This window comes from Miscanthus floridulus, chromosome 7, assembly GCF_019320115.1.
Source record: "Miscanthus floridulus cultivar M001 chromosome 7, ASM1932011v1, whole genome shotgun sequence".
Taxonomy (NCBI): Eukaryota; Viridiplantae; Streptophyta; class Magnoliopsida; order Poales; family Poaceae; genus Miscanthus; species Miscanthus floridulus.
In genome coordinates, this window is record NC_089586.1 from 24,305,623 (window position 1) to 24,449,801 (window position 144,179).

General features: G+C 45.7%; 2 protein-coding genes, 2 long non-coding RNA genes and 2 pseudogenes across 5 annotated transcripts; 3 read left to right on the forward strand and 3 right to left on the reverse strand.

The window, feature by feature from the left end:
* Positions 1-27,782: 27,782 nt before the first annotated feature.
* Positions 27,783-35,698, reverse strand: LOC136466734 (mediator of RNA polymerase II transcription subunit 11-like; annotated as a pseudogene).
* Positions 35,699-38,033: 2,335 nt separating this feature from the next.
* On the forward strand, positions 38,034-39,492 carry LOC136462856 (GDSL esterase/lipase At2g04570-like). Its single transcript, XM_066461900.1, has 2 exons — positions 38,034-38,450; positions 38,550-39,492. The coding sequence occupies exons 1-2, from the start codon at positions 38,058-38,060 to the stop codon at positions 39,231-39,233; spliced, it is 1,077 nt and encodes a 358-aa protein (XP_066317997.1). The 5' UTR covers positions 38,034-38,057; the 3' UTR covers positions 39,234-39,492.
* Positions 39,493-59,118: 19,626 nt separating this feature from the next.
* On the forward strand, positions 59,119-66,010 carry LOC136462857 (GDSL esterase/lipase At2g04570-like). The gene is made up of 3 exons (XM_066461901.1): positions 59,119-59,597; positions 65,072-65,567; positions 65,682-66,010. Exons 1-3 carry the CDS (start codon positions 59,196-59,198, stop codon positions 65,876-65,878), a joined length of 1,095 nt encoding a protein of 364 aa, XP_066317998.1. The 5' UTR covers positions 59,119-59,195; the 3' UTR covers positions 65,879-66,010.
* Positions 66,011-72,344: 6,334 nt separating this feature from the next.
* On the reverse strand, positions 72,345-74,998 carry LOC136462859 (uncharacterized). Of its 2 annotated transcripts, XR_010760832.1 has the most exons (5): positions 74,239-74,998; positions 74,086-74,141; positions 73,831-73,939; positions 72,785-73,195; positions 72,345-72,702 (listed from the first exon to the last, which is right to left on the reverse strand). It is a non-coding gene; the product is annotated as an uncharacterized lncRNA (long non-coding RNA). The 2 variants fall into 2 exon arrangements; XR_010760831.1 differs by having other exon boundaries at positions 72,785-73,939.
* Positions 74,999-76,960: 1,962 nt separating this feature from the next.
* LOC136462860 (uncharacterized) lies at positions 76,961-78,463 on the reverse strand. The gene is made up of 3 exons (XR_010760833.1): positions 78,298-78,463; positions 78,086-78,180; positions 76,961-77,165 (listed from the first exon to the last, which is right to left on the reverse strand). It is a non-coding gene; the product is annotated as an uncharacterized lncRNA (long non-coding RNA).
* Positions 78,464-96,214: 17,751 nt separating this feature from the next.
* LOC136465221 (uncharacterized) lies at positions 96,215-98,255 on the forward strand (annotated as a pseudogene).
* Positions 98,256-144,179: the final 45,924 nt, after the last annotated feature.

Here is a 144,179-nt window from a genome sequence, read left to right on the forward strand (position 1 = left end):
AACTTAGGCTTAGTTGGGCTGGCCTGGTGGGCTTTTTAGCACAAGAACCTTAACTTCAGGTCTCTGACGAGTCCCCACGGGGGAGATTCAAAACCCGCTCCCGACCCGCCCCATTTCAAGTCCCCAAACTCGAAAACCCATGGGGCAAGAACTAGACCCACCCCCGCTGGTCTAAAACCCGTGGGTTTTGGGCCTAGACCTGACCTGCTGCCATCTCTATCTGGGCACCTGAACCAGCTAGCGTGAGCACGATGGAGTTGAGGTAGGCGGTCACGTCCTGCATGAGACCGCGGTGTTGAGGCCGTTTGGGCCGAATGAAAAAGAAAGGGACGAGAAGGTGGGCTAGAAGGAAATAGTCCGGCCTAGGAAGGAAGGATTTTGACTTTCGAACGAGGAAAAAACATCCTCACTTAGCCACTTGCATCAACTTTTTGTTGTGCTTCGATTTACATCCTCTAACTATAAAATCTGATGGCTTATCTACCACAGCTACTGAAATCGATTGCTTTTGCTCTTTAGATGGCTTGCAAGGCGCTTTAATCCAAGATGGCATCATGTCAGCCTCCAGGGAGGTAAAATCAAACTACATTGTTATTAGTATAGTAAGTATCGAATAGACTTTATCAAAAAAAGTTATAGAAATAAAATTTCAAAAAAATCATTTCGTAGAAGTTATGGAATTACAAATCTCAAAGACGGATTACCTAAAATCATAGTCTATATTAGATGTCTAGCTTGGAATTATTTGGACTTTATATCACATTTTTGTGTTTAGTAACTAGTAGTTGCTTTCGCTAATTGTTATAGTTACTATCATGACCCCGTGGTAGAAATGCAAGTGGATCTAGTGACAAGTGAAAATACAAGTGTTATGGAACCACACTGACCTGTCAGCACTTATTCTCCCACAAAAACCAATCCACCCTGGACTGCACGCATCATATAAAAGCCAAACTTAACCAACCCGGTGCTCAAACCACGGTTTCGAATGGATTTGAGACTGGTACAGCCAACGCACTCTGCTGCCTACTAAAGTGCACCTAGTTCAACAACAGCAAATGTGAAGTCGATCGACGTCGGAGAGGGAGCTGCTTCTCTGGTCCCATGCGGCCATGCCAAAACTCTGGCCTCATCGGAGAGGGAGCTGGAGGCACCGGTGGTCGACATCGATGCCGCCACGGCGCCATGCGTGGTGACCATGCTAGATTTACCATGCCATCGAGCAGGTCTCCAGGGCATGCTCAAGTAGGTCTTCCAGGTGACGGGGCACGGCCTGGACCCCACCCATCGCCCGTGCCACATAGGTATCTATGGCATGCTCGAGTAGGTCTCCGCTCGATGGCACCGCTAACTTCTTCCGCTTGCCGCTCGCCATGAAGCCGCGCCTCAGCCGTGCTCTAGGGAACATGACCGGCTACACCACCGTGCATGTAGACCGCTTCACAGCCAATCTAGAGGGCAACGGTCTCGCCTGGAGGGCGGCAGTGTGGTCAAGGCCATGAACCTGCTTGAAATCCGTTCCAAACTGAACCAACCCTTTACAACTACCATCACAAACCAAACCAGCCCATTAAACTTTTCAGTCTATTTCCACCCAACCAGTGTAGGCCCAAACGAAAAACCAACCCACTCAAACTTGTTTTGGCCTGAACCATTACCAGGTACTCATCGCATCACCCACTCTCTAACCCTTGGGAACAGGCACCTAGACATGAAGGACCTCTTGGCCTTCCTCTTCCCGTGTCGCCGCGTGCATGGGCGCAGCGCCACCGCTGCGTGGTCGAGCGACAGCAGCTTCGACAGCTGCACGGGCGGTGGTGCGGGGACGATCCTGGCCTCCTTTCGGTGGTGCTTCACCTTCTTGAACTACACCGTGAAGCCCTGTGTCGCCATGGCCGTGTTCTGCTCGTCCCACACGCCGAACCTCGGCACAACCAACGGCTTAGGGCGCCACGGCGGTGGCGGGGGTGGGTGGTGGGGGCACGATGGCGATGGCGATGGCGACGACGAGGCAGACGCCGCCCTCAGCGCACCACGGTGGTGGTGGTATTAGGCACCATTGTAAGTACATCTAGCCCTTTAGTGGTTTTGGTGAATTGAATAACAACACCATTAAATGTCTAACAAGTTTGCTAAGTGTTGAACAGGAAATTGAGTTTGTTGCATATACTTGTGGATTGTGGAATGAGAAGTATATATAGGTTCAACAAGAAGGCAAACTTGATGATATTCTACATAATGTTCAAATCAAGGCCAAAATTGTGTATTGTTGTGTTAAAAGATCATGGAAACAATATAGTTTAAGAAAGAGACAACAATGCAAATGGAGTTGATGAAATGGTTTCTATATTATGGGATATCATAGTATCATGAGAAAGCAAGCATATTTGGTAAATGATAAATGAGACATGAGTTGATGATTTTGGATTGGTCTCAATAATGGCTTGCTTTGCATAAACAATAATAGTTTGATAGTGGATTAGCTTTGATCAAGGATTGAAGAATGAGTCAAGAATGCATAAGTGAAGAAATACCAACCAAAGGTTAAATAACAAAGGACACAACTCATATTGGATATAAGTTTGTCTCTATGTTGGTTTGCTTGTAATGGATAAAGATTTGGAAAATCACTTTGCATTGATTTGACCAAGCTAGAAGTATGAAGATAGATATTGAAGTGAGTGTTAAGAGTGTCAAGCCAAAATAAAGAGGACATAAGGAATCGTGAATTGGCTTGACCATATTAATGTTGATTCATATATATCAATCTATGTGAATCCAACTGAAACTTGAATGATCTCAACATTCATATCTAGCTGATATTCAAGTAAGGATCATAATATTGAAGAAATGGGTTTTCAATGAATGCTTAATATGACGTGACTTGAATATAGCTCGATAGGGTGAAGATAGCAAGGAAAGAGCTTCAAGGGACTAAGCAAAGGTGAAGGTTAAGCAATGGCTTCAGGACCGAGGTACCATGGCGAAGATGAAGAAGAGGGTACTTACATTGAGTCGAGAAACTAATCGAGCTATGAGAAGTCATATTGTGTTGAGGATCAAATCATCATTAGAAGTGACTTGAAGCCATAAGGTGAACTTATATATATGGAAACGGTGCAAGTCACATGCTCAACGTATGTTTGTTCAAAAAGAAGAGACAAAGTTGACTGCAACCCCTCATGAAGTGATACTGAGAAGAAATGACATATGAAGACATTAAAGACTCAAGAAGTTGAAATGGTTAAATTCTCTTGATCTTGAGTATAGGTATGACGTACTATCAAGAAGAATGCAATACGAATCATAGACAAGTCTCAAGTACTCAAACTAACCGAATCCAAGTGTTAACATGAGATAAACACATTAGCACACATACATGCACTTGTTGATCTTGGGGCTTGTTTTTGGCTGGGCTAGGTAGCCCTTGAAATAAGCTTTTTGGGAAGTCCAAGATCACTGAAAACAGAGTTCGGAGTAAAAAGTTATGGCATTTTCTGTGAGGTGACCTATGCTGTTTTTCAGAGCTGCGACAGTGTCGCGAATTTTCGTAGCAGTGCCGCGAGTCGGCACAGCAGTACCGTATCTGTACATGTCATAACGGCTAGTTTTTAAACTGCAACGACTAGTTTGTTTGGGGTGGGTCTAAATACCCATCCCACACCTTCTGGTGAGGCTGCTGATGCTCTAAATATTTCAAACCCTTCCCAAGCCTTATGAGAGCTCTCTCTAACCCCTCTCTTTATGAGAGCGAGTGATTAGTGTGTAATTAAGTGTTAGAGAATTGATTGGAGCAAGCAAAACCTTGAGCACTTGTCGGGCTTCGTCAATCTTCGTTGCGCATTTGTTACTCTTGAGGTGAAACCCCCTAGACGGCTAGGCGTCGTCCGGTGAGCTCCCGCTTATGGTGAGCCGTGGAAAAGTTTGTATTACCCAAAGATCTTAGTGGAAACCTCAAGTTCAACCTCGACGTTGGACTTGAGAAGAGGATAGGGTTGGAAGAGACCCAAAGCCTTTGTGGCTTCCTCAACAACGTAGACATATGCAAGACTTGGTGGCGAGCTGAACCACGGGATAAATCGCGTGTCCTCTCTCTTGTGTTGATTTGCATTATTTGTGTTGCATTCGATCTACTTAGTAGTGTGTGTTTGTGAGTGCAGGTACTTAGCGGACTTGCTACTGGACATCTCCAAGCACATCTCCAAGTTTGGTTTGAGTTCGGGCCGAGCTTGTTTGCAGGCATGGCAGTGCTGCATTCTCAGTGAGGCAGTGAGGCAGTGCGGCAACGCTGCATATTAAGTGCAGCAGTGCCGCATTTAGAATTTAACTTTTGCTCGAGTTTATTTTAAGCAGGTCTATTCATCCCTCTCTAGACAATATCAAGGTTCTTCCAGCCATGGCCGTGGCCCTCTAACCATTTTTTATTTCGCATTTATATAAAAAACATAATTGGAATAAGGAATACTTGGTCAGGAAAACAAAAACGGGATGCTCTGATATCACGAACAATATAGTATGGTCGGATACACGTGGATAACAATCGAGGATGGTAAAGTCAGCTGTTCGCTTATTGGTTTCAGTCAGGGTTTATCAGTCATGGTATAATATTTTTCTCTCACAATAAACCAGCATCAATCGAGTTTATCAACCCAGAAACCAATTAGCGAACAGGCTGATTAAATGGAGAACAGAGGTGAAACCTGAGAAGAATGAATAAAATTTTGAAACGTACGGCTACACCCTACCAGGCTTCCTGTCCACATGCATGGTGAGCGTCCCTTCGCTATTTGCGCAAGTTGGTAAACGGCCCACTGCAGCCCACGATGTCAACACCGCAGTAGCAAGTTGCACTGTAAATAGCGCCACCTCGCCTCCCCAAGCGGGCAACAGAAGTTGCGGCACTTATAAAATAGTGAAGGCACTAGCTGCTGTTATAACGCTGGGAACCCAAATGTGTTGGTACTCTACGTCGGGAACGTTCTCGCTAAAATACTGATCCGCGAAAGCTGTCGAGAAAACAACTCGAATTGATTTTCCTGTACCATTTTCATCCCTATGTAAGCACCCCGTGTATATGGCCTGGTGATAAAACTTAATTTCCTTGTATAAGCATCTCCATTGTGTGCGACCTGAGAGTTCACTCGTAGTAGGGGGGAAAGTATTATAAGAACTCGAATAATAATTGTTCAGCCTAATAGGCGTGCAAATGCAAATTCTTTGCAAAGATCAAATTTATCCATAGAAGCACTTAATTTGCTTATGATGTAACGCGGCGAAATTAAACTTGATGTCTGTAGCAATATAATTAAAAAAAATTAACGCAAAAAATATATAATTAAAAATCTGATCCTTTAGTGTCATATCGGAACTAAAGGATTGTCTAATACTAGACTAAATATGAGTTAATTATAAAACTAATGTCACTAGAGTGACTAATTAGTGAGACGAATCTATTAAGTCTAATTAATTCATGACTAACATATATATTACTGTAGCACATTGTTGTCAAATTATGAACTAATTACGCTTAATAGATTCGTCTCCCAAATTAGTCTCTATCTGTGTAATTAGTTTTATAATTAATCTATGTCTAATACTTCTAATTAATGCCAAACCTCCGATATAACGTAACTAAGTTTAAGAGGTGTTATCGAAGCCCATCCACTTGGATGGACATGGACTGGGTTAAAGTCCAGCCAAACATATGTGTAACAACCCAAAAATCCATACACCAAAAATCCCAACTACAAAATTTTTCTTTCTTTAAAACCCTTGAGTGATGATGTGGCATGTAGGAAAACCCCTAACCTTGCACTAACTAAACCTACATGACTGGCATGAGTATCTCACCTCATCACCTAGAATTTATTTTACCACATAGCATACATCAAGTTGCATTATATTCAACATGGTGATTTGGATTTTACTTGATTTATGTGTTGATTAAATAAAAGCTAACAAATATGTGTTTATAAATAAAAGAACTAATATGGAATTAATATCCCAATAAATACTTTGACCAATGTTTATCACCATGGAACATTTTATCAGAGGAGAAGTAGGCCACTTTGATTTATATACAGGAGAGAAGTGTAACATAATACTAAAGGTAAGAAGAGGGAGGCAGCAGCTCAGCCCAGCCTGCCTCGACCGGCCCAGCCTGCCTCGACCGGCCCAGCCAGCCAGCCCAGCATCACCGCCCGTACGTGCACGTCACTAACGAGCCGGACCCGCCCGTCAGCCGTCACGCACCGCACGCCGCCGCATCAGGACAAGATGACAGATGGGCCCCCCTGTCAGCCGCCCAGCTACAGGATCATCTTCTTCCCCACGCCAGCCTCATCTCTCGACCGAGCCCCGACCAAAGCAGCAGACGCGGGCCCAGGTTCACGCACATCGCATGACCCTATCCCCCACCTTAGCGCCGTGCCCACGCAACCGCCCCCGCGCACGAGAGCCGTCCGATGTGCTCGGCACATCACCAGCCGTTCCGTCATCCGCCATGGGAGCTTAGAGCTCCGGCTATAAAAGCCACGACCCTCTGTTGCCCTAGCGTTCGCCCCATCGCCTCACCGCCACTTGGTGGCCAACCACTTCACCGAGCCAGAGAAAGGAGAGAAAGAAGGAAGAGAGAAGGAGAGGCGCGGAGAAGGACACCGCTGCCGGAGCAAGAAAGGAGAAGCGGAACCACGCCTCGCCGGAACCAGGAGCGTCGCCCCGATCAGCTACATCGACGTAGCTGCTCAGCACGGCACTGCATCGCCTCTACACAGCCACGACTCTCCACTGCACCGCCATCCTATCTCCCACGACACCTACGGTGAGCGCCCGATTTTCCCCTGCTCGCCGCCGGACTCTGCTATTCCGGCCATGGCGCTCCACACCGTGAGCGCGTAGGCCAAGGCCATCTCCAGCCTCTGGATACACAAGCACAGCATCCACGACCACACCGTAGACCCCTCCTAGCCCCATGGACGCTGTAGCCGAGCACACTCACACCGCGCTCACAACGCCGCCGCCATGGCGCAGCCACCACCGGCTCACTCGACCACCTCGCTAGACTGGAACGTAGCCGTAAAGCATCATCGTGATGACCAGAAGATAGCTGCGTAGACCGAGACTCCGTTAGCAGGCCACAGCGCCCTGGCCAAGAGCACCGGACCTCGGCCGGAGCTCCGCCGTGCACCACCACCGCTCGCGGACTCCACCACGCCTTTTGGTCACCGTCGTTACTTCACCATGTCGTCTGCTAGCCGTCTGAACAAGGAACGAGGCACTAGGACCACTAGAACAGACCACATGTAGAGACCACATGCAGAGACCCTATGTAGAGACCACATGTAGAGACCGTATGTAGAGACCCTATGTAGAGACCACATGTAGAGACCCGTGACTCTGTCTCGCTTACAGAGACCATATGCCGAGACCACCATGACTCCGTCTCGCTCACCGAGACCATATGCCGAGACCACTATGACTCCGTCTCGCTCACCGAGACCACGTGCAGAGGCCACATGCAGAGGCCACGTGCAGAGACCACATGCAGAGGCCACATGCAGAGGCCACATGCAGAGGCCACGTGTAGAGGCCACATGCAGAGGCCACATGCAGAGGCCACGTGTAGAGACCACATGCAGAGGCCACGTGTAGAGACCACATGCAGAGGCCACGTGCAGAGGCCACATGCAGAGGCTACATGCAGAGGCCACATGCAGAGGCCACATGCAGAGGCCACATGTAGAGGCCACACGTAGAGGCCACATGTAGAGGCCACATGTAGAGGCCACACGTAGAGGCCACATGAAGAGGCCACATGTAGAGGCCACACGTAGAGGCCACACGTAGAGGCCACACGTAGAGGCCACACGTAGAGGCCACGTGTAGAGGCCACACGTAGAGGCCACATGTAGAGGCCACATGTAGAGGCCACATGAAGAGGCCACATGTAGAGGCCACACGTAGAGGCCACACGTAGAGGCCACATGAAGAGGCCACATATAGAGGCCACATGTAGAGGCCACACGTAGAGGCCACATATAGAGGCCACACGCAGAGACCACACATAGAGGCCACACGAAGAGGCCACATGTAGAGGCCACATGTAGAGGCCACACGTAGAGGCCACATGTAGAGGCCACATGTAGAGGCCACATGTAGAGGCCACACGTAGAGACCGCACGTAGAGGCCACATGAAGAGGCCACATGTAGAGGCTACATGTAGAGGCCACACGTAGAGGCCACATGTAGAGGCCACATGTAGAGGCCACACGTAGAGGCCACATGTAGAGGCCACTGAGACTCCGTCTCGCTCGCCGAGGTCACATGCAGAGGCCGCTGAGACTCCGTCTCGCTCGTAGAGACCACATGCTGAGGCCGCTGAGACTCCGTCTCGCTCGCCGAGACCACATGACGAGGCCACCGAGACTCCGTCTCGCTTGCCGAGACCACCGTGGACCAGTCACAGTGTGACACGTGTCAGCCCAGGATTAATTTAGCCTTTTTCCATTTTCGGAAATAGATTTAAACTTCGGAAATTCATAACTAATTCATACGACCTCGGAAAAATACGAAACCAGGACCAAAATTCATCTAAAATCAAGCTCTACGCAATGAACCCATGTTTGAGTACATTTGGCTCTTTTGAATTTTCATTGCTTCTTTGTGCTATTCTATAGACGTCGCTAACGCGACTATAATGCGATCGTTTGCAGACTCAGAGGAAAACCGGACGGACGAGGATCGTGAGTACCGAGAGGAGTACGGAGACGACTACACTGAAGGTGCCACATCCCACCCAACTTCGTAGCACCTATTACGCATGGCCAATATAGAACTGCTAGTGCTTTACTATGTTGTTATATTCACACTGTGATAGGACTTGCATGGTAGTATGCCTTCTTGATGGCCTTTACCTTGACGCAACCTTGTCCCTGCTCACCTAGCTGTTAGGCTAGTCACACGCTTGCTACTATATTTCATTGCTTATTACTTCTACTACGCTTGCACTACATTGATGCGTGGTGGAAACTAGTATTATCTGGACTACGGGGAGAGTGCTGCGTGTGTGACTTGGGTGAGTGGAGGGTGAGGGTTGTGTCGACCAAGTTGGAGTATACGACGAGCCTAGGGCAAGTCTTGCCGTAGGGTGCTACCTGGGCACCCCTGGAATGGATACCTGTGGTGGGTAAATGGATACCTGTAGTGGGTAAATGGTATACGAGGTGGCCTTGGGTGTGAACCTATGGTGGGTGGAGCCCAGGGTGGAGGTGCTGTGGTGGCACGGTAAATGGAAACCCTGATGGAGACATTCTGGCTTGGTCATCCCTAAGGACTTACTAGTACTCAGATTCACCGGGAAGCCTTACGTACCACTCGCCCTATATGGTGCGGGACGGCCGGACTACTTGGTAGGATATTGCCACTACTGCTAGGTTGTTAGCGGACAGTGTAAGGAGGTACGGGGTACGGAGGATCTCCCCCACACCCTTCCGAGACTTCATGGAGACCTTGTGGACCCGGCTCATGACTCACAGTTTCAGCCACCCCAGACCGGACTTGGGGTGAACCAGGGCTGAATGGTAGAGTGGCATTATCCTAGGCTAGCAAGCGGCCGGAATCAGCCCAGTTGACGACGGTCAGCGAGGAAGGCGGATCTTGTGGTTATGTAAAACCTCTGCAGAGTGTATGGTTGATCGATCGATACATGTGCCGACTTGTCGGCTATGGACCTTTCCTGGGTTTCGCTTAAACTAGATATGAGATGAGTCCTTCTCTTCTTCCCCCAAGGAGTGAGTGTTCGGTCGTAGCCAGGGGCTACGGGCCTTGAGACAGTGCCGAGAGGGAGTTGGCCTATCGACTGAGCGATGGTATGGGTGTGGTATGGTAAAGGTGTGGAGATGGTGGTATATCGGTCCCAGGGTCGAAACCTGGCTTTGGAATGGGAATGGGGTGGAATGGGTGTGGTAACGGTGTTAAAACCTGACTATACTATTATATACTTGATATGCTAATACATAGGAAACCCCAGCCTTATAGGTTCCTTTTGAATATATCCGACTTGCATCCAATTACCATAAAGCAATGCTCATAGGGTTGGGAGTGGCCAGTACAAATCGTACTGATAAATTTTGGCATACAGGTTCTGCTGAGGAGTATAGCTCCGAGGAGATTGACGGTTGAGGTATTCGTTCCTACGCTCGAGTTTGGCGATCTTATCTTCAAGCTGTTCTGAATGAATGCTACTTTTGATTCTGCCAATGCGGCGATGTAATAATTTATGTAATTCCGCACTATTTGTACTCTGATATTATCGATGTATGGATGTGATCATCGACTGGAATTTGGGTAATATGATCTACCACGGTCTTATTACACTTTGACTCTGTGGATTTCCCATCGTGGAAATCGGGGTTGTTTCAGTTGGTATCAGAGCCATACTTGACCTTAGGACGAAACCCTTAGAAATGGACGATAGAATAGGACGTGAACAGCCCCTCTTTCGGTTATATACCGACCCTGCATTTACTTTTATGCAAGGCTTATCTATTATTGACCTGCTAACACATGTCCCCTTGAAACATGCAGATGACAACGAACGTCGACTGGCCGCCTCTAGGACCGCTACCTCTGGACCACGCCAAGCTTACCTTTGACCTACGTGAGCTCAGGGGTTTTGCACAGACCCTCTGCCGAGTTCTCGTCACGTTAGGTGTTCCCGAGGAGCTTGTCAAGGTCACCTGCACCAGGAAGCCAGCTAAGGAAGGAGGAATCGAAGGACCGATTGTCACCACAGTGGAGTTTCCAGCTAGCACTACCTTACCTTCTGTCCTAGCTTTCACCGAGTTGACTATAGAGGACACAGTCGAGGAGGGACTACAAGCTATCTCACACAAGGCACTTCGCAGAGTGATGAGGGACCACTACGAGCACCTGATGACGACAGAGTTTTGTCTACTTCCCCAGGCCCTCGACCTCAGCCTTACCCCCAGTGAGCAGAGTTTCGCAGCAGGCAGAGTTATCCTTGCAGAGGAGGACCGATGCCTTCGCATCTCAGCTATCCACCTACTAGAGCAGGATAGGTACGTGACCCAGCTTGAGCAGAAGAGACGTCAGCACCAGGCCCTTCTGTGGGAGTACCAGGAGCGAGACTTGCAGGGAGCACAAGAGCGAGCTAGTTTGCTTGAGACAGTTGCCCAGCTACAAGACAAGCTCAACCGTCGTGAAGAAGTCCACAGAGCCGAGGTCGCTGACTTATAGGACAAAGCAGCCGACCTAGGCAACAGCAACTGCTACCTCGATAGCAAGGTCTTGGAGTTGCAGAGAGAGTTGGACGACAAGAAGGCTGAGATCAACCGTAGAGGAGAAAGAGAGAGGTCCAAGGGGATTAATATGCTGAAAATCCATTCCAAGAACAAGACCATGACTCAGGAGTTAGAGGAGTTCAGGAAGAAGGCCATTCGCAACCAGGGTCACCTAATCGAGGCACTCAGGCAGAACGAGTACCTACAGGACAAGTGTGAGAGGACTTGGCAGGCTTGGCAGAAGTCTGACAGGAAGCGCCTCAGGGAGATGAAGGGTATGTGGGATCAGCTACCCAAGGAGATTCGCAGCAAGACGAAGCCTAGGATAGAGGAGTTTGAGTTAGCCCCGACTCGCCTCAACCTAGACGCCTGCCCTACCCTACCAGGAGCCAAGCCTACTGAGGAGCTCGCCGAGGCCTTGAAGTACGTGTCCCGACTTCACAAGTCTGACGAGGAGATCGAGATCGAGAACAGTCGTATCCCAGCTGCGGTATACGAGTTAGAGTAGATGATCCTGCATGGTCATGAGCCATGTTAGTAGCTCCCATAAGTTGTACCCCATGATGTACCCCTTATGAGATGTATTATGAGATGCTATGCGTAGTACGATTCTCGCACGTCTTCAAGTGTAGCTACTGGAGATGATGCTATGTAATAAAAACCATGTAATGAATGTTTCGGACCTTATTGCATCTTTATGAATCTTATTGCTTCTTTTGTAATGAGTGTTGGATAGCATAAATATTTTTTTAAATCGTTGAAATCATGTAATCATATCGAAATATAAGCACATATGGCACAAGCACTAAACGCTCTATGATCCGTGTTGCAGATGCCGAACCGCCGTTCTATTCGCTTAAGGCAGCGAGGACGTGCGCCCACCCCTAAACCAGTTGAACCAAATGGGGGACGTGGTGGCAACAACCGTGGCCGTGGCCATGGTCGTGGACGTGGAGGGATACCCTTCCACCTGGAGAATACCCCACCGCCTGAGGAGAACATTCCTCCACCACCACCACCGAACCTGGCGGAAGTGATGGCACAACAGACCCAGCTTCTTGCAGCTCTTGTTGAAGGAGCAAACCGTCGCCAGGGAGGTCAGCAGAACGACTTCCAAAGGAAGCTAGAGGGATTTCTGAAGCTAAGGCCACCTACCTATGATGGAACTGACCCTGACCCGCTTGTAGCCGATGACTGGCTCAAGGAAATAGAGAAGAAGCTTGATCTCACTACTTTCACCGATGATGAGTGTGTTGGAGCTGCCACACACCAGCTCACGGGTGCAGCACGCGCCTGGTGGGACAGTTTCAGTGACTCCCATGAGGACCCTGCCCACATCTCGTGGGATGAGTTCGCTGAAGCATTCACTGAGTATCACATTCCCAAGGGTATCATGGAGGCCAAAGCCGAGGAGTTCCGCAACATCAAGATGGGAAAGGACAGGGTGACTGAGTACACTACTCATTTCACCAATCTTCTTCGCTATGCCCCTCCCTATGTTGTGAACTCTGAGAAGGAGAAGCTGTACTACTACCGCAAGGGACTTAACCCGCACATCAAGCTAAAGTTTGGCGGTATTGAGAGCAACACATTGCGTGCTCTGGTGGATCGCTGCATCCAGATTGAGAAGGACCGTGCTGAAGCTGGAGAAGAGTACAGGGAGAGGAAGCGTAAGCCTGAGGAGTCTCTCCGTGGTCATGATCACAAGAGGATCCGCAGAGATGCACCATCCAGGGAACGCTCTCGCCATAACAGGGATAACAACCCTGGATCGAGTAGGGGAAGTGGAGGCTACACTGCCAAATACTCCCGCCCTGCTCAGGATCGTTACACCCGGGACCGTTATGCTCAGGACCGCAACACTCAGGATCGTTCCAACCGTCCCCGCTCAGCAAATGAACGCCCAGCACAGAACCGCTTTGCACCAAGCATTGGAAACTGGAAGGCACCCGCGTCAACCCCTACAGGCGGTATGCCTTTCACCTGCTTTGCATGTGGACAACCAGGTCACAAAGCCGCTGAGTGCCCTCAGAACTCAGCTGCACAGAAGTCTCAGTTCAAGGGATCTGCTACTCGTGGATGTCTCAACCATCTGGATGCCGAGGAAGCACAAGCTGCCCCTGACGTGGTGTACGGTATGTTTTTAGTTAATGGCAATACTGCATCAGTTCTATTTGATTCTGGAGCAACTTGTTCATACATATCATCCAAGTTTGCACGAGAGCATGACCTGCCTATAACCCCACGTGAAAAGCCTATCATCACCAGCTCACCCTTAGGAGACCTAAAGTGCACCCACATATGTAAGGGAGTGAGTCTTACCATAGAGGGCCTTACCTTTGAAGCCGACCTAACCCTATTACCTTCCACTAACCTAGATGTCATCTTAGGCATGGATTGGTTAACTATTCACCGAGGTATCATATCATGTTCACCTAGATACGTCCAAGTGACCCATCCATCAGGCCAAGTTGTTAGATGTGAACCCCAGTCTGGAAAATCCACCTCTATCCTATGTGCCCTGAAAGCAAGTTTAGAATCTCAAAAAGAGGAGAAGACAGTTCATGATGTGCCTGTGGTCAGAGACTATCCCGATGTATTCCCTAAAGAATTACCGGGTATACCACCAGACCGTGATGTAGAGTTCATCATTGATCTTTTGTCGGGAACAGGACCCATTGCCAAAAGACCTTATCGCATGTCAGTTAATGAACTGGCCGAGCTCAAGAAACAACTTGATGAGCTCATCTCGAAGGGATATAACAGACCCAGTGCTTCACCCTGGGGATCCCCTGTTCTGTTTGTCAGGAAGAAAGATGGCTCAATGAGAATGTGCATTGACTACCGAAACTTGAACGCAGTTACCATCAAGAACAAGTACCCCCTACCAAGGATTGATGATCTGCTTGATCAGCTTCGAGGTGCCAAGTATTTCTCCAAGATTGATCTCAGATCTGGATATCATCAGATGAAGATTTGAGAGAGTGACATACCGAAGACAGCTTTTGTGACTAGGTATGGTCAGTATGAGTTCACCGTGGTGTCCTTTGGACTCACGAATGCTCCCGCATACTTCATGAACATGATGAATAAAGTTTTCATGGATGAACTAGATAAGTTCGTGGTGGTATTCATTGATGACATCCTTGTCTACTCAACCACCGTTGAAGAACATGAACATCATCTAAGAACTGTACTTGAGAAACTAGCACAACATCAGCTCTACGCAAAGTTCAGCAAATGTGAGTTTTGGCTACAGGAAGTTGCCTTCCTAGGCCATGTACTATCAGCTAAAGGTGTAGCTGTTGACCCAGCCAAGATTGAAGCTGTGAAAGAATGGAATCAACCTTGTAATGTGACAGAAATCAGGAGTTTCTTGGGATTGGCTGGATATTACCGCCGATTCATCGAGAACTTTTCAAAGATAGCCCGTCCAATGACCAACCTTCTGAAGAAGACCAAGGAGTTTGAATGGACACCCAAGTGCGAGCAAAGTTTCCAGGAATTGAAACTGAAGCTTACCACAACTCCTGTGCTAGCATTGCCTGATATCAGCAAAGATTTCATGGTCTATTGTGATGCATCCCGTCAAGGACTTGGCTGTGTATTGATGCAAGATGGAAATGTGATAGCTTATGCTTCTCGACAGTTGAAAGAACACGAGAACCGTTATCCAACTCATGATCTTGAGTTAGCAGCAGTTGTGCATGCCTTGAAGATCTGGAGACACTACTTGATAGGCAACAAGTGTGACATCTACACCGATCACAAGAGCTTGAAGTACTTTTTCACTCAAGAAGATTTGAACATGAGGCAACGCCGTTGGCTAGAGTTGATCAAGGACTATGACCTGGAAATTCACTATCATCCGGGGAAAGCTAATGTAGTCGCAGATGCTCTCGGTCGCAAGAGCTACTGTCACACTTTGATCACTAAATCCGTACCACCTGAGCTCAAGGAAGAGATTGATGATTTCCAACTTGAAATACTACCGCACGGCTTATTGAATGAGCTCCGCATACAGTATGATCTCACGGATCGCATCCGTCAAGCTCAGAAAAATTGTGAAGAGATCAAATATCTCCGTGGTCTGATGAAACTAGGCTACAAGACCAACCACCATGAAGATGAACAAGGAACCATTTGGTTCAAGGACAGAATCTGTGTACCTTCTGATCCAGCTCTACGAGGGGAAATTCTGTCAGAAGCCCATGATTCTAAGTACTGTATTCACCCTGGAAATTCAAAGATGTATCAAGACTTGAAGAAACACTTTTGGTGGAAAGGCATGAAGACGGACATTGCAGGACATGTGGCACGATGTGACACTTGTAATAGGGTCAAAGCTGAACATCAAAGGCCTGCAGGGTTGCTAAAGCCTCTTGACGTTCCTAAGTGGAAATGGGAGAGCATATCCATGGATTTCATAGTTGGATTGCCCCGTTCACAGAAAGGCAATGATTCCATCTGGGTGATTGTTGATCGCTTGACCAAAGTTGCTCACTTTGTACCAGTTAAGACCAAGACTAATGCCGAAAAACTAGCAGATCTATACATTGAACATATTCTCAGACTGCATGGAGCTCCCTCTAGTATTGTATCTGATCGTGGTCCTCAGTTTGTGTCTCGATTTTGGGAAGCCCTACACAAGTCCATTGGAACCAAACTTGACTTCAGTACCGCTTATCATCCACAAACAGATGGACAGACTGAACGAGTAAATCAGATCTTAGAAGACATGCTTCGCGCTAGTGTACTAAATTATGGCTCTGATTGGGAGAAATGCTTACCCTATGCAGGGTTCTCTTACAACAACAGCTACCAAGCCAGCATCAAGATGTCACCTTTTGAAGCTCTGTATGGCAGACCGTGTAAGACACCTTTGATGTGGTCCCAACCGAGAGAAAGGTCATTCTTCGACTCCGCTAAGATTCAAGATGCCGAAGAAGGAGTTGCCCAAGTAAGAGAGAATTTGAGGATTGCTCAAAGTCGATACAAGAGCTATGCTGACAAAAGGAGAAGAAGACTTGAGTTTAATGTGGGAGACTTCGTCTATCTCAAGGTATCTCCGCTACGTGGGACGGTCAGATTCCATGTGAAAGGCAAGCTTGCCCCTAGATTTGTTGGCCCATACAAGATATGCAAGAGAATTGGAAAGCTCGCCTACAAACTTGAGTTACCTGAGGAATTGACGGGTGTACATCCCGTATTTCATGTGTCCCAGCTACGCAAATGTTTGAGAGTGCCCGATGAAGTTATCCCAATTGATACACTTGACATTCAAGATACACTTGAGTATAGAGAACACCCTATCAGAATTTTGGGCAGAGATACCAAAGAAACCCGAAGCAAGACTATTCCTATGTGCAAGATCCAATGGAGTAACCACACTGTGAGAGAAGCAACATGGGAGAAAGAGTCTGACCTCCGGCTACGATATCCTTACCTCTTTAAAGAGTACGTTACGCTTTAATCTCGAGGACGAGATTCTGTTAAGGGGGTAGGACTGTAACAACCCAAAAATCCACACACCAAAAATCCCAACTACAAAATTTTTCTTTCTTTAAAACCCTTGAGTGATGATGTGGCATGTAGGAAAACCCCTAACCTTGCACTAACTAAACCTACATGACTGGCATGAGTATCTCACCTCATCACCTAGAATTTATTTTACCACATAGCATACATCAAGTTGCATTATATTTAACATGGTGATTTGGATTTTACTTGATTTATGTGTTGATTAAATAAAAGCTAACAAATATGTGTTTATAAATAAAAGAACTAATATGGAATTAATATCCCAATAAATACTTTGACCAATGTTTATCACCATGGAACATTTTATCAGAGGAGAAGTAGGCCACTTTGATTTATATACAGGAGAGAAGTGTAACATAATACTAAAGGTAAGAAGAGGGAGGCAGCAGCTCAGCCCAGCCTGCCTCGACCGGCCCAGCCTGCCTCGACCGGCCCAGCCAGCCAGCCCAGCATCACCGCCCGTACGTGCACGTCACTAACGAGCCGGACCCGCCCGTCAGCCGTCACGCACCGCACGTCGCTGCATCAGGACAAGATGACAGATGGGCCCCCCTGTCAGCCGCCCAGCTACAGGATCATCTTCTTCCCCACGCCAGCCTCATCTCTCGACCGAGCCCCGACCAAAGCAGCAGACGCGGGCCCATGTTCACGCACATCGCATGACCCTGTCCCCCACCTTAGCGCCGTGCCCACGCAACCGCCCCCGCGCACGAGAGCCGTCCGATGTGCTCGGCACATCACCAGCCGTTCCGTCATCCGCCATGGGAGCTTAGAGCTCCGGCTATAAAAGCCACGACCCTCTGTTGCCCTAGCGTTCGCCCCATCGCCTCACCGCCACTTGGTGGCCAACCACTTCACCGAGCCAGAGAAAGGAGAGAAAGAAGGAAGAGAGAAGGAGAGGCGCGGAGAAGGACACCGCTGCCGGAGCAAGAAAGGAGAAGCGGAACCACGCCTCGCCGGAACCAGGAGCGTCGCCCCGATCAGCTACATCGACGTAGCTGCTCAGCACGGCACTGCATCGCCTCTACACAGCCACGACTCTCCACTGCACCGCCATCCTATCTCCCACGACACCTACGGTGAGCGCCCGATTTTCCCCTGCTCGCCGCCGGACTCTGCTATTCCGGCCATGGCGCTCCACACCGTGAGCGCGTAGGCCAAGGCCATCTCTAGCCTCTGGATACACAAGCACAGCATCCACGACCACACCGTAGACCCCTCCTAGCCCCATGGACGCTGTAGCCGAGCACACTCACACCGCGCTCACAACGCCGCCGCCATGGCGCAGCCACCACCGGCTCACCCGACCACCTCGCTAGACTGGAACGTAGCCGTAAAGCATCATCATGATGACCAGAAGATAGCTGCGTAGACCGAGACTCCGTTAGCAGGCCACAGCGCCCTGGCCAAGAGCACCGGACCTCGGCCGGAGCTCCGCCGTGCACCACCACCGCTCGCGGACTCCACCACGCCTTTTGGTCACCGTCGTTACTTCACCATGTCGTCTGCTAGCCGTCTGAACAAGGAACGAGGCACCAGGACCACTAGAACAGACCACATGTAGAGACCACATGCAGAGACCCTATGTAGAGACCACATGTAGAGACCGTATGTAGAGACCCTATGTAGAGACCACATGCAGAGACCCGTGACTCTGTCTCGCTTACAGAGACCATATGCCGAGACCACCATGACTCCGTCTCGCTCGCCGAGACCATATGCCGAGACCACTATGACTCCGTCTCGCTCACCGAGACCACGTGCAGAGGCCACATGCAGAGGCCACGTGCAGAGACCACATGCAGAGGCCACATGCAGAGGCCACATGCAGAGGCCACGTGTAGAGGCCACATGCAGAGGCCACATGCAGAGGCCACGTGTAGAGACCACATGCAGAGGCCACGTGCAGAGGCCACATGCAGAGGCCACATGCAGAGGCCACATGTAGGGGCCACACGTAGAGGCCACATGTAGAGGCCACATGTAGAGGCCACACGTAGAGGCCACACGTAGAGGCCACATGTAGAGGCCACACGTAGAGGCCACATGTAGAGGCCACACGTAGAGGCCACGTGTAGAGGCCACACGTAGAGGCCACATGAAGAGGCCACATGTAGAGGCCACACGTAGAGGCCACACGTAGAGGCCACATGAAGAGGCCACATGTAGAGGCCACATGTAGAGGCCACACGTAGAGGCCACATATAGAGGCCACATGTAGAGGCCACACGCAGAGACCACACGTAGAGGCCACATGTAGAGGCCACACGTAGAGGCCACACGTAGAGGCCACACGTAGAGGCCACATGAAGAGGCCACATGTAGAGGCCACATGTAGAGGCCACACGTAGAGGCCACATGTAGAGGCCACATGTAGAGGCCACATGTAGAGGCCACTGAGACTCCGTCTCGCTCGCCGAGGTCACATGCAAAGGCCGCTGAGACTCCGTCTCGCTCGTAGAGACCACATGCTGAGGCCGCTGAGACTCCGTCTCGCTCGCCGAGACCACATGACGAGACCACCGAGACTCCGTCTCGCTTGCCGAGACCACCGTGGACCAGTCACAGTGTGACACGTGTCAGCCCAGGATTAATTTAGCCTTTTTCCATTTTCGGAAATAGATTTAAACTTCGGAAATTCATAACTAATTCATACGACCTCGGAAAAATACGAAACCAGGACCAAAATTCATCTAAAATCAAGCTCTACGCAATGAACCCATGTTTGAGTACATTTGGCTCTTTTGAATTTTCATTGCTTCTTTGTGCTATTCTATAGACGTCGCTAACGCGACTATAATGCGATCGTTTGCAGACTCAGAGGAAAACCGGACGGACGAGGATCGTGAGTACCGAGAGGAGTACGGAGACGACTACACTGAAGGTGCCACATCCCACCCAACTTCGTAGCACCTATTACGCATGGCCAATATAGAACTGCTAGTGCTTTACTATGTTGTTATATTCACACTGTGATAGGACTTGCATGGTAGTATGCCTTCTTGATGGCCTTTACCTTGACGCAACCTTGTCCCTGCTCACCTAGCTGTTAGGCTAGTCACACGCTTGCTACTATATTTCATTGCTTATTACTTCTACTACGCTTGCACTACATTGATGCGTGGTGGAAACTAGTATTATCTGGACTACGGGGAGAGTGCTGCGTATGTGACTTGGGTGAGTGGAGGGTGAGGGTTGTGTCGACCAAGTTGGAGTATACGACGAGCCTAGGGCAAGTCTTGCCGTAGGGTGCTACCTGGGCACCCCTGGAATGGATACCTGTGGTGGGTAAATGGATACCTGTAGTGGGTAAATGGTATACGAGGTGGCCTTGGGTGTGAACCTATGGTGGGTGGAGCCCAGGGTGGAGGTGCTGTGGTGGCACGGTAAATGGAAACCCTGATGGAGACATTCTGGCTTGGTCATCCCTAAGGACTTACTAGTACTCAGATTCATCGGGAAGCCTTACGTACCACTCGCCCTATATGGTGCGGGACGGCCGGACTACTTGGTAGGATATTGCCACTACTGCTAGGTTGTTAGCGGACAGTGTAAGGAGGTACGGGGTACGGAGGATCTCCCCCACACCCTTCCGAGACTTCATGGAGACCTTGTGGACCCGGCTCATGACTCACAGTTTCAGCCACCCCAGACCGGACTTGGGGTGAACCAGGGCTGAATGGTAGAGTGGCATTATCCTAGGCTAGCAAGCGGCCGGAATCAGCCCAGTTGACGACGGTCAGCGAGGAAGGCGGATCTTGTGGTTATGTAAAACCTCTGCAGAGTGTATGGTTGATCGATCGATACATGTGCCGACTTGTCGGCTATGGACCTTTCCTGGGTTTCGCTTAAACTAGATATGAGATGAGTCCTTCTCTTCTTCCCCCAGGGAGTGAGTGTTCGGTCGTAGCCAGGGGCTACGTGCCTTGAGACAGTGCCGAGAGGGAGTTGGCCTGTCGACTTAGCGATGGTATGGGTGTGGTATGGTAAAGGTGTGGAGATGGTGGTATATCGGTCCCAGGGTCGAAACCTGGCTTTGGAATGGGAATGGGGTGGAATGGGTGTGGTAACGGTGTTAAAACCTGACTATACTATTATATACTTGATATGCTAATACATAGGAAACCCCAGCCTTATAGGTTCCTTTTGAATATATCCGACTTGCATCCAATTACCACAAAGCAATGCTTATAGGGTTGGGAGTGGCCAGTACAAATCGTACTGATAAATTTTGGCATACAGGTTCTGCTGAGGAGTATAGCTCCGAGGAGATTGACGGTTGAGGTATTCGTTCCTACGCTCGAGTTTGGCGATCTTATCTTCAAGCTGTTCTGAATGAATGCTACTTTTGATTCCGCCAATGCGGCGATGTAATAATTTATGTAATTCCGCACTATTTGTACTCTAATATTATCGATGTATGGATGTGATCATCGACTGGAATTTGGGTAATATGATCTACCACGGTCTTATTACACTTTGACTCTGTGGATTTCTCATCGTGGAAATCGGGGTTGTTTCGATATGTTTCTCTCCAGCAACGACTACATTATCGGGAAAAGATCATAGTCAGAATATTCATATCAAATCGCAGAATTGGTGAACGAGTTCGGACCGACTCAGCGCTTTGGCCAAAGCTGCAGGCATTTCTACATTTTTTTGGTAGGCGGCAGCATGACAGTTGGCAAGTGCAAAACCAAATGGACAACTGGACAAGTGAAAAGGACGAGCGAGGTAAAATAAAGGGAAATCTGGAGGACAACTCAACTGAGAACTCACTGAATGTCAATCTATGGTACGCCAACTGTCAACTGGAAATAATCTACAGTGTAGCATCTGGTTAGAGAATATCCCCTAATGTTTTCCTCCTTTTTCTTTTTAGGCTCTGAAAGCCTTGTAACTTGTACAGGCATATTTATATATATAAAAAATTAAGTAGGGGCCTCCCCTGCTGATTCCTCAAAAAAAAAAAAAACTACAGTGTAGCAGTGAAAGTAGTACTCGTATAACCATATATACAGCTACAGAGTACAACGATCAGTCAATCACATGAAGGATGTATCGCCTTCTTGCTCTCAGCCTGTCATTCCTACACGCAAAAGAATTATCACGGTTATTAGCAACATTAATGTATTAACTAAAACCATGTACAGTCAAGACAAGAAATTACCTGCAACAGCAAACCAGACAAGTGTCTTTTCTATCTTGAGAAAATATGTATGCTTCTTTCTTCCACGTAACATCCAATTCGCGCATCCTCTGGTTCAACTTCATACAGATTTGTCAAACCTGAAATAGCTGAAAAGGGGAAACTGATGTATTTCTTTATGTATGCAGTTTACATGCCAAAAAAGCAGTAACCAGAAAAGGTCAACGACATTAGCATTTGTAAACTTGGAAGACCAAACTCCTATGTTGTTTCAACATAAGAGTACCAAGCACTGAAACTATTCTTGCAGAGATCTTCTACAAGTCTACAACTAAAAAGAACAAAGTGTGGACACCGTTTTGGTGCGACAATTGTCTTGGTTCGTCCGTCTGCCACCCCATGCGATCGATCCCACCTCCCACGCTGTCCAACGGGCGAGCGAGAAAAGGAAAGGCGCGATAGCAAAAGAAACTGTCATCCCTGCGATCCCCGTCTGCTTTGAAGGAAACAAATCGATCACCTGAGGCCACATACATGGAAGGAAATAATAATCATGCATGGAAGGAAACAATAATCATGCATAAAACAATAATCATGCATGGAAGGAAACAATAATCATGCATGAAAGGAAACATCAGTGGTGCCAAATAAAAGATGTGCATATTATACATGGTGAGACTAGTGAACATTCTGTAATTTCCTAAACGAATATTCCCACCATTAGTATATAGGTTCATTCCCCTGCTTTTCTTCGTGCTCCCGTTAGCATGTAATACGAAAGTATTGTTGTGTTCATCACTTCCAGTTGACTACTCCTATTAGCATATACTTCCTCTACCCCAAAATATAAGTCGTTATAGGATGCGTGCAGGTCAAACTTTCTCAACTTTGATTAGGTTTGTAAAAAATACGTGCAATATTTATATCTCTAAATAAGTTTATTATAAAAATATATTCAATGTTCTATGTAATGATACTAATTATGTATTATAAATATTAATATTCTTTTATATATAATTGGTCGAAGTTAAAAAAAGTTAACTTCTCGAGAAGCGAGAATGAATTCTATTTTGGGACAGAGGGAGTATATGAAAGCAGTGCTGAAAATATTTTAATAATCAAGTTCATCTCTGTCTGATTGGTAAGCTTTGACATCATAATGGCATCGAAAATTTCGACTCTCATGGACACCTTCATGAATCAGTGCAAAGCATTCTAATCCTACAACATACACAAATGACAACCTTAAAGTTATGATATTTTCAAAGAGTGAACAATAAAGACCATCTTAGACGTTCTGACATTAGAGTATATATGTGCAGACACATAGGCATGGTGGTGTAAGTGAGTACCCAGCAGGAGTCGAGAGTCAGGGGTGTTTGGGTCCTACGACTAAACTTTAGTCCCTGTCACATTAAATTTTTAGATATCAATTAGGAGGACTAAACATGAGCTAATTATAAAACTAATTACATAAGTTGTGGCTAATTCGCTTGCCAGCGCCATGTACAGGATGGTATGGAGATGTGGTAGAACTTATTCGGGGATTTATTGGCGCACGAAAGAAATGGATATCGGAAATCTCTTCCTGCCGGTATAAAAAATGATCTTAACTGCATCACGGAAAGACCTACACAGTAGAGTTTGTGAGCCGCGACGCCACGCTCTCTATGACTGTGTAAATTTCACGAACTTAGCTTTTTGGATTAAATGTCACTTTAACGTCGGTCATATACTTTTACAGTATTGTTATCTTATCGTGCGATCCGTGTGTTTTTAGTACAAAAGTTTAGCTGTCCCGTAGCAACGCACGGGCACAAACCTATTTGCATATATACTCGAACCTGTGTGTACATGATTATATGGAGATGCAGCGAAACTTATTCATGGATTTATTGGCGCATGAAAGAAATGAATATCGTAAAATTCTTTTTACCGATATAAAATATTATCTTAGCCGTATCACGAAAAAGTCTATACAATAGAGTTTGTGAGCCTGCGACGTCGCGCTCTCCGTGACTGTGTTAATTTCACGAACTTTGTTTTTTGAATTAAATGTCATTTTGACGTCGGTATTTAATTTAACAGTACTGTTATCTTATCGTGCGATCCGTGTATTTTTAGTATAAAAGATTTAGTTGTCCCGTAGCAACGCACGGGCACACTACCCATAAAACCCAATTTTTCAAATTTGTCCTCTTTTCAGCGGTGCGCCATTCCTAATCTAGAGCAGATATTGTTTTTCTACTCTGTTTGTGCTAAATGGGCAAGGTTTTCTGCATTTCACTCAATGGATGCAAGGGCAAGGAAGGTAGCCAAGGCAAGTAGAATATGATAATTAAGGACACTTATTCCTCGCATATGGATGTATTTCTGCCACATATATGTAAAAAACTTCCAATAAGCAATACTTACCAAACAAGTGACACTAATCACCAAACAAGTTTCTAATTAACTTGCATAGTCCTTCATACACAGAACATGATATACCAAATATGCAAATTTTCTACCTGCTAAATATCCACCTATTTATCTACGTCGGTATTATCTTTCATGCATGTCTAATTGTCTATTCGTCGACATTTTACCTGCATGCTAGGTACCTAAGAATACCCTCCCTCTCTACTTTGTGCAAGTGATAAAAGATGATATGAAAGATTTTCTTATTTTTCTTAATTTTCTCAAGATTTTAAACCTCGCCATAAATAAACTTCGATATCTCGATCTCGATATATAGAAAATAAAATCTCTACATATCTCTATATATACATATACTCTCTCTCTCTCTAACCAACTCAACCCCAACACTTCTGAATGTGTGACGTGTCATGGGCTCCTCGTCCTAGTAACTTTTGATGGGCCCCAGGTGTCAGTCTCTTGAGGACAACACACGAGGCTCCTGGTGTGGAGGCCTCCACCGATGTGGGAACTGGGAAATCGTCCAGAAGGCCTTAGGTAGACTCCACTAACCACCTAAGTCCACCCTCACATCAGCCTAGTCGGGCCTTAAGAGCCCTAGGAGCTTCCACTCTGTGGCTCTGCCTAATTTTGGATCTGGACCAGTTATAGTGTCACATGGTTCAGAGGTCATAGACAAAGGTGGGTGATGCGATCCATTTCCCCAATGGTATCCAAACTTTCAACAGTTCAATTTTTGCACACACTGAATCCTACTAAATATACGCAAATGTGTATGCTAATTGTGCACCTTTGTTTCTACGCCAGTATTATCTTTCATTTTTACCTATTCATTCATATTGGGCGTATCCAAACTTTCAGTGGTTCAGTTTTTCACGTATCGAATCCCACCAAATATACGCATATGTGCAATTATTATTATTACCTACTAAAAAGCACCTTGTTTCTACACTAGTATTATCCTTCATTTCTACCTGTTCGTCCAGAATGGACCTACCTAAACTTTCAGCGGTTCAGTTTTGCACATATCGAATCCCACCAAATATACGTATATTCGCAATTATTACCTGCTAATAAAAAGCACGTTTTGTAAGCACCAACCAATCCACTGACGCTGGATACACCCAATCTTTAGATAGTTGAATTTGGAATGCGTTAAATGTACAGCCTTATAAAATTCAATACCACCTAACACACAAATCTCTATATAAAGCCATCCACATAATCCTGCAACACCGGTCTTCGCACATCATTGTCACACATACATAGAAGACACTAGAATACATTGAGTACTGGAGTAGATCGAGAATGGATAAACAGAACACTGGTAATGATCTTATCATCGACCAGTAAGCATTACTACTTTAACCACTATTCTATTTCTATCAACTCTGATAATGAATGTTTCTTTGCAGGTGATGCTAGAAATAGCAAAGGCACTGTCACGATGACTGTACTGCAACATTTCATGAAAAAGAAAGCAGAGCTGAAGGAGCTGAAGAAACAGCTAGAGGCTACAAAACTCCGAGGTGAAGAGCTGAAGGCCCGGGAGAAGAATTTTGATCCAAAACTGGTGCCCATTATGACTGGCGACTTTGAGGGAAAAGGATTGGAGGAGTTGGAAAAATACCGTGGCATGTTAGTTGAAATGAAGTCCATGATTGATGACCAACTCAACTAAATGTTTTGCTTAGAGCCTGAGTCAACCATACTCCTAGGGTGATGCCAATGGAGTTGGGGCATTTGGAAATGGTGTTTCTCCAAATAATGGTGCAAACCAAATCAATAATAATTATGATCATCCCTGAGAGGATCAATTACATTTAATGATCATATCTCCCAAACCATCTTATTTGAAGTTCTGGCTTTATTATGATGAATGTATATTTGGAACTCTTGCCAATAAGACATTATGTTGATCTAGTCATTGTTTGATGTTTGTTGATGACTTATATATTAAAAGGAGACGAAGTGTGTCATAGATGAAAACCGCAGTCATAGATGCAGTTATATTCATAGTACCCATTTATACACCACTTACCAAGAGGGTACGCATAACGCGACCTATACTCAAAATGCGTGAAGCACAGTGTTTTACCGGTAAAAATACACGCTCCAACGGAGTAGGCAATGGCATGACCCATTTTGCGTCCGAGGCGACGCGGAAGGCAAATAAGCGTCCTCGCTCGGTCTGTTTGCGTCTCCCGCAACGCCCGGCCCACCACCACGACCGGAAGGAGAAGACGCGGGCGGCCCCAGATCCACGCCGCGCCTCCACCGCCGCCGAACGGGGACGGCCCGCGCTTGCTCCAGAAGCCGTTGGTCGCGCCTGCTCCAGAAGCGGCGGCCGCGGGAGGGGAGGGAGCTTTGTGATCACCAGACGCGAACCAGATCCAGATCCAATTGACGAACAGGTAGCGTACCTGGACGAAGTGCTCGATCTCGCTGCCAATGTGGACGAGATCCAGGTTGGAGTCGAAGCGGAAGACGTGGATGCGGCTGCCGGAGCTCCCGGCGTCGAAGATGACGGCGTACTTGTCAGCCCCCGCGGGCCCGGACCTCGTGGCAACGCCCGTGGTGGCTGGCGAGCGCGGCATGAGGAAGAGGACGAGGGAGACGAGCGCGAGCGGGGCGAGGACGACAAGCAGGACGCCCCGGTAGCTGTGCGCGCGGTCGGCCAGCGTCTCCTGGCGGCCACCGTTGGGCAGCGCGGAGTAGCGGCGCATCTTGGCGGCGTCGGTGGGGAGGAGCAGGACGCCTCCTGCTGCGCGGGATCCAGCGCTCCGCGTCGGGGCGCGCGTCGGTGGTGGATCTGCTGCTGCGACTGCGTCGTGGCGGGGTGAGCGGGGTCGACACGGGCGCGGCGACGCTGCCGCCGTTGGCGAGCAGTGCCGACGCGAGCAAGCGTGGACGAGCGGGGCCGGCGGCTGTTGGAGAAGGTAAGTTTTGCGTCCGTGACCTTTCCCCTGTGCCATGACCCAAAGATGGAATAGGTGCCGCGTTTAGGTTGTCGTTGTTGGAGAAATCTCTAGTTTCACGCTTACGTTGATCCTGTAATTGTTTTATGTTTGTTGTTGAATTTATACACTATCTATGACTGCATGTAATTCTGGCTTATGTTCACGTCTACTGCTCGTTTCCATCGTATATCCGCTCGTGTTTACTGTGGCAGAACCACCCAAATTATATGACCCACATGCACCTGTCATTATCCTTAAGACCTCTGACTGCTATACATGAGAGCTAGATAATTCCGGTAGTCTGTCGGATGTCCTCGAGGAACCCTGAATCATCCACATTTTACAACTCATACATAATCAATATGGAGTTACCACAATATTACAACATTTGGTACAAAATATCTTACATCAGAGTGCGGAAGACTTATAACATTAGTTTACAAAACATGATTAAGTATAAACTTAACTAAGTTCCAAATGGTGAGTAGAATTACGGAAGCGGCTTAGGTGAAACATCTAAGGTAGAAGAGACAACCAGATCATGTTAAGCCCACCGACATGACCTTGATTAGTAGCACTAGTCAGCACCTGCAACAGGGGTTAACAAACCCCGAGTACTTGAGGGTACTCAACAAGTCTTACCCGACCAAAAGAAAGACTCCAAGAAAATGCTGGCTTAAAGGAAAGATTGAAGCAAGAGTAACTTTTGCAGAAAAGCTTACTACAAGTGGATTCTTAATTTCAGTGTTTTAGCTTAACATTAAGTCATTAGTAGTATCCAGTTTGCACCTATTCTAGCTCAATCACTTCTTTAAGCATCTCGTCTCGTAACGATAAGTAACCATGTTTCACTACGATGCAGTTCAATTGATCATGTCTCCTGTTACCGTGGAGCAAACGACGATTCGTATCGATTTGGCCCAGCTGTGGTTTCCTTACCACACGACATATGCAGGTCTCGATTTTGGACTTACATATATCAACCTTCACTCAGATCCTCCAAAACGTGAACCGGTCTGCGCTACCCGAGAGCATAGTACTCCACCTCCCTGCGCCACTCCTGGTGGATCCACAGGATGGGTACACGCTACTCTCACCATCTCCCACGCCCAGTGCATAGTTGTCTTTTCACATAATGGAATAGTCAAGATATCAGGCTTACCGGAGTATGTGGCCAGTACTACAAGTCACGATCACAAGCGGCCCTACAACGATCGGTCCTTAATCGACACAGGCAGGACGAGCACGACTAGGCGAGCCTGTCTGCCCAACACTTACCTTAACATCAATTCCCGCCCGGTCTCAATTTAAACATCATTTATCATGGTATTCTCATGACCCAAAAGCAAAGCCGAGAAGAGCCAGGTAAAACCTATCTCCCGCGAACGATGAAACCATCATTCGAGTTCTATCGAAGTCTAAGCATTACTAAGCATTAGAGGTAACGACCTACACATACTAACAGGGTATAACTAAGAATACCTAATTATCAAGGTAATCATGCAGCAATGGTATTCGACCAACTCCTAATTAATTAATGCACATTTCACAAGACGTAAAGTGTAATAAAGATTTGTAAATACTAAAAGAGGGTTTATGCACCGGGACTTGCCTACGTTGCAGAGAAGGTTAGTTTCCACATAAAGGATCACTGAATTAGACATTGGCACCAACGCCACGGATGGATGAACCTTCTCCGGAACTTGATCACCACGAGCCTTTTCACTCTCATACACTACACGTAAGTACGTAACTAATGATGCTTTGCTTAACATGATGGACTACATGCCATGATGCATGATGAAAGACATTCATGTGCATTAACAGGAGTCTTAACAAAGTTAAGAAAGTTGAGTACAACTTTCCTTCACTAAAGAACTAGGGCTTTTATCATAAAAGGCATTTTCATTATTAACTAACAAGTTAATTTGTTGTCTATCATGGAAGGATTAACTTAACATAGACCAACAAGATTAACATGAGAACATTTTAACTCATGATCATCATTAAAGAACTTATAATTAAGGCATATTAATAATTATATAAACAAGTTGATTTCGTGGTTATTAAGAAAGCAACACTTATCACATTATACTAGTCAAACAAGACAAGATATTTAACTAACATTACATAAGTTCAACCATGAGACAAGCAAGGATCATTTCATGACCTAATCATATGTATTTACTAATTAGTTAATTGAGTAAACTATTTTATTTATTAACTAGCAAGTTAACCATGAGTACAACAAGGAAGTAAAAGAGTTGCCAAGGAACAGCAAAAGTGTTTGTCCCAAGGTCTACAATCAAGTCCAAAATCACACCAAGTCATTTAGGGATTTATAGAAATCATTTGTTATTTTTATTAATCCATAAAAGGCATTTAAACACACTTAAATTAATTAACCGATTTAGAATTATCAAAACAGTACCAAACTTTTTGTGAAGGCAGGTATTAGCATGTAAAGCATACACAAAAAGTTTCATGATTAAAGGATAATTATTTTAGCCTATAAAAATCATGTAAGGTCCATTTATTAATTAAAAGATGTAATTTTTAAGCATACAAAAATCACTGTTATGAAATAAACAAGAATCAACAAGTTTAAACATTTTCTGAAAAAAGATAAAACCGATGAAAATCATTTTTCACTCAGCCCTAGCTAGCCACAGAGACTGACAAGCGGGACTGCGGTCAACTGCACAGTGCTCCCGCGCTGACCGCAGGCGCACGGCCTTTGACCGGCGGGTGCTCGCCGGCGGCGAGACTTAGCCCAGCGGACTCCCCTCTTCCTCGCGTGTCGACTGGTGGTGACAGATGACCGGTTAGGGCAAGGCAGTGACCACGCCGGCGGCGATGGCGGCACGACGGTGCTCCGGCAAGACGGCAGCGACTAATGGCACACTCTCTGGCGACGAGGTGACCACCATCGTGCTCGCAACGAGCTCGCGCATTGATCTAGGGCACTGGTTGAGCGCCTAAGGCTTCGCAGCTAGCTCGTCGTTGACGATGGCAGACCAGCGGTACTCCGGCGCGGTCATCGGCGACACGGAGGTTACCGGCACGCTCGCTAGGTTCACGCGAACCTATCTCTGCTATCGATTGAACCGATTCGGGCCCCTACCGAGCTCGACCGCGGCCATGGCATCACGGCGGAGCAGAGCTCGTCGGCGCGGCATGGCTCCGGCCTCTACGGCGCGATAGCAGTTAAACGGGGGCGTCAGTCGTGACCAGGGGCTCACCACGAGTTCACTGCTCTACTCGGCCGAGCCGGAGGTAGAGCAGAGGTGGCTGGCGACGCCGAGGACAAGCACGGCGACACGAACCGACGGCGAGGTCGCGTTCTGATGTGACTTGCACGGTAGAGATAAAACGGAGGAGCCGGTGAGCATCACCGCGTAACGAGGAAGCCAAAACACGAATTAGGAGAGAGAGCTGCAGCGGAGTGAGCTGGCCTCACCGTGGTGCTCGGTGGCCATGGTGACGCGACGGCGACGCAACCGGCGCCGAGGGCGATTCCGGTGGAGAAAGGCGGTGCGAGCGGGTCGGGTGGGTGCACAAGGAGTGGGTGATGCTGCAGGCAAGAGGAATTGGACGGAGGTTGATTGGTGGCGGTGAATTCCTGCTGGCGACCGAGCTCACCGGCGGCAAAGCAGAGAACGGGAAAGAGAGAGAGAGCGGCCGGTGGCTTCACGTTTTAACGGTGAGGGACGTCTCTAGACGTTGCCAGCTCCTGCTCGTGCTCGCCACGCAGGCTGCTACGTGCCCACATGCGAGGAGGCGGCAAAACTGGGGCGGCGGCTGTCAGTGAGCAGCTGTGTGGCAGCTGCTTGCCGATGCACTGTTCATGACTGACAGAGCCATTTCCCCACTCCTTTTCTCCCAAAAACACATAGAAACTTGATCATTGGCCTTAAGCAACATTGTTCAATGAGCTGAGATCTCCAACATTGGTTAAGGAACTAAACTCACCAAATCACTAGTTTTAAAGATTTTTAATTTTGAAAATGGCCACTTTGAAACTGAAACAGGATTCAGTTAAGGTTTCAGAAAAACAGTTTTGATCAGCTACTTTGGCAATTTAATTAGAGGTCAACCGACTATCAAACTTAACAACCAAATATACATTATCATAGTTCGAACATGCCATCAAACAATGAAACAACATTTGCACCATTTTTGTTTATGAAATCTCATTTAATAAATACCCAAAAATTGAACTTAATAACTGATTTTCAAGGACTTGGACAAAAATGGCTAAGTTAGAAAATCACCCTCAAATCCAATCGTTGGGCTCCAAATTAAACATGTTTGACTGAGAATCACCATTATATTTTGATTCTACATGAAAGCACACACTTTGCACTATAAAGTTTATATTAACAAAATTTTAATTGTTTAAGCCATTATCAATCTATAAATTCACAAAGAACCTTAAACATTAATATTGTTAACATTTCATGTAACATGTGAAACACCTTATATGCAACATGAGGAGCTATAATTGAAACATGGGTTGTATTAATGCCACAATGCCTGATGATTATGCATAATGATGCTCATGATAAGAATTTTAGTTACTTTTTAACATCTGGGATGTTACATTTACCCGTTTCTGTATACCCGTATATCCCACTCCTCCTGCTACCGGTAGAAAAAATACAGTAACAGAAACAGGAGTGTGTTTCCTGCCTGTTTCCGTCCGTTTTGATCCCTAGGAATCTCCTAAATGAATTAGTGGACAATCCACACCAATCCTCATATTTTTTTCCTCAGGTTCAATTTAGTCTCTATAATGTAAAGTCAGACAGTTTGATCCCTCAATTTGATTCTTAACGCAAACGCAAAATGCTGCTTCAGTTGTGATTTGAAAAATATAAATGGCAGCATAAAGAGATACAAGGAGACAGTAATAGATATGCTTCAAAATGAACAAAGAGGTAGCTACCTCGTTTGGGAGTTCATCATCATCATTATATTGTCAAGTCCAGTTATTGGCTCTCCATGTGTTGCAGCATGGTAATTTACTATATTCTCCACTGAAAGTATGGATAGTCATAAGGAACCATAAGTTGGAAAGTTAAAGCTGAAAGCTAAGTAGTTGCATATGTACTTACCTCCACACTCGGTTGGTGATTGGTCCAAGGGCCATAAATTGTGGATGGATACATGGACTAGAACCAAGCTAGACAATAGGAGGCTAGGAGCAATTGTCCACCTCATCATCAGCACCCGTTGGGTCGATTCCAATTCTGGTTCCTCATTGGCACAAGGTTCTGGGGCCTCAACTGCACAAAGCTGAGGCATATAGGCACGAAATCATGTGCAAGTGCCTCCCTCAACTCCTACACGGCTTACCCCTCCTCTACGCGAGGAATGTGGTCACATAGCGACTTAATTTAGATCAGAACTCAGGCCAAGGCCTATTCTCCATTTGCTGAGCCTTATTAGTGTGCTGCACTACTTGGGTACATGTATGGAGGTCGGCCGGCTAGCTCTGACGCTTGTTGAGCTTCCCTTCTTTGTAAATGCTGCTGCGGAACTCCCTGATCAAGTGGTTGGAGTAGGATAGCAATCCATATCCCTGAGCCCAGGCCTCAAGAGACTTCAACAAGAAATGATATATCTCTTAAGAGCATCAGTTTCCTCTGCGATTTTGCCTCTCTTCTGACCCCACCGATGGGTCCTTCCCCTCTTGGGCAGAGGTATGTTCCCCAAGACGCTTGTTGTAAATGGGAAATGGGTAACACATAACCTTAAGGGTGTCAGCTAGCTTCATGTGTCCATCACACTCCTTGACCTCACACCAACAGGACTCAAGGGATGAGTTCTCTCCATCTTCGAAATAAAACATGTTGTTCACCTAATTGGTGACCTTCATTAAAGAACAAGTCTGCAAACAAAAAAGATGCACTTGGAAGATACACTGAAAATCATACAGTGGAATATGAATCTTCAATGTACTTTGGATTTCAAGAGGTTGGTGTGGCGGCATACCCAATCATTTTATATATCATAGACTTCAAGATTAATGACAGATAAATGGCTCATTTATGTTTGACCTGCTCTCTAAACTAGACTAAATAGCCACACACTATTTACAGCAGAAAAAACATGATGAGCTTCGAATGCAATGGATGTCGAACCAGCATGAAAAATTAAATCAAAACTGCATTCATTGCAATCACATGAAGATCATCATTGAAAAACGAGTTAACAATATACCAAAAGGCATGTTCTAAGGATGAAGCAAGTCCATGCAATACAGAAGAGCAAATTCTCATCAGTAAAATACACTGCCCTAAAATCCCACGATTTTAAGCTCAAGGATGCTACTCCTATCCTACTCAGGCCAAGATCAATGCTACTGAGCATCAGCAGGCAGCTAAACTAAGGGCTGTCATAGAACATGGAATACAAGCAAACCACAAGTTACAGTCCCAGAGTTGAGCAAAAGCTTCCTGCAATTATAAGTTGACAGAATGCTTCTACATTCCTTCTGCGTACTGCTCAATCATCTGTTGCTCCCAAACCTGAAAGTAATCGACATAGTATGAGTAATTCAACTCAGAGGAAAACCTTATTCCCGTTTAGAAGGTAGACAATTCATCAAGGATAAGTACCAGAAAAGATTATTGTAGAATCATAATGGGGCAAAAAAAAAAAAAGAGAATTACCACCCTTGAGGACATATGGAAGCATTACAAGAGCTAGCCATATAACAAGCAATATCAGCAGTGTACTTAGATACAAATATCTGGTGTAAACATTATCCTCTCAAACAACAGAATTACACATTGAGGATGAGAAGACGAAGGCTTGAAGTTTAAACATCAAGACACGAATGGAAAGAACTTCTGCAAGCAAATTTACAAGCCAAAATAGAAGTCCCTGTAAACACGTACCAACCTCTGTTCCAAATTATAGGTCTTTTTGGCTTTTCTAGGTACATAGCTTTTGCTATGCACCTAGATATACAATATGTCTAGATACATAATAAAAGTTGTTTATCTAAAAAAGCCAAAACGACCTACCATTTGGAACGGAGGGAGTAACATATAATGCAACGGAAGTCATGTAGTGTATAATGGTTGCATTGCAAGTACCAAGAAATTGAAAAGAGCTAATTCACCAACTCTACCACTGCACCAAAGTATTGACAAAATCACCTGATTGAGCGGATACTATCATCATAAAGTATCCTCTTATTCGCTAAGCAATTTACACTTTATTGCAAAAAAAAGGGTACACTTACTACTGTGTAGCCAGCTCGCTAAACATCATCAGTGCTCTGTTCAAGGTTCTGTTGCATGGTATCCAACTTCTCAATTATATACTCCAGTTTCTTGCAGCATATCTCATTAGCAATCCTTGTGCTGTAATCACATTTTTCAAATGGAAGATATTCACAAGCACTTTTGATTTCCTCACGCAATGTTGTTTGAATTTCCTACTCCAACAAAAACATAATTAAGCAGTGAGCTATCATGAATGATTTGTGGCATGCATACTGCGTTAAATAAAAACCAATTGATGAGCAGATGCATATATTTACATAGTCAATTTGATGGAGACAAAGTAACATTGGACAGAGCAAAATTTTGCATACAGCACTTTAAAACAACTGTTGATTTTTCCAATAGTCTCTCTAGCATGAGATTAGTGAGGATTGAGACACATAACTGGTAACAACAGGAACACGCAGCCTAACGATCTGAGGGCAGGCAGTGGGCTGGTTACCTTCATAGAGATCATGAACTAGCGGCAGTGCGCGCCTACTGCATCGGTGCGAGGGCCCTGAGAGTTTCCCAGCTCCTCCATCACCGCTCCCGCAAGCTCCAGGACCCGCACTATCCGCTGCACACGCACAACAAACATCCAGCCAGCCCAAGGAACCGAACTGACAACCACCGAGATCGGGGTGCGGGCCGTGAGGTTACCTTGTCGACGTGTTGAAGGCGCTGCAGAGAGCTGCTCTGGCTCTGGGGAATCATCTTCACCGGCGACGAGGAGGAGAGGCGGCAGAGAAGGGGATCGGTGGCGCCGAAGGTTGGACGGAGTGCCGTGATCTGGTGGCTTTGGGCCTAGGTTGGGCTGAAAGGGAGAAATCAAATCGGCGACGACGAGGACGAGCTCGAGCGGTCGAGCTGGTCAGCTTGCTGGATAGAGCGAGGCCGGCCACTGGCTACGCGCCGAGGCGGCGAGGGGCGGGGGCAGCGCGACGCTGCCGGCTGCCAGGGTTCCCCGTTCCCGATTGCGGCCGGCGTTTGCTCTCGGACTCTCGGAGGAATCAGCGAGTAGTGGGAAAGGCCGGATGGGCCGTCGGGTGTGTCATGTGGGCTGGCTTGTGGACTGCTTTGCGTTTGGAGTCAAGTTAGAGTCACAGAATAGCAATTCCACATCTTAACTATATATTGGCTTTCCTAGATTTAGCAAGTTCCATACCAAGGCTCAATACAATCAAAGTCCGTAGCGTCTACCGATTTCACCATATTCCCATTTTACTTTTTTTTTTAAACCAGGATTTCTTGTATAATTTAATCCATCTTTTAGTTTTTTTTTGAATCATTGAATTCATTATTCGACGTAGTCTAGCAACTCATCTCTATTTGAGACACCTCGCTCGCTTATTGCAATTCAGAATTGAATTGATTTTATCATTAATATATTTGCAATTCAATCTGAATGAATGTATCCAAAAGTTTTTCTCTCTCCCACGCCCCTCATTCCTTTTTTAGAGTATTCAAAATCATACTATAAACGCTTGATATTCATTCTCTTTTTTTCTAAGCTGAATTAGAATTTTCATTTGCTATGGCTTTTTCTATGTGTTTATTAGATATACACCATATCTATCTATATAATAAAAACAATATATCTAAAAAGTTAAAATATCTTATAATTTAGAACGTATGGACCGTGGGTTCACAGGCTGGGCTGGGCTGTATGCTAGTCGTGGGAAATCTCTCAACTTGTGTTGTCATCAATATCAATTGTCTTTAATTTAAAGTAATTATAATAGATAACGATAGCATATCCTAGCAAATAAGAACCAAAAGGAGTCCATATAAGATTCAGTTAATTCTAATTTAGGAACAATCTACATAAGATAGAGAATGTTTAAAAAATATATGTAGGGAACTAGTTTAATATTTTTTGAGCTAAATCTAATTTTCTATTATTCTTTAAGATTATAAAACAAGATTTTAGGATTTTTAATTGCATAGTTTTTCATTAAATACTTAATTTTTTTAATAGTCCTTTATAGACCGATTTACCCCCTAAGTATCATTGGAGTGTAGTCTGACTTACCTTCCTCTTGGCTGATGTCTACGTAGGATGGTTGACATGTTGCCATGTCAACAAAAACCACTATAAGAAAAACACTCATCGTGCAAAAACAAATTGTTTTGGAAGTTAAATTGTCAAAAAAATAGTTTTATAAGTGAGGGGGAAATCAAATGACCACGAAAGTTATGGGGTGAGCATCTCCAAGAGTCTTTGTATATCTTACTCTCTAAATCATCATTTATAGCGTCATTTGCATAAAAATCGGTTTCTATATCTTTCCACTAGTACAGAAATCATTTTTTAGCGACGCCACCCTTTTCTATCAGAGGCGGTTCAACTAGCACGCCGCCTCTAACCGCGCCGGTGGGCACTGTAGCTCTGTGACCGCCTCGGCGCCTCTGAATATCCAAGTTCAGGGGCGGTTCTATTAAGAAAACCGCCTCCGATAGACGTCCATTTTCATAGGCGGTTGCTTTAAGAGAACCGCCCCTGAAAATGGATCTTCAGAGGCGGTCCGCTCTCCAACAGTTTTTTTATATCTTGTATGCACTCTAGAGAGTTATTCTACGAGAAATCTAGAATATAAGATCAACTCCAAAAAAAATAGTTAAATGTTTTGTAAAGCTAAATATAGCTATTATTGAGAAAAAATTTATTCCAACATATTATGTAAACGCCTCCCTAAATTTAGTTGTTGTCTATTCCTGAAAATTTGGTCGATAGATTTAGACGACGAGAGTCACTAGCTATCCGACCTTTTCCCGCACAGTGCCTCATCCCCTGCACGAACGTGCCATCCTAGACTCACAAGGTGCTCAACGCAATGCTCAAGCCGAGCGCGCCACAACTAGGTGCCGAAGATAACTGGGTTATGGCGCGCCAAATAAAAATGTTGTTGGAGAGTATTTTTTTAATTAAAATCTCTATTCCCAATAAACATTACCGTCTAATCTAAATCCAACCATCAATACTCATCCTCAGCCATGGGATTGAACACCTTCTCCCTTGTTGCTAGTTTATCTTCACTTTCAGACACCTGTAGGATATAAAATGTGTCCTAATAATAAAAAAGAATATAAAAAGTCTCTTGGATTTGTTTTTTTCTCTCTCTTCCGATACATCCCTCAGAAGGAACGATCGTGATAATATGGGGAAGTTAGTACTCGGTATAAAATGACAATATACTAGCGACAAATCATGGAAGTTTCCATTGAATGTGTAGTCGTCTCCATCAGTTGTAACCGCAGGATGGCCGAGTCACTAGTAGCTCGCCAAACCCTTCAAAAAGTCGACGGCAGGACATCAAGAAATTGACACCGGAATCCGGATCAACATGATCCAGTGACCAGTCCACCGAAATAAACTGAGCCGCAACTGCTGATCCGTGAACAGAGAACATGTCGGCATTGCGGCATTCTCTACCGATCATCCTCCTGCAGCTGTACATGCTCTGCGTCCTACCACCGGCGGCGGCTAAGGTCACTGCGCTGATCGTGTTCGGCGACTCAACGGTCGACACGGGCAACAACAACTACATCTCCACGCTCCTCAAGAGCGACTTCGCGCCCTATGGCCGCGACCTCCGGCCGCCGGGAAGCGGCAGTGGTGGCCAGCCCACCGGGCGGTTCTCCAACGGCCGCCTCGCCATCGACTTCATCTCCGAGGCTTTTGGCCTCCCCCCACTCGTGCCGGCGTACCTGGACCCCAACGTCAACATGAGCAGCCTTGCCACCGGCGCCTGCTTCGCTTCTGCAGGAGCCGGCTACGACAACGCCACGTCTGATCTTTTTGTAAGAAAGACGCCATCGTGCTCGTGCACAAAAAAATAGGTTCTTTGTTACGACGCCAGTGAACGCCGCCTCCGACAAACATGTCGATCCGTTTTGCAGTCCGTTCTGCCGCTGTGGAAAGAGCTGGACTACTTCAAAGAGTACGCGGCGAAGCTGAGGAGCTTCCAGGGCGAGGACAGAGCTCAGGAGACGCTGTCGGAGGCGCTCTACGTCGTGAGCATGGGCACCAACGACTTCCTGGAGAACTACTACGCCGTGAGGAGCGGCCACGCGGCGGAGTACGCGGAGTCGGCGTCGGGCTACGCGGGCTACCTCCTGGGCGTGGCGGAGTCGTTCGCGCGCGCGCTGCACGCGCTGGGCGCGCGCAAGCTGGACCTCAACGGGCTCCCGCCCATGGGGTGCCTCCCGCTGGAACGCCACGCGGTCACGGGCGCCTGCACCGAGGAATACAACGACGTGGCGCGGGCCTTCAACGCAGGCCTCCGCGACCTGGTGGCGCGCCTGGACGGCGATGGCGGCGCCAGGGTCGTCTACGGCGACGTGTACGGCCCTGTGGCGGACGTGCTCGCCGACCCGGCGGCGTACGGGTTCGAGGACGTCCGGGCCGGGTGCTGCGGCACCACGGGGCGGTTCGAGATAGGGTACATGTGCAACGAGGCCAGCCCGCTTACGTGCGCGGACGCCGGCAAGTACGCGTTCTGGGACGCCATCCACCCCACGGAGCACCTCCACTGCTTCCTCGCCGACCGCAAGATGAACACCACGCTCTACGTGTTCCAGTAAAAAAACATGGAACAGGGTCGCATCGCCGTTGCTTCGTTATCAAATTAAACAGCAGACAACAGTAAATCAATCCGTGAATCGAGCGATGCGGTTGTTCAACCATTTGCTGCAAGAGAGGGAAAGAAATGAAGCTACTACAAGACGTATACGGTTATGTTAGTTTCCCTGTCATGCAAAGCAATGGCGTGGAGGCAAGGACGCGTAGACATGTGCGACGCAACTACGGCCATGTTCTGCTGCATTTTTCAGCGAACGCAGTATTTTCCTCTCACAATCAATCAGTATAAACCGAATTTGAGCTAAACGAACCGGGCCTACACCTACTGACCTACATTTTCATTTTCTTCGTGCAAAACGGAGGATCATGTCAGTCCGCACACCCTAAAACTGCTACATAATTTTGATAACTACCACCTTAGAAAAAAAACATCATTTTAACACCTTATCGCTCAAAGCACAGTTTTCTTATGTCAGTCCGCAATAAATTTTCTCACCCTACAAAACTCTGTCGTGCTAATACAAAAGAAGGTGATGAATGGCACATCTAAAGCATTTCATTTTTCCTAAAAAGCAGGCGCCTGAAATCTGGCTTTGCTTTAGGCGACAACGTGATCCTTTGATCTAGTTTCAAGGTTCGTACATCTGATCCGTTAGATCTCCATCTCATGACTCACAATCGTTGCCTCAACAAATGCTAGTTTTCAATCACCTCCGAACAGAGCAAATCCCAAAGCATTTCGCATGTCTCCGAAGTCCACCTATTCTCCACCAACCGGTCATCTAGTAACATTACTCAATAACCACAAACAATGACCGAAAACAACTGAATAGATGAACTGTATTCCTTTGAGCAACACATGAGTAAGCTCCATCAAACTAGAGTCTCCCTTCTCCTAAAATACAAGTCAAGTAGTTGCATGGCCGAAGAGGAAGACATGTTCGTGAAGTCCGCAAGGCACCGTAGGTCTACCGACAATCAATGCTACACGTAGCTAGTCTTCCAAAGCAACGTTGAAGAGCAAGCGAAGTTGCGATCGATGAACCAATAAGTCCACATGGTGACATAAAGTGGATCATATCATCAACATGGAGATGAATTGGAATGCGCAAGGCAAATGTATATTTGTAGAGCATTTCATTTCATCGATCAAAGGCTATGTAGAGAAGTGCATGGCCATATTTAGGTTAGATGGTTGTACTATTAAGAGGGGCCAACTTGTTTGCATATCGGTCATCTAGTGCCACTTGAGCGATCTAACTTTGCATGCGATGCTAGGATTGAGTGGTGTGGAAAGAGGAGTGAAAATCCTTTGAAAAATGATTGTGAAAATGTTGTAGGGTGTCGGACCCTGAGAATTGGTCTGATGCCTAGCGTAGGGCCGGTCCGACGGTGCAGAAATCATTTCTGGACCTCTCTTGAGTGCGTCGGACCTTCGATAACGATTGGTCCGCCAGTCATCGAATCGTGGACGTTCAGACCTTGCGCAAAAGAGTCGTTGGGCGCTTACTGCTAGTTTCAAATGGTTGGTACACGTGGCATGTTTCTAGGGTGTCGGACCTTGACGTCCATGGTTCGACGCTATGCGTAGGACGGTCCGACGCTCTCGTGTTTTGCCTAATGAAGGGACCAATGGTCACTTTGCCCTTGGGGATATAAATAGGACCCTTGTCCACCTTGGGCTAGTTGATCAACACCCTTGGGACTTAGTGTCCATGTTTGGGGAGTGCTGGAGAGCCTCTAACCCACTTGTGCAAGTAGTGATTGCATCAGATTGCGAGTGAGTGATCGCTAGTGCGTTGCATTGAGAGATTACATCGAGTGGCACTAGATGATTAAGTTGCAAGCCAGTGGTGCTTGTTAGTCTTAGAGGTTGCCACCTCCTAGATGGCTTGGAGGCTTGTGTGCTTCGTTGTAGCACGCTCGAGATTGAGCGGTGCTCTGAAAGCGACCGCATCCGTATTGTGAACGGTGTTGTGCTCGCCCCATGAGAGATTGCGAAGAGCAACTCTAGTAAAAGCGAGGCGTGAAGAGCGTCAAGTGGTCCGGCCGGTTCAAGTGCTAGATATCATGGTGAGCACTCCATATGGGAGAGTGTGATATGGGGTCACCACTAGCCAGAGGATTGGCATCAACCTTGAGCTTGCCTCAACGGGGAATAAGTGGTTGGCAAACCACTAAATCTCGGGATAAAAATCATTGTCATCATCTTTCTGTTGGTTTGCAATTCTCTATCACAAGCTTGTATTTACTTGTTCATATTGTTGTGCTTGTGTTGTTGCTCCTGTCCTTGCTTAGCTTGTGTAGCTAAGTTGTTGTTGCTCTCTAGTTTAGCTTATGTAGCTTTGCTTGTTGAGTAGTGCTAGTGTGCTTAGGCTTTGTGCGTTTTCCATCACTAGCATGTGTAGGAGCTCTCTTTGTTGTACTAGTTGCAAAGGTTTGTGTGACCTTGCTAACTAGAATTGTGTAGGTGAGTTCTACTGTCAACAAAAGATGCTTGGTAGTCCTCCGAGGGGTATTCTACGAAGGTAGATTGATCGGTAGAGGTGCGCGTAATCAAGAACAAGAAGGCAACAGAGACATAAGAGTTAGACAGGTTCGGGCTGTCAGCACGACATAATACCATACTCCTGTGGTTTGTTGATTTGTATTGGTGATCGTATGACATTGCGTGTGTTTTAAAAGGGTCCCTGCCCGCCTTATATAGTCTGGGGGGCAGGGTTACAAATTGGTTAGATCTAGGAGATAACCGAAAAGTAATAACAGATTACATGAATCATGGGATCGAACATAATCTAACAGATCTCATAGTATCTTCAGGATATCTTCCCTGTGTCTTGCGGGCGCGCTGAGCAGCGCCGTGCTCTGCAAGGCTTCGTCTTATGGACTAGACCACCCCTGGGGGCACAACCCATGTAGTCTGCCGTGGGTATCCAGGGTCATACCCCCCACAGCTAGTCCCCGAGCGCCTTGTATTCACTGTGCAATGACGTCTTGAGCTTGTTCGAGCAGGTGTGAATAAAGCTGAGCAGTCAGACTCATAGTCTGACCACCATAATTAGTCACCGAGCAGTTGTGAACCATCACCGAGCAAAGTATCCCAAGTAAGGCTTGTCAGAAGGATGTAAGGAGCTCAAGTTCAAAATCGAAAATTTTCTCGCTGTGAACCAAGTGTGTCCACTTAGAGTTCGACCATGAAAAAGGGAGGTAATCGTCTTCAACTTTAGGAGGCACGGAGTCTTCCAGATTAGAGAAAACACACTCACCGCAAGGTGAAGTGTGCCTACTTAGTCCTAGAGCCTGACAGTAGGTGATATAGTCACGTGGTGCCAAGGTCTAGAAAGTAGAAGAAAGGCAAAAGACCAGTCAAGCAAGCAACCAGTCCATGGGCGGAGCCCTGAAATGAAAAGCACACAGTCACCGCAAGGTGAAGTGTGCCCACTTAGTCCCCGAGCCTGACAGTAGGTGACGTGATCACGTGGTGCCAGGGTCAAAAACAACAGTACAAGAAGAAAGTCCCCAGTGTGGTGAGGAACCAAGTCGTAATGATGATGTAGTCCCCGAGCCACAAGTGGAAATCTCAGAGAAAAAACCAGAGTAATGGCTGTACAATAGAAATTACTGAGCCTTGATGGTATTGTGGAGAAGTCGGCGAATATTCGGTGTGCAGTTCCAAGTTGCGTCGGAGAATAGGCGATATGGGCCACAATTGTGTAGAAGCCCAGATAACGGCCCAGCACGCTGCTTCAGGGAATTCGAAAGGGCGCAAATCATGGTACGGTTTTCCAAAAACCCTTGAATGCAAAAAGTTGAGAGGTTGCCTTTATAACTGTGTCGCCGCACTTCGCGCTCCCACCTTTGCCACTCCGCCACTTCGTCTTCCTCCTTGCCTCATGCTCCCCCATTCGCATTCACACGCGCTTCCGCCGCCAGTCCCAATCTAGATCTGAGAAATGGCGTCGAAGAGGAGAGGTGGTAACCCGAAGAAGGCGACCGCCGAAGCAAGCCGTGATAAGGAATGGGTGCCATCACTCATGGGAGAGATGGAGCTCAATGAGATGGTGGAGGCGAATGTTCTTCCTGACCGAGTCACCGCCGGATGGCGTCCGGCCGACGATGAGCCTTATCCGATGCCACACATCGATGAAGTTGTAGTGTTTGAAGATTGTTTCTGGCGTGGATTAGGACTTTTGGTACATCCGTTCTTACAGGATCTGTTGGAGTTCTGGGGAGTGAGTTTGTGCAATCTGCATCCAAACACCATTTTGCACATTGCTGTGTTTATCCATTTCTGCGAGGCGTATCTTGGCATTCTTCCCCACTTCAATCTTTTTTGACACCTGTTCTGGCTAAAGAAGAAGGGCAGGGGTGGTTCCAAGGTGGTCGGCTATGTGTATCTATAGCTCCACGATGGGATGGCGGGCGAGTACATTACTGTGCCGCTAAATACCTCGCTGAAGGGGTGGAACGCTAGGTGGTTCTACATGAAGTAGAGTCATCCTGCCGTCTGTTGCGACATCAACCAAATTCTAGAGAACCAGAAGAGCTGGTCGAAGAAGCCGACCAGTGCTGATATGGATCAAGTGAAGGAGCTCCTTGGCTGATAAAGGGCATGAAGATGAATGGACTGGTTGTGGCGGTGAGCTTTATAGTGCGCCGCATCTAGCCCTGCAAGGAGAGGGCCCATCCGGGCTTTGACTTCAAGAGAGACACTGACAACACCCAGGAGAGGTGGGAGAAACTGACGAAGGAGGCTGTGCTACGCCGAGCCAGAGTTATTCGCTCTAAATGTGCCGTTTAGCATGCCAGGGCAACCGAGAGCCTTAAACTGCACGAACCCACCTCCTCAGGTAAAAATCTTGACTATTGTTCCTGGTGATTTTATCTCATGCCGGTGTCGAGCAGTGAACTGATTCACTTGTGGAAAGATCCATTTGTAGGAATGGGCAGCATACTTCTCAGGCATGCTGAGGAGCAATTGGCTGAAGGCAGTAGACGCCAGGCCAACCACTCAGCCGGAGGAAGGTGCCGTCAGCACCTCATCTGAATCCGGAGGCGTAGGTGCTGGTCGGACGGAGAGTCTCCCTAGTGTCGGAGAAGGCCCGGGGGGAAAGGGTGGCGCAAGATGAGCCAACCCAAAAGAAGAAGACAACAGTGGATGTAGCTCCCCGTAGGCCAGGCGACATCTCGCTTGGTGGCGATCGAACCGCTCGGACACAAAGTGCGGCGATATCCGAGTGGTCGGACGACGAGGAGGCTCTCGTAGCTCCCTCTCCGGGCACTAAGGCGCCATCACACAACACGCACACGGAGGTGTAATCGGAGGGAGGGGAAGGAGTCCCTGAGCAACAGGCGGAAGAGACGCCGATGGTGGGGGCTGTAACAGAACCGACCAATTATACGAAATTAAGTAAGAAAATCATCCGTCGGAGCAGACGATTTAGCAAACTTAAGCCCGTATAACCCGGTAGTCCGTGAAATCATGAAGGATTTCAAACCAACTCACATCCCAGCCAAGATCGTAATAAGTTTAGCGGTCACCATCACATATTACATAAAAGTTCGCATCTCCGATACATCAGAGTTTAAACATAGTTATTACAAAACGAGTTCAAATAGAAGTAGCGGAAGCCATTTGTTCAAAACCACACACTCACACGGAGTTCAAATACAGTGCCAGCTAATGATCATCTCCAACAAAAGCATCAGACAAGACGTAAGGAATGACCATGCCCATGGTCCTAAGTATCACCCATCGCAGGATAAAGGCAGTTGATACAGTAGCCGTAATATATCTGCCCATCTGCAACAAGTGGGAATAAAACCCTGAGTACGAGAAGGTACTCAACTAGACTTACCCGACATAACCGAAAATAAGTGACACCAAGGATTATGATGGGCTTTATAGTAGTGTAGCTGACTCATTGGCAAAAAGAAGCATTTTTAGCATTTCAAGAACCTTTCCAAAAGCATTATTGTCAAGTTAATTATTATTAACCTATCGACTAGATTTGCACCTATACTAGAGCAAACATGTGATTAAGCAGATAATGATAACCAATGATCATTAACAACTTCCATATTGTCATATTCATTATAACTGTCCAAGTGTTCCATCAACATTACTACGATGAAGTAACTCAAGTCAAGTGCTCACTATCCAGGAGCGATGGCGATTCGAATCGATTCCTAACCAGCTGGTGATTTATTCCTTACACAAACCTCACTCACCCGCTAAAGTGAGGTATCGGTCACCGAGGCAACTATCCAGGAATCTTGAGTTTGCCAGGAACCACATGTACCCGGGGGCCGACCGACTGCACTTTGGTCTTATCATCTCGCCCCCGTGTCCTACCACACCTGCTCCAGCACAGTGCGCTGCGGGCAATCTACTCGGTCCGAATAATCTCCCAGCTTCGTGGTCGAAAGGTACTTTATTTGGCCAGCTAAATGTAAGGCATGCGTTCAACATGACTCGAGGCCCAACAACGGTCGGTCCTTAATCGACACAGACGGAAAGCACTACAGTCCAAAACTCTGCAAGCCTCCGTCCGGTCTCAACTTCATTTAACACTTAGTTATACCATGACTACATAGTTATCCAAGCAGATCCAGGTAACCACCTATAGCTCGCAGGTGACAGGAAATCACCTGACTTCTACCGGTCTAAGCCAGCTAAGCATTGACTCGACTACGGATACCAGGGTAATAAGGATATGGTATAACAAAGGTAGACAAGGTATAATGTAGCAATAGTTGCAAACAACTCCTGAACGTAATGCATCAATTAAAGTAAAGTATTTAATTAACAATTGCAAACCGGGGAGAAAATGCTCCAAGGCTTGCCTCTCTCGAAGGAGCTTGGGCGGTGATCGGGGCACTCCGGAAGTTCCTCAACGTCCTCCTCGTCGGCTTCAGTCACTTCCTACGGCTACACCTCGAGCTGCTCCTCGGGCTCCTTGGGTATGACGACTAGGTTCTCGGTTTGCGATCCTGTATGATGCATGTGCATAAGTGCTTATGCAAAAAGTGCATCGGATGAAATGAATACAATGGATATGCTTGAATGCAAGGTAGTCAACATCATCCAAGAACATATACTACAAGCACATGTCATCTACTGCATTCTCTTCTACTACTAATATGCTAAGTCAACACATCTTATTAAATGCTTCAAAGATACACCAAAGCTTCACTAATTTCTTAATCACACATAAAGCAACACTTGATTAAACCCTAATTAATAATAGGTTTGAATAGCAACATCTATTTTTATTGCTTAGAAAAATCTTAGAAAATTACCATAGCACAGTACTACCCTAAGTAGTCTACCATCAGATTTTTATGGTATTTGAATGAGTGGATTAGCCTACACAAAAATAACAAGATATGGCATGATCATGAACATGAAAATACTTTGTACTGTGAAAAGTGCCAAACACCAGATGAAATATTTTTCCTATGTTCTACACAACAAATAATCACTGTACAAAAATTATCACATGCATGTTTTATACAAATTTTGCTCTCTAGCGAAAATAACAAAAATCAGCCATTAAAGGCACTTGAACTACACCTCATAATTTTTCTATAGTACATGCATGACACATATTTTTCCTAAGAAGTACATTACACAAGAAGAGTAACAAACTTAAAATCATATTTTTCTGATACTTATAGGATTTACTAACCATTTTACAAGATATCAGTAATATCAAGAATTAATTAAAGCTCTACAGAAAAGTATCTCAAAAATGACATGCAATATTTTTATCATGTAGATCTGGTGACAAGGAACCTAGCAAAATTTGTTTCAATAAATTTGGAGCCAAAATGAGTACACAAACATTTTCCAAAGCATTTAACAAAAATCTGAAAAAATCATTTTTGAAATCCTTTTAAACTTCAGCTGACGAAATTGTTGGGTGCACCCGGTGCTATGCACCCAGAGGGGCTGCCAGGCGGGACCCAGCGGGTCAACCGGACCCACTGGCCAGTCACCTGGAGCCCTCACCAGCCACTGCGGCTGGGCCCTACGGCCCCACGGGTCAGCGACCCGAGAGCAGGGGAGGAGCTCCGCCGGCCGGTGCTCACCGGCGGCGAGCCCTTCCGGTGGCGCGGGTGGTGCCAGCGTGCACACCACGCCGAGCCGCACCGGCTGGGAGGGTGGCGCTGGCCCGGCGACGTGATGGACCACGTGGCCACGGCAGCGCGCTCGCCGGAGAGGAAGGAGGCGCCAAGCTCAGCTCTTACCTCGACGACGGCGGCCGCAAGCGAGCGCAAGCGAGGCAGGGAGGCTAGGCGGAGCTTCTGGCGGCGGGAATCGAGGAATGGAGGCGTGGGAAGGGGGTATGTCGTCGGCGAGGCGCGGCGCGCGGTGGCGGAGCTCGTGGCGCGCACGGGAGCTGCGGTCGCTGCTGCTGAGTGAGTGAGGGAGTGGAGTGGAGAGAGCAGCGCTGTGGGCAGAAGAAGGCGCGCACGTGGAGGGCGAGGCAGGCCGTGGCTGCCACATGGCGGGCGTCGTCGGCGCATGGTCGCCACGCGGCGGTCGCGCTCTGGAGCGGTCGGGACGCGACGCGCAGGAACGGCGCAGTGCAGCGCTGGGGCAGGCCGTGCGCGCGAGGTGGGCTGGGCCGGATGTGGGGTGGGCGAGCGACGGGCGCGGTGGCAGGCCAGGCCGGCTTCGGCCGTGGGCCGAGAAGCGAGGCGGCGGCCCGTGAAAGGATAGAAACACTTTTCAATTTTTTTATTTTCAAGGAAATTTCAAATAGCAGTTTTCAAATACCCTTTTGAGCAAGAAAATGACTTCTTTTGAAAATGGCCCAAAAATAAAAGTTGCTTAGAATTTAATCCTCTACATTTTTGCTTTTATGACCAAAGTCCAATTCTTGCTAGATTTTGAAATAAAAAAAATTAAAGTCAATTTTAACTCAAAGCCCTAATTTTGGAGAATTATTTTAAAAGCAAAATTTGGCAATAATTTAGATACAACTTTGCTCCAAAAATTGTGCTAAATAATTCTAGATGATTTACAATCATAGCCAAACATGTTCTACTAACCTAGCAAGCATAACTTAGGGCAAAATAACTCTAAATGAGTGTATGCAACATTCATGTTTCGTGAGCATGTTTCATATGTTTCGAAGCAGGGTTTCAGTTATTATTTACACGATTAGGCATGTATGATTAGGATGCTTAATAATGCATAATATGCATGATTTGCAGTGCCTAAATGCTGGCATAACACCGGGGTGTTACAGGGCCGCAAGACCTCTAGCCCAGGCCACGTGGGTTGACCCTAGGGCAGCCCCAAGGTGCTCGGGGAGGTAGCACCGGTTTAGAACCGTCTACCGAGAAGCTGATGTGTAAGTATCTTTGTCTTGGGATCAGTAGCTTTCTAATTTTCATAGTTGTGGTGATCGATGAGCTGATCTGATGCAGGATGGGGCGCGCAGAGGACCTGAATCCTTTGGGCCAGACTGGCGAGCAGCCGGGGGCTATTCCCGGTGTAGAGACATTACAGATGGACTCCGCCCTAGAGTCCTCGGGCACTCATCGGTCTACGGAGGAGTCGACCACCGCTGTTGATGGAGGTGGCGGCAGAGAGCGGTTGGCGACGATGAGAGCCACCGAGTCTTCGGAGGCAGAGGCGAGAGCTGCTGATGTCATGCCGGAGTCTGGGGCATAGAGGCCGACAACGTTGGAGGAGCAAGCGGCACGCTCGAAGTTGCCACAGGGCATGGTCGGTCGCTTTGTGTGGCCACCGAGCCCCCAGGGAGCGCCATCAAGCCCCGAGGGAGTGACACCAGCTGTGGAGGAAGAGGAAGAGGTTGAGGAGTTTGAGCGTGAAGAATCACGACCTCAAGCCGTCCGCAAGCGGGGGGACGAAGTTGTGGTCATAGAGGAGGAGGACACCTCCAGGGAGGTGAAGAGGCTACGGTCCACTCTTTCCATAGCCATGAAGCAAATTGAGGTTAATATTGCATCGGCGATGTCCGTATTTAGCATTGGAGAAGAACGTCTAGAGGACCTAGCGCGAACGGGATCTTACTGAATCCAACGCCAAGGACCTAGAGTACCAGAAGGGCATCCTATCCGAGCAGCTGAAAACCATCTCCGAGCAGCTAGAGCGCACCTCTGAGCAGCTGAACAACATCTCTGAGCAGTTGGGGCGCACCTCTGAGCAGCTGAGAGACGTCTCCGAGCAGAAGAAAGGTACTAAGTATCGGTGAGTTTGTTCTGTATTGCTAAATAGTCTTGATGTTGCTGTACACCATTATGTTTGTAGAGCAAGATGCGGAGCTCGGCCAGTTGCGAGAAGTCATCGGTCAACTCCAAGCGGAGAAGGAGAAAGCGTCCAGGCGAGTGGAGAAACTGGTCGAGGATCTAGAAGGTGAGTAATTCATGGTCGGAGTTGTTGCAGAAATAATTTCTTCACTTGACAAATCCCTTTGGTGTCTACAGAATACTATCGAAGGACAAGGGCATAGTTTGACATGCTAGAGCTGGAGGCCAAGACCCAGAGGGGAAAACTTGATGTCGTGGTGGCCGGAGTTAGGCCGGTGCTCGACTATATCGACATGGAGGTTGCTCCTCAGCCCAACAATAGGCCACCATGTCCGGATGCCATCATCGACAGGTGCAAAGTGGCATGGGAGAACTTCAAGAGCTTCAACTGCGACGCCACTATCTCTGTCATGACACACACCCTTGCGGTGGTCCGGTCTCACAACCCTGCCATCAATCTTTGAGCGATAGGGGCAAGATTCACCAGAGGGACAGGTGTGACGAAGCAGGAGCAGTTGAAGGATGAGGTGGAGGACGTGGCGAAGAGTCTGGCCAGCGATGTCGATCTGTTCGGCGAGGTAGACAGTGATGGACAAACCTCAGTGGAGAGGAACCTATATGGGACATCTAGAGAGGAGAGTTAGATGCGCAAGGGCATAAGCAAATATTTATGTATTTGTATAAATGTTGTATGTAGATGACATGTGCATGTTTATGCGGCTTGCTAGCACTTTTAGTGAAAAAGAAACTTGTTGTTAACCCTAACACATTTATACATGGTATAAGTAGCGGACGAGCAGTTAGTTCTTTACTGGGCTCTTGGCCTTGGCTAGCCCGTATTCCATAACATTGAGCGCTGGAGCCCGTGCACGTGTAGGAGGAACAGACATGATCGAGGAACCACAACTGACCACCCATAACGCAGAGCACGGAGCCCGTAGCACATGTAGGGAGAGATCGGAGACTGGGTTTTCTCCAAAGAACACAGAGCGTAACGTGTGCTGCTTGATGGTTGGTGAAATATCTTAAAGATATTTTAGTATGGAGAAGCGTGGCAGAGAATTTATGGAGATCACGTATAATTGTGGGAGTTTGTTAAGGAGTAGCTTAGAGCTGGAGACCGTAAATGGAGATTAAACCAAAGTGGAGAAATAGTGGAGACAAATTATGGTGATAAAAACTTTATTCATCATGGAGTAGAGAGTACATATCTAGAGCGTTTCAAGGATAGAAATGTATAAAGTGCTCGATGTGCCACAAATTGGGGATATCGACTCCTTCCATGTCACATAGCTAGTAAGACACTAGTCGGGTAACCTCTTTAACCACGTAAGGCCCTTCTTAGGGGAGGAGAGCTTATGCATCCCTTTAGTTTTCTGCTTTCTGCGGAGAACGAGGTCGCTGACCGCAAATGAACGACCTTTGATATTGCGATTGTAGTATCTTCGCAGGCCTTCTAGGTATTTGGCCATTGGGATGCAAGTGATCAGGCGTTCTTCTTCGACCCTATCGACGTCCTCTGTCCGAACAGTTGTGGCTTGCTCTTCATTATAATGCTCTACTCTGGGTGCTCAAAAGGCAATATCCGCGAGAAGTACGACCTCTGAGCCATAGACCAAAAAATATGGAGACACATCGGTGTTGCAACTAGCTTGAGTGCGCAGTCCCTAGACCATAGCTGGGAGCTCTTTGAGCCATCTGCCCAGATGTTTTTCCTCTTTCTAGTATAGTCTCTTTTTAGGGCATCGAGGATCATGCCGTTTGCCCATTCAACCTGGCCGTTGGCTTTAGGATGGGCAACAGAGACGTATTTGATGGAGATGCATCGGTCTTCATAGAAGTCCTAAAAATGGTGGCCCATGAATGTAGTTCCAAGATCAGTGATAATGTTGTTCGGGAGACCGAATCTGTGGATGATGTCTTCGAAGAGCTTGACTATTTTCTTTGCAGTAGCTGAAACAAGTGGCTTGTACTTGATCCACTTGGAGAACCTGTCGATGGTAACATACATGTACCGAAAACTGCCTGGCGCGGGCTTGAAAGGCCCGATCATGTCGAGTCCCCAGCATGCAAAGCGCTAGGAAGCTAGGATGGTCTACAATTCCTGTGCTGGCACGTGTATTTGTTTTGCGAAAAATTGACATCCTTCACAACGTCGGACGAGGTCTTCTGCATCAGTGATGGCCGTGGGCCCATAAAAAACAACTCAAAAAGATTTGCCGACCAGGTTTCTCGAGGCCACGTGATTACCACAGGAGCCAGAGTGAATTTCAAGAAGTAGTTTCAACCCTCTTCTTGGGTGATGCAATTCTACAGTATCCCTTCCTTGGCACTTTTCCTCATCAAGTTCTTGTCTACCAGCATGTAATGCTTGCTGTAATGGATGAGGCATTCAGCTTTGGTCTTGTTGGCTAGTACGTTGGCGCTAGTAAGGTACTTGATGAACTGTTCCCTCCAATCTACGGCCGGCGAAGGTACTGCAAGTACCAGCTGCTCGGCGGGTGGGGGGATTTCTTAAACTTCCTTCTCTTCCTTAATAGATGGCGTAAAGAGGTCTTGAACAAAGACCCTAGGCGGAATCACAGAGCAAGAAGAGCCTATCTTAGATAGGTGGTCGGTGAGCTGATTTTGATCTTGTACCACATGATGGTACTCGATATCGTAGAACTTCCCTTTGAGTTTCCTGATCTCAGCGCAGTACACGTCCATCTTCTCTCTGGAACAGGACCAATATTTGTTGACCTGGTTGATGACCAGCGTGGAGTCTCCATATATCATGAGGCATTTGATGCCAAGCTCGATGGCTATACAGAGTCCGAGGAGACATGCTTCATATTCCATGTCGTTGTTGGAGGCTAGAAAATGAATTCGAAGGATGTATTGGAGCTTGTCCTTGGTCGAAGTAATGAATAAAATGCCAGCACCAGCACCATTGATGTTGAGGGCGCTATTGAAGTACATCACCTAGTGCTCGGGGCAAGCAGTGGGGATGGGCTCTTGGATCTTGGTCCACTCAACGACAAAGTCAGCCAACGCCTATGACTTAATGGTAGGCCTGCTTCTGAATTCGATGGAGTAAGTGTCGAGCTCGACTGCCCACTTGACAATGCAACCATTGGCCTCTTTGTTACGGAGAATGTCCCCTAGAGGGAACTTGGTGACCACGGCGATCTTGTAGTACTCGAAGTAATGGCAGAGCTTGCGCGACATGACCAAGATGGCGTATAACAGCTTCTGGACCTAAGGGTAACGAGTTTTGGACTCATTAAGAGCCACACTAATGAAGTAGACCGAATGTTGCACCTTATAAGCATGCCCGACTTCCTCGAGCTCAACGACGATAGTTGTGCTAACGATGCAAACGGTGGCGGCGATGTAGATCAATAAGGTTTCATCTGGTCAAGGCACCGTCATGATCGTAGGCTTCGTTATGAACAACTTGAGCTGCTCAAAGGCCATATCAGCCTCCTCCGACCAGGAGAAGCGCTTGGAGGCCTTGAGTAGTTTGAAGAACGATAGTCCCTTTTTTGTCGAGGCATGATATGAAGCGGTTGAGAGCAACCATGCACCCTGTGAGCTTCTGTATATCATTTACGCAGGTTGGCCGTTCCATATTGGTAATGGTGGAGATCTTATCGGGATTAGGTTCGATACCACGGGCACTGATGATGTAGCCCAGGAGTATGTCGGATAGAACTCCAAAGATGCACTTTGAAGGGTTCAACTTCCATCTATATCTTTTCAGGTTGGCGAATGTTTCTTCGAGGTCGGTGATGAGATTGTCGACGGTTTTGGACTTGACGACCACATCGTCGATGTAAGCTTTGATGTTGCGGCCTATCTGTTGGTCAAGGCACATCTAGATGGCCTCGAAAGGCGTGATGAATGATGTTTTGATCTGGTCATCCTCTTTGAGAGATATCTGGTGATAGCCGGAGTAATAGTCGAGGAAAGAGAGGAGTTCGTAGCTGACGGTGGAGTCTACAACCTCGTCTATTCGAGGCAGACCAAAGGGGTCTTTAGGGTAGTATTTGTTGAGATCAGTGTAATCAACACACATTCTCCATTCTTTATTCTTTTTTTGAACAAGAACTGGATTTGTTAGCCACTCGGGATGATACACTTCTTTAATAAATCCAACAACTAGGAGCCATTTTATTTCTACCCGAATAGCCTCCTTATCTGGCGTGAATCATCAAAGTTTCTGCTTGATCGGTTTGGCGGTCTGTGAGATATTCAAGGAGTGCTCGATCTTCTCCCATGGTACCCCCGGCATGTCTCTAGGTTTCCAAGCAAACACGTCGGCGTTGGCACATAGGAAGGAGACGAGCATGCTTTCCTATTTGGGCTTGAGATGAACCCCAATCTTGATGGTCTTGGCGGGGTCATCGAGGCCGAGGCCAGCCTCCTCTGTTTCCTTGGACTTAGCGAAGGCACATGGAGGCTCCAGCGCTGGGATCTCTAGGTCATCAGTGGGCACCGTCTTGGCGTCGATGACCATGCTAGCCATCTGGATAGAGAGGTCTGGCTTCGGCGAGGGTGAGACTCTCTGCTTCGCAGGCGTAGGCGATGAAGAGGTTGGCCCACAAAGCTATAACTCCAGCAGGCAAAGGCATCTTTAGTACCAGATAGGCATAGTGCGGTATGTCCATGAACTTGGCCAGAGCTGGCTGACCAAGTATGGCGTGGTAGGCGGTGTTGAAGTCAGTGACATAGAAGTTGATGTGCTCGACGTGGAAGTTGCTAGCCGTGCCGAATTATACTGGGAGGGTGATCTCTCCTAGCGGTTTGGATGCCCTGCCAGGTACCACACCCTAGAAGGAGGAGTCGGAGGGAGTGAGGTCTTCTATTCCAATGCCCAGCTCCTTTAGGGCTCTAGTGAAGAGGAGGTTCAGAGCGCTTCCACCGTCGATGAGTACTTTCCTGAAGAGTACTTTCTTAATGGTGGCATCGAGGATGAGGGGGAAACGCCCTGTGTAAGGGATGTCTGCCCATTGGTTGGCCCTGCTGAAGGTGATGGGGACCTCAGACTAGGGCGATAGCTGGGGTTAGCGATGGTGTCTTCTGTGTTGATGACGAGCACCCGACGGGCGGTGAGCTTTCGATCTCTTTGGCTCTCGGTGGTAGTGAGGCCCTCGAAGATAGTGGTGACCACCTTGTTGTGATTCTAGAAGGCGTTGTTGTTATCCCCAGGTGGTCGGTGACTTCTGGCTTCATCGTCGTTGTCGTCGTCCTTCTTTTTGGCCTGGAACTCCTTAGCCAAGCCAAGGTAGTCCTTCATCTTGTGCTTATTGTTCTTGTAGAGGGGCATGGGCCTTTAAGGATCTTCTTGTACTGCTCATCATAGTTGTGCTTGGCGTGAGGTTCATCGACGACAACGATGATGTGGTCTGGTCAGTGGTGGTGATATTGACTAGCTTTGGTCCCTTTTGGCTGATCACGGCTGCTGTCCTGATGGTGGCCACGGTCGTTGTAGCAGCGATCACTGTGGCGTCGTTCATCGGGGCATTCATCGCTGCGGCTAGCTGGGCGGTGAGTGCCCACATCCTCATTGAAGCAAACTTCGGCTTCTTCGGCATCGGCATACTGATCGGCGGTCGTAATCATCTCACCAATCCTCTTTGGCGGCTTGCGATTGAATTTGGAGCAAAGGTGATGATGATAGAGTCCTCGGATGAAGGCGGTGATGACTTCTGCTTTCGTGATGTTGGGAATAGAATTCCTCATCTCAGAAAATCGCCTGATGTAGCTACGGAGGAGCTCAAACAATTTCTAGTAGATGCGATTTAGATCATGCTTGGTGCCTGGCCAAGTACACGTAGCCATGTAGTTGTTGGTGAAGACTTTCTTAAACTATTCCCAAGATCCGATGGAATCCGGGGCGAGGCTCGTGAGCCAGTTTAGCATGGTTGGCGTGAGCATGACGAGAAGATAGTTTATCATGACACTGGTATCTCCCCTGGCGGCGCGCACAGTGATGGCATAAGCTTGAAGCCGCTGTGTGGGGTTCATTCGTCCTTCGTAGGGCTCGACCCCGGTGATTTTGAAACCATGGAGCCACTGGAGTGTTCGGAGTGCTCTTGTGAATGCTCGGGGCCCTTCGGGATCGTCACCGTCATGATCGGTGACATTGCCAGCGTTAAGCGGCTGGAGAGCTATGTTCGGATTATCGAACTCTTGCTCGTATTCTTGGCGTCGGCCTACTTCCTCTTCATGGCAGGAGAAACGGCGCCCATCGATATGACGTCGCATGTCCTTGAGATTGTTGATGTGCGCCCGGACATCTTGTTCCACTTCTTGGTCATGTTGGCGAGGGTAGTCGATGCGGTTCCCCCTGGCCCCCCCTAGAGGGGTTGTCTGTCATCACGATGCTGGTCGGTGAAACGGCTTTTGCTGGGGCGGCGATTGGATCTTGGCACGGCGGATCGATGAATTGAGCTTGTCTAGTAGGAGGGTCCCTGATCCTAGCAGAGCTCATTGACTTGGCAGTGTGCAGCTTTAAGCATCGTGGCAACCTTAGCGACCTCCGGCGTTTGCTTGAGCCGAGCGATCTCATTAGCAGCCACGGCCAAGTTGGCGCTTGGAGTCTTGTAGACATCGTGACCATCGACACAGATGAATTCATCATCGAGGTTGTGGCAGAGTGGGCGTGGCCTCCCTTGCGAGTCGAGCTGTTCTCTGTTGCGGGCAGCCTCGGCTAGCACAATGGCGGCCTCATTTGCTCAGCGCTACGTATGGTTGGCATTCCTGTTGACACGAACGGCGCGGTCCTCGTCGGTTTCCCCATCCCATCGGGGGCTATCGATGCTGACATTGAAAATCCCGCCTCCCTGGAAGGGTGGGAAAGGAGGTTGGACGGCGACGGTTTCGGAGACAGTCTCCGTAGAGCCCTAGGACTCAGAGTCTGGGTTTTCCTCTAGGATGGTTTGGGGGGATGCTTCGGGACGTCGACCGATTTGTAGCATGTTGATGGTTGGCGAGAGCTGGTTGGCGATCTGATCGGCAAGAGGATAGAGGTCTCCCACCTGGTCGGTGAATTTGCCCCTTAGGGCATCTTTGTAGGAGGCAGCGATGCTGGTGAGCCCAAAGGGTAGGGCTATAACCCCTAGAGTTTCCTAATCAGCCTTCGATAGACCGGAATCGAAGGGTGGTCGGTGCTGAACCAGATTGGTTAGAGGCGATTCCGCGATGGAGAGGCAGTCGGCAAGTTTCTGGCCAACCTGATCGATGGATTCGATGAGATCATCGTTGTTGAGCTGCTTCCTCGGGTAGCGGGGGAGCAGGCGCCGAGTTGTTGATGAAGACAACCTCGGAGGTGGTTCTGATATCGGATCTGCTGTTGCAGGTGCTGGTGTGGCCGACGCAGAATCGATCTGCACCAGATCGATGATCTCTCCGTCTTCGTCAGCATTGATGACCCAGGAGATCGATCCGACCGTAAAGATCTGGCTGGGCTTTGGGGAGGACGAAGAGCCTGTAAAATATACCATCTTGTTCGTCATAGAAATAACATGCACACCCCTACCTGATGCGCCAACTGTCGACAAAAGATGCTCGGCAGTCCTCCAAGGGGTATCCCACGAAGGTAGATTGATCGGCAGAGGTGCGCGTAATCAAGAACAAGAAGGCAACAGAGACACAAGAGTTAGACAGGTTCGGGCCATCAGCACGACGTAACACCCTACTCCTGTGGTATGTTGGTTTGTATTGACGATCATATGACATTGCATGTGTTTTGAGGGGGTCCCTGCCCGCCTTATATAGTCTGAGGGCAGGGTTACAAGTCGGTTAGATCTAGGAGATAATCGGAAAGTAATAACAGATTCCATGAATCATGGGATCAAACGTGTCCTAACAGATCTTGTAGTATCTTGAGGATATCTCCCTGGTGTCTTGCGGGGCGCGCCGAGCAGCGCCGTGCTCTGCAAGGCTTTGTCTTGTGGACTAGACCACCCCTGGGGCGTAGCCCATGTAGTCTGCTGTGGGTATCCGGGGTCGTACCCCCACATCTACCTAGCCTGGCACCTTAGTTGCTTAATTAGGATCTTTTGTAAGGTGTTTGAAAAATTAGATAGAGAGGTGTAGTGTTGGCTAGTCCGAATAATTTTAATTTCGTATTTATTTTAGTTAGTTAGCGTAATTAGTTTTAGAAAAGACTATTCACCCATCTGATCGGACACCTCGACCCATCAAAGGTTGAAATGACCGTAGACGGAGCAAACTTTTGTATGTTGATAAATTTTCCAATTGAATCTTCAACTTATAATAACATTAGGTTGTAATTTAAATTACCCTTTGATGTTAAATAATAGAAATCTAAACATAGTTCAGTACCAAAGTTTAATTTAATAAACATAGAAAAAGTTCACAAGTTAATACCTAATAACATGGAAAGGGATGTCGACAGAGCCATTAAATTAAAATGTAAAAGAGGGATATAGAAGTGAATTGTTCAAAATGGCATGTGCTGTTGTACCAACATTAGGCTCATATATACTCACTCCATTCCAAATTATTTAATGTTTTAGCTTTTTTAGATATCTAGCTTTTCTAGATACATAGCCTTTGCTATGCACTTTGATATACATTATATCAAGATAAATATATAGTAAAAGCAATATATATAGAGAAAAGTTAAAATAGCTTATATAGTTTGAAATGGTGTGAGTATAATACTAGCTCAAGATCATGGCATTGCCAACAGTGTTTTTTCAGCGGGAAGGTGTTTTTCTTTCACAATAATTCAGTCAGAATAGTATTTTTCAGTCAATTAAGTCAAGTTTTAGCCAGCCGAACGAGACCAAAGAGGGGTAATGCATGAGAAAAGTCTTCCCGTATGATTGTGCTCCTAGAAAATTTCTTAATATACTTCCAAACACGGGCGGACCTTTTTCCTAACGTGACCTTCGTCCATATCTACCCATCACAAGACCTGGCCACTTCGTACAAATCTCTGCACCAACTGAGCCATTCTGGCAAAACTGAATGCTCACGTCTGCCTAGGTACAGTTTAGATGCAAATTTTTTTTGCAAAATGAAGACGGTAGTATTTTTGTTATTATTTAACAATTAGTGTCCAATCATAGTTTAATTAGGCTTAAAAGATTCGTCTCGTAGATTTCGTCTAAACCGTGTAATTAGTTTTATTTTTTATTTATATTTAATGCTTCATGCATGCATCCAAAGATTCGATATGACGGGGAATCTTGAAAAATTTGGCAAAACGAAGTGGAACTAAACAGGGCCCTATTCGGGACAAGATGCCAATCAAAATCATCTCTATTATTGTTTGGTTGGCCGGTTCATATCATTACGGTTCGTCCGATTCGTTGAAACAGTGTTCATGTAAGAGTCTCGCCAGCCAGCCAGCCCCAGCCGAAGACGGCGGGTTCGGCAGCAATTCAGCGTCAAGCCATCTAGGTGATCTAGCTAGCCTTGCGGTTCTGCAAGCCAACAAGACCCAAAGCGACAACTCGACGCAAGAGACACGTCGCTTGTGATTTGTGAGCCTCTGACCCCTGCCCCCTTCTCTGCGCTCTGCAGTATTATTGTCGCTGTCGCCACTGTTCCCTTCCCGCCACCTTACCAGCTCACCTCCATTTATTGCTGCAAGAAACCAGCTGCGCGCTCTTCAAAACACTACTCGCTCGCCGTCAGCTGCATCGCACACACTCCCAATGGCGCCGCCGACATGCCGTTCTGGGGCCGAAGCCGCGCTGCTGCTGCTGCTGCTGGTGGCGCTGACGGCGACGAGCGGCATCGCGCGGGCCGCGGCGCCGCGGGTGCCGGCGGTGATCGTGTTCGGGGACTCCACGGTGGACACGGGCAACAACAACCAGATCCCCACCCCGCTGCGCGCCGACCTCCCGCCCTACGGCCGCGACATGCCGGGCGGGCCGCGCGCCACCGGCCGGTTCGGCAACGGGCGGCTGCCCCCGGACTTCATCTCTGAGGCGCTCGGCCTGCCGCCGCTGGTGCCGGCCTACCTCGACCCGGCCTATGGCATCGACGACTTCGCGCGCGGCGTGTGCTTCGCGTCCGCGGGCACTGGGATCGACAACGCCACCGCCGGAGTCTTGGTAAGTGCCCCGCCGACCGCCGTACTCGATACATCAACTGTGCGCGTAGTCTTCACACTTCACTACCGAGTAGTATCGCCACGCACGCGTCTCTGCGGAACAGAATTGTGCGCGGCTCATTCGCGTCCGAAAGCAGAGAAGTGTGTGGTTCGTACATACATTTGAGCTTTTTCCTGCATATACACTTAGGTCATGGAGTGTAGCTTGCACATTATTTTTGCAAAACAGAACAAAAGGTGGTGTATGGCACACTTTTACACATCGAGAATTGTGTGTCTCATGCATTTTTGAAAGTAAAAGAAACGAAAGGGAGTGCGTATTGTTCATAGAGTATCACCACGGCCTTCGTCTCAAAGAGAGAAAAAAATTCTATGTTTGGTCTAAGAGCCTATTTGATAGATTAGAACTAATAGCCTACTAATAATTAAAGTTAATAGCTAATTAGTTCGCTAACATTAGCTAGACTCTTTGGATATGTGGGCTAATAGATCTATGATTCATGGCAAAATCTTTTCTACCCTGTGTATACGTGCACAAGGCATGGAAGGAGTAGGTGGGTGGGACATTATGGTCTTTTCTCAAACTATTAGTTCCTTTTAGCTTCTTTATTTTAAACACCTAACGGAATATAATTGGATGACTCGCTAACAATTGGCCTCCTTGTTTGGATCATCTAGGACCAATTTTTAGCGGCTAATAACAATAAGCTCTACGAACCTAAACAAGATCTTGTTTGAATCTACTAGCAGTAAATAGTTAGATGGCTAATAGTATATAATTAATATTAGCTAACTAATTAATAGTTTGTTATCGTTTGGATCCACCAACTGAAAGGTGGATGCATTGATGAGAGGGTCTTGACCATGACAATCCGGCCGTGGTAGTTGAGTCGTGTTCCCGCTTCGGCCGCCGCCGCTGGAGACATCGATGTGGCGCGAGCAGCAGGCAACGAAGTGGCGCGCGTAGTCGGCGTTCTAGAAGCCGACGAGGTCCGCGTTGAGGAGGCCTCGAAGGAGATCGTCGCGGACGGGGACGGCGCTGAAGATCTCGGGGGAGGGGAACGGCGAGTGGAGGAAGAACCCGACGCCGGCGCGCGGGCACTTGCAGTGGAGGAAGGTGGGGAGCACCCAGAGGTGGTAGTCGTGGACGATGACAAGGTCGCCGTCGTCCGGGGAGAGCACCTCGATGACGCTATTAGCGAACTGCATGTTCACCGCGAGGAACGTTCGGTACGTACCGGCGTCGAAGCGCAGGTCACCGTCGTGGGCTGGCGAGAGCGGCAGCAGGTAGTGGACCAACGGCCACAGGTAGTGCTTGCGGAAGTCGTCGTAGAAGTCGCTGTGGCGGGCGCCGCCATCGAGGTACACGGGGAGGCGGGAGAAATTCTCCATGAGGTAGCAGTCGAACTCCCCGTGCAAGTGTGTCGCCCCCCTGCTTGTAGCCACAGCCCATCGGCCCCGTCCTCCACTACAGGCTCGACATGGTGGCGCAGTGCAGGCACCACTTCACCAGTTTGTCTTTCTCATCATAGTTGGTCGTGCAGCCCGAGCCCGTCAGCCCGGCCCAAGCACAGTCCGGAGGAGCTGGCCGTGCCTAGGCCTTACCCCAGGCACGTGGGCCGGCACGGCACGGCCAGCTACCGAACCGGAGGCCCGCTGGCCCGCGCAACCCCCTCCCCACGCCCGAACCGAACCCTATCCCTTCCTCCCCGTCTCCCCCACGCAGCCCCCTCCCCACGCCCGAACCCTATCCCTTACGCCTCCCCACCTCCTCCTCGCCTCCCCACGCGGCCGCGGCGCACGCGCCGGCCTCGAGCACGCCGGCAGGCGGCCTCCCCCCCAAGGCCCCCGCCGCTCCTCCACGACCCCTGCGTCCCGGCGACCCGGCCTACCCTCTCCTTCCTCCTCTCTCTCTTTGTCCTAACCGGCTAACCCTAGAAGCATTCCCCTGGCGCCACACTCGCACTCGCCTCTCTATCTCTCCTCTCGCAAGTCGCTACCGCTGCTTCCACTCTTCTGCCTCCGCGCCGCATTCAGCTCCTCCCACAGGCCGTGGCTCCAGCCCCGCCGCCTCCTCGCTGTCCTCCTCCTCCACGCCCAGCATCGCTGGCCCTGCTCTGTCCCCCCGTGCGACCGCACTTAGCTCCTCCCTCTCGGATCTCATGGTCGCGCTCGCGAAGTCGCGAACCTCCGCAGCTCCTCCATGGCTGTGTCAAGCAGCGGCGGCTGGCTTCGAGTGCAACGGCGTCGAGCGCCTCCTCCACGCCCCCAACCCCCGCGCGGCCTCGTCCTGTTGCGGCCTGTCGGGTGCGAGCGTGTCGTCGACCGCCACCGCGTGGCTCGCGCAGGTGCAGCTGCCCCTGCCTGCCCTTCCACACCTCTCTCTCTCTCAGTGGGCCTTGGGCTGGCACGGCCCGTTAGCCGTGGCGTGCTTTTTTGGCCAGCCCGACACGAGAAACGGCTCGGCAGGCCGTGCCTGGGCCGAAGGCCAGACCCATGGCCCTAAGAGGCACGGCCCGGGGGGGCGGCGTGCCGTGCCGGCCCGACCCCTATTGGACCGTGCTTTCACGGGCCCATGTCGTGCCGGGCCGGGCCGGCCCGTTGGCCATACCCCGTTCGCGTGCTCTTAAACCCGGCTTGATCCGCTTCTTTTTTTATCCGGAACAGTGTTTTTCTCTCACAAATTTCTCCAGATTCTTTCTAATTCCTCCTAGGGAACGGGGCCTAAATTTCTCATTGTGGGTGCTGGCGCCGCCACATCCGTCGCGGACTCCGCTGTCGTCGGAGGCGGTGGAGACTTCTCCCTCCTGGGGTACGTCCTCTTCGGCAGGTACACGTCGAAATCTAGCATGGAATCCAAGATCGAGCTGTCCGGCTGGGGCTCCGAGTCCTGGATCTCCTGTGGGGGCGGTTGCTCTTGCTTGGAGACGATCGTCGTTGTCATCGCTGGTGTGGGAGGTGCATGTGCACCTGCTCTAGCATCACCATTTTATTCGCTATACTTTTGGTGGTAGCCACGCTTAAAAATCTCCGCGATTTATGATGTATCAGCTGTTTTGTTGTCTTCACTACCGACCGAATAGTATCGCCATACACGTGTCTCCACGAATTAGTGCATAGTTGAGGGCACGAATTAGTGTACAGTTGAGGGCACATTTTACTTTCTCCACGGTTCACTCGCATTAGAAAATAGAAAAGTGTGTGGTACATATACTTGAGCTTTTCGTGCATATACATATTCGGTTGGTCTAATGCTGATTTGTTTCAGCTTATTCTTTCTCACAGAATACTATTAAATTATCCGAAATCATCCAAAATCTACTGTACAGTGCATCAGCCGAACACACCCATTGAGTGTGGCTCATACATTATTTGCAAAATTTAGAGAACTATTATTAGCTGACTACTAAAAACAGTAGACACTTTCGTTTCTGGTACGTAGGCCCTGAATCCACGCCGGTTAAATTTAGCTATGGTGGATCAAACAACCCACGGCTAAACAAAACTAAGATGGTTTTTGGATCACTAGTCTGAGGACTAAAGTTTAGCATCTAAAGTTTAGCCCCTAAACTTTAGTCCTGCTAAGCTGTTTGGGTCTATGGGCTAAACTTTAGTCCTCTAATTTACAATAACTGATTTGCCCTCATTTAGTTATTCATGCACAGTCATGTATGCGAGCGGCAAGGAGTATGGGGCGTCCAGCGCCCGCCTCGAAGGAGTTTAGCCCAGTTTATGGCCTCTTTGGGAGCAAAAGATTTTAGTCCAGTTTTTAGCCATTTGCTCACTTTTAGCCCTTCTGTTTGGATCCCTATGGTAAAAAAAAGGGATAAAAGCGTAGGACTAAAGTTTTGCCATGGGATCCAAACAGGGCCTAAGCTTTAGCTGGATGCCAAAATGTACACACTCTCTTTGGTTATTTCAACCCAGCTAATGGCAGCTAAAACTGACTAATGACGAAATTGTCCTCGCATATTTTTCCGCATCCGTGCGCTCGGGGCTGCTCGACCGTGTTCTTTTTTCCCAATCCGCGTGAGGCACCGTTTCCCGGCGATTTCTGTAGCGACTTTCGCATCTGTTCGCGTCCGTCGGCGCAGCGGAGTTGTCCAAAGAGCCAAATGGTGGCCGCGATGCGGGCGTGGGGATGCACCCGCTCTGCTGCCTAGCCGGGGAGATGGAGGGAGGAAGAAAGGGCAATAGGGTCAACAAACACCCATTAGGCGCGTTCGCTGGTCTGTCCTCCTCACATCAACCAGCCAGTTTCAGCCGCTATAGTGTTTCTCTCTCACAACAATCAGCTAGTTTCAGCTTTCAGACCAACGAACGGGGCCAAATTAGCTAGAGGATTCAAGCAGCCCCTGTTAAACTTTAGCTGGTTAAACTTTAGCCAGCTAATTTGTCGAGCTAAAATTTAGCTGAGGTGAATCCAAAGGCCTGAATGCATGAGATGCGAAAATTGTCGATGTGTATCAGTGTGTATGTGCCATATATCAATATACACATAATGTATGAACCACACATAAATTTGCGGTTTAGTCTAAAGCCTCCTTTAGATCCACTTGCAGTAGTTCGTGACTAAGAGAATGCTTGGAACTGCTTCGCTCCCCGAAATAGGTGTAACTCTACTCCAGAAGTTTTAGTTTTTTTTAGCTGCTCCATAGTGGAGTGTGTACATGAGATTCAAACAGACCTATTAGTTGACTATTTTCACTCAATTGAACAGAGAATTGAATGTGTCTTCGTCGAGAGTCAACACATCCAATTCGCTCCAACCTGCACCGTTTCTTTCGGTCCTCTGACGGTGAATCGGTGGTCGCGTCCGGCGTCCACCTATCCTGCCGATGATAGGATGAATATATGGACGGACCACTCCCAATTCGGTAGTACTAGTTGCCTATGAGCTATGACACTGTGGTGTACTGCATCAGCATAATGCATATGTACCCTGCCTGCGTGCTCCGTAGGTAATAACCTCGTGAGGCGGCAGAGGCACGGCCCACCCACCGCACGGTCGGTCGGTCGATGCCTCGGTGCAGTGCGGCGCGGCCCCGGTTTTGAGCTGTTTTCTCAGGGAAACCGAACTGATGCAGCAGATGAATGCCACCCTTGCTGATTACTCCTATCCTACTTAGGGCCCGTTTGGTTTCGCAAGATCAACTCCCCGGAAGAATTCCGGCTGAGAATCTTTATTTAATTTATATAAGCTTTTGTTAACTGGAATGATTCCTAGCGTCAATATAATCTTCTGTAAACGAACGAGCCCTTAGAAAATTCAGCTTCGTCGATCATGCAACCACTTGTGCCGGCCCGCATTTAGTACATACCACTACCTGGATCTGGATGGGAAGCAGGTCGCAGTCCACGAAGCTTGCATTGACAAGCATGTCTCGCCTAATGACCGCTAGCTGTTCCTGCGCACTGTGCATGATGAACCGGTCCTGAATGCTGCATGTGCGCTGACCAACGGCGTTTCACTAGTCAGTGATCCCGCTGTGGAAGGAGGTGAACTACTACGAGGAGTACCAGCGGCGTCTCCGTGCACGCGTGGGTGCGTCCCGCGCCGCCGCCATCGTCGGCGGCGCGCTCCACGTGGTGAGCATCGGCACCAACGACTTCCTGGAGAACTACTTCATGCCGCTGGCCACGGGGCGGTCCGCGCAGTTCACGGTGCCCGAGTTCGAGGACTTCCTCGTCGCCGGCGCGCGGCAGTTCCTGGCGCGGATCCACCACCTCGGCGCGCGCAGAGTCACCTTTGCGGGGCTCGCCGCCATCGGCTGCCTGCCGCTCGAGCGCACCACCAACGCGCTCCGTGGCGGCGGGTGCGTCGAGGAGTACAACGACGTGGCCAGGAGCTTCAACGCCAAGCTGCAGGCCATGGTGCGCGGCCTCAGGGACGAGCTCCCCAGGCTCAAGCTTGTCTACGTCTCCGTCTACGAGAGCTTTCTCCGCCTCATCACAAACCCACAAAAGTTTGGTGAGCATGCACCAATCTCATTTCGTTTGTACGTAGTAGATTTAATAGTCATCCAAGCAGATTCCTTCACCCTGCTGCTCACACGTACGTCGCCATTATGCATGAACATGGCAGGGCTGGAGAACGTGGAGGAGGGGTGCTGCGCGACAGGCAGGTTCGAGATGGGGATCATGTGCAACGACGACGCGCCGCTGACCTGCGACGACGCCAGCAAGTACCTCTTCTGGGACGCCTTCCACCCCACGGAGAAAGTGAACCGGCTCATGGCCAACAACACCCTCCAAGCGTGCTACCAACAAGGCGTCCTGTAACGTAGAATATACTCATGTATACATAGAACGTATTCAAAGTAGCGACGGAATTAAGAAATTGGAAAAATTATTCTTTCTGTTTCTTCTTTGCGAGTTTTTTTAAGAAAATGCAAAAAAATATTTCGGCCTCTACAAGGGTTGCACTCAAGCATCATCACTGAGATTTGAAATGCACAAACCCTGTTTTCCTGGAGAGGATGGCATCAAATGGTTAGGGCCGGATTGGCTATTCGTTCTATTGTCTAACTGTGCTGAGGAGGTAAAATGTAACGATCCACATTCTAAATAGATAATTAACCTTAGATAAGTGAGTCATCAGTTTCTATTAATTACAACAGGATAGATGATTGATTCGCATTGACATAAAAATACACAAATCATGTATTAATCTTTGGAAATTCTTCTTACATGATTAAAGCCAAATTAGGCCCCGTTTAGTTCCAAAAATTTTTGGCTTTTTGGCTACTGTAGCACTTTCGTTTTTATTTAGCAAAAATTGTCTAATTATGGACTAATTAGGCTTAAAAGATTCGTCTCACGATTTCTCGGCTAACTGTACAATTAGTTTTTTTTTCATCTACATTTAGTACTCCATGCATGTGCTGGTACTATGCAAAAAAAATTTTGGTTTCTGACTTCAACTAAACGGGGCCTTAGCTTCACAGCACACACGCAACATCCTTTACATTTCTAGGTACACTAGTACACACCACTGTGGCAACTATTTCACCAACTCTTGTACTAGTTTATTCACAGGTGAGCTGCCATGCCCAGCCAATCATGTTGCCACGCAACATCCTTTACATTTCTAGGTACACTAGTACACACCACTGTGGCAACTATTTCACCAACTCTTGTACTAGTTTATTCACAGGTGAGCTGCCATGCCCAGCCAATCATGTTGCAGCAGCTTGCCGCACCACTGCACAGACCTTGACCAAGCTGGCAGGCTGAGGTAAATTTGGCTTCATCATTTATGTGGCTTATAAGCTAATTGATATTATTTTATTTAAAAAAAACATTTATATTATAATTGATAAGCATAATTGATACGATTTAGTGAATCAGGTATATCCAGTAGAGGCTGGAGAAGAGTACTAGTAAACCAGGAGTGAGAGTGAAAGGAGCAGCCCCCGTACCAGTTCTGAGCGACATGGGTTGAGGGAAAGGGGCTAATCAGTAAGAGAGTCAAGAGAAGTGGCCAGGTGAAGGTCAACAAAACAAAGAAGAGGAAGCAGTGTTAATCAAGATATGCAAATAGAAGGGGTGCTCGTGAGGGAGCACAAGCCTAAGCCTGGAGCTGAAAATCTCCAAGATTAAGGTGAGGTTTCACCTACACAGTCTAGAGAAGGTTTTCTTTCTTTTCTACAGAGGACACAGAACACATGACAGAGGGATAAATATCTTGGTTGTACTAATTTTGCATATCAAACAAACACTGATAATCGGCCTGTTCGCTGGTTGGTTTCTGGGCTGGTTTGAGCTGGCTGGTGCTGGTTTATTGTGAGAGGAAAACACTGTTGGCTGGCTGGTTTGGGCTGGCTGAAACCAACAAGCGAACAGGCCGAATATGTCCAGATTACAAGAAAATGATGAACTAGCTGTTACCGTAACAAGGTCTTAATTGGATTCATGCCATTATAATTTTCGATGTTTGGAGAAACGTCATTACTATTCGCCTATTTTAAAGCATGCCATTACAATTCTTCGTGTCCCACAAAAATGCCACTGAATACATATGGACACAGCCTGGGCCCAACTACAGGCGTATACGAAGACGTATACTTCATCTCCCCTGTCACTGACACGCGGGCCCCACATGTCATCTTCTTCTTCCTCCTCTCCTCATCTCTCTCCGGCTCTTTCTCTCCATCCCGACGCGGCCACGGCGGGCGCTGCCGGCGGCGGCGGCTGTGGGCTTGCGGGCGAGCCGATGAGCCACTGTCGTGCTGTTGCTGCTCGGCGTGCTGCTGGCCTTCCCTGGCGGCGGGCGCCTCCTCCTCCATGGCCGGCGTCCGGCGGACCTCCTCCTCCATGGATACGACGCCGGTTGGGCTTCACGAGTACCTCCATGGATGGCGCTCGGCACACCTCCTCCTCCATGAATCCGACACAGGTCGAGCTTCACAAGTGCCTCCATGGCCGGCGTGACCGCGGGCTCCACTGGATCCGGTGCAGGTCACAAGTGCCTCCATGCCTGGCGTGACCGCGGTCTCCACTGGATCCGGTGCAGGTCGACCGCGGGCTCTCGGTCCCCGGCTCCGGCAGGCGTGGCCCTGTCCCTACGCGCTACAGCGAACCCGTCCCCGCGAGATCCAGCAGGCACGACCCATCCCCATGCCCGCGAGCTCCAGCAGGCGCGGTCCCATCCCCGTCCCCGCGAGCTCCAGCAGGCACGGCCCCTTCCCCGCCCCCAGCCCAGGCCGACGCGCTGCTGCTGCTCGCCGTGGCCGTGGCGGCGTCGGGACGGAGAGAGAGAGAGAGAGAGGAGGAAGAAGAAGATGACATGTGGGGCCCGTGTGTCAGTGACAGGGTGATGAAGTATACGTCTTCGTATACGCCTGCAGCTGGGCTCAGGTTGTGTCCATACGTATTCAGTGGCATTTTTATGGGAAACGAAGAATTGTAATGACATGCTTCAAAATAGACAAATAGTAATGACGTTTCTTCAAACATCGAAAATTATAATGGCATGAATTCAATTAACCCTTTTTTTTTGCACAAGTATACACATGATACTTCAACCTGGGATAAAAGATTAGCACAAGGAACTTCACATCTAGCAACCCCCAAGCTGTAATCTTGAGTTACAGATAAGATGAGCTAAGCACAGCAATAAGCACAAAGAACCAAAAGTGAAGACACTCACTGTCAGGTTAGGGAACTGGTGCCGGATTCTAAACCCCTGCACGCCACCACACAGCAGCACGCACGGGCTCCTTGGCTTTGCCTAGGCGCCATGGCTGCCTGAGATCGGCACCTCGGTGAAGCACGCCGCCGCCGTCGCCGACCTGCACACATCAGAGGGGGGGTGGGGGGGGGGGGGGGGGGGGGTGGAATCGAAGGGAAAAACCAGTGCATAGCAACTAGAAACCACAGAGATTTGTTTTGGGGTAGGAATCCTTGGAGAGCTCAGCCATGGTTGTCGATCGGGAGGAAGGGAAAAAGGGCATCTAAATCTAAAATAGATAGCAAGAGATCTAAAATTAGTCTTCAACATAGTACCTATATAGGAGACCTATTTTGGGTTGTCTGAGAGGCACAACCTAAATATGAACATCCTCTCTCCTAGAAACCCATTTGCAGAAAGGATTCTCTTTTGTGTCTTGTTGTTGGAGAAGATGTCGAATATGTATTGAACATTTTGCCTGTAGATACCCAAATGACAAATGAGTCTTGTATTTTGGGTGTTGTTGTTGAGATAGCCTTAGGTGCAGGTTCAGCTCACGTGAGGGTACAACTGAGTTTAATAATACTAAACTAAATTAAGGTTTGACTAAGTACAGCTATGCAATATTCTTTTATAAATCACAACATAATTGATGTAGGATAAACACATGGCTGCGAATGTGCTAAGTATATATATATTCTTTTACCATCTTGCTAAATATCAGTATATATATACTAATTATAGAAAGCGAGCAAGGTCACGTGCAAGAACATTCATCGAACCAAACTGAGCCCGAATTGAATCCTAACAACTCAGGCAAGAATCATTGATCATTTTCTCCTTGAGTTTTTATACAAAGTTTGAGAAAATAAAAGTAAACCTGCATTAAATATTATTTTCTGAAATCGATTATGGATGGATGACATGTGAATTTGATGACATAGGGTTAGCTGATGGAGCAACTAATTCCCTACTGTTATTTGGATGGAAAAGTTTGGTAGGACTAATAACCAACTCTCACTTGTGTTATTGGGCCGTATAAATTCGTGTCAACCATGAACTCGTTTGGGACGGACCGATTCTAGTGCCCATGGAGTTGTTGTATAATCCCTACGGTAAGTGAGGAGAGGGTTGGGTGACGAAATCCCCAATCAGGTGTCGATGAAGCACACCCAGACGCATATATTAGCGCACGTGGATAGACGTGGATCTATAATTATACGAAATGGTGAAAGTTCGGTATCTTGACCATGAGTCGCACCTAAGGAAGTGCGATGGAAAATTAGTCAAGGTAATTATGGCTAAAGTGATATAAACCTGCGCAGGATTAAATCATGAATTCATATCATGTCTCTTGTATCAGAGGCTACGGGAACCTATGGGTGGCTCTTTCTCAAGATACAAGTGACAGTAGTGTTTTTAAATTAACCTTGACTTTTTCTACAAATGTTATTTTGAACGGCAGATGATATATTATTGAGTATTTAAGATGACTATATTGCATTCCTTTGATACAGTCCTGTTCGGCTTACCCCACATTTAGCTTGTTCGACTTCTTTTTTCAGCCGGAACAGTGTTTTTCTCTCACAACAATTCAACCGAGCCAAAATTATATCAGCCGAACTGGACCATATACTAATACTAGTATAGTAGGAGCCGTGGGCGCCTGTGCGCTCCTCCGCGCGAGTGCAGCAGGTGCCCACTGTTTGGTCCATGCAGGCAGGCGTTATATGGCCAGGATGCATCAATGCATAGCCGTATTTTTTCAGTAACGAAACAGTGCTTTTCTGCTCGTCTTTTCAAAGCCAACAGTACCTCAAAGCCGACGATCGATCTGACAGCTGGTCCTCGATCGGGCTGGTGTTGCCCGCGAAGCCAGTCGACAGTGTGATTTGGCGGTGGTCGGGGTAGCCGTACCCATCCCTACGAGTATCAATGCGGTCGATGCAGCAACTTACAGTTGCAGGCAATAGGTTAGGTGCCAGTCCTTCAGTACATGTATACAGATGGACTCGTCTACCTCTAGTCCTCTACCTAGCTGTATCGTACCTGTATATACAACCTCTCTCCTTAGTCCTTATTTAGCCTGCTGCCTGCTTATCTGAAGCATGGGTCGCGACATGGAACCGAAAGAGAGAGAATTGACCAGGCAGCTAGAGATTCATGCCAGTCCTTCATATGCATAGCTAGGCTCAGCTGAGTAGCTGACGACGACCTTTGCTTTTCCCACAATTTGGTTTCAGCCAGCCTAAATGAGCCAGCCTACAGTGTTTTCCTCTCACAACAAATCAGCACCAGCCAGCTCAAACCAGCCCACAAACCAATCAGCGAACATGCCGAATGTATGAGCCGGCCCCTGGTTCAATTGTTCAGTTCAGCAGTTGCATGCACGCGGTTCTCCGAGGCACATCAGCTGTTACCCGTCCGCATCAACGAGTAAAAGGTCAGGTGCTGTCCTGGCGAGTGTGGTCCGCGTACCGCCTTCAATGGTAGATGGACATGCTTCCCGGCCGGCCCACCGGTTGCTGCACTCGCGCGCAGGGGCGCACAGGCGCCCACGGCTCGTACTAGTTGCTGCACTCGCCCGTGGTCGGTTTAGATTTCAAAAAAATTTTGCACAGTATCTGTCACATCGAATCTTACGACATATGTATAGAGTACTAAATATAGACGAAAAAAACTAATTGCACAGTTGGGTGAGAAATCGCGAGACGAAACTTTTGAACCTAATTAGTCCATAATTAGACACTAATTGACAAATACAAACGAAAGTGCTACAGTAGCCAAAATCCAAAAATTTTGGATCTAAACGGGGCCTATATATCAAAGGAATGGAATCTGGTCAGGATGCATCAATGCATATATAAGGCTATCTCCAACAACGACACCTAAAATACAAGATCCATTCATCCTTTGAATAACGCTACAGACAAAAGGTTCAATACATATTCGACATCTTCTCCAACAACAAGACCCAAAAGAGAATCCTTTCTGCAAATGGGTTTTCAGGAGGGAGGATACTCATATTTGAGTTATGCCTCTCAGACAACCCAAAATAGATCTCCCGTATAGGTACTCTATTGGAGGCTAATTTTGGGTCTCTGGCTATCCATTTTGGGTTTGAGTCTCCTTATTGGAGACAGTCTAACGCCTGCCTGCATGGACCAAACAGTGGGCACCTGTTTCACTCGCGCGCAAGGGCGCACAGGCGCCACGCGCCTCGTACTAGTATATATCAAAGGAATGCAATCTGATCATCTCAAATGCTCAATAATATATTATCTTACTGTTTAAAATAACATTTGTAGAAAAAGTCAAGGTTAATTTAAAAACACTACTATCACTTGTATCTTGAGAAAGAGCCGCCCATAGGTTTCCGTAGCCTTTGATCCAAGAGACATGATATGAATTCATGATTTAATCATGCGCAGGTTTGTATCACTTTAGCCATAATTACCTTTGACCAATTTTCCATCACACTTCCTTAGGTGCGACTCATGGTTAAGATACCGAACTTTCCCATTTCGTATAATTATACATCCACGTCACAGGCACTGGTGATGTATATGGCCAGAATGCATCAGTGCATATATATTTGCATGTTATACAGATACGGCGAGGGCAAGCAAAAGTTGCTAGGTCTGCAAAGGTATAATTCATACGGTACAAGCAGCGGTGATGTACAGAGGTAGCGAATGACCACAGCAGTGGATATGGACATATAGGATCCACATACTACACATGGCTAGCTATATGATACATATGAGTGTTTGATTTTTTATGGCACCAGATAGTGTGAGGAAGTCTGCGATCGATGATCAGGTAAGGTGGATGGATGAACCTGATGATTCAGTATGCCCACATGTCACTGAAGGAAACACTGCCTTTTTTTTCAACGAAGGTTCGTGTGCAGTCTGATGGAATCATATGTTGCCTGCAAATCAGCATAATACACATTGAGGTGGTTCTTAGGACAAAAGTGTGTAGAGGTGAGGCAAATAGATGGGCATTGGTACCTTGTCTTGCTTGAACTTGCTGAATGCACCGCACCGTCTATGTCCGTGCAACGCTGCTGCAGATCCTTGTGCACCTGCTGTACAGAGGCATCTAGATGTGTTATGTCATCCGCATTTATATGTTCGAGCAATTGGCCGTGCATCTCTGTAACTCCCCCAAGAGAAAGATACAAATATACATTTTCCATGCTGAAAATAATATTGCCACCTTTAGATATATTCAAATATTGCATCGACCTACATGATGTACCAATCATAAACTGTGCAGTAGCTTCACAGACCAAAAGGAAATACTTTTGTTGTAGGAATGTTGTACTTATGATAGTTTTTTCATGAAACCTTTTGATCACTGTAATGGTGCAGCCTCTGATGAAGGACCAAAAGTAGGGATTCCAGCTTTGACAAGGTCATCTGCAAGACAATCAAGGAGAGGTGCTTCAGGTCCAGGTAAAACTAATCCAACACAACAATTACGACAGAATGAGATGATATCTTCACTGGCTCCGTTCGCTTCGCTAAAAAAACAAGCTGAAATACTGTTCCGGCTGATTTGTTGTGAGAGAAAAACACTGTTCCAGCTGAAAAAACAAGCTAAAAAAGATAGAGTATAAGAGAAACGAACAGGGCCAGTGGTATGCATGTGGTATCTCCGGACTGAACAATGCTAGCATAACAAAGAGCATGCTCCCTCCGTCCTCCATCAATGACCAATAGTTCATAGTTCATCACGGTTTAGTTTTTTTTTGTCAGAAACCATAATGTCCATAGTTCTTTAGGGCTGAGCAAACTATTTTCAGCAGCATAATTCATAAATGACTTAATGAATTTATTTCCTTGTTGACCCAAGCAACAGATAATAATTTCTTGAATTTTTTCGCGTGATCAGTTAAATGAGAACCCTTGTTTTTGCTGGTTTGGCATAGCCATTTACCTCAAAGAGCATGAGGCTTGAGGTTTTACTCAAAAAGGAAAAAACATATGCCCAGTACTTTAAATCTGAGCAAAATTTTGGGAAGCATCATGCATAAACAGTTCAATGAAATTACCGTCTCTACTGGATCAGAGACCCCAGATACAATTTAACCAGAATTCCAGAACAGCTCCAAAGCATATCTTACCACGAACCTTAACGTGGCCATTAGTCACATGATTTGGCTGCAGTAATATAAAGAGTAAAATGTCTCTGTCAAATACTATGAATGAATCTAAGGCTGCATAGGCTCACAATACATGGTCACATGTTTGGGCCAATAAAAAGGCATAGAGAAAGGAAACTGGATAGGCAGGAGATAACGCCTCACCTGGAGCATAGTAAATTGTTTTTTGTGCTTAGAAATTCCAATTCGAATACTTTACCCTGCATTTATAACAAACAGCCATACAAAAAAAAATGGACCGATCAAATTTAAGCAAAAACAAAGGAAGACAGCAGAAGAGGCACATTATATACTAACCTCGAAATTGTACTGGCACAATGTAGCCTAAGTCCAAATATATTATTTGATGGACCAAAAGAACATGACCAAAACATATAAGGAAAAAACAAAGAGGATAGATTTGTAGCAAACCGAAACAGAGGCATCCATTGCAGCCATTCAACTATGAATCTGTGCAGAGTAAATACATCATTAACAATGGACATGTGCTCAGCGACAAATGCACAAAAATGTAGCAACTAATAAAAACAAAACAACACATGCAAAAGAGAATTGCTAGGCCATAATGACATTGTCATCACAAAACCAACGCAAATCGTACGAATCATGGAAGAATGAAACAATTAATCATCACTGCACAATTCCATTGTCTCAGTTTAAAAAAAAGTTCATCACTGCACAATCCCAAAACCTTAGTAGATAACATGAAGAATGAAACAGCTGATCATTGTTGTACAACAAAGGATATTAGTTGTAGACATGATCTGCATGTTTAAAAACAAGAGGATGGCAGGAGCCGACGGCCTCCTAGGGGAGGGAGCCAAGATCCTCGCAGTGAGGAGAGAGAGCTGAGGGAAGGGGAGGAGGACAAGGGGAGAGAGTGCAGCTCTGCCATGCGCAACAGGCCAGATGCGCCGGTGTGGGACTCAGCGATGAAGGCCGGCAAGCCAGATCCACACACGTACCCGGCCCCAGCGATGGCAAGGAGAGCAGGCATATGAGAAAAAGGTCTTTCCCAGCGCACACAAGCGTGGACAGCTCACTCATGCCACAACAAAGAGGAGGAAGCATAATCTGCTCATGCAATGCAACTTGCATCGGTGGATGATATTTACGCGGCGTTTCTGTGGACGGGGATCTCCGGGCGGCGTGGCTCAACCGCTCAACGGTGTCCACAGGAGCGAATTTGGGGTGATGTGGACACACTGAGAGATTTCAGGGTGATGTAGCTAGTGCGAGCTGCTGCAGAGCTGCATCGCTTTGTAGGCAACATCTCTAAGTGCTGACCATAAAGTACTAACTTGCTCAAATACAGGTATCTGCAAATGGAGATTTATTATCAAACAACAGTGGCAGAAAAAGCTAGCTATATTACATACTGATAATTACTCTTGAAGTTCAGAAAAAGACTACAAGACATGTAAAGTTGGCCCCACAAGGTCAAGGCCCAAAAACGTGAATACAAACGTTCTCCTTAAATCGATCTCTGGAACCCGATCAATAACAAGCTGGGATAAAGAGAAAATACACATGCAGGTGTTTAAGTCGCAAGCACGTAAAACAACCATAAATATAGGGCCGAAACACTTCAATGAGGTCTATCTAATCCTAGTTTTTTTTCTTCCATCATTAGCTCTATTTACAAATACTAAAAGGCACTAGGAAAAACAGAAGCTGCAATTTCCAATCTTTTCATAGGCAAAACATTTCTTTTATAATAATGGCACATGACATATACTAAATACAAAGACTAACCATCAGTCAGATCAGCTTGTTACCAGCTCTGGCACCACAAATTCATCATGCCTTTTCTAGCTTCGCTAAGGAAGGAGGTTTACCACAAACTGAGTTTACATAAAAAACAGTGCTAAACACAACAATAGCAACAGTCAGATAGACCGGGCACAATAAATGAATCCATATTAATTTGTGCTGGAACAGACGGAGGCAGGCTTGGCCGAGTGGAACTCAATAACAGCGAGGTAGCTGGAAATGTAGACATCAAAGGAGCCTATAGAATTGTCATTTGAGCCCAATCATCTGCTAAAAATGATTCTAGCGGTATCTGAAAGAGCACATGAAGGAGCCCTACCAAAACTACTGTAGCGATATCCAGTGAGTGTCATGGAAAAGCAGCCAGCCGAACAATCTAACTGAAAATTTAAGAATCACAGGAAATCTAAGGATCACAATGGAACGATCACTAAGGAGCAATCTAACTCTCCCCAACACCTTGGCAGACTAACTCCACAAGAAAACAGCTAAAAAAATAGGCATAATATTATATCTAAAGCATTAGTTTTTGTATCATTGTTTTACAAAACAAGCAAGCTTCACTGTAGCATTAGTAATGTCTAAAGAAACCAAGAAACATTAGTGTTCACAGAAGGACCGAAACAAATAAAGTAGAACCTAGACAAATTGGATTGAAGGAGGACAACCGCTACATATGGAATATGATCCATCTTGCATGAGGAGATAAGAGAATCTACAACCGAGTAAAGGATAAAATAAATCACCCGATTGGTCTCCAATCTGATGGCATATAGAAAACTTTGAAAATACTGCAGAAGGAAGCAGAGGAGTCACCCCAAAAAAATAGACCAAAATGGTAACTTTAAAGTTAGCTCAAGCCCCCTCCTTTCTCCAACAGCCCAAGAGCTAAACCCTAAAATGGGATAATAGATAACTAAGGCCAGCGCATACACCATGACTGTTATCATCAACCAATAGGTCCTACCAAAACAAATAAGAAGAGATGAAGATAGAAGGAAAAGGAGGCAAAGAGATTAAGTGACCAGAGGGAAAAGAAATCATACTACCTTACACAACGAAACTGCTAGGACATGTATTGGTTCGGTAAACTGGCCAGGCAAGCCCTTGTTGGTAGGCATCAACAGCAAGATAAAAATCGGAGGTAAAATAGACAAGGAGCCACAAACATAACCTAATCTGGAGAGAAAACCAAAGCTAGAAATAATTAGTTAATTTGACATAGCCAAAAAAAATATATCCCAGACCTCCAGGTCAGGAAACTTGCAGACCAACACCTTGTTGGTATCTTGATGTCATCAAAGGTCAAGTAAGTGAGATTGAGACAAAACTAAGATTCCGTTGCACATAGCACCTATTTGTTTTGAGGAGTATGGTGCAATGGAAGCCGAACACTGTGGCCGTCAATCTGACTCCCTTGTAGTATTCAGATGGCTTTGTCAGCAAATGACCTGAAAGCATGGTAAGGCAATCAGGAAAACAAAGAATTAGCTTAGATATATCAAGTCCGAGTAGCTAATCAAAGAGCTTTAAGCATTAATGAACCTGCTGGTAAATTGGACAAAAAATGCATGCACAACCAGGTAGATGAATGTCATGAACCGATCAAAATGAAAAGGCATAAGGGTACCCTGCCAGCTGATTGTTTGAGCAATGTGGACCAATAAAATTGCATTACACATCACATTTAATTTTTATTATTATTCCACACACCGAAAAAAAAACACGTACGTGATGTCGTACATATTGAACTGTTTACTGAATAATGTCCCAGTACATACAGAGCACCAAATGCTTTAGTTAGTTTAGTTTAGGTCAGTCTAAGATAGCAAACAATGACTTTGCACAACACAAGAAATGGCATTAGGGTGATTACCGCTATGAATGCCTTGGTGCAAGAAGAAATTACAGAGGAAGTAAAATCGGGCCTGATAATAAAACATAACAGTGATGTATGGAACAAATGCGGTTCATAGAACCTAACTCAAGCTTTCGTTGTAGGTGAGGCAGATCATCAGCATAAATATAACTGCATATATGAATATAGAATTATAGATGGCATATGAGAAGCTAAAGCCAAAGGACCGGAATAACTAGCCTCTCTGAAACACTGTAGCGAGGCACTTTAACTCTGAATATTGTTGGAAAAAATGCATGGCCATATAAACAGTCACGTGGCCCCCAAATTTGGCTAAACAAATTGGTCTGAAAAGCTAATGGATCGAACTTTAGAATGGGAGCCATTAATTCGTGCGATTAGTAACCTTTTGTTGCAAAAATTTTGCCATAACAATAGAAAAGTCCACCACTCTCAAATCTTATTTTTTGTAACATTCGAAATACACGAAAGGAAAATGGAGAGGAGAAGTACCTAGGGGGCATCACAGAGGAGACCTGGGTTTAGAAGGGGTGCATTCATGGGACTGCTTGATCCATAGCTGCAACTCCGCTTGCCAATCTGGTGCCCTGCATGAGGGACGTGAGGAATATCAGCTGCAAAGTTTAGATATGGTAAGACAATAGAAAATCTATGAGGCAAAAAAATTGTAGAGGTGCTGTACACAGCCATGGTCTGAACATTACCGTCGCCATGTAACTTGAGTGCCCTTGATTTCTGTAAAGATATTGTCGCGAGCAGCTGTCCTTGCCAGCGGCGCCCAATGACCTGCGAAAGGGGAAATGGAAAGACAGACAACCTAGGGGAGTAGCATGAGATAGAGGAGGAGAAGCGGGTGAGGCACTGCCACATCCAGCAACTGAGCTGAGCCGCGGGCCACTACCGGAATCAGTAGGTAAGCCAAGTGCAAGAGGGTTTGCCAAGTGCAATCCATCGCACACTCGGCAAACAAGCTCTTTGCCAAGTGCTACAAAAAAACACTCGGCAAAATAATTGCACTCGGCAAACGAGGCAAAAAAACACTCGGCAAAGTTCGACACTCGGCAAACTAGAAAAAAACACTCGGCAAAACTAGGCACTCGGCAAAGAAATATGTTTGCCGAGTGTAATTGTCTGGTACTCGGCAAAGAAATATGTTTGCCGAGTGTAATTATTTGGCACTCGCCAAATAATTTCATTTTTTCTCTTCTGACCTTGAAACACGTTGTGGAAAAGAAGGAAAATAAAAAAAGGGTTTGCCGAGTGCCCCTGATGTGGCTTTGCTGAGTGTCCCGATCCGGCACTCGGCAAACTCACGACCTTATAAACTTACCCGGCCGCCCCCTCCCTTCCACGGGCCTCCCCTCTCTCTCCCGGCGCTGCCGCCCCCTCCCCTCCCTCCCTCTCCCGGTGCCAACGCCCCTTCCCCTCCCCTCCCTCCGTCTCCCGCCCGTGCCCCTCCCTCTCCCGCCGGCGTCGCCCCTCTCTCCCTCTCCCGGCGCAGCCCCCTCCCCTCCTCTCACGGCGGGAGTGGCCGGCGCGACCACGGACAAGGGCAGCCAAGCGCGGCCAGTGGGTGGATCTGCACGGTGGTGGAGGAGACGCGCGGCGAGGCGTAGCTCACGGGCGGCAGTGCGCCCTCCTTCCACACCGTCGTCGCGCCTGGAGATCCGTAGTCACGCCGTCATCTCCTCCCTATTCTCTTCTTCGGGTCCGACAGCCGTCGTTCCTCCCGGACCTACAGAAGCCACCGCCGCAAGCTGATGCTCCCTCCCCCTCTGCATCGGACACGGATAGGCAGCAAGCTGGCCACTGCCGCGGTGGGTAAGCTACGAGCGGGCTAGGCTCGCTCCTCGCCTCGGTCGTAGGCGGCGGGCGTGGTGGTGGTGGCTGTGGCGGGGGGAGCCACGGGCGAGTGGCGGTGGTTTTTTTTATATTTTTCGAAAAGTCTTTGCCGAGTGTCAGTTTTAGCACGCCCGATAAAAAACACTTGGCAAAGAAACGTTTGTCGACTCTGTGTACGCCGAGTGTCGTTTGCCGAGTGTAACACTCGGGAAAGGCTTTGCCGAGTGTTTTTTGGGCTTCGCCGTGTGTCGTGGACACACGGCAAACCTAGGCATTCCGATAGTGGGCACTGCCGGTGAGGAAGAGGCCACCTGAAGCCAGGGCCGGCCGTGCTACATGGTCCGTGGATTGCGACGCGGCTGGTTTTGTGGAGCAAAGGCAGCTAGGGTTTCATGAAGCACAGGAACACACGCGAATCGGAGGAAGGAGGCAACGGCGGGGGCACCCGCGCTCGGCGCAAGGGGGCATGTAGGAGGAGAAGGACGGCTACCACAGCGCAGAGGGCCGCCCACCGCGGAGGCCTACCCGCACCGCCGCCCTACCATGTTAGGAGAGATGGGGGGGAGAGAGAGGGTGGGAGACTGTCAGGACGTGAGGGTAATGGATGGGAAGGGGGCCATTGGTGTAGACTCACCGGTGAGGGGAACGGTGGGGGAGGGGGAAGGGACAGCAATGCGCCGTCCGCCGGGGGCGCCATCGCCTCCGTAGACCGAGAGAGCGATAGGACGGGGCAAGTTTGTTTTTTTTGCGGTGAGGAGGGGGAGCGGGCCGATATTGGGGGATTTTGGGCGACGTGGCCTGTTCCTGGTCAAGCAAGCAAATTTGAGGCGATGTGGCCACCTTGGCTGAATTCCGGGTGACGTGGCTGGTGTGAGAGATCACAGGGAAACATAGGTTTGGAGAGGTTAATATATGCTTGTTGGGTACGTTGTACTCACTCTTGTTAACTCTCCCTCTTCAGAGGATCCCCAAGAATGTGCACAAGGGTCTCTAGATGATGGATATGTCTATGTAGATTGAGATGACTATGAGGAAGCTAGTCGAGTTGCTACCACCTCCTATGGTGGATGGGATGAATAAATAATCCCCTTAGCTTAGTTATGTATGTCAGGGGCGATATGTCTTTGTCACTGACCTAGTAATGTAGTTTGGACTTCTATATGTCTGGCTTGTAATAATGCGCAAACATGTGATGGTTCTTTAAAGACTTAAGTGCGTAGGATGGTATTGTAATAATTATTGGTACCCTCTAGCTATTGCCAACTTTGTTATGGTGTATTATTCGACAAATCTTGTATCTGTGGAGTAACAAATCATAGGCCAGGGTTATTATGTAAAGTGGTAATGACCCGGGTCGTTACATAAAACAAAATTTCTTAGTTCTCATTTACAGGATCTGGTTTGTTCGGAATAATGTTTTAAAGAATAATGGAAAGATATCCATACATATCAATTACAACAAATTTCTTAATTCTCTGTCACTTGTCCGACAACTGAGTTAGCAAATTGATTTTTTTAATAAAGCTATTGTTTGATAAAAGTGTTTTTTTGTCAAATCTATTATCTGGCTTAGAATGACTAGTAAGGTATAGTTGTTAGGTAGGGTTCTAAGCTAACAATCAGCTGACCTATTGGTTAGGCACGTTGGATCTTGGATCCACCTAGCTAATGTTTAACTGCTAACTATTTGCTTGGTGGATTCAAATAATCAAATTTAAGATGGCTTAACTTAGGACAAAAATTAAGGACATGTTTAGTTGCTTCCTAAATCTTGTCTTGCCATAGTTTTTTAGCATGTGCTTGAATTCACACCCCAACGCTTGCCAAAATTTCATAGCTACTTGTCTCATGTGTCATTGGCTCATTTCTTTACCAAAGTTTACCAAAACAATGTGGAAACCATTTTGTTTGCTACACTTTTGGTGGCGCCCACGCCCGCGCGTGTGCACAAACACATCTCCATGATGTATCAGTTGTGTGTGTTGTTCACTACTGAATAGTATCACTCATACGTGCAGTCTCTGAGAATTAGTGCATGGCACACTCGCATTCAATAACAGAGAAGTGTGTGATACATGGGACCTGTTTGGGACAACTCAACCACTGAAAAACCTAGATCCAGAGCACCTACTTCATCATGGAGTAGCACCACTGTGGATCTAAGCTCACACCATGGAGCTAAGAAACATGTTTGGTGCTTGCAGCATAGCTCCAAATTCATGAATTGGAGATTTTGGATAGAATAGGCCCGTTGAAAGCTCTAGTTTGGTTTTGGTGAATTGATGAAACCCTAAGTGCTAACCCGTTGCTCTAAGTGATCATGCGATAGGGTAGCACATACTTCATCATGGAGTAGCGCCACTATGGATCTAAGCTCACACCATGGAGCTAAGAAACATGTTTGGTGCTTGCAGCATAGCTCCAAATCCATGAATTGGAGATTTTGGATAGAATAGGCCCGTTGAAAGCTTTAGTTTGGTTTTAGTGAATTGATGAAACTGTAAGTGCTAACCCATTGCTCTAAGTGATCATGAGATAGGGTAGCACATTCAAAGTAGTGGAGCAAATGGTGAAAATCATGATGGTGGTGATGGCCATGGTGATGATCAAGTGCTCAGGCTTGGAAAAGAAGAAAGAGAAAAACAAAAAGCTCAAGGCAAAGGTGATATCCATAGGAGCTCTTTGTTTTGGTGATCAAGACTCCTAGTGGGTGTGACCATATTTAGGATAGATAGTCGTACTATTAAGAGGGGTGAAACTCATATTGAAATACGGTTATCAAAGTGCCACTAGATGCTCTAACTTATTGCATATGCATTTAGATTCTAGTGAGTGCTAACTGTAACATCCCAGATGTTTAAAAACAACTAAAATTCGGATCATGAGCATCATCAAGCATAAACATCAAGTGTCATGCCATAAATGCATTTCATGTTGCAATAATAGCTTTAATATGTTGCATATGTGATGTTTCATATGTTGCATTGTGGTGTTTCATATGTTTCTTATAATATGTTTCCCATGTAGCATGAAATGATGTTAATGGTAGTAATTAGGGATCTTTGTGATTTTATATATGATAATTTGCTTAAGCAAATAAAATTTGGTAAATATAAACTTTATAGTTCAAAGTGTGCTTTATGTTATTGAATCAAGAATTGATGATGTTTGTAAATCAAACATGTTTAAATTTGAGCTCAAAGTTTGGATTTGGTGCTGAATTTCACACTTAGCAATTTCTGCCTAAGTCCCTAGAATTCAGTGTTTAAGTTCAAACTTTGGTGAATTACTAAATCAATTTTCATAAATAAAACTTGATCAAACTTTGTTCCATTGTTTGGTAGTATGCTTGATCCATGTTAATATGTAATTATTTGATGTGATTGGGTGTTGGTTGCTCATAGATTAATTAACCAAAGTAGCTAAGCAATGTTGTTTTTAATCTCTAAAACTGAATCTTGACTACAGTTTGAATTTACCCTTCTTTGAACTCCCAATCTCAAAATCCCTTGATCTTTTGATATTGAAACTTAAAACAATGTTGTAGATCACAGATCAAGGAACAAGTTTTATTAAAACAGTTTTTCATGTTGTTTTGCAAAATTGAGAGGACGAGAGAGAGGAAGCTAGGGTTTCACACATTGAACAGTGGTCTCGCTAGTCTAGCAGCTTCGCTGCCACGCAGCTGCTTCCCGCCGGCCGTCGCCCATTTTTCCCGCTCTCCGCGCGCGCGACGCGTCGCTACTTCCATGGATGATCTCAAGCTACTGCTGGCAATGCCCGTAAGCCTCGCCTTCATCTTCTTAAGCCCGAGCCGCCGGCGCCATATTCTCTTTCTCCTTCCTGCTTGCTGCTGGCCGACTCAATGCGCCGATGAAACTTGTCGCGATCACTCCTCCTTTGCCCAATTGCCCGTGCCCTCCACCTCGTCTCATCCTTGCGTACCCACTCGAACCGCTCACACCACCTTTCTCTAGCAAAATTGCCCTGCGCACGCTGTTTTCGCCATGGCAACCTCACCATGGCCACCATGCTCAACCTCGCCGTGGCTAGGCTGCTCTAGAGCACCTCTTCCTCTCCTGTTTATCGTTGTGGCTTTGCCTTGATGTCATGGTGCTCATCGGCTCACCCTTTTCCTTGCTCCATCATAGAACATGCCAGAACACCGCTTCACCGCTTAGCTCACGCTGTCGCCATCATCCTCCTCGACGGTAGCCACTTCTGCTCCATCTCTGCCTCAACCAAGCAGTGCAGTGAAGTCCTTGGTCATGTCTGATGCCTCCGTTTAGACTCTACCATGCCATAGTGGCCAGAGCAATGTCATGTTGATGAGCTCTGCTTCATCATGATGCCATGGCCATGGTCAAGCTTGGTAGGGGCCTGAATCGGTTTAATCGCTAGCATAGATAGGTCTGCGTACGTGTGGGGAGTGTGCTGGTGACCTCCCCATCGCTGATGGACGCGCCAATGACTGTCCCCGCTAGGCCATTGTAGGACCTAACTTGAGCTGTTGATCGAGGTCATGTCGGTGGGCTTGACATGACCGGGTTGTCTCTCCTACCTTAGATGTTTTACCTAAGTTGCTTCTGCAGTTCTACTCACCATTTGAACTCAAGTTAAGTTATGACTTGAACATGTTATATAAACTATTGTTATAAGTCTTCCATACTCTAATGTAAGATATTTTTGTACCAAGTATTGAATTGTTGTGGTAACTTCATGTTGATCCTGTATGAGTTGTAAAATGTGGACGATTTAGGGTTCTCCGAGGACACTCGACAGACTACCTGAATTATCTAGCTCTCGTGTACAACAGTCAGAGGTCTTTAAGACAATGACAAACATATGTGGGACATATAACTAGGTGGTTCTGTTATAGCTGGTATCAGAGGTCATACATGAATTGACTACAACATTACCTTTGAAAACTTCAAAATGATTTTACAATTTAAAAGTTTTTGGATGGCAACAAATTAAAAATATTCTTTAATCTCCCTTATGCTTGCTGATAACATCCTGAGAAGACTTGCTATGATGACTCAAGTAGAAGGCATCGAAAAGATTTCAACTCTTCTTTAGGAAGTCAGATGGAAAGTCAAACTTCTCTGGCAATGCTCTGTTGAGTGCCTTTCAACATCTCGTCTGGTGCAGTGAAGATAATGTATAAAATATTGCCATATATAAGTAGTTATATCCAGCTAACGTTGTGAAGACGTATAAGATGAGCATGCATCGTGTCATCCACATAAGGATAAAATATAAGGGTGTTGAAATTTCCTCCTTTAAATTTCGGGACAGCTATTCTGCCTTACAGCTATTGTATTCCAACAAATCTTGTCATGTACCAGGTTTTTGCCAATTATCACCTCTTGATAATCTTTGCTCCATAAATTTCTAATCCTTGGGAGCTTATGGATGCTCTATATTTACTATGCCAACTCCATACAGAAACTTGGGACTACTCCTTGACTTCTCAATCTATGCATGTGTCGTGTCTTGCTTTCTTCTATCCTGGCACATGCAATTCTCTAAAATTTGATAACCGACATATGTTGGTTGAAAGCTATTGTAATTGTACTCTGTGGTGATACCATGATCAGTGACCTCGGTACAACATCAAAACCTGGAATCTCTTGTGGGTTGCAAACCACACGAGGTTTTGCTGGACGTTCGCTGTTATCATAGTCTATGATCATGATCCATTATAGTCCACAATTAATGTACTTTCTCTCTCCTTGGAATCCCTTTTGGGAATTCACATCAGTGCTTCTCCTGAATTCCTAAGTTGCTTCCATAGTTCTACTCACCATTTGAACTCAAGTTAAGTTATGACTTGAACATGTTATATAAACTATTGTTATAAGTCTTCCGCACTCTGATGTAAGATATTTTTGTACCAAGTGTTATAATGTTGTGGTAACTCCATATTGATCCTGTATGAGTTGTAAAATGTGGATGATTTGTGGTTCCCCAAGGACACCCGACAGACTACCTGAATTATCTAGCTCTCATGTGCAACAGTCAGAGGTCTTTAAGACAATGACAGGCACATGTGGGCCATATAATTGGGGTGGTTCTGCCACACTAGCACCCTTAAAAATATTTGTGAAAATATGCTAACATATGTGAACAAGGTGATACACTTGGTGGTTAACACATTTGAGCAAGGGTGGAGTCGAAGAGGTCACTAGCAATGACCGGACGCTGCACCAAACTCAGCACCGGTGCGTCCAGACAGTGGTGTAGTGAAGAGCGCGGTGGTGGTCTCTGACTGAACGTTGGCAAGCAGAGGTGATCGAACGTGATGCTTGTGCGTTCGGTCCCTGCTGATGTATGCTGACGCAAGGTGTTTCATGAGGAAGGAATGAGCAAACGTAGGGGCACGTCTAGTCATGCTTGATCTAACGCATCTGGTCATGTTTTGGTGGCTCTAGAACCTCTCTGGAGTTGACCTGATGCACGGTGGTGTAGCGTCAGGTGAAGGGAGCAACGTGTCCGGTCGCTGACAGTTGGTGCACGGGCGCACGAGGACCTATCATGAGCGCTGTGTGTCCGGTCGGCTTGCCCGTGTGTCTTGTCGTGACTTAGCCGTTACGCTGAGTCACTCGACCATTGAAATCGTACGACGAAGATCAAATGTGGGGACACATGGACACCGATCCATGATCGGACGCTAGGGGGCCACGTGTCCGGTCATACCGATCGACGCGTCCGGTCGCCCCAAAACTAGTGAGGTAAAGGAGCCAACAACTCTTTATGAAGGGGCTTCTATTGGTATATTTTAATGCGCATAGATAAATTCGCAAGTGCATAGATACCGCTGTAGCTTTCATCCGGAGATATTCCAAGTATCATATTCATAGGGAGACGTGTGAGACTAACTATGGTCTAACTTAACTAAGGGTAGCAATAAGGTTAGGATAAATATGACCGTAAAGAGGATAACTAAAGTTCTCTAGTTCTGACTTGGGTAAGCTTATGTGTTCTACTATTCAACTAGGGACATTATTAGGGAAAGACACCAGTAGAGGATGCTTTCCTTCGTAACCACATCCTACGCGCGCCTACAGATGAGAGGTGGATTACAAAGGATCAACGAAGCTATATAGTACAGGCTATATAGAACTTATGTCACTCATGTGATCCACCACCTTCTGGAATGCAGGGTGCATCCACAATTAACCCAAGTCTAAGCACCACGCTTACACTTATGATTAATACTCTACTTTCTCTAGAATAGGAATAAAGCACTCAAAAGAGTAGTGATCCTGATGAACAATATGAACAAGATGCTTACTCGAATTAGAAGTTGATTACTAGAGATATCTCAAAGGCAAGCTCAAGTAGAATTTAGATCCACCAAGGTACAAGCCGTAGAGAGAGCACCGATAGGCCGACACCTTCTCCAAACTCTTTCCTCACTCTATCTCACTATTTCTATTCATAAGACTAGATCCTATAGAGGACTAATCTTCTCTTGATAGCTGGCTCTGATCCTGACGAGGAGAATATGAATTAGGGTTTTAGGATGGCTCAAGGGAGGGTGGCAGGGGCTGGTATATAGCCCAGAGCGTCCAACATGAGCCCTGGGATCAAACCAACTTAAAGGACAACGTAGATGCAACGCAAGAGGTGGTGGGGAACTAACTTAGCAACGAGGGGCTGACTGGCGGATGGCTGCCCGACCCCACATGTTAGTGTCTCGGGCTCCACTTCGGTGGAGAGCCTTTTGGAGTCTTCTAGAGTCTTCCCATATCAGTTTTGCTATGGAATTACGTGATTTCCTTTGATGAATAGGTCCCCTTGGCGGTTTTCTAGATAAACCCTTCTAAAAACATAGATTCACCAAAACTTATAGAATTTATTAGTTTAAACCCCTATACCTATGTTTGTATGTTGATGGCTTATAATTGAAGTTATTGACCGTTAATAATTTCTCCCAAGCTTAACCTTTGCCTGTCCCTATGCAAAGCTAAACTCAGCAATGGATCAGGAGTTGCTACAATATTTTCATGCATTAAAAGTACACATGCGTTCAATAAAAAATTCTCCTCTAGAATAGAATAAAGTGATCTAACTTTCAAACTTACCCATATTACCTTCAACCATGGGGCTTCTTAACCTTCACTTGGGTCTTGAGCAATTAAAAGACAGAATGATCAAGTCAAGCACTATGTCTCAAGTTCTTTGCTTCACCATTGTTCTAGAGTTTTTATAAGTTTTTAAAATAAAACTCAGAGATTCCATTGTATGACACTCTCAAGTCTCTCATTATATGTGGTATTTGTGGATCCTCACCAAGGCAATAAAGATGTTATGCATTTTTCTTCCTACCACTAAGGCTTACGTGGAGTTCATAGGTAGGCAGAAAGCTAGAGCATACTTGCAATGCATATATTGTAAAGTCAAACAACGGATCCAAAGAGAGTTGAGTCATACAATCAAATCAAGATGTGCATGTGTGTGGAATATTTGGTGGATATATATGGTGGCTAACCTAATTCTACTTTACTCCTTGAAAACATATTTCTCCTTTGAAACTTGAAAACATTTACTAGAGAACATGGGGCTATCTTATTCATCTTTTCTTTTTCAGGCAGGCATCTGAGTACCCATTGTTTTAAATATCTCGAACACTTGTCTATTTTTTCTCATCTCTTTTTTATGAATAACCTTTGCATAGCCCCATGTCTCTTTTCTGCAACAAAACCTTAAGAGATAGCAACAAGAACTTGAAGCATTTATTTGGTGGATGAAAAACCTATCAAGCATGTTTTGTGTTCACTCCCAGTGTAGGAGTAAAATATTTTTTTGGTGGATCTAGATAGAAGACATGTTTTGTGTACTCCCAGTGTAGGAGCAGTAGGTATATGTGGTGTGTACGTGATCTTGATTTTAAGAGCATGACAAACCTCTCATGAGGGTCAACAAAGCTTGACAAAACTCAATGCAAAAGCAAGTAACATATATGTGGAGTTTTTTCTAACCTAAATAACATGTATGGCTCTGATAGGAATTCAAGCTTTGTCATACATGAACTTATCATATAGCATTTTTGTGTTTTTCTAAAGATAAATCTCCAAAACTTTAGTGTCACTTGGAACAAGATAAACATCAGCTTAGACCTTCTCATATCATATTTGTCAATTACCTAGACTTAGATCAAGCATATGCTACCCACGAGTTTCAAGTTCAGAGTAAATCCTTATATCAAATCAGTCATATCCAAAACTTAGAAGAATTCAAGGCTAAAAACTAGGTACTTGAAAGGAATTACAACAGCGTAACTATTCATCATTTCCATTTAAGAGATTATTCTAAGTCCTCTTTATTTTATTCAACTCTTAAAAATAAATTAAACCAAACTAGACACACTTTTTATTTTATTTTCAATTTTACTAAATCACACATTATTACTATAACTATATATATTTATTATATAGATAACTTTTTATTTTGTTTTTCATTCACCATTTTCTTAACTATTTAAAAGAAACTAAAACTAGAACAATGGGAAAGCATACTTACCTGGATACATAGGAGTGCTTCTCCCCCAAGCTAGCTCTTTCGGTGAAGGTTTGGTGTTTTAAGTCCTTTGAACTAAACTTCTTCTTGTGAAGTTCATTGATCAAGTACCTTGGTTCGCTCTGAAGATGAGGATTCTTGTAGTGGTGCCTCTAATGGTGATGCCATCTTTTTCCACCAAACCCGTCTTGGTTTTGAATTTTGATTTTGGTTTAGTAGGTTCAGAACCTTCACTTGTAGAAATTGGGGAATCAATGACTCTCCCACACTTTGCTTGAAGTGTGTCCTACTCATAAAGACAAAGTAGAGATCAAATGCATGGGCTCTGTTGGTGGGAAAACACCAACAGAACCAAAAATTTATGCATTCCTCTCTAACCTTAGTCACATTAAATAAGATAAAGTTGATGTTATGTGCTTTGTTCATTTATATCATTTGTGATAAAACCAAAAGATTATTTAAATTCTTTTGGCAGAAAGAATCCAAAGATTGAGTTGCTTAACCTATGGAAGGATTGTCTATCTTTACATAATATATTGAATTTTACATGATTATGACTATCACCTTCCAGAGATAGGTTGTGTAATATTTTAGCTCATTTGGTTAAAACTATAAGATCAAGAAAGTGGTCCTAGGAACAAGATTGAAGAACTAAACATGTTGAGTTAATCAGGTTGGATCAAGTAAATTTATAACTCAAACATGTCTGTTTTTTATTTATTGCATATTAGAATCAAGGAAAAACTTTTTAAGCAATGACCATTTACCTTTGGATGTTACCTTTGTCATTAGAGCGTGATGACACCATGTGACGAAGGGTAGATGACTTGTAATGGTCCTTCCCTTTTTGCTTGAAGTTTTTCTTGTTCGGCTAGCCTCACAGTTATGAGCTTCTTGTTGCCTAGATTGCACCTTTCCTTTCTCATCCTTTTCTCATGCTATCTTTCTACCCTTCGATCTTTTGACACCTTGTTAGACCTTTTGCCTCACTCATTGTTTTATGCCTACAAAGGATTAGTGGACAACACATACCCAAAGGAATATACAATTTTAAAATACGGGTTGTTTGTTCAAAATTTTGTAATTTCCCTCTATACTAATGAAAAGCTGGTTTTGGGATTACTTTAGTATAGAGATCATGTTTTATACAAGCATGGCTCAAGGCAAAGATAACTTGCAGTAAAAGACAAACTGAATGAACTTTGGTACTTACAATTCTTTCATCCATATTGAATGAGGTATGTAGTTCTTACATCTATAATGAATGAGTTGTGTCCTGCTTCATCTCCGATTTGAATTCATCTCGTGACTTACCAATATTGAATTAAAAGTTTCCTACATAGGGTTAGTCCAACAAAATATCCAGTATCTACTATAGCATATTCTTGGTTCAAAAAATCAACCTAGACACCACATCTAATTTGTTTCAGAAAGGCATTTTAACCTAAGCACCATGCTTAATTTAAAAACATTTAGAAGTACGATCAGCACCCCTAAACTAAGCTTCATGCTTAATTTAAAAGATGTATGAACATACTTCAAACCTTAAGCTTACTATAGCAAACAAAGGTAGCATGAAAGCATTATAGAGATTTATTTAAATAGAGATGAAAGAGCATGATTGTTATTTAGCAAATTAAGCATGGCTTAAAGGTAGACAACCAAGATGAATTAGCAACATTGCATAAGATTTTACAGAGAAGTTCATCCCTCACACTTGAATTTTGCAAGGCAAAATTAAGTTTGAATGGATGTGATTCAATGTTGCATGATGGTTGGTTGGACATACCTAGCATTGTCATCCTTCATTCTTTTTGCTTCAAACCTAGAATGGTTAGTGACAAAAATACCCAAAGAAATATTTTCACAATTATTTTTCTAGGCTTATTTCACAAGGGTATCACAACAGAAGGTGAAAACTCATGTTATCTTTCGAAAGTGCTTGCTTTAGGACAAAAGCTCATCCTTGGGAAACCTTTGTGTACCTATCTCAAGTTGGTGAAGTGGTTTCCCCTCCAATATCAATATTTGTGTACCTATCTCAAGATTCACACAACGAGATCTGCAATATTTATGATAAACATATGCATCTACAACCACCTTTCAAAGTCTTTATGAACAAAGAGAATGAGGGGTTGAAGATCTCGTGTGTGGCAATGTTGGAGACCAATTAATTCAGGAGATTTCTTATGCGAGCATGGATTTGATGAGGTGTTCATGAAATAACTTCCATGCTCATTGATGTTATCTTCCTTTTCAAGCTCTAAGGGTGTTTCTTCATGAATGTCTATAGGTGGAAACATTATCTCCATCATTCCATGCCTATGACATTCATTGGACATTTTATTGTCCAAGATTTCCCATGGATTGGTGGCTCTTGGGTTGATCTCGTCTAAGGCCTCCTTCAAACTTGGATGAGTCATGTTTATTAAAGAGATTGATTTAAGCTCACCGTTTGGATCTAAGCCAAGTTTGGATTCTACCCATAAGGTTTCGTTCTTGTCCATCCATTCTTTAGCAATGGCATACAAGTTCTTAATACATTCCATCCATTGTCGTTGCTCTTTTTGGTCATCCTTGTGGCCTTTAGGATTCCTATGTTTTGGTTGTCTTAGTGAATTTCTACGGTCATCATGAGACTTAGAAGAGAGAGCATAAGAGGGATCATCAAGGTCAAGGATGGGTTGAAAGATGGATTCAGATGAGACATCTAACGTGGACATAGAAGGGGAGAGGATAGGAATGGCTTCTAGATGGCTCAACTCTCCTTCTATGGCATTACTTGAAATGCCATCTTTGAATTCTTCCCAATGTTCTATATGGGAATAAGGACACTTTCTAAGAGATCCTTTCTTAAGAGGATTTGAATTATATTCGCTCGAAGGTCTCTTATGAAGATGAGAATTTAATGTTCTCCTAAAATCAGCACCAAAGAGGTCATCCTTAATTTCAACAAGGATTTCCAAAGATAGAATTCTTTCTTTTCTTGGGGGATTTTGGGGTATTGGTGGTTCAGGATTGATAGCTAAATTTTGGGATTGAAGTGATTGTGATTTGGCTATTAAAACTTCCTCTTCTTGATCGGGAGATGCTTTCTTCTCTTTCTTGGGGAGTTCATTATGAATGCTAGTGCAGGGAGTCTTTCCACTAATTCTATCAAGCATAGCCCTTGCTTCACTAGTAGACAAATGAAGGAAATCTCCTCTAGAGGCTGCATCAAGGGATTCCATGGAATCCTTGCTAAGACCCATGTAAAAATATTGAAGGAGCATTGGGTCTGGAATAGCAAGGTCTAGGCCAGTGATGATGAGTTCATTAAAATGATCCCACGATGTACCAAGAGATTCTTCTTTTTGTTGTCTAAAATTTAGAACCTCTTTTCGAAGGCTAACCACTTTAGAGATGGGAAAGAAACGTAAACAAAATTTAGACATAATGTTTCCCAATCTCCTGGCATACTTCCTACGGTTTGACTGTACCAATGTTTAGCTCTTCCCATCAAAGAGAACGGAAACAACTTCCATCTTACGGTTTTATCAGTCATGCCTGCGATACGCAAGCATGCACAGATCTGCTCAAACTCTTGTAGATGTGAGTATGGGTTTTCATCGCCTTCCCCCAAGAAGGATTTATCCTAAATCAATTTTATAAAACATGGACGCAACTCATAACCAGGTGTAAGGATAGGCTCTATAGATTTTGGTGGCTCTAGGCTTGCGCTCGTGGGTTTAGCATATTGATAGATAGTATTAGAATCCATGCTAAATGAAAAAGTAAAAGAAAGAATAAAAGATAAAAGGTTAAGCTAGGATTGTAGTTAATTCAGCAACCGTTTTCCCGGCAACGGCACCAGAAAGCTTGTTGGTATATTTTAATGCACACAGATAAATCCACAAGTGCATGGATACCACTATAGCTTTACCTAGAGGTATTCTAAGTATCGTATCTACAGGAAAACATGTGAGACTAACTATGGTCTAACTTAACTAAGGGTAGCAACAAGGTTAGGATAAATAGGAGCATAAAGAGGATAACTAAAGTTCTCTAGTTCTGACTTGGGTAAGCTTATGTCTTCTACTTTTCAACTGGGGACATTACTTGGGAAAGACACCAGCAGAGGATGCTTTCCTTCGCAACCGCGTCCTATGTGCGCCTACAGATGGGAAGTGGACTACAAAGGATCAACAAAGCTATATAGTATAGGCTATATAGAACTTCTGTCACTCACACGATCTACCACTATTGGTGTTTTGAGTTACCACTGACGAGTAAATTTCTAGTATTTCGCGTCTGGCTCGGATGGTGTGCTTAGAGGACATAAGGTTTATACTAGTTTGGGCAGAAAGTCCCTACGTCTAGTTTGTCATTGCTGCTCGTATTACTAGCAATAAAAGTTTGTAGTAGGGGGTACAAACAGGCGAGAGAGGGAAATGATCCCAAGTCTCTGGTGGAAGGAGTAATCAGGTGCTGATAGCTCGATCACTACTCAGCCATGTGTTCATGTCGTGCTCTTGTGCAGATCTCGATCGGATTTTGATTGGTCGATCTGCTTTCTCATTTATAGGCCAAGAGAAAGCGTGGGTTACAGTGGAGGAAAAGGAGAAGAACTAGAGAGAGAGAGGAAGGCTTCTAGGTTCGCCAGGTCATGTTCATCACTAGCGCCATGTGCGAGCGTCATCTGCCAGTCATGGCACCCCATTCTGTCTCAGAGGGTGTCGTGGTGAACTGACACGCTTATCAGCATTCGTACGAGGGTTAAGCAGAATAGCACTAGCACGTCCAACACTGTTCTTGATGCGAATCCTTAGGTATGGCCCATCATGGCCATGGGTTACATCGGGGCATGCCGGTCTCTTCCTTGGTGTCAGAGTTTTGACCCAGACTCGTACGTTTGAACCTAGAGTGGTTGGCAGTGGTATGGGTCCCCGTTGGGCAAGATGGAGCCCACACCCAAGGGGTCGGGCGAGATGGAGCACAAACCCAAGGATCAGGCGAGGCGGAGCCCGTGGCCTTAGGGTTGGGAGAGACAGATCCTCCGACCTAGAGGTCAAGCGAGGCGGAGCCTGCCCCAAAATGTCAGGCGAGGCAGAGCCTGCGCACCTGGGGTCGGTTGGAGCTGTAGTCATGCTCTTGGCTGCTCGGATGAATCAATATTGATGACCATTAGCTCCTCCTCTTCGGGTACCCTAGTATTGGTCCTCGACAGTAGCCCTTGAGCCTGCAGAGGAGTAGAATACTCCTTCAGAGGCTTTTCCAAACAGGAGGACTCTAAGGGCCTTGGCCTTCTTTTGTCGCCCACGGCGTGTCCTGGGGACGGCGATTCCCTTTCATCGTAATCAGACCCCTCAGGGGTATACCATGAGATTTGGTGGGTCAGAAAAGGTCTTTCCTGATTTAGACCCCTATGGGGGTCTGCCATTGTACGACCATGTGTTTGGTCTCCTTGCGAGTCCAATCTTTCCTTGAGCCCTCGCCCATAGCAGGGGTCCAGTTGAGGGTCGGCTCGTCTTTGTGATCGTCTTCCCTCAAGCTTTTTTTCCAATAAAAACAAGGGGCTGAGTGGTGCCATGATTTTCCTCTATGGATGAATCATGGTGCTCGGTTAGCTGTTAATGGGCTAGTCTGAGTGGGGCCCCGGCATCCCGTTCATGGGGGTTCGGCTCGGGTCAGCTGGTGACCGACTCTAGATTCTCAGCGGTCAATCCATATAGTTCTTGATGAGGACATGACACCCATGCATATGACCATGTTTGGAGCATGGGATGGAGGGGAAGGAGGCCAGCAAGGGTGTCCAAGTCAAGAAGGAGGCCCAAGGCTAATTCGGTTCGAGTCCCCGAGGTGGAGGCCCAAAGCAACTCAAGTTCGAGTCTGCCTCGGAATCCAGGACCAGTCTGCCTTAAACTAGTCACCCAAGATGCATCCAGACTCCGTTTTCGATGATCCATGTATGGATGGAAAGATAATTTGATAAGGAAGCCAATACAAGTGGTTTCACATCAAAAGCTCTTTGGAATCAATGGGAATCGTCGAAACAAGACAGCATCTAGAATCTGCCAGTGGTTTCCCATGGCTGAGGAAGGGTTCACCCCTATCATGTCCAAAGCCGCAAAGCGGTGGGCAAGAAGAGTTGCTGCCAAAGCAAGGATGATGGCCTCCGATGAGTGCGCTTCCAATGTGCGCAAGGCCACATCCTCCAATGCGGTTGCTCCTGGCTCATCCAAGCCCAAGAGCATGAAGTCCCCTAGTTCCAAGATGGCGCCAAAGTTCCGCCCCGCCACGCTTGGGGAGTGGCCTATCCGTGCCGAAAGGGCATTGCCAATCAAGTCAACGCCACCAATGATGTCCTCTTCATCGACTCCAAAGACAAAACGGGAAATGCCACCTTCAATTACTCATGATAAGTTGGGGGCTGGTTCCTCCAAACCTGCCCCAAGCATACTAGGGGCACCTCCGACAAAGAATGTATCGACAACAGCTTTCCCACCTCCAAATAGGGGGATAGTGCTGCGGGATCAACCTCAACATCCGCAGCCCTGTAGCAAAGAAAGGGTTGTAGCGGTGGGAGAGATGGATCACCCGCATCCTTCCAACAAAGGAAAGGCTGTGGCAACAGAATATAGTATGTCGTCCACTGAAAGTGATTCATCTACAAAAAGCCATCTTCGGGCTGAAGCTCCTGAGTTTATCCCCACGTTGGTCTATAATCCCAGCGATGATCTGCCCAAGCGTGAGCTTTGGTCGCAAGGGATTCACCTCTCCCTCAATGATATAAAGAGGGGACATGTTGATCCTACTGCGACACTCTCTAATCCTATATCATCAGAGGTGGCACTGTCATGGCCTTCTGTACAAGATTCTGTGTCTCCAAAGCGACACCGCCGATGGCAATGCAAAATCCTTCAAGCATGGGCCAACTTCAACATTGCAATTGACTCTATGACTAATGCACAACGTGCTTATGTTTGTGATTCAATTTTGGCTCAACAAAGCAGGGAATATCGTAGGATCCAAAATGCTGTGAGGCAAGCTTTTCAGGCTTCCATTGAAAGGACCATATGCCAGGACCTAAGGAGCTTGTTGCCTGGAGCATCCACATCCTCAAATAATATTGAGGGTGAAATCATGTGACACGCCGAAATTTTGGCCAAACTACCCAAGCATCAAGAGTTCGTAAAAAAGAATTCGAAGCAAGGGAGATATGCAAAGCAGGCTGCTAATGTATGTGCGAGACGTGCCAGCTTAAAGCAAAGGGAGATGGCAATACCAACTGACTCCACGTCTAGTTGGGTACGAGGGAATGCGTCATCAAGCCATGCTGGTGGCTCCCAAGGAGAAATAAAAGTAGGCACTCCAAGAGTGGAAGATACAACAACACTCGCTTACTGGTCTCCTCATAAAAGAGCCTCAAGCAACCGTTTTGAGGTATTCTCTTCAATGCCGGTGAGTGTTGAGGAAGCAGCCTACAACATGAGTGATACTTCTTCCGCTTCTACACACTTCAAAAGAAAGAAGCCTCGCAAACAAATTCTGGTGGGTCATCGTCCGGTGACTCGAAGCTTAACAAGCTCTAGTAATTCAAGAAATAATACGATCTATGTAGGGTCTTATAACCCCCTATTTGATGATCATTCTAACTTTGAAAATGAATTATTGGACACTACAGGCTCGGCTGATCTAAACCCATTAAATGGTGAAGATCCACAAGCCTCAAGCGGGAATGGCTCACCATCTTTGCATAGTGAGAGTGAGCCTAGCAGTGCTGAACAAGTGCTTGCCACAAATCAAGGTCAATCCGTTGAAGAGCAGATGAACCAAATGATGGCTACCTTATAACAGAAAGAAGAAGAGTTGGCCATGCTCCGCGAGCAGGTGGCCAACACCAGAAATCGTACAAATGATGTGAATGCTTCGACCAGTCATAATGGTCCCCATCACCAACCTGAAATCACACTCGAAGCCATACAAAGGATGATTTCGGAAGGCGTAAAGGCTCAATATATGCAAACGCATTATTCCATGCGTCCGGGGTATGTGAAACCATATCCGCCGGAGGTGGACATGGTACCATTTCCGAACAACTATCGCCAACCACAATTTAGTAAATTTAATGGGACCGGATCGCCACATGAACATGTGGCCCATTTCCTTGCTGCATGTCAAGATACAGCCCACAATGGAGCTCACCTCCTCCGTCAATTTGTACAAACATTATCAGGTCCAGCTTTCACATGGTATAGCAAGTTGGCACCTGGCTCCATCCGTACATGGGAACAAATGCAAGACACCTTCCTAGAGTGCTTTTATAGCACTCAAAGGACGGTGGGAATAACTGAGCTGACTCAAACCTTACAAAGGCCAAATGAGAAAGCTGTGGATTTCATCAACAGGTGGAGGAATTTAAGCCTCCACTGCCCACAGCCAATCACCGAACCAGAAGCAGTTCGTATGTGTATGAATAACTTGAGCCCGGACATGACCATTCACCTGCAGGGTGTAAGGCCAATAACTTTCAAAGAGTTGTCCTCAAAGGCCACAGACATAGAGAATCATATGCATCACATGTCTCATCCACCGAGGACATTCAACAAGGCACCATTGGACAAAAATAACCCACGAGATAAGCCCACATCTTCCAAGCCGAAGCAAATGCTGGCCATGGAGGCAACGGTGGGTCCTCAAAAGTTCCAAACTGGGGGCACCGCCACAAGATTACCAAGCAAAGGGGGTGCACTAGCACCTAGAAGGCCAACTCTTTGCGAGCGTCAAAATCAGAAGTACTCTTTCCCTGATGAAGAAGTGGGGGATCTCTTCATGGGCCTACGGGAGTTGAAACTCATCGAGCTCCCCAAACCAAAAAGGCCGGAAGAAGCTTCTAAATTCAATGAGCCAAATTTCTGTCACTTTCATCGCATCTTGGGTCATACGCTCAAAGATTGTTTCATGGTAAAAAACATGATACAAAAGCTCATAGATGAAGGCACCATAGATGCCGATCTACTCAAAAGCATGACAAATGGAAAGAAAATGGCTACATCAAATGTCGCCACTTTTCAAAGTGATCCGGTGAGTTGTGCAACTCCAAAAATGTGCCCAACTTATGATCGATATATGATATCAAAACCTGAGCATGTTAATATGTCTTTCTCAGGGCATCCACAATAGCAAGCTAAGCGCCAGCATGAAGGCAAGGCTTTCCTTCGGTGGATCCACACCCCAAAATGTGGACCATCAGGTTCCCAAAGATCAGGAAAGCATCGACAGCAACTCTCAAGATGATTTGCTCTCCGACGAATGATGAAAAAAGGCGAAGGCCCGCGCTTCTACCAAAATATAAAGAAGCGCGAGGTCAACCCTGTCGAAGAATATGCTGCTTTCCCCATCGGAGTTTTTGAGGATGATGAGGAGTCTCTTCACTTCCCTGAAGAAGAGGCACCCGAAGTTGCTGAAGTTCAGCTTAGATCAGGCCGTCAACTACCTAGGCCATCTCCTCAACAAAGAAATCCCCCAAATGTAACTCCGAATGATGCGACTGACCATACTCCTAATGTGTCGGTCAAGTATGATGTAATCTTGCACTTGAAGAAAATACCAGCTATGCTTTCTGTGTATGATGCCTTGTGTCTCTCTTCTGATTTGTGAAATGCATTTATTGCCGCACTTTCCTTCCCTGAAGATTATAGGGTTGAGGTTTCACAAGAAGAAGTAAAGTTATCCCAAACTCAAAGTATTACATTCAATGATGAGGATCTGTTGTTAGGAAATAAAAAGCATAACAGACCCCTTCTTATGTTCGGCGAAATCGAGGATCTCCCCATTAATCGCATAATGATTGATGGTGGTTCAGCCATAAACTTGTTACCCTTGCGCACTCTTAAAAAGATTGGGTATTCTAAAGGAGACCAATGTCGCTCAAATGTTGTCATTCATGGCTTTAACCAAGCTGGTCAAGAAGCATTGGGTACCATATCTCTGATTCTAAAGTTTGAAAATCTTATGACATATGTATACTTCCATGTGATTGATGCGGCTACCTCATATAATGTTCTTATCGGTCGCCCATGGTTGCATGAAAATGGAGTTGTTTCATCTACTCTCCATCAATGCATCAAGTATAAAGATCCTTCAGGGAGCGTAGTAAGGATTTTTGCTGATAAAAAACCATTCACTATAGCAGAATCCTTTTATGCTGATGCAAAGTTTTATTTTGAGCCTATTGATAAAGTCTCATAACCAAAATCATCATTGCCGTTAGAACAAAATATCCCAAAGATAGAAGATGTCAAGTCTTCATCAAGCCGAAAGATATACCAATACATACCAAGCAATCAAAGGAAGGAAGGTGATCTGATATTTCGTATCATAAGTAAACCCTCTCAAAATAGAGGTATTTCATTTCCAACTCCTTTACCTCCTTTGGTGCAAAATAAAATAAAACAAGCCCAAATTGAAAGGGATAATAAGAGTAAATTGGTTACACAGGTCACTTTGTTAAACAAAGATGATAAAACATTGCCCATCTCTTTATATGACAACAAAGTTCTTTATATTATGCAACAGATGGGCTATGATATTTTTACCGGTCCTTCTTTATTCGATGGCCGGGGGCAGCTCGCACCATTTGAAAAGTTGATGTCCCAGGCTCAGCTCGAAGCCCTGCACCAAGATCAAGCATTAAAAGAAGAGAAATATGGGTTAGGCTATGAAGTTAATATGACATCTGCTGAACCTCTTGATGCTACAGAAGCATCTCCACAAATGGAAGATGGAAATCGACCAACTGTTGATGAGTTGGAAGAAATTAATGTCGGCACGGATGACGATCCCCGGCCAATCTTCATTAGTAAATATCTATCTAAAGAAAGTAAGGAAGAATACCATAAATTCCTTTCTGCAAATAGATATGTCTTTGCTTGGTCTTATGAAGAAATGCCAGGTCTAGACCCAACAGTGGCTGTGCATAAATTGGCTGTTCGAAAAGATGTCCCTCCGGTGAAGCAAGGACAAAGAAGATATCATCCAGAACTTCTCCCATAAATAGAAGCTGAAGTTGATAAACTCATAGCAGCTGGGTTTATCCGAGAGGTGAAATACCCCAAATGGGTGTCTAGTATCGTGCCCACGAAAAAGAAAAATGGGCAGATCCGTGTATGTGTGGATTTTAGAGATTTAAATAAAGCATGTCCAAAAGATGAGTTTCCAATTCCAATCTTTGAAATCCTTATTGATGCCACTATGGGATATGAAATATTCTCCTTCATGGATGGCTTCTCTGGTTACAACCAAATAAAAATGTCACCAGAAGATGAGGAGTTGACAGCATTCCATACACCCAAGGGCATATATTGTTATAAAGTGATGCCCTTCGGATTAAAAAATGCAGGCACCACGTATCAACGTGCAATGACCATTGTCCTTGATGGGTTGTTGTATGAAATCATTGAGTGCTATATAGATGATATCGTTGTAAAATCTAAGCGCGAGAAAGATCATTTAAAACATTTGGAAATGGTGTTTGACCGCCTTAGAAAACATAAATTAAAGATGAATCCTTTGAAGTGCGCCTTCGGAGTATCTTCGGGGAAATTCCATGGTTTCATAGTCACCAAGCGTGGCATTGAAATTGACCCTACTAAAATAAAGACAATTGTCGACATGCCTCGACCAACAAACTTGCATGAATTAAAGAGCCTCCAAGGCCATTTAGCGTACATTAGAAGGTTCATCTCAAACCTGTCCGGGAGGTGCAAACCTTTTTCCCGGCTCATGAAGAAAGGAGTCCCGTTTCAATGGGATCAAGCATGTCAAAATGCATTCGAGGACATAAAAAAATATTTAACAAATCCTCATGTCCTAGGCGCACCAATTAAAGGGCGACCATTAATCCTCTATACGGCAGCCATGCCAACTTCATTAGGCGCTCTTTTGGCACAAACCAATGATGCAAGGAAAGAAGTCTTCCTATATTATTTAAGCCGCACCCTACAGGGGACAGAGTGCAATTACCCGGATATAGAAAAAATATGCCTGGCACTTGTATTTGCAGCACAAAAGCTTTGCCATTACATGCTAGAACATACAATACATCTTGTCTCGAGAGCTGATCCACTCTGACATATCTTAAATAAAATGACATTATCTGGTAGATTGGCTAAGTGGGCAATGTTCCTTTCACAATTTGATATTGTGTTCGTGCCTCAAAAAGCTATTAAAGGTCAAGCTTTGGCTAATTTTCTAGCCGCACATCCCATACCTGATGACTTTCCCATTGATGATGATCTGCCAGATGAGGTAGTCTTCACCACTACAGTGTCTAAGCCTACATGGCAAATGTATTTTGATGGTGCTTGCCGGAAATCAGGAGCAGGCGCAGGGGTCGTGTTTGTCACACCAGACAAAGCAATACTTCCATATTCCTTCACATTAACTTCAGCGGTTTCAAATAATGCTGCTGAATATGAGGCTCTAATTATCGGGCTTGAAATGGCTCACAATATGGGTTTAAACACACTCTCTGTATATGGAGACTCCCAATTAATAATTAACCAATTGTTGGGAACATATGCGGTAAAAAAGCAAGGGCTTTTGCCATATTTTTGGAAGGCAAAAGAACTAATGGCTATGTTTGTTGATCTAAAAATTCAGCATGTTGTGAGAAGCCAAAATGAGAAAGCAGATGCATTGGCAAGCTTAGCTGCCAGCATGTCACTAAATCCATATCAAACCGTGGATGTTCATGTAGAGGAACGAAGAGTCCTCCCCATACTTACTGAGGAAGAGGGCATACCATCTACTTCAGCCATGACTATAGATACATACGAAATTGAGATGGGTGATTGGAGAACACCTTTTCTCGATTATCTTCTTCATGGATATTTGCCCCTAGATTCTAGTGAAAGGTCTAGGATTCAAAAGAGATCACTGAATTATACATGTATAAACGACATTTAGGTTATTATTGGCCTACACTACCAACTGAGACATTTAGGTTATTATTGGCCTACAATGTTTGATGATTCTATGAAATTTGCAAAGAAATGCCATGAATGCCAAATACATGGTAATTTCATACATCAGCCCCATGAACCATTACATCCGACTAATATGTCTTGGCCCTTTGAAATGTGGGGAATGGATGTAGTTGGGCCAATAAATCCCCCGTCTTCTAAGGGACACAAATTCATTCTTGCCGCAACTGATTACTTCTCTAAGTGGGCAGAAGCTGTAGCACTAAAAGAAGTCAAAGCGGAAAATGTTGAAAACTTTATAAGAACGAATCTTATATATCGATTTGGGGTTCCAGCTCGAATGATATCTGATAATGGCACGTCTTTTAAAAATAGACAAATAGAGAAGATGTGTGCTAAATTCAAAATTAAGCATCACTTCTCCACAGGTTATAATCCGGCCGCTAATGGTCAAGCAGAAGCATTCAATAAAGTGCTATGCAAGTTGCTTAAAAAGATGGTCTCACAAAATAAAAGACACTGGCATGAAAAGTTACTCGAATCCTTGTGGGCATATAGGACCACGACTCGGACGCCAACGAAAATGACTCCTTACTCACTTGTGTATGGAGGAGAGGCGGTCCTGCCGCTAGAGGTGCAAATTGCCTCCTTAAGAGTTGCTATCCAAGAAGAACTCAATGAAGATGAATTGGCGAAATTACGCCTAAGGGAACTAGACAACCTTGAAGAAAAACGTCTTTGTGCATTGCAAAACTTGGAGGCATACCAAGCTAGAATGTCTCGAGCTTTTGACAAGCGTGTAAGGAGGAGGTCGTTCAAAGAAGGGGATTTGGTTCTAGCGGTCATTCGGCCCATGAATATTACTCATCGAATGCAAAGCAAATTTGAGCCTAAATGGGAAGGTCCTTATATTGTGAAGGATGTCTACTCTAGATGCCCACCCCTAGTAAATGGAAAATTTCTAAAGCGTTACTACGCATAGGGAAATATGCATATTACGCTCCATTGCTACAAAAGCCTAAACTGTTAGCACAAAAAAATGCTCCTTCATGAGCCTAAACTGTAAAGAAAACATACGCTCCATTGCTACAAGAGCTTAAACTGTTAGCACAAAAAAATGCTCCTTCATGAGCTTAAACTGTAAAGAAAACATATGCTCCATCGCTTTATGAGCTTAAACTGTAGCGTTAAGAAAAAAAATCCTCCATCGCTTTACGAGCTTAAACTGTAGCGTCAAAAAAATGCTCCATCGCTTCACGAGCTTAAACTGTAGCGTCAAGAAAAAAAAAACAATGCTCCATTGCTACAAGAGCCTAAACTGTTAGCACAAAAAAGACGCTCCATTGCTGCAAGAGCCTAAACTGTTAGCACAAAAAAATGCTCCTTCATGAGCCTAAACTGTAAAGAAACACAAATGCTCCATCGCTTCATGAGTTTAAACTGTAGCGTAAAAAAAACCAACGCTCCATTTCTATAAGAGCCTAAACTGTTAGCACAAAAAAACGCTCCATTGCTACAAGAGCCTAAACTGTTAGCACCAAAAAATAAATGCTCCTTCATGAGCCTAAACTGTAAAGAAGACATACACTCCATAGCTTCACGAGCCTAAACTGAAGCTGAAGTAAAAAAAAGATTCATAACGCTCCATTGCTATAAGAGCCTAAACTGTTAGCACAAAAAAAATGCTCCTTCATGAGCCTAAACTGTAAAGAAAACATATGCTCCATTGCTTCATGAGCTTAAACGGTAGCATCAATAATAAAAAAAACAACAACAATGCTTCGCAGCTTTAAGAGCTTAAAGTGAAAGTAGAAAGATGCTCTATTGCGACATGAGCCTAAACTGTTGGTATGAAAATAAACAAATGCCCCCAATGCATCGCGAGTTTAAACTGAATGCAACAAAAAAACCAAATTTCTTAAAATTAAACTATGACCATGGAACGAACATTTAAAATGTTATGTCCTCCAAGAGTTTGATATAAAGATCAATATAACGTGAGACTATACGTCATTGCTTGATAAGTATCATTTATATGCGCAAATCTCTGTGTGAATCAAGTGCCCCAAAATATGTTTCCAAAAAAAAGAAGCGAGATCATAAATAAATAAAAAAAGTTTCGAGCTCCGGATCCGTCAACTTATACGAAGTAGTTTTTGCATCCGGACCTCGAGGGGGCATCTGTTGACACCGATTTTGGCATACCCAAAAATGTGTGAAAACATTTATACCATATTAAATAAAATGGTATAGATGATCAAGTTTTATATGAATATGATATAGGCAAATAAGAAATAATATAACATCGCTAAAGAGGAAAAGAAGAGGGAGCAAAAAGAAAAAGGGGACACACATGTACATATATGCATGAGCGTGTTCACACCTGGAAAGAAAATAAGACTAATATTTATATTTATATATATATATGAGTATATATATATATATATATATGAGGTTGGCGAATCATCCGAAGAGCACATATGAAAATAAAATACTTTGTTGATTGACTAAAATGATCAATCATTTTCAATGTCAAAAGATGATGTGGTGATTATTCAAAAGGACAAAGAAAAAGATAATGACTCATGCAAATGTATATGCACGTACGGAACAAGTCGGACCATGAATACTTTCATACGGCGCTGCAGGAATAAATAAGTATGATCACATGTCCCATAAATACACCCGGCCGTAAATGCAAACACACTTTGCACACGCATGGATTAAAATATGACCATGCAACGTATAGTATAGTGGTGTATGTATACTACCTAGCGTGTAGCGCTACGTATACCGGCCAGGAGATAAACCTCCCCATTTTCCTTTATTAAATTAATTACTTCAATCTAAAGATAAAGTGGCCCAGGGAGCAGCAGGTCTCGATGCGACCAAGTCCAAGTCCAAATGAGGGTTCAAACTTCCACGAACTCAGCAGTTGCGCGCCAGGGTCATTAGAAAATATGAAATTAAACTCAAGAGCGCCAAATCTTACTGGCAACCGCTCCCGCCGCTTTACCTTGACGCGATTTCAAATCAAGAGAACCGCTGGTCGCTCGGCTCTATAAGGGCGTCCGCAACGGACGAAGCAAATCGCCGGCTGCTGTGCTTGCTAGAAATAATAAAGAAAGGAAGGAACTTAGACAGGGACAACAGGTCAGAGACTCAGAAAATATTGAAAACCGTGCGAGCTAGGCGATTGTTTCATCGCTAGCGATGTGATTTTTCACATCCTCTCTCCTCTCGATTGGTTGAGCAGGTGCTCCTAGCTAGCACTGTGTCAGCCATTGGGGACGCCCTAAGTAGTGCAAACGTTCGGCGGACCCTCTTTCCCACACATACACATACACATATACGCCTGGCTGTCTCATCCACAGTGCCGTCAGGCTCCCCAGACACACACATACACTCCGGCTCTCCGATCAGAAAAGCTGCTGCACTAAGGCTGCTCCCACGCAAGACCTGCTGGCAAAAGCTTCTTCTGTTCGTCAAGTTCCAGAAGAAGGTGAGAGGGGCGCATGGTGCTTCTCTAATCCCTGCCTAACTGGTTCTCATCTTTGACTGATTCGTCAACGAGCTGCATGGGCAACTCTTCGGCGTCCGTAAACGGCTGGCCTATGTCTTTATGCATGATGGGTGCATATATATAGGTCTTACCCCGGTAAAAGGTAAAAGGGCCAAACAAGGCCGACGCCCCACGCCTGAGTCTGATCTCTGATAAAAGGTCGGCCAACATGCCATGGCCGCGCTATGTGCATGGGCTTTGTGCCCCGGTAAAGGTGTAAAAGGCCGGCAGATGTGTCTCGGTGAAATTTGGGTATAGATGCAACGTGGCTCCATCCCGTGATTGAAAATTGGGTCGGACGCGCTTTGGCTCCACCCCGGTGAACTTTCGGTTGGACGCGATCTTGGCTCCAACCCCGTTAAAGGTTCATGGTACAAAATTGGTGGACACGCTTTGGCTCCACCCGGTTCATGGTAAATTTGATATGGATGCGAATTGGCTCCATATCTACATGTGTTTTGGCCATGGCAACGCCGGCCAGTTCATGCTCCGCAAATTAAAAAAATGTCATGCTACTACTATGAAGAAATATATATGCATGGGCTACTATCAAACCAAAGAAATAATCATAAAACCAGATGAAATTGTGTCTAAAAGAAAAGTGTTGCATATGTTCAGTCATGCCATCCATGCATCCAGAACATACCATAAGTATTAGTTAGCTAGCATCTATTTGCGTCAAATACATAGTTGCTAATTAAATTAGCGCTCCATAGATCTTTAACTTGCCTCCTTTATCTGCCGCACCGAAATGCAAACCGGCCTACATGCCCGGTACGTCTTGCATGAGCAGCGACATGACCAAACCACATGCACAAGATAAACAGTAAAAAAAACGTCAAGAACATGCATACTTGACAGATTGGAGTATGTCGATTTGTTTAGCTCAGATCAGCTAGCAAATCAAGATAAATTCTTGCATGAAACCCGAGGTAAGCTAGCATCGGGGTCAACCGATCATGCATCTTAATATCGAAGTTGATATAAACAAATTGTGCCACGGCAGGTCCGACACATGAGCACCACTTACACCATACCTTGGTCCATTAATAAAATAAACAAATCACGTCAACTGAAAATTGCACCTGAGTCTTTTTGTGGGTGGTGACACAAGGGATTAAATAATCCTATCTCAAAACTTGTTGTGTTTATGGAAAATCCCACGGCCAGCATCATATTTAAGATAATTAAAGTCTACCTGTTGGTCCATATGAAGTACCAACATATTGCGGGTAACTTAAATCTTGCATCTTAGTTAGACTGCATTCATATAAGATCGTGTCTAGCTACGTTATCATGTGAATTCCTGGCCAAATACCAGGCCATGAGCATATATACTAAGAGGCTAATGGGCTAATGGTGGTGTTGATGCAAAAGTGGATCTGCAAACACAAAGGGCTAATACCCGAATCGATATCCAAAGCGTGCCAGTCGATTTGACCTGTTAATCGACAAGGATGAAGATACGAGCACTTTGGTCCTGACAACAGCGATACGCCCGGAAGTCACGGCCAAGAGGTACTCACGCGGAACTCGAGAATCGCCGAAGGTCGCACTGAAGCAATGCAACTCGCCGAATCAATGAGAACTCGTAAAAAGAAAAAATATGCAAATTGACGAAGTCGCCGAAAAGTAAGTAGATGCAAATAGGAGTAAAAATTGGTTTTGATATTGATTGATTCTCTATTACATTGCCCCTCAATCTATATTTATACCCTGATCTAAAGAGACATAACCAAATACAACTAGGACACCAAGTCCATATCTAAGGAAACACGTGACTCTTTACATGAATCATACTCTAACAAATATAGAAAAGGAAGTCAACTCCTATCTATTTCCCTGTCCGCCTCAATTACGATGGAAATCTCACCGACCTCCTTTCCATCGGCATACTTCCTGTTTCATCGGCAGTAGTCTTCAAGCCTTCCTTCATCGGCATCGACAATAACATCTCCAACCTTATCGGCAACGCCCGAGTCTAAATCAACTTTTCCATCGATCACCACCATTCATCGGCAACCATCTTTACAAGCTGATTTTCATCGGCTGTCAGCGTATACAGTAACTTTCCTCCTGCCGATTAGCCCACTCTGATCATTTTGACACGTGCAAAAAACGGTGTCAACACATGCCCCCCAATTTCGGAGTATAAAACCATTAATGCTCCGAAATTTACTCCAGATAACGTTTGCCTTCGCCCAATTACCGTAACTCATCCTCCAAGCCAAAACTTGATCTGTTATCAAATCTAATCAAATCTAGTCCTGATTCACGCACCTTGGTAAATATCGCACAATTTCCAACCACTCTTGCCCTGATTATGGTTAAGATACCGAAACAATAATCCATCGGCAAGATCCTAACATAATAATGCCGCCATTTTCAGAATTAAAATATCCTGTACCGAGATCTCTACCAAATCATGATTACTTGCCATCAAATCATATGTACAATCCCTTGATTATCGTGCGAACAGTTACCATATCCATCTGAACCACCTCGACCTACATGCGCGCGGCATAGAGATAAGTCCAAAATACCCCTACTCCGAGCGGCTTATAAATAGATTTCTCCGGAACGCTCGTCTTCTACCCTCAGACTCCAATCTTTGGCATTCTCTCTTTCCGGCGGCGACTCCGACGAACAACTGCGCGGCCTCAACCAACAAGAACTTTTCTCCAGCGTCAACCTCGAGTCTCCAGCTCGTGCCCCCATCTACCTCAAGATAATGGCAATCAACTTCGACGTCCCTGCGGTTCGTTCCACTTCCGTTACTTTTTACCTTGATTCCTCTGGTCTTTGCGAGTTCATACAGTTGGTAATTTTTTTTCTCTTTTTCTTTGTTCTTCAGATCCTCTAAACTTAGGAACTTCGCAATAAATTAGTTATTCCAACCGATCAACCGCATTTCCAATGCCTAGGACCAATGGGCAACCCAGATCCAACTGATCTGATTAATGCAGAGGTTAACAGAATCCCTTTTAGAGCCCAAAATTTCTCTCTGAATTTATGGAAAGATACATTCTGATCTTGGCCCAAAACCACCAAAGGGTGGAAAGATTGGTACTTGAGGGTCAACAGGTCGATGCAAGTACACTGGGCAGAACGGAAGCTAGACCAATGCATTAGGCTATCCATTGCCGATATGCAAAAGAATGAGTCAATGATGATTGCAGCTGCTTACTTCTGGTCAGACACAACAAACACTTTTATGTTTGGACATGGCCCAGCTACTCCCACACTTGCCGATGTCTACATGCTCACTGGCTTGGACATTTCAACTGCCGATGAAGGCTCCATCTATGGCAGAAAATCTGAATATAGGGTGAATACCTGCAACATCGGCGGTTGGACGGGATATATTCAAGAATGCCAGAGGACTGGGACAGTTAACCAGAGGGAACATGCCACATTCTTGAATATGTGGTTAGAAAAATTTATCTTCTGTGGTCGATCAGTAGGACCAACCAACGCCTTCCTCCCCGCGGCTGAACTCTTGGCCAATGGTGTAAGGTTCCCTCTTGGCCGATACCTTCTAAGCTCCACTTATCATCTTCTTCATCAAGTGTCTCAGAAACTTTTGCTTGGCGAACCCATCGACAACTTAGGAGGCCCGTGGTGGTTTATCAACATGTGGCTGAATGCCCATATGCACAAACGTTTGCAATGGGACTTCTTTGCCCAACAATTCCCACGAGAAATTGCTGAAGACCATGTGCTTGGGGATGAGGAATCGGCAACACGCTCACCCCTCAATTTTGGTGAAGCCATAATTGTCCTCCCTGGAACAGAGGCCAATGAAGACCAGATCGGCAGATTCTTCCAAAGCTTCTACAATGGTCTTTCTCGTGATCATAGGGCCTGGGTACCTTATATTGACGAAGAAAACAGATTCCCCCTTCTTTTCAACTTTGCCGATGACACTCTGAATCAGGATAATGAACTCATGATGGCCATCATTACTCCCAGGGCAATCCTAGTAAACACATTTGGTAGCGGGAAAAACACCAATATCACGTATGAATTTTACAATCCATCGGCAGTATCCCGTCAATTGGCTTTTGGGCAACTGCCAATCAAACTTTGTTTTGCCGATGTGATCAAACCCAGAGAAACAATCACCTGCGGAACAGATTGGAGCAGGGTAGTGCGACTTTCCCCCGATGCCGATACTACAGATGTCGATATATCCATCTGGACGCCAACATCTTTCATCACCGAATCATATAAGCAATGGTGGCGAGAGTGGAGGGAACAACTATTTGCAACATCTGCTCACACATATCGGCACATGATCGACCCTGAATACGCCATCCCCGATGACGCAGTAAGTTTCTTTTAACTCCCTTCTGCTTTTTCCTTTCATATATCGGTAACTAACTTTCTCGTGACAGGTTAACAACCTAGCACCATCTATGAGCAAAAGTGGGAAACCCTTCGATCTTCGGCCTGTTTCCCCGATATCACCGATCGGCTACAACGCCCCCACCCTAGCTGCTTTGACTCACCAGAAGACCCGTGCCAAGACCATCACCTCCAAGTCCAAATTGGCTACAGCTAGGGCCACTCCATTGGCTGCTGCTACAACCCTGATCAAGGCATTCAAGGTAACAACCCTATTTATTTCTACTCATGCCGATCACAAACTGTATTAACATTAATCATCAGGGTGTAAGAGCCGCTGCTGGATCGTCATCGGCAATTCCTCCGACATCAAGCACCACTACCTCTGACAAACCTTCAGAGGTATTCCTTTGATTTTACATTTTATCTGTTAAATATCATACCTTACACTTGTTTTGCAGCAACAAATGGGTACATCGGCAAGCGTACCAGATGTTCAAGCTCCACAACCAACAAGTGCCGATGCCCCCAGCCAACCGTTGCTGAGGCCCAAGCAAAGCGCAAAGCCTTAACAGATGCCGAGGCACAACCAAAACGACAGAAGTCCATGCCGATCCCCACATCTGCCCCAATGTCTGCAAGCCGGCCAGAATCAGTCGATGCAACTGAGCAAGCAGTTAATCCTCCTGTACAGGACATACCATTGGTCATCATACCCCAAGGGCCAACCACCGATGAGGCCACAGAGGATATCCCATCGGCAAGCTCAGCCGATCCTCCACACGGCACACTCTAGGCTGCTTCCTCCAGCCAAGTACAGGAAATTGCCTTGAAACAGGTAAGCCGATTGACCTAGTCGATTTATAATATTCATACTTATCCTTAACTGACCTCTTTTTCTTTTTCTCATGAACAAGACTCCCCAAACATCCTATTTTCCTTTGCCATTGACGTTTCTGACGATGATGGAGAGGAAACAAGTTCTTCCCTTGCACTGGGAACAATATCGGCAGAAATTAAGTCCAAGCTGGAAGCTCTCCTGAACTTGTTACAGCAGGATACCGCCCAACTGGTAGATGACTCGGACCCCGCAAAGGCAATTTTCAAAACAATCCGTGGCCAGGTCCCTGCCGATGTTGAAGAAGTACTCTTCCCAGCAGCCCATTTAGAAAGCCACCAACTGCAATATCAACGGGCTGCTCAACGCATTGCCAATAGAGCAGCTCAGGCTCAACTCAAAGAAGAGATGCTATAACTGAAATAGATTGCCGATGAGAAGCACAAGGGCATCGGCAACTTGCAGACTTCGGGCGCTGAACTTAAGCAGAAAATCTTAGATTTATCGGCAAAGAGGATGGCTCTATTGGCTGAATTGAAAGAAGTCGAGGCAGCCTTAACTCATGCCCAACAAGAAGAAAGCTAGCTACCCAATGCCATCAAGGCCCTTCAGCAAGAAAGAGACATCCAGGCTCGCAAAGCCTTGGCCATGAAGAAAAAACTCAAGCCTATGGAGGGTGCTGCCGATGAAGACATCAAAGAAATGAAGGAAGCCGACCAGATTCGCCTGCGTGCAATATTGGCTATCCAATCCTTGTTAAACTTATAAATCTTGTCTATTGCATCAGCACTTTATGAGACATTGACATCCTTGTATAATTCTAGCCGATAGGACTGTTATCGGCACTTATACTTTTACGCATCCATCCAGATACTAGGGTAATATTTCTTTAAATATTTTCCATTTAATGCTCTGGGAAACACAACCCCTTCGAGGGTTTCTAGAATATATGCGTTACCAGGAACAGACTGATTTATCCGATATGGACCTTCCCAATTAGGAGACCACTTTCCAAACTTTGAACTTTTAGTCCCAATCGGTAAAATCAATTTCCAGACCAGATCTCCATCGGCAAACTCCTTTACCTTCACCTTCTTGTCATACCATCTGGCTACTCTTTTCTTATTTTCTTCGATGCTAACCAAAGCCCTTAACCGATGACCCGCCACATCTTCCAACTCATCCTTCATAAGAGTATCATAATCATTGGCTGTCAGCTGATTTTGAGAACGTATTCGCCTAGAGCCAATTTTAATTTCCCAAGGTAATACTGCGTCGTGTCCATATACTAACTGATAAGGCGTTACTTTGGTTGCACCATGACATGACATCCGATATGACCACAAGGCTTCATTTAATACTGTATGCCACCTCTTAGGATTTTCTTTAATTTTGCGCTTAATGAGTTTGATGATCCCTTTGTTAGAAGCCTCAGCCTAACCATTAGCTTGAGCATAATATGGAGAAGAATTTAAAACTTTAATTCCCATACCTACAGCAAACTCATCAAATTCTCCCGATGTAAATATAGTACCCTGATCGGTAGTGATAGTTTGAGGAATACCAAATCGGTAAACAATATGCTCTTTCACAAAATCGATCATATTAGCCGATGTCACCTTTTTTAAAGGAATTGCCTCAACCCATTTTGTGAAATAATCGGTAGCAACCAGAATAAATTTATGTCCTTTGCTCGATGGCGGATAAATCTGACCGATGAGATCGATAGCCCATCCCCGGAACGGCCAAGGTTTAATTATAGGGTTCATAGCCGATGCAGGCGCTCTTTGAATATTACCAAACTTTTGACACCCCTGACATCCTTTAAAATACTTAAAACAATCTTCAAGAATAGTCAGCCAATAGTATCCATTCCTTCTGATCATCCACTTCATCTTGAAAGCCGATTGATGCGCTTCACACACTCCTTCATGAATTTCACCCATCAAGCTTTTCGATTCATCACTGCTAACACATCTGAGTAAAACTCCATCTATAGTTCGATAATATAATTCATCATCGAGGAGCACATACTTGGTAGCTTGGAACCTTATACGTCTTTCAACCTTTTTATATGGATCCTTTAAATAATCGACAATCTCCTTTCTCCAGTCATCGGTATCGACCGCTGATGTTAGCACTTCCTGAATAGGCTGATACCCTGAAGCATGCTGAGCTAGTCGATTAGCCTCTTCATTATGCAGTCGAGAAATATGTTCAAGACAAAAATCTCTAAACCCTTTCAACAATTGCAAACATCTTTCATAATACGAAATTAAAACCTCACTTCAGCATTTATAAATCCCAGCCAATTGATTTATAACTAGCATAGAATCACCAAAGATTTCAACAGCATCGGCACGTATCTCCTTCAGCAATTCTAACCCTTTTATCAAGGCTTGGTATTCAGCCTGATTGTTTGTCGATGTAGCAACAATCGGCAATGAAAACTCATACTTCCTTCCTTGAGGTGAAATCAACACAATGCCGATACCTGCTCCTTCACCACATGTGGACCCATCGAAGAAAAGTGTCCAAGGAGCAACCTCCAGAGAGTCCACTGTATTACAATGCTGAGTGACAAAATCAGCCATAACCTGCCCCTTAACTGCCTTAGTCGATTCGTAACGTAGTTCAAATTCTGATAATGCTAAAATCCACTTGCCGATTCTACCACTTAATATCGGCATCGACAGCATATACTTGACTACGTCGTCTTTGCATATGACCGTACATTCGGCAGATAACAAATAATGTCTTAATTTGACACAAGAAAAGTATAAACATAGACATAATTTTTCGATGGCCGAATACCTTGTCTCAGCATCCACTAATCTTCTGCTCAAATAATAAATAACACGTTCTTTCCCTTCAAATTCTTGAATAAGAGCTAAACCGATAACGGTATCATCAGTTGACAAATATAACCTGAAAGGTTTCCCGTGTTGAGGTGGAACTAGCACTGGAGGATTTGTTAAATATTTCTTAATTTCATCGAGGGCTAACTGCTGCTCAGCTCCCCATACAAATTCCTGATCGGCTTTCAATTTAAGTAATGGACTGAAAGCCTTGATCTTACCCGACAGATTAGATATGAATCTTCTAATGAAATTAATCTTACCGATCAAATATTGCAATTCAGTTTTATTGGCAGGAGCAACCACCTTGTTAATTGCATCAATAGACTTCCTACTGATTTCGATGCCCCGCTGATGCACCATAAAACCCAAGAATTGACCTGCCGATACACCAAATGCACATTTATTAGGATTCATCTTCAATCCATGCTTCCTTGTGCACTCCAGTATCTTTCGTAGATCGGCTAGATGTTTTGTGACATCTCCAGACTTAATCACTACATCATCAATGTAGATCTCCACTAATGTGCCGATGTATTCATGAAAAATAAAGTTCATAGCTCTTTGATAAGTAGCGCCGGCATTTTTCAAACCAAACGTCATGACTATCCACTCAAACAACCCTACATGACCTGGACATCTGAAAGCAGTCTTGGGAATATCTTCTTCAGCCATGAATATTTGATTGTAACCTGCATTACCATCCATGAAGCTGATAATTTGATGTCCGGCTGCAGCATCAATCAACAAATCAGCAATCGGCATTGGATAGCCATCCATCGGTGTGGCTTTGTTGAGATTCCTGAAATCAATACAAACACGAAGTTTTCCATTTTTCTTATAAACAGGAACCGCATTAGAGATCCACTCTGCATATCGACACTGCCGAATAAACTTTGCCTCAATTAATTTAATTATTTCGGCCTTAATGTCAGGAAGTATATTAGGGTTGCATCGGCGCGCTGGCTGCTGATGTGGCCAAAATCCAGATTTGATAGGTAACCGATGTTCAACTATCGATCGGTCTAATCCAGGCATCTCAGTATAATCCCAAGCAAAACAATCTTTATACTCTTTTAACAAATCAGATATTTGCTGTTTACACTTGGAATCTAACTTAGCACTAATAAAAGTAGGTCTTGGCCTATCGCCATCACCAATATCTACTTCTACTAAATCATCTACCGATGTGAACCCTTGACCTAATTTTCCATCATCGGCAAACCTATCCATTAAAACTCTTCTTCAGAACCGACTGCTTGGATCGATGGAATTTCATAATCAGCAACTCTAAGGAACTTTTTTTCCCAAACTTCTCCTGATATGCATTTAGTTCACTCATAAGTATCTGATTCTGCCGATGCGATGATATAAGAAGAATCACCAGGGACAATCTCAATCTTATCCCCAATCCACTGTACGAGGCATTGATGCATTGTAGAAGGAACACAACAATTAGCATGAATCCAATCCCTCCCTAGAAGCAGATTATATGCACCCTTGCCATTAATAACAAAGAACGTCGTTGGCAAGGTCTTGCTGCCGATGGTCAATTCAACGCATACTGCCCCTTTAGCCGGTGACACATTGCCTTCAAAATCCTTCAGCATCATATCGGTTTTGGTCAAGTCTTGATCTCCCTTACCAAGTTTCCGATACATCACATAAGGCATAATATTAATCACAGCCCCTCCGTCGATAAGTATCTTAGATACAGGCTGTCCATCAACTCTGCATTTCACAAACAAAGCCTTAAGATGCTGTCTCTCGTCATCGGTAGGTTTTTCAAAAACAGCCATCATTGGATCTAGTGTCAACTGAGCTACTTGATCAGAGAGAACAACTTCTTCCTCATTATCAGATAGTGCCAAAAACTCCATCGGCAACATGAATACCATATTAACATCTGCCGATGGACCCTTATTTTTGTGTTTTACCTGCCACTGCTGATGACCGGACCTCTCATTGGAGGAATTTTCCTCTCGGTATAAATCCTCCTGATGCTCACGTTGCATCCTTCTTTTCTGTGTCTTTGTCAGACCCTCCGGGCACCATCGAGGAAACTTGGTCTTCCAAACCGGCTGATAACAGGTCCCAGTTGATTCTACACGGCGTATATTAGGGTCCCTGTAGAATATTTCTTCATCAGGAACTCTTGCGTTTGCCATTTCCTCAAGCTCCTCTTGATTCCTTGGAAAATATCCAGCGCGTTTACCAAGCCTCTCATGTACACTAAGTCTGCCCCCCAGCCGATCATGCACTGATGCTCTGCCTCTGATCGGCTCATTGATAAATAAACCCCGATTGCCAGGTTGAAACCTCCTTTCTGACCGATTGACCCCATAATAACCATTGCACTCAGGGTAATTTTCAACAGTTGGCAATTTAATACCTTCTTCCCAGCAATGGATGAAAAACGGGCACCTCCAATGATTTTTATGCCGATACCATTCTTCCCGACGTCTCTCTTCTTGCTGTTGTCGATATCGGTCCTTACGCTGACGCCAACCCTCCTGCTGCCTTCGATGGGTAATCACAATGCCAGGTCGAGGAGGGTTTTTGGAACTACTGCTTTCTCCCAGCAAACCCTTACTTTTTGCATCATCGGTAGTTATCCGATGTTGGGGATCCACTGATGCGTTTTTCTCAGCAGCCTCTGACGTCAATACCTTGGTCTTCCCTTTGGCCTCCAACATATTTGCTGGAAAAGGGTGTTGATCAATTTTCATCGGCTTCTGGGCATTGGAAGTACCAAACTTAATTCTCCCAGATTCAATAGTCGATTGTAACTGTTGCCTGAACACCTTGCACTCATTTGTACTGTGTGAAGTTGCATTGTGCCATTTGCAGTACAAGATCTTCTTCAACTCTTCTGCCGATGGGATCACATGATTAGGTGACAGCTTAATTTGGCCCTCTTGAAGCAGAAGATCAAATATCTTGTCGGCCTTGGTGATATCAAAGGTAAACTTTTCTGGTTCTTTCTGACCAAAGGGACAAGATATCGGCTTTTTATTCTTAACCCACTCAGCTAAGCCGATAACTGGTTCTTCATCAGAATCAGAATCTCCTACTTCTTCAACAAATGATACTTTTTTACTCCAATTCTTTTTAGGTTCAAAAACCCTAGTATCTTGATCAGAGATCCTTTGCACAAGATGATTGAGGCTTTCAAACTCCTGAGAAGCATATCTGTCTTTAAGATGTGGTAATAACCCTTGGAAAGCCAGATCGGCAAGCTGCCGATCATCCAGCACCAGACTGTAGCACTTATTTTTTACATCTCGTAGCCTTTGCACAAAGCTTTCTACCGATTCATCATTACGCTGTCTCAATTTTACTAAATCGGTAAGCTTCTTTTCATGGATTCCAGCAAAGTTATACTTATGAAATTGTTTTTCTAGATCAACCCAAGTAATAATAGAATTTGGTGGTAATGAAATGAACCATGTAAATGCCGATCCAGACAAAGATGATGAAAATAATCGAACTCTTAATTCATCTCTGCTAGCTGCCTCTCCACATTGAATAATGAAGCGATTGACGTATTCCATTGTTGATGTATCATCTTGCCCAGAGAATTTAGTGAAATCTGGTACCTTGTACCGATTTGGGAGAGGAATTAAATCATATGCAGGAGGGTATGGAGTCCGATAAGAATAAGTATTGACCTTGGGCTTTATCCCAAACTGATCCTTCATAATTTCTGCTATCTTATCGGCCCAAAAAGCATCAGCCTCCTGCTGACGAACTGGCTGAATTTCTACGGGAGGTGTCTGCTGATATCCCTCCACATATCTTTGTGGCCCACGATCTCCAGCAATCGGCATATTTGCCGTTACTTGTGGTTCATTAACCTGTTGGAAAGGATTCATCGGTTGAGCTGCCGATGCTTGATTCTGAAAACCAGCTTGCATATGACCTTGTTGAATCCCTGCAACCTGCTGATTTTGCTGAACTGTATGTTGAACAGGTAACTGTCCTGACCAACCATTATTAGAACTCATCGGTACAAAACTTACCGATGGCTGGTAATTTGCTGGCATTGTTGGATAATTATAACCAGCTTGAGGCATGAACTGAACCCCAGTTTGACTCATAGCAGGGGCTTTCTGCTGCATCGGCAGTAAGCTTGCCGATGGACTTGAATTGGGTGTTTGAACCAAAGGCATCTGGAAACCTCCTGGAGTTGGTTGCACAGTAGTTGCTGTGGCATATTGAGGCACTTGAGCCATCGGCGAAACAGCCGATGGTATAGGAGCTTTTCCTACTGCATCAAACACTTGAGGTAACCCAGGATTGAAAGCAGATGACTCTGGAGGCATACCATATCCCCACCAATTAGCAGGAATTTGGCTATTCTGAGACACAGGGCCTGACATAGCTGATGTCGATAGATCTGTATTAAGCTGAACTCGTCCTCCTGGTAGTACCGGATCTGATCGTATCGGTGTAGATTGAATATTAGGTAAGCCTGCCGATACTGGAGGGGAAGTAACTTCTGTACCCACAACGGCCGAGGGAGCCGATGGAGTATTGACAGATGTTGGCTCTGGTTGGTGATAGGCAGGCCCAATGTAATGTGGTGACGCTTGTCCTTCTTTGAGAGTTCGAACCACAGCATTATGAACAGTATTGGACATCACATTAGAATGATTAATCAAAGCATGATTTACTGCAGAATTAACCATCTCTTGAAGTTTACCAGGATTGGAGTCAAAGGTAACCTGCCGAGGCAATGGCAAATCTTGCTTCTGGATGACTTGTCCACTCTTGTTCAGGCTAAACAATTTCAGACAAAGCTGCCTGTATTCTTCTACAGCCTTTTCCATAGCCTGCCTCTGCTCTTCCTTAAGATCTTCTTCTGATACCGCGATAATGTTCCCTAAATCGATCTCAGAATTGAACATATTGATCAGATTGATTGGTCCCACCGAGCGTGCCAAAAGATGTGTTGATGCAAAAGTGGATCTGCAAACACAAAGGGCTAATACCCGAATCGATATCCAAAGCGTGCCAGTCGATTTGACCTGTTAATCGACAAGGATGAAGATACGAGCACTTTGGTCCTGACAACAGCGATACGACCGGAAGTCACGGCCAAGAGGTACTCACGCGGAACTCGAGAATCGCCGAAGGTCGCACTGAAGCAATGCAACTCGCTGAATCAATGAGAACTCGTAAAAAGGAAAAATATGCAAATTGACGAAGTCGCCGAAAAGTAAGTAGATGCAAATAGGAGTAAAAATTGGTTTTGATATTGATTGATTCTCTATTACATTGCCCCTCAATCTATATTTATACCCTGATCTAAAGAGACATAACCAAATACAACTAGGACACCAAGTCCATATCTAAGGAAACACGTGACTCTTTACATGAATCATACTCTAACAAATATAGAAAAAGAAATCAACTCCTATCTATTTCCCTGTCCGCCTCAATTACGATGGAAATCTCACCGACCTCCTTTCCATCGGCATACTTCCTGTTTCATCGGCAGTAGTCTTCAAGCCTTCCTTCATCGGCATCGACAAGAACATCTCCAACCTTATCGGCAACGCCCGAGTCTAAATCAACTTTTCCATCGATCACCACCATTCATCGGCAACCATCTTTACAAGCTGATTTTCATCGGCTGTCAGCGTATACAGTAACTTTCCTCCTGCCGATTAGCCTACTCTGATCATTTTGACACGTGCAAAAAACGGTGTCAACAGGTGGGTTAAAGATTAACCCTCTTTTAGAGCTCATGTTTGGATCCCCAAGGGCTAAAAGGGGATTAAAAGAGGAGGACTAATCTTTTGCCCTTGGATCCAAACATACTCTAACTTTGATATGATAAGTTAATTGCATGCATCACGACTGAGTCTAGCACTGCAACAATTTCTCTAAGTCTTGGCGCAATGAACGCCTTGACTTAGCGCCAAATAAATACCACAGTATATGCCGGGTGCGTCCTTAAATTGACATCTCAAAACGTGGCAATTAAGAATCTTACATGATCCCATAAGACTACATCAAATTTGGTCTGTGCGGCAAACTATCATGTATACGCAATACAATGAACTATGAACTAAAGAAATATATCGGTCGACACGCGTACGTGTTGTGATGCATGTAGTGGCTTAAAATGCACACATGCCCAAATAATAAATAAGTTATTGATACTTAGTGCCATGTCATGGCCTAAACAAATAACAAGATATTTGTAAAAGGGTGCATGAATAAAAAGACATGCATATCATAATTTGGTAAAAAGCTAACCATTGGCAAACAACCACATAGGGAGTATATATAAACTTCTCAGCAAATGAAATAGTGCCATGCTTAAAGAAATGACAATTGTTAAGTTTAAACATATGCATGCATATTCATCCATCCATGGCTACAAGACCTACAAGACTAAAGACTTTGTTTTCTTTTTGTAGTTTGTAATAGGAAGCCATATGATGTAATCTTATTTTTCATGTACTCATGTTGGAACTCTTAATCAGGGGTGTTCTCTACGGAGATGTAATTAACATAATTTTATGCAAATATAAGAATTATGGAAGTATGGACTCGCAATACCTGCTCTTTCTCTTTTGTCCCAATTAAATTGAACCAAAACCAAATTTGTCTCTGCTGAGGCGGAGGCGGGTCATAGCCGCCCGTTTCCCTGCCATCATGCCCCAAGAGCCAACAGAGGTGGGCGGCTCTACCGTCGCGCCTGAGGAGCCAGCAGAGGTGGGCGGCTTCGTCATCACGCCCCAAGAGCTAAGGGGAGCGAGGCGTTCCACCAATATGCCCCAGGAGCTGCTAGGGGCGAGCCCCTCTGCCCAAGAGCAGGGGGCAGGCTCAAAATGGCCTCATTCCGATGAGGTAGAGCAAGGGTCAGGGGGTTCATCCCCCAAACGCATCTGCCGTCCGACGGCGCTGAGGTGAGTTATCGATTCCTCCGTTTTTCCTATTTTAGTCGGATTTCATCGTGACTTATGTTTTTCGTCCTTTGCAGCATCGGTAGGCAGTGAATCCTATGGCGCTGGTGCCAAAGAAGAGCATCACCCTCCAATTGGGACGGCGGCCGTCAGCTGGTGCCGCTCCCATTTTGAACGGGAGCGACACCGATGTGATCGCTTCGCTGGACGGTCAAGCGCTGCCCACGGTGGTGCCTGTGCCCTCAGCGGGATGGGTGGATGCGGGCATTCAAGGGGTGCCTTCAGAGGTCATGGAGCAGCCAGTGACGGCCGTGATACTGCGGCCGACGATAGGGTGGACGGGGCTAGCGATCGTGCTCGTGGTGGTGACCGTGGCAGGTGCGACGCAGCCGGTCATGACCCCGCCATCGCAGGTGGAGGAGGTAGTGGTCGTGATAGATGGGTCATAGCCGAGTGCAACCATAGCGTCGCCTGAGGCATCAGCACGACCTGTGCCATCAGCGGGCCAAGCGACAATGCCTGGTGTGGTGCTGGGAGAGAGGTTCGCGTCCGCACCGCTGACCCTTTCCGTCGCCGGAGGGATCGTCCCGGTGGGGATGTCATGGCGAGAGGGGTCGGTGGCACTTGAGGCCGATGGGGAGTCCTCTCTGACCCTGACATTGGTGGGCAGTGCTCGCTCATGTGGGGCGGGCCCCTACTCTAGTGGGCGGATCCATAGGATCCGACGTCGATGCTTTTTACCCTTGACGCCGCCGTAGAGAGCATGGAGTGGGAGAGCCTCGATGTAGGGACCGTGTCCGTGCTCAAGGCCCTAGACCACGCCACGGGCGCATTGCGTGACGTTGTTGTTCCCTCCGGACGGGTATTGTTTGGTCCTACTTCTTGCCCTTTTCTTCCTCTACTTACTTTTTGTATCCTAACCATTGTCTCCATGCAGTCCCTTATAGCTCGCAGCCAGGGGAAATCTCGGTTCCTTTGTCAACAGAAGGAAGCCTAGGACCGCCTCATCGAGGAGGCATGGCTATGCGGGGAGGTGACAACTCAGCTCATTGCCGCCCAGCAAAGGGTGGTCGAGCTGACTCCCCTTGCCGAGGAGGCGGCCAATCTTGGAGGCATACCAAGCTAGAATGTCTCGAGCTTTTGACAAGCGTGTAAGGAGGAGGTCGTTCAAAGAAGGGGATTTGGTTCTAGCGGTCATTCGGCCCATGAATATTACTCATCGAATGCAAAGCAAATTTGAGCCTAAATGGGAAGGTCCTTATATTGTGAAGGATGTCTACTCTAGATGCCCACCCCCAGTAAATGGAAAATTTCTAAAGCGTTACTACGCATAGGGAAATATGCATATTACGCTCCATTGCTACAAGAGCCTAAACTGTTAGCACAAAAAAATGCTCCTTCATGAGCCTAAACTGTAAAGAAAACATACGCTCCATTGCTACAAGAGCTTAAACTGTTAGCACAAAAAAATGCTCCTTCATGAGCTTAAACTGTAAAGAAAACATATGCTCCATCGCTTTATGAGCTTAAACTGTAGCGTTAAGAAAAAAAATCCTCCATCGCTTTACGAGCTTAAACTGTAGCGTCAAAAAAATGCTCCATCGCTTCACGAGCTTAAACTGTAGCGTCAAGAAAAAAAAACAATGCTCCATTGCTACAAGAGCCTAAACTGTTAGCACAAAAAAGACGCTCCATTGCTGCAAGAGCCTAAACTGTTAGCACAAAAAAATGCTCCTTCATGAGCCTAAACTGTAAAGAAACACAAATGCTCCATCGCTTCATGAGCTTAAACTGTAGCGTAAAAAAAACCAACGCTCCATTTCTATAAGAGCCTAAACTGTTAGCACAAAAAAACGCTCCATTGCTACAAGAGCCTAAACTGTTAGCACCAAAAAATAAATGCTCCTTCATGAGCCTAAACTGTAAAGAAGACATACACTCCATAGCTTCACGAGCCTAAACTGAAGCTGAAGTAAAAAAAAGATTCATAACGCTCCATTGCTATAAGAGCCTAAACTGTTAGCACAAAAAAAATGCTTCTTCATGAGCCTAAACTGTAAAGAAAACATATGCTCCATTGCTTCATGAGCTTAAACGGTAGCATCAATAATAAAAAAAACAACAACAATGCTTCGCAGCTTTAAGAGCTTAAAGTGAAAGTAGAAAGATGCTCTATTGCGACATGAGCCTAAACTGTTGGTATGAAAATAAACAAATGCCCCCAATGCATCGCGAGTTTAAACTGAATGCAACAAAAAAACCAAATTTCTTAAAATTAAACTACGACCATGGAACGAACATTTAAAATGTTATGTCCTCCAAGAGTTTGATATAAAGATCAATATAACGTGAGACTATACGTCATTGCTTGATAAGTATCATTTATATGCGCAAATCTCTGTGTGAATCAAGTGCCCCAAAATATGTTTCCAAAAAAAAGAAGCGAGATCATAAATAAATAAAAAAAGTTTCGAGCTCCGGATCCGTCAACTTATACGAAGTAGTTTTTGCATCCGGACCTCGAGGGGGCATCTGTTGACACCGATTTTGGCATACCCAAAAATGTGTGAAAACATTTATACCATATTAAATAAAATGGTATAGATGATCAAGTTTTATATGAATATGATATAGGCAAATAAGAAATAATATAACATCGCTAAAGAGGAAAAGAAGAGGGAGCAAAAAGAAAAAGGGGACACACATGTACATATATGCATGAGCGTGTTCACACCTGGAAAGAAAATAAGACTAATATTTATATTTATATATATATATGAGTATATATATATATATATATATATATATATATATATATGAGGTTGGCGAATCATCCGAAGAGCACATATGAAAATAAAATACTTTGTTGATTGACTAAAATGATCAATCATTTTCAATGTCAAAAGATGATGTGGTGATTATTCAAAAGGACAAAGAAAAAGATAATGACTCATGCAAATGTATATGCACGTACGGAACAAGTCGGACCATGAATACTTTCATACGGCGCTGCAGGAATAAATAAGTATGATCACATGTCCCATAAATACACCCGGCCGTAAATGCAAACACACTTTGCACACGCATGGATTAAAATATGACCATGCAACGTATAGTATAGTGGTGTATGTATACTACCTAGCGTGTAGCGCTACGTATACCGGCCAGGAGATAAACCTCCCCATTTTCCTTTATTAAATTAATTACTTCAATCTAAAGATAAAGTGGCCCAGGGAGCAGCAGGTCTCGATGCGACCAAGTCCAAGTCCAAATGAGGGTTCAAACTTCCACGAACTCAGCAGTTGCGCGCCAGGGTCATTAGAAAATATGAAATTAAACTCAAGAGCGCCAAATCTTACTGGCAACCGCTCCCGCCGCTTTACCTTGACGCGATTTCAAATCAAGAGAACCGCTGGTCGCTCGGCTCTATAAGTAGTGCAAACGTTCGGCGGACCCTCTTTCCCACACATACACATACACATATACGCCTGGCTGTCTCATCCACAGTGCCGTCAGGCTCCCCAGACACACACATACACTCCGGCTCTCCGATCAGAAAAGCTGCTGCACTAAGGCTGCTCCCACGCAAGACCTGCTGGCAAAAGCTTCTTCTGTTCGTCAAGTTCCAGAAGAAGGTGAGAGGGGCGCATGGTGCTTCTCTAATCCCTGCCTAACTGGTTCTCATCTTTGACTGATTCGTCAACGAGCTGCATGGGCAACTCTTCGGCGTCCGTAAACGGCTGGCCTATGTCTTTATGCATGATGGGTGCATATATATAGGTCTTACCCCGGTAAAAGGTAAAAGGGCCAAACAAGGCCGACGCCCCACGCCTGAGTCTGATCTCTGATAAAAGGTCGGCCAACATGCCATGGCCGCGCTATGTGCATGGGCTTTGTGCCCCGGTAAAGGTGTAAAAGGCCGGCAGATGTGTCTCGGTGAAATTTGGGTATAGATGCAATGTGGCTCCATCCCGTGATTGAAAATTGGGTCGGACGCGCTTTGGCTCCACCCCGGTGAACTTTCGGTTGGACGCGATCTTGGCTCCAACCCCGTTAAAGGTTCATGGTACAAAATTGGTGGACACGCTTTGGCTCCACCCGGTTCATGGTAAATTTGATATGGATGTGAATTGGCTCCATATCTACATGTGTTTTGGCCATGGCAACGCCGGCCAGTTCATGCTCCGCAAATTAAAAAAATGTCATGCTACTACTATGAAGAAATATATATGCATGGGCTACTATCAAACCAAAGAAATAATTATAAAACCAGATGAAATCGTGTCTAAAAGAAAAGTGTTGCATATGTTCAGTCATGCCATCCATGCATCCAGAACATACCATAAGTATTAGTTAGCTAGCATCTATTTGCGTCAAATACATAGTTGCTAATTAAATTAGCGCTCCATAGATCTTTAACTTGCCTCCTTTATCTGCCGCACCGAAATGCAAACCGGCCTACATGCCCGGTACGTCTTGCATGAGCAGCGACATGACCAAACCACATGCACAAGATAAACAGTAAAAAAAACGTCAAGAACATGCATACTTGACAGATTGGAGTATGTCGATTTGTTTAGCTCAGATCAGCTAGCAAATCAAGATAAATTCTTGCATGAAACCCGAGGTAAGCTAGCATCGGGGTCAACCGATCATGCATCTTAATATCGAAGTTGATATAAACAAATTGTGCCACGGCAGGTCCGACACATGAGCACCACTTACACCATACCTTGGTCCATTAATAAAATAAACAAATCACGTCAACTGAAAATTGCACCTGAGTCTTTTTGTGGGTGGTGACACAAGGGATTAAATAATCCTATCTCAAAACTTGTTGTGTTTATGGAAAATCCCACGGCCAGCATCATATTTAAGATAATTAAAGTCTACCTGTTGGTCCATATGAAGTACCAACATATTGCGGGTAACTTAAATCTTGCATCTTAGTTAGACTGCATTCATATAAGATCGTGTCTAGCTACGTTATCATGTGAATTCCTGGCCAAATACCAGGCCATGAGCATGTATACTAAGAGGCTAATGGGCTAATGGTGGTGTTGATGCAAAAGTGGATTTGCAAACACAAAGGGCTAATACCCGAATCGATATCCAAAGCGTGCCAGTCGATTTGACCTGTTAATCGACAAGGATGAAGATACGAGCACTTTGGTCCTGACAACAGCGATACGCCCGGAAGTCACGGCCAAGAGGTACTCACGCGGAACTCGAGAATCGCCGAAGGTCGCACTGAAGCAATGCAACTCGCCGAATCAATGTGAACTCGTAAAAAGAAAAAATATGCAAATTGACGAAGTCGCCGAAAAGTAAGTAGATGCAAATAGGAGTAAAAATTGGTTTTGATATTGATTGATTCTCTATTACATTGCCCCTCAATCTATATTTATACCCTGATCTAAAGAGACATAACCAAATACAACTAGGACACCAAGTCCATATCTAAGGAAACACGTGACTCTTTACATGAATCATACTCTAACAAATATAGAAAAAAGAAATCAACTCCTATCTATTTCCCTGTCCGCCTCAATTACGATGGAAATCTCACCGACCTCCTTTCCATCGGCATACTTCCTGTTTCATCGGCAGTAGTCTTCAAGCCTTCCTTCATCGGCATCGACAATAACATCTCCAACCTTATCGGCAACGCCCGAGTCTAAATCAACTTTTCCATCGATCACCACCATTCATCGGCAACCATCTTTACAAGCTGATTTTCATCGGCTGTCAGCATATACAGTAACTTTCCTCCTGCCGATTAGCCCACTCTGATCATTTTGACACGTGCAAAAAACGGTGTCAACAGGTGGGTTAAAGATTAACCCTCTTTTAGAGCTCATGTTTGGATCCCCAAGGGCTAAAAGGTGATTAAAAGAGGAGGACTAATCTTTTGCCCTTGGATCCAAACATACTCTAACTTTGATATGATAAGTTAATTGCATGCATCACGACTGAGTCTAGCACTGCAATGATTTCTCTAAGTCTTGGCGCAATGAACGCCTTGACTTAGCGCCAAATAAATACCACAGTATATGCCGGGTGCGTCCTTAAATTGGCATCTCAAAACGTGGCAATTAAGAATCTTACATGATCCCATAAGACTACATCAAATTTGGTCTGTGCGGCAAACTATCATGTATACGCAATACAATGAACTATGAACTAAAGAAATATATCGGTCGACACGCGTACGTGTTGTGATGCATGTAGTGGCTTAAAATGCACACATGCCCAAATAATAAATAAGTTATTGATACTTAGCGCCATGTCATGGCCTAAACAAATAACAAGATATTTGTAAAAGGGTGCATGAATAAAAAGACATGCATATCATAATTTGGTAAAAAGCTAACCATTGGCAAACAACCACATAGGGAGTATATATAAACTTCTCAGCAAATGAAATAGTGTCATGCTTAAAGAAATGACAATTGTTAAGTTTAAACATATGCATGCATATTCATCCATCCATGGTTACAAGACCTACAAGACTAAAGACTTTGTTTTCTTTTTGTAGTTTGTAATAGGAAGCCATATGATGTAATCTTATTTTTCATGTACTCATGTTGGAACTCTTAATCAGGGGTGTTCTCTACGGAGATGTAATTAACATAATTTTATGCAAATATAAGAATTATGGAAGTATGGACTCGCAATACCTGCTCTTTCTCTTTTGTCCCAATTAAATTGAACCAAAACCAAATTTGTCTCTGCTGACGCAGAGGCGGGTCATAGCCGCCCGTTTCCCCACCATCATGCCCCAAGAGCCAACAGAGGTGGGCGGCTCTACCGTCGCGCCTGAGGAGCCAGCAGAGGTGGGCGGCTTCGTCATCACGCCCCAAGAGCTAAGGGGAGCGAGGCGTTCCACCAATATGCCCCAGGAGCTGCTAGGGGCGAGCCCCTCTGCCCAAGAGCAGGGGGCAGGCTCAAAATGGCCTCATTCCGATGAGGAAGAGCAAGGGTCAGGGGGTTCATCCCCCAAACGCATCTGCCGTCCGACGGCGCTGAGGTGAGTTATCGATTCCTCCGTTTTTTCCTATTTTAGTCGGATTTCATCGTGACTTATGTTTTTCGTCCTTTGCAGCATCGGTAGGCAGTGAATCCTATGGCGCTGGTGCCAAAGAAGAGCATCACCCTCCAATTGGGACGGCGGCCGTCAGCTGGTGCCGCTCCCATTTTGAACGGGAGCGACACCGATGTGATCGCTTCGCTGGACGGTCAAGCGCTGCCCACGGTGGTGCTTGTGCCCTCAGCGGGATGGGTGGATGCGGGCATTCAAGGGGTGCCTTCAGAGGTCGTGGAGCAGCCAGTGACGGCCGTGATACTGCGGCCGACGATAGGGTGGACGGGGCTAGCGATCGTGCTCGTGGTGGTGACCGTGGCAGGTGCGACGCAGCCGGTCATGACCCCGCCATCGCAGGTGGAGGAGGTAGTGGTCGTGATAGATGGGTCATAGCCGAGTGCAACCATAGCGTCGCCTGAGGCATCAGCACGACCTGTGCCATTAGCGGGCCAAGCGACAGCGCCTGGTGTGGTGTTGGGAGAGAGGTTCGCGTCCGCACCGCTGACCCTTTCCATCGCCGGAGGGATCGTCCCGGTGGGGATGTCATGGCGAGAGGGGTCGATGGCACTTGAGGCCGATGGGGAGTCATCTCTGACCCTGACATTGGTGGGCAGTGCTCGCTCATGTGGGGCGGGCCCCTGCTCTAGTGGGCGGATCCATAGGATCCGACGTCGATGCTTTTTACCCTTGACGCCGTCGTAGAGAGCATGGAGTGGGAGAGCCTCGATGTAGGGACCGTGTCCGTGCTCAAGGCCCTAGACCACGCCACGGGCGCATTGCGTGACGTTGTTGTTCCCTCTGAACGGGTATTGTTTGGTCCTACTTCTTGCCCTTTTCTTCCTCTACTTACTTTTTGTATCCTAACCATTGTCTCCATGCAGTCCCTTATAGCTCGCAGCTAGGGGAAATCTTGGTTCCTTTGTCAACAGAAGGAAGCCTAGGACCGCCTCATCGAGGAGGCATGGCTATGCGGGGAGGTGACAACTCAGCTCATTGCCGCCCAGCAAAGGGTGGTCGAGCTGACTCCCCTCGCCGAGGAGGCGGCCAATCTTCAGTCATGGGTGGTCGAGGCCCATCGGGATGCTGATGAGGCCGAGAAGGCATTTGAGGCCCTATTGGCGAGGTCACAGAAGGATGACGAAGAAGCCGCCAGGGTTAGGAAGGAGCGGGATGAGTTGCTTTAGAAGGACACCAAAATCCACCAGCAGATCCTTAACCTTTTGAGCGAGGTTGAGAAAGAAAGGGATCTGAGGCTGGGCGCAAAGGAGAAACTCATGGCCCTAGAGAAAAGGGCGAGCCTGGATGCCATAGTGGTCGCTCAACTACGCAAGGAGCAGGGTGAGCTGATCCAAACTGTGGAGAGGCTCCACTCAGAACATGGTGTGGCTTGCGTGGAGCGTGACCAGGTTTTTCAAGAGCATGACCAGGCCTACAAAGAGTGCGACGATGCACAATAGAAGGTTGGCTCCCTCCACTCCAAGCTCAAAAGGGAGATGACTCAGAAGCTGGAGGCCTAGAGTGCTTCTATCGGGCTAGCTATGGATCTCACCGAGGCGAGGAGAAATCTTCAGGCAGAGAGTGACAAGCTCGGTACCCTGACCACCACCCTCAGAGTGGTCTACGATGACCTTGAGGTGGTGTGGTTGGAGGGGACCATCTCACTCGTGGCTCATGCCATTGAGATCATGGCTCGAGTGTGCCAGGGTCAATCAGTCCTTTGTGATTGCTCGTTCTTATTATGGGAACAACATCTATCTAGAGGCGATGAGCCACGGCTACGCGCCCGGTTATGAATTCCATGAGTTGGAGGAGATGGAAACGATTGTGGCTCCCCTTTCACAGGACCTAGCGGACAAGATAGAAGGCATAGTTCTCCCCCATAGGGGCTAGTTAGTTAAATAGGTCAAGCGGTCATTTTTGTAATAAGCGGACAAGTTCCTACCCTCATGTTTCATTTAAATAAGCATGTTATTTCGTTTGAACAAATTTGTTCTTTCTTCCTTTTTATGTGTAAAAAGGGGTTAATGCGTTCTAGCCCTTCCTATTGTTAAGACCGTAGAGCTTGAGGTATGGGCGGAAAACTCTGGTCATGCTGGTAAGCAAGGGTGCCGTAGCCGCTGGGACATGGGTTTCTTATAGTTCGACCATTTTTTCTTGGCGTTCGCTTCCGCAAAACCTTGCCTCTAGTTTTTTAACATGAGAAAGGGTCGGGCGTGGCGACTGTTTCAGAAAGGGTATTTGTATATGCCCTTATTAGCCCCCGAGTGAGACCCTATCCCTTGCCATTGCTGGGGTCGGGTTTCACTAAACATCAAGGAGACGATAACGAAACTAGTAGGAGAAAGCATCTCTTGTTTTAGAAACGTTATTCTTAGTTTTCGTAAGTATCCCCTCCCTAGGATCTAAGCCATCGTTCTGTGACCACGCATTCAGTCTCCTTGCGAGTCCAACTTTCCTCGAGCCCCCATGTGTGGCGGGGGTCCGGTCGAGGGTCAGCTTGTCTTTGTGATTGTCACCCCATCTATGGTTTTAGCAATTGGAGGGGTTGAGCTAACGCCACTTGCCTCGATGGCTTGAGTGTCACGCTCGGTGAGCTCACTAATGGGTATGTCCGAGTGGAATCTAGGTCCGTCATTCGTAACAGGGTCGGCATAGCCCTCATGTGGCATTCCACTGCTCCTTAACCTGCCTCCTAGTAGATGCCCGAGTCGTTCTAGAGACGGACTCAAGTGGCCCGCTGGTCTACCCTCAATGGAGATTCTATGGGCTTGGCTGGATCGAACAAGAAGGTCGAGATGACCCTATCCGCTTCTTGGCGGGTTGAGCAAAGGCCGCTGGGACTCATATGTGTTTTCTCCCCTAGCTCTGTTTGATGTGAGGTGGCCTCTAGCCTTCACGGGCCAGCCTTCGAACCTCGGTCGATCGCCGCTCATATAGAATAAGACAACTACCGCTTCGTGATGCGACACAAAGCATTGTGATGCAATAATTGCATATGTGATGCTTGGATGTATGAGAATGGATGAATGAATGCTCATGCAGTGGAAAAGTAAAGTGGGGGTTAGTAAAGTTACCTCGATGGCTCAAGTGAAGGGTTCGAGGAGCTCTTATCGGATATGTTTGAGTGAAATCTGGGTCCATCGTTCATGACGGAGTCAGCCTAACCCGCATGGGGCATCCTGCTGCTCCTTACCCATCTCTTGGCAGCGGCTCGAGCTGTCCGATCGACTTGGGTGACCTGCTGGCCTCTCCTAGATGGAGATTCCACCGATGGGCCCCACCAAACCCTTCTTGGGAAGGCGGAGGCTAAAGCTCAGGGTGCGGGCAACAAACTCTAATCACGCTGGTGAGCAAAAATGTCGTAGCCGCTGGGGCGTAGGTTTCTTGCGGTCCGACCAGTTTTACTCAGCTTTTGTTTCCACAAACCTTGCCTCTAGGTTTTATAACATGAGAAAGGGTCAGGCATAGAGAATGTCTACCGAATAGACACTCTTACCAGCCCCCGAGTGTGGCCCAACCCCTTGCCATTGCTGGGGTTGGGTGTCACTTAAAGATCGAGGAATCGATAGTGAAACTAATAAGAGAAAACATGCATAAATTAAGGGTGACCCATCTCTTGGCAGCGGCCCAAGTCGTCCGATCGACTTCGGTGACCCGCTGGCATAGGACTTACCTTGATGGCCTGAGTGACAGGTTCAGAGAGCTCTTAACGGATATGTCCGAGTGGAATCCGGGTCCGTCATTTGTGATGGAGTCGGCATAACCCACATGGGGCATCCTACTGCTCCTTAGCCATCTCTTGGCAGCGGCTCGAGCTATCCAATGGACTTGGGTGACCCACTGGCATAGGACTTTCCTACGGAGATAGAGGATGAGATCATCCTCCCCAAGAAATTAGTTAGGCAGATAAGCCAAGCGGCGAACTCGTAGTAAGTGGACAAGCTTTTAATTTTTGTTTTGGCCAAATAGATTTTTAGCTCTTCTCCCCTTTTTGTATAAAAAGGATAATGCGTTCTGACCCTTTCCATTGTTAAGGCTATAAAGCTCGGGGTGTGGGTGAACAAACTTCTGATCATGCTGGTGAGCAAAAACGCCATAGCCGCTGGGGCGTAGGTTTCTTGCAGTCCGACCAGTTTTACTCAGCGTTCATTTTCACAACCCTTGCTTCTAGATCTTAACGTGAGAGAGGGTCGGGCATAGAGAATGTTTGTCCAGTGGATATACTCTTAGACGCGTACCGACTCTTTCCATAGTTAAGGCTAAAAAGCTTGGGGTGCAGAAAAAACTCTAATCACACTGGTGAGCAAAAAGACCATAGCCGCTGGGGCATAGGTTTCTTGCAGTCTTACCAGTTTTACTCAGAGTCTGTTTCTGCAACCCTTGCTTCTGGGTCTTAACTTGAGAAAGGGTTGGGCATAGAGAATATCTACTAGATAGATATGCTCATATCAGCCTCTGAGTGAGGCCCGACCCCCTGCCATTGCTGGGGTCGGGTGTCACTAAAGATCAAGGAGTTGATAGCGAAACTGATAAGAGAAAGTGTGCATATATTAAGGGTAAACGCGACGTAGCCGTTCGATGTTCTAGGCATTGACAAAGACTTCGCTGTTAATGGTCTTGAGCTTGTAGGTGCCTAGTAGGAGCACCTCCGCGATGACGTATGGTCCCTACCACAGCAGAGAGAGCTTGTGGTAGTTCTTGTTGGTTTGGAAGAGGCGGAGCACCAGGTCCCTGACGTTGAAGGGCCAACCCCGCACTCGATGGTTGTGGTACCGGCATAATGCTTGCTGGTACTTGGCCGAGCAGAGGAGGGCAATGTTGCGTGCTTCATCTAGCTGGGCTCCTTCCTATGCTCCCCCTTGTTGGAGCCTCCAGACAAGAACTGTTTCATGAGGATGCAGTCCTTGTATAGGTGCTCGATAGGGAAAGCATGGTTTGGGCATGGCCCTTCGAGCAGCTTCTCGAAGTGGTCCAAGGTACCCATAGCGGGCTTCTGACCCCCCTTGCGGTCGATGGTGGCCACGAGTGAGCCCTCACGCCGCTGCTTGTTCTTCTTCTTGTTGGGACGGTTGGAGGTGCCTTTGCCGACGTCCTCGTCCTGCTTCGCCGAGGCATGGCTAGTGGCAATGTCGAGGAGCTCCTTGGTGGTTCATGGGCCCTTATGCCCTAGCTTGTGAACCAAGGACTCGTAGGTGGTCTCAGACAGGAAAGCTCCTATGACGTCGGCGTTGACGACGTTGGGTAGCTCATTGTATTGCTATGAGAAGCACCGGATGTACCCACAAAGAGTTTCCCTGGACTTCTATCGATAGTTTTTGAGATCCCATGGGTTCCTAGTATGCTCGTATGTGCCCTAGAAGTTTCCCATAAAGATCTCCTTTAGGTCCACCCAACTTTGGATTCAGTTGGGCGGAAGGTGTTCCAACCACGTTCGCGCCGAGTCAGCTAGGAATAATGGAAGGTTGCGAATAATGAAATCATCATTATCCGCTCCACTGGCTTGGCAAGCAAGCCGATAATCCTCAAGCCATAGTATAGGGTTTGTTTCCTGGAGTATTTTGGGATGTTGGTCTGTGGTCGGTACCTCGGTGGGAAGACGACGTTGAGGATGTGTCGGCCAAAGGCCTAAGGTCCTAGCAAGTCGGGGCTTGCCTTTGGTCCTCGCCACTGTCGTAGCGTCCGCCATGACAAGGGTGGTAGCTGTGGCTTGCCCCCTCCCTTGCATTGTCGTGGGTACGTCTGAGGGCGCCGAGGGTGTTGCGCACATCATGGTGAAGGTCGAGACGCTCATGCACCTGGACCGTGGTGTGCGACCTGTTGCCTTGCTACGCCTGGTGGACTGACATGTATATGTTGGGTCCCACTAAGGGCGTGCGCTGGTTAGCGTTGAGCTCGTGTCGTTGGGACAGCAAGCTCTCGGCCTGCTGCGTCACCACACGCTCGAGTAGTGTGTAAATCTCATGATAGGCCCGATGATCCTCGGGCATCGCAAGCCCCGGAAGCCCCCAGAGTAAGGCCGCCATAGCAGCGATGTTCTATCTTCCTCAAGTAAAGTGCGGAAGGGCTTCGTCGTCCTTGATGATCCTCTGGTTCATGTTGCGGGCCACGGCGCACACAGCCCACCATCTCCGTGGCGCTCAAGCTCCGCGCATTCCTGCTCAAGCTAGAGTCATGCTTTCTTGGTCTCTTGGTGTTAGTCCTTCAGTTGCTCCACCCGTAGGTGAGGTGGGGCCCCTGCATCCACTTCGACCTCATCGTCGAGGTCGTTTGTTGGGGTAGCCTCTCCCTCGTGGATAGTTTCAACGTATCCCTAAGGGGTACCTCCCATGAAACATTCATGCAAGGGGTGATGGCTCCCCCTGCTAGAGTCAGAGTCAGAGGGCGACCCCAATTCTCACGTGAGGAGGTTGTGGAAAGATTCTGTGACATATTCGGCCATCCCCATAAACTCATCATTCAAGGGAGATGGAGGCGTGTGTTGCACCACAAGGTGTCTAACGGTCTCTGCGGCATTTGGAGACCATATGGGAGCACTGTCGGGGCACTGTGGATGAGGTATTCCGGGGAGAGTGACTCTCCTCTGGCAAGCTGCATCATGACATTGGCAAACAAGAAGGTGAGGTGGCGTAGGTCCTCCTAGGATGGTTGGGGTCTTAGGAAGGCGTCGAGCTGGTGCTCTAGCCTTCCATAATCGAAGCCGAGGAGCTGGTCGCTCCTAGGGGTGCAGGCCTCTGGTGTGTGTAGCTATAGCTCCTTAAGCGCCTCAGCGATCGCATCAAGGCCAGTGAAGTGGAGAGGTTGGATGGTGGTGGGAGCTTGCACCATCTCTCCCTCTGTTGTGATGATGAAGTCCAAGTTCCCGAAGTGCACGTGCATGCCCAGAACCTAGCTGATGTCATGACTAGCATGCTAAAGGCCCCTGCCTGGTGCGTCAACTGTTGGTGTTTTGAGTTACCACCGATGAGTATATTTCTAGTATTGTGTGTCTAGCTCGGATGGTGTGCTTAGAGGACATAAGGTTTATACTGGTTCAGGCAAAAAGTCCTAATGTCCAGTTCATCACTGCTGCTCATATTACTAGCACTGAAAGTTTGTAGTATGGGGTACAAACAGGCAAGAGAGGGAAATGATCCCAAGTCTCTGGTGGAAGGAGTGAACAGGTGCTGAGAGCTCGATCGCTACTCAGTCGTGTGTTTGTGTCATGCTCTTGTGCGAATCTCGATCAGATTTTGATGGTTCAATTTGCTTTCCCTTTTATAGACCAAGGGAAAGCATGGGTTATAGTGGAGGAAAAGGACAAGAATGATAGAGAGAGAGGAAGGCTTCTAAAATCACCAGATCCTATTCGTGAGAGGGTTAGGCAGAACAGCACCGGCACGCCTGATGCTATTCTTGATGTGAATCCTCAGGTATGGCCTGTCATGGCCATGGGTTACATCAGAGCGTGCTGGTCTCTTCCTTGGTGTCAGAGTTTTGACCTAGGCCCATATGCTTGGACCTAGAGTGGTTGGCGGCGGTATGGGTCCCCGTCGGGCGAGACAGAGCCCGCACCCAAGGGGTCGGGCGAGACGGAGCACAAACCCAAGGGTCGGGCGAGGCAGAGCCTGTGGCCTCGTGGTCGGGCAAGATCGAGCACCCTACCCAGAGGTCAGGCGAGGCAGAGCCCACACACCTAGGGGTCAGTTGGAGCTATAGTCACGCTCTTGACTGCTCAGATAAATCAATGTTGATGACCATTAGCTCCTCCTCTTTGGGTACCCTAGTATTGGTCCTCGGCAACCATCTTCCGGAATGCAGGGTGCATCCATGATTAACCCAAGTCTAAGCACCATGCTTACACTTACGATTAATACTCTACTCCCTCTAGAACAGGAATAATGCACTCAAAAGAGTCATGGTCTTGATGAACAATATAAACAAGATGCTTACTCGAATTAGAAGTTGATTACCAAAGATATCTCGAAGGCAAGCTCAAGTAGAACTTGGATCCGCCAAGGTACAAGCCGTAGATAGAGCTCCGATAGGCCAGCACCTTCTCCAAACTCTTCCCTCACTCTCTATCTCACTATTTCTAATCATAAGACAAGATCCTATAGAGGACAAATCTTCTCTTGATAGCTGGCTGTGATCCAGACGAGAAGAATATGAATTAGGTTTTTAGGATGGCTCTCGGAAGGGTGGCCAGGGCTGGTATATATAGCCTAGAGCATCCAATGTGAGCCCTTGGATCAAACCGACTTAAAGGATGGCGTAGATGCAACCTAAGAGGCGGTGGGGAACCGACTTAGCAACAAGGGGCTGACTAGTGGATCCCAGGGGCTGGGCGGCTTGCATGTGGGGCTGGCCAGCCCCACATGTCAGTGTCTCAAGCTCCGCTTTGGTGGAGAGCCTCCTAGAGTCTTCTAGAGTCTTCCCATGCCGGTTTCGCTATGGAATTATGCGATTTCCTTTGACGAATAGGTCCTCCTTGGCGGTGTTCTGGATAAACCCTCCTAATAACATAGATTCACCAAAACTTGTGGAATTTATTAGTTTAAACCCCTATACCTATGTTTGGTGATGGAATTACGTATAAATGCAGGTTATGTTGACGCCTTATAATTGATGTTAGTGACCGTCAAAAGCTTCCTATTTAAGCCCCTTGGTCGGCTCTAGCTCACTTTCTAGGCCATTTTCATTGGCATAGCAACCTAGTGAGTTAAGCCAAAGCCATCCCACTCATCTCCATCATTGATTCATCATCTTTGTGAGATTGGGAGTGAATCCAAGTGTATTGCTTGAGTGATTGCATCTAGAGGCACTTGTTGATTGTGTTTCGCTGCGGGATTTGCTTGTTTTTCTTGGTGGTTTCCACTACCTAGATGGATTGGTGTAGCGAGGACCATCAAGTGGGGGAAGGTGATTGTCTCCACCTCCGATCATGGTGATTGTGAGGGGTTCTAGACCTTTCCCTTGCAGAGAGCCAAAAGATACTCTAGTGGATTGCTCGTGGCTTTTGTGATCCCCATCTTGTGTTGGTTGTGTGGCACCCGATTACAGGTTTGGCTTGTGATGCCTATTAGCGTGTGAACCTCCAAGTGGGTGAATCACCACAATGGGGACTAGCTTTCCGTCAAGCAAGTGAACCTCGGTGAAAAATCATTGTGTCATCTTGTCTCCGAGGATTTTATTGATATTCATTGTGATTGATTGATCATCTCTTGCCATGGTGGTATAACCCTCCTACCTCTCTTGTGCATTTACTTTCTTAGTTTATCTAAGCTCTTTAGTGTAACTAGTTTTGAGAGCTAGCTTGTGTCTTATCTAGTGGTTAGTGAGGATTTTTAGTAAGTCTTTGAGAGCTCACTAACTTAGTGGTAGTGAATTAGCCTCTTGTGTGACATAGAGATCATAGATAACTAGAATTGTTGATAGGAGGCTTGCTTTTTTAGTAGGCTAGCGCAACACTCGCTTCGCTTCATAATTGTCTAACCACTTGGCTTAAGTGTTGTTGTTGAAATTTTTATAGGCTATTCACTCCCCCTCTAGCCATTAAGACCTTTCAAGTCATCCGTGATTTGAGGCTTAACAACCCACGGTGTGAAAATGGCTCAAATCAACAACACCAAGAAGACACCCTAATTTGATGGTTTAAATTATCCATATTGGAAGGCAAAGATGATCACCTATATCAAGTCAATCAATAGAAAGGTGTGAAAGGTGGTGGAGGCCAAATTTGAGGTAGCCGATCCGAAGAATCCCACCATGGCCCAAGAGGTGTTGCTCTAAAACAATGACATTGCTCTTAGTGCCATTCATGATGCTTTAGATGAGAGAACATTTGAGCAAATCAAGAACATTGAGATAGCTCATGATGCATGGAAGTTGGAAGAATCATTTGAGGGCACTCAAGCGATGAAAGGTGCCAAGGCATACACTCTCAAGGAGAAGTTTGCAAGCTTCAAAATAAAGGAAGATGAGAGTGTGTCGGAGATGTTTCATAGGCTTCAAGTGCTTGTCAATGATCTCAAAGCACATGGAGAAGAGGTGAAGGACAAGGACTTCTCCCACAAGTTCTTGAGATGCTTACCATCGAGATTTGACACATTGGTCACTATTCTAGTGAGGAGTGGTTTCAACACCATGACACCAAACCAAGTCTTGGGTGATGTGATGATCGATGATACATATAGAGTTGATGATGAGAAGGAAGAGAAGAAGGAGAAGAAAGCTGACAAGAAGGATGAGAAGAAGAAGAGTGTGGCATTCAAAGCCACATCATCATCAAAGGAGAAGGCCAAGCAAGATATATCAAGTGAAGATGATGATTCAAGCTTTGATGAAATGGATGATGAAAAGATGGTTCTCTTTGTGAAGAGGTTTGACAAATTCATGGTGAAGAAAGGCTATCGTGCAAGAAGAAACAAGTCATCATCCAAGAGCAAGGATGAAGCAAGAAGGTGCTTCAAGTGTGGTAGCAAGGATCATCTTGTTGCTCAATGCCCCTACAATAGTGAGAATGAAGATGATGACAAGAAGGACAAGAAGAAGGACAAGAAGAAGAAGGAGAAGATGACCTTCAAGAAGAAGAAGAAGGGTGGTTCTCCTATGAATGTGATTTTATGTTGCATAATGCTTGGTTGGATATACCCTACGTTTTCCTTCATTTTATTGAAGTGATTAATGACAAACATACCTAAAGGAGGCTTATCCAATTTACCTGTTGGCGAGAGCTCATAGTCCATTGAGCAGGACCTTTCCTTGTATTAAGCCTTGATCCTGGAGATAAGGATATGGACAATTGCATGCTCTTCTTCCATCAACCTTTCTTGATTTTTATTGATTCTTGGTTGATGAATTGGTGTTCATTGGAGATGCAACTCAAGTTTCTCCTTGATTGTCTTTGCCTTCTAGCGGCATGGCAGAGAGTTATTCTTCTTTGTTTGTTAGCGATACGCCAGCCATCTTGATGATCAAGGACGAAACTTCATTGGTGTTTGTGTGAAAGCTTCATCTCCAATGACTTAGGCGTGTCTTTTGTTTGACCATGGTCGTTCATGGCCTTATGAGACATAGTCAGCAGTGAACCATTGACTGATGATATATGTTAGCACGAGAATGTATGCCATGATGTAGTGGCATCTCATTGTCTTGTCCTTGTTGACGACGTGCGAGATGGTGTCTTCAATGGTGATGAAAGTAGGCATCTGATTGGCTGATATGAGGTGAGTTGCACCTTGCTTCTCATCAGCCACTTAGCTTGAGTCCTGGAAAGGTTCAATGCTAGGTTGCCTTTGATGTTACTTGTGGCCTGTTGATTTGTTCATCCACTTCCTATGAGTGAGTGCTTCTATTGTAGATCATTTTTGTGGCACTCATTCCATTTCTCTTTTTTCCATAGCTAAAGTGATGGTTTGGTTTGGGTTCGCAAGTTCATACCAAACTATGGACAAGCATAGCTTATATTCATTTTTTCCTACAAAAATGTTAATGGACACATACCCGAGGGAATACAACAAATTTGAAATACGGGCTGTTATCCATAATTTGTGTGATTTTCATCTATGCTAATGAAAAGATGGTTTTAGGATTACTTTAGCACATGTTTTGTTTATCATGTTTTTATAATAAATTTTATTTGTCCACTGCATTCTAGCATGGTTCAAGGCAAAAGTAACTTGTAGCAAAAGACCAAGTGAATAAACTTTAATACTTACAGATCTTCCATCCACAAAGGATGAGCTATGTCTTCTTTACACAAAGTTATTTGGAGTTCATTATGTGCCTTGCTTCATCTCCGAGGTGAGTTCATCTCGGGACTTTCCCAAATTGAATTTGAGAATTTTCTACAGAGGTTAGTCCAACAAAATAATCAATGTCTACACAAGTAATTTTTAGTTCAATAACCAAACTAAACTCCATGTCTAGTTTTGATTAAGGAAGGCTTTTTAACCTAAGCACCACGCTTAATTTAAAATCCTTTAGAAGTATGGCAAGTACTTCCAAACCAAAGCTTACTATAGCAAACAAAGGTAGTATGAAAGCGTACAAAGATTTACTAAATAGAGATGAAAGAGCATGATCATGGTGAGAGATTTTTTTTACACATGGACCTTCATGTGTCCATATTTTTTTTCTTTTTAAATGCAAACGATATGAATGTGTGCAAGGAACTAAACATGTTGTGGATTTGATATGAGAAAATTTAAACTAAACGTAGTGTATGCATGGATTATTCAAAGTAAACATGCAATGGTATACAAAAGTTAAAAGATAACTACTCATCAAGTTTAAAGTCCATGAGCAAGACTATATCACTTTTCTTGATCATACTTACCATAACTCACATGATGGAATTTGTGAGTAGTGCAGTATTTGTATTCGTCACTTGAGATGTGATTTGAATTTCTTGTGACATCGACCTTTTTTCCAATCTACACATGGTTAGAATAATATATATATATATACACAAACCTGTGAGATGGCAGGGTTATGATGTTGATGGATCTTGAATCTTCAGGCACCCTGAGGTTCTTCTATGTTTCTTCTTTTCTTGTGGAAGCTTGCCGAAAGGTCGAAACGGCGTCTGTTGTCCTGTCTTATTCCATAATTCAATAGAATAGGGGTAATCCTACTAATGTTAGCGGTATGTTAATGATCTAAATCTTTACGCCAATTGTTTTTTCGGCAACAAAGCTAAAAATGCTTATTGGTATTTATTAACGCAAATAGAATATGAAGGATTCCACAAGCGCACAGAAGACCATTGTAGTTTTTTACCAGGAGTATTCTAGGTATAGTTATTTATATTTTACCACAGGGAAATAATAGAGTAAAGATTATTGAATATCAAAGGAGTATCTATCAGTCAACATACCAGCATAGCTAGAGCAAGGGGTGAAGGTAATGATAGGAATTATGTATAATGACACTCAGAGGATAGATCGCTAAGATATTGTAAACTAGTTAACTCAGGAGAATAACGGGTGAGGTAGATTCCTATGATATTCTTATTACAAGGTCAAAGTATATATACATCCAACTATAGCTAAGACTAACTCTACTCATGTGCACTTTGGAACGCCGCTTAGACAGTAGAGCACCATAAAAGAATAACTCTACTGACGCAACTATGATTCTACAATTTAAGAACCTGCTCAATTCGGTATGGACTATGAAGGATTGATGGGATTGTCACCTCCCGCTGCTACCACACAACTAGGAAACAGGGTGTACTCACATGTAGAGCATCGTATAAGCACCATGCTTAGATGAAGCTCGGCTACTTAGCCTAACCGATAAACTAGCAAGCTAAGCGCTCTATGAACCCACACACAAAAGTATTGATAACCTTTAACTAAGCAAGATATATATTCAAAGTAAGCATAGCCATATAGATAGGAATATGATAAATTGATAATAAGTCTTACAAGATGTAGAAGTGAAGATACAAGGCTTTGCCAAGCCTCCAAGACTAGATCCAGAACTTGAGCACGAGCCTAGCTAGACCCTCACTCCCGAGCTACTAATATACTACATTGGAGAGTTCTAGACCTAATCCTCCTGGTGTGTTGATCTGAATGAGAGATATCAATTAGGGTTTCCAAGATGGCTCCAAGGGGGTACATGGTTGTATATATAGGGGGTAGCATCAATTCTAGACCCTCGGATCAAACCAACTTGAATAAATGGTGTAGATGCGATCTTTAAGGCAATGGAGAACTGATGTAGCAAGGCGGAGGTTGACAGGTGGCCCCATAGGCCCCACCTAGAAGCCTCTCACAGTCTTCTTTGGTGTGGTGTCCTCTGGAACCTTCTAGAGTTGTTTACGCCACTTATACAAGTTATGTTGACAGTTTATGATTGATGTTAACAACCATCAATAGATATGAGAATCTAGACTTAGTTGATTTCAATGCTAGTGAAGCTCAATTATCAACATGCTTGTTCACTATGTCAAGCATGGGTTGGTTATGGCATAGAAGGCTTGGTCATGTTGGAATGAAACAATTGAATAGATTGGTTAAGCATGATCTAGTTAGAGGCTTAAAAGATGTGGTATTTGAGAAGGACAAAGTTTGTAGCTCTTGTCAAGCCAGCAAACAAGTTGGAAACACCCATCCTAAGAAGAGCATAATAAGCACTAGCAAGGCATTTGAGTTATTGCACTTGGATTTGTTTGGGCCAACACAATACACTAGCATTGGTGGAAACAAATATGGCTTTGTGATAGTGGATGACTATACTAGATACACTTGGGCATTCTTTCTAGTGAACAAGAGTGATGTATTTGCAACTTTCAAATCATTTGTCAAGGGCATTCACAATGAGTTTGAAATAACCATCAAGAGAGTTAGAAGTGACAATGGTAGTGAGTTCAAAGAATTGATGAGTTGTATGATGATTTTAGAATTAGACATCAATTCTTGGCTAAGTACACTCCATAATCAAATGGCCTTATTGGGAGGAAGAATAGAACACTTATTGACATGGCAAGGTCTATGCTTAGTGAGTACAATGTGAGTCAATCTTTTTGGGCCAAAGCAATCAACATGGCTTGCTATTGTAGCAACCGACTCTATCATCACCCTTTGAAAGAGAAGATACCATATGAGCTCTTGAATGGTAGAAAGCCCAACATTGCATATTTCTGGGTCTTTGGTTGTAAATGCTACATATTGAGAAAGGGCACTAGATTGAGTAAGTTTGACAAGAAGTATGGTGAAGGATTCTTGCTTGGATACTCAACCACTAGCAAAGCATATAGAGTTTGAAATTTAGCAAGTGGTACTCTTGAAGAAGGTCATGATGTTGAATTTGATGAAACAAAGGGTTCCCAAGATGAGAATGAGAATCTTGATGATGTTAGAGACATTTAACTTTCAAATGCCATGAAGAACATGGATGTTGGTGAATTGAGGCCTAGGCAAGTGATAGATGAAGAAGATGATCAAGTGCAAGTGCTCTCTAATTCAAATGTGCAAGATGATACAAATCAAGCAAGTATAAGTAGCTCTCATGACAATATGCAAGATTAAGTGGCTAGCTCATCATCTCAACCGAATGATCAAGCAAGTGCAAGCAACAATATTCCAATACTCCAACCAACCAATATTGTAAGAGATCATCCTGTGGACACTAATTGGAGATATCTCAAGAGGTGTACAAACAAGATCAAGATTAGCATCATCTCAACCGAAGAAGATAGAAGAAGCATTGAAGGATGTTGATTGGGTGAATGCTATGCATGAAGAATTGAACAACTTCACAAGAAATCAAGTATAGGAATTGGTAGAGAGACCAAAGAACCACAATGTAATTAGAACCAAATGGGTCTTTAGAAACAAGCAAGATCAAAATGGGATAGTAGTAAGGAACAAAGCAAGATTGGTAGCACAAGGTTACACTCAAATAGAAGGTCATGACTTTGAAGAAATATATCCCCCGGTTGCTAGATTGAAAGCAATTAGAATCTTGCTAGCCTGTGCTTGTGCCCACAACATCAAGCTCTATCAAATGGATGTCAAGAGTGCATTTCTAAGTGGCTACATCAATGAAGAAGTTTATGTTGAGCAACCTCCCGGTTTTGAAGATGACAAGAAGCCCAACCATGTGTACAAGTTGAAAAATGCATTGTATGGTTTGAAGCAAGCACCTAGAGTATGGTATGAGAGGTTGAGGGACTTCCTACTCTCTAAAGGGTTTATTATGAGAAAGATTGACACCACTCTTTTCACCAAGAAGATTTGCAAGGACTTGTTTGTGTTGCAAATCTATGTTGATGACATCATATTGGGATCAACCAATCAAGACTTTTTGTGAAGAGTTTGGGAAGATGATGGGTAATGAGTTTGAGATATTTATGATTGGAGATTTGAGTTACTTCCTTGGTCTTCAAATCAAGCAATTGAAGAATGGTACATTTGTGAGTCAAGGCAAGTACATCAAAGACATGCTCAAAAAGTTTGGCATGAATGAGAGCAAATCCATTAGTACACCAATATGAACAAATGGCAATTTGGATAGTGATGCAAGTGGCAACATGGTGGATCAAAAGTTGTATCGCTCTATGATTGGAAGCCTACTCTATGTGGCTGCATCAAGGCCGAATGTCATGTTTAGTGTGTGCATGTGTGCAAGATTTCAAGCCTCACCCAGAGGAAGTCATTTAAAGGCTACAAAGAGAATATTTAGGTACTTGAAGCCTACACAAAATGTTGGTTTATGGTATCCTAAAGGAGCAAAGTTTGAGTTAGTTGGATATTTGGACTCCGATTATGCGAGATGCAAGGTTGAAAGGAAGAGCACTTCAGGCACTTGTCAATTGTTGGGAAGATCACTTGTTTCGTGGTCATCAAAGAAGCAAAATAGTGTTGCATTATCAACCGCCGAAGCTAAATACATATCCACTATTGCTATGTGACAATGAGAGTGCAATCAAGCTAACCAACAATCCGGTTCAACATGCAAGAACAAAGCACATTGATGTCCACCACCATTTCATAAGAGATCAACAACAAAAAGGGGACATTTATATTGAGAGTGTGGGTACCGAAGATCAACTTGCCGACATATTCATCAAGCCACTTGATGAGAAGAGGTTTTGCAAGCTAAGGAATGAGTTGAACATATTGGATTTCTTAAATATGTGTTGATGCACCCCCAC

Bases quoted from the DNA above. Each gene is read 5' to 3' on its own strand.
- LOC136462856 (XM_066461900.1), top strand. From the start codon at position 38,058: ATGTCGGCATTGCGGCATTCTCTACCGATCATCCTCCTGCAGCTGTAC. The intron at 38,451-38,549 runs GTAAGAAAGACG...TCCGTTTTGCAG, and splicing joins ACGCCACGTCTGATCTTTTT to TCCGTTCTGCCGCTGTGGAA.
- LOC136462857 (XM_066461901.1), top strand. From the start codon at position 59,196: ATGGCGCCGCCGACATGCCGTTCTGGGGCCGAAGCCGCGCTGCTGCTG. The intron at 59,598-65,071 runs GTAAGTGCCCCG...GCGTTTCACTAG, and splicing joins ACGCCACCGCCGGAGTCTTG to TCAGTGATCCCGCTGTGGAA. The intron at 65,568-65,681 runs GTGAGCATGCAC...TGAACATGGCAG, and splicing joins CACAAACCCACAAAAGTTTG to GGCTGGAGAACGTGGAGGAG.